This window comes from Heteronotia binoei, chromosome 12 (assembly GCF_032191835.1).
Source record: "Heteronotia binoei isolate CCM8104 ecotype False Entrance Well chromosome 12, APGP_CSIRO_Hbin_v1, whole genome shotgun sequence".
NCBI lineage: Eukaryota > Metazoa > Chordata > Lepidosauria > Squamata > Gekkonidae > Heteronotia > Heteronotia binoei.
The window spans coordinates 63,593,590-63,732,909 of record NC_083234.1 but is presented as its reverse complement, the minus strand read 5'-3'; the positions used below and the strand labels follow the sequence as shown (position 1 = coordinate 63,732,909).

Here is a 139,320-nt window from a genome sequence, read left to right as displayed (position 1 = left end):
TTTTGAAGCAAAGACTAAGAGAATTTGGAGAAGTATCCGGATTTAAACTGAATGCCTCTAAGACCAAAATTTTAACCAAAAACATGGAGAGAACTCAGATTGAATTATTAGAACAACTTTCAGGATTCAAGCATGAAAAAAAGATAAAGTACCTAGGAATTCAGGTTACGAGCGATTTAAAGACTTTATATAGAAACAATTATGAAAAAATACTGCAAGAAATCCGCAAAGATTTAACTAATTGGAAAGACATCCAAATCTCGCTCCTAGGCAGAATTGCTACAATAAAAATGAATATCCTCCCGAGAATTTTGTTTTTGTTCCAAACAATTCCAATTACTTTACCTAAACTGTTTTTTCAGCAACTCAATTCTATGACCACGACGTTTATTTGGCAAGGTAAGAAGGCCAGAATAAAATTGAAAGTGCTACAAGACACTAAACTCAGAGGTGGACTAGCTCTCCCTGACTGGAATTTGTATTACAAAGCTTGCTGTATCGCATGGTTGAGAGCTTGGTGCAAACTAGATAACAAGAGACTATTGACTATTGAAGGTGCCGGCCTGGGAGAAGGCTGGCACAATTATATGTGGTATCATACCCCTTTAAAAACTGGTCGTTTTCTCGTTATAATATGTTATCTACAAATTAGAATCAACAAAAAATAGGAACTGGAGGAAAGCATGCAGACCGGCACTCTCTTAATTCCCTAGGACACACCTTCAGTCTGGCACTCTGTTAATTCCCTAGGCCAGTCTGGTGTAGTGGTTAAGTGTGCTGACTCTTATTTGGGAGAACCAGATTTGATTCCCCACTGCTCCACTTGCAGCTGCTGGAATGGCCTTGGGTCAGCGATAGCTTTCACAGAAGTTGTCCTTGAAAAGGCAGCTGCTGTAAAAGCTTCCTCAGTCCCACCTACCTCACAGGGTGTCTGTTGTGTGGTGGGGTGGGGGGAGGGAAAGGAAATTGTGACTGCTCTGAGACTCTGAGATTCAGAGTATAGGTCAGGATATATATCCAATATCTTCTTCTTTTTCTTCTTCCCCATTTATAACCCAGCTGGGAATACAGGCAGTCTGATGGCCCATTTGTGCAGCAGACCTAAACACGGGCAGCACAGATTTGAGTCACAAACTAAATAAATCGCTTTGCCGGAAACTGGTGTTGTCAGGAAATAATTTCACAACATCAAAGTACCAGCACGTTTTATGCATGATTTAAAAAAATAAAATAAAAGACTGCCTTTCTGCTTGTGCACTTTGTCTATTTACACTAAGCCACTGTTCCCTCTCATGATTTATTGTTTCTACTGCAGCTATCAGCAGCTCTCCATGGCCTCTCTCATACCTCCACAACCTCTCCCATACGTGTTGCTTAGATCCTTTAACTGAAGATGCTAAAGACTGCACCCAGAATTTTCTGTGTGCAAAGCCCTTGCCTGACCACCAAGCCATATCCTCTCCTATTAATGGAGCTTCCTTATATTGTGGACTCAGAGCTCTTCCAGCTGATAGGAGCTGTCCAGTGTCTAGTGCCAACACCTTCCCCCACTTCCTAGCTGAGATGCTTTACGTGAAAATGGCAAGGATGGAATCTGTTGCTTTCCTCCAACGATGAAGTTGCCTTATATTGCATTTGCATCGTAACATGAGGCCGTCTACCCCAGTATTGTCTTCTCCCACTAAATGCAGCAGAAATCTTTATTAGCACTGATATCTGAGAGGTTTAATTCAGCAGCCAAGGGTTGGAATCTGAGGTCTTCTGTATGCAATGCAAGTGCTCTACTATGTTACTTGATGATGATATTGGATTTATATCCCACCCTCCACTCCGAATCTCAGAGTCTCAGAGCAGCTCACAATCTCCTTTATCTTCCTCCCCAACAACAGACAGCCTGTGAGGTGGGTGGGGCTGAGAGGACTCTCACAGCAGCTGCCCTTTCAAGGACAACCTCCTGCCAGAGCTATGGCAGACTCAAGGCCATTCCAGCAGCTGCAAGTGGAGGAGTGGAGAATCAAACCTGGTTCTCCCAGATAAGAGTCCACACACTTAACCACTACACCAAACTGGCTCTCTCTATTTATTTATCATATGGTAGAGTTACACACAGGAAGTAAATAATAATATAAAATATGTAACCAAGTTGATACAACAGGTATGTAGACCCATTATAATATCTAGCTGTCCTGAGCCTGCTTCGGCGGGGAGGGCGGAATACACATTGAATAAACTAAACTAAACTAAATTTTCAATCCATTCAGTTGAAGCTGGGGAGAGTTCAAAGAGCTCCATCACATTGCCTTGGAAAGCATGGTGCTCACATTCCTGTGAAAGATAGAAAATAGTTTGGTGAACTTCCCCACAATCATACGTGGGTCCTGGTATTTTGCCCCATTTAAACAACAGGTCACACAGCTGCTGAAGTCTGTTCATATTCTATTAGCTGCCTTCTTTACTTTACATGGCAAGTCACATCCTTAGGGCTTCTTGTTGATATTTATAAGATTATGGATATCTGGTGGAACTGATTGCATCCATGTTCATAACCATTCATTCCCTAGACTGAACTTTTGTGATTGCTGGATTTGTGTAGATCTTATCATTGGGTGTCAGGATTTTAGTCCATCTGTGTCAGCCATGTCCTTGTGGATGGGCAACTCTCTGTTTTCGATTTTCTTTTTAAATTCACAAAGAAGAGCATTTTGTCTTTGGAGACACAGGGGAGCAATGTAGTGTAACATTGGTAGTGGTAGCCAATAGGTTGGAGTGGGTCCCAAGTTATACCACATAATTTTTGGAGTATGTTGCTTTGCATGTGTATTTTCACTGCTACATTGGTAAAATGCTGTTTATGGGTGTTTTTACATTCAGTTTGATCCAGAGTTTTAGAGTCTTCAAATCGCCTGCCACTGTTCCACTTTAATTATTTTCCTTTTACATTTAAGCATTTCAATTTGGGGGGGAGGGTGTCTCTGATCAGAGGGCAGCCGGAATACCAATGCTTAGTTAAATATATACAATTGCTTGGAAATCATGTCAACCCTGCAAAAACAATACAAATTTAAATTACTAGATGAGGCAAGCAATGATATGTAAAAATTTCAAGCGCTGTCAGTTCTCATGCAAATTACTGCACCTTGTGGTGGCTTTTGGAGGAGTCTTTCAAAATGCATGAAAACTTCTACAATACAAGTTTGAAACCCCTGTAGAGAAAAGACCAGATCAAAACTAGTGCGGAGAAAAACACTGCAGCAGCTGCTCCAAAACTCATCTCACCAAAACAAATGTAGATGCTTCGGGCAGCAATGATGCAAAACAGTTATGAGAATGTTAGGCAATGTAAAAGGTGAGTTTCCAATGTGGTGATAGAGAGTCGCAAACTGCAGTGTAAAAACACCCTATAGCTCAAGGTCCTGTTCAAGGAACTACCAAGGAACTTAGGTGTGTATGGTTGTGTGTAAGTCAGGTGCCATTAAGGTGCTGCAATATTTTGTCTGATCCAGGTGTAAAAGGTAGTCACATTCAAGCATCTACACAACAAATAGTCTGGTTTATTCACATCTCAGATAACAGCTCCACAAAGAAGGCTATACACTACGTCAAGAGAACCGATGGCTGACTGCCAAGACAACACTAAGTTAATAAATACTTTACGCCTGAGCTGAGAGACTGCTCCTGTTAAAGGGACATTGCATCAAAGGTGCGATTTACCTTAATGGCTCTACCACAGAACTGTCTTTTCTTCTCAGGGCTTTTTTTTTTTCCAATCAAAATCCTACATCGCCTCAGCAGCAGAGAAAAGATATGTGGATTCTTTTCCCCCCTGTGCAAGTGGGTTGTTGTGAGGTCTGGTCTGAAAAATTGAAGAAGAATCACTATCCACAACTCATTTGTTTTTTTTGCGAGCACCCATCCATTTTTTCTTGTTCTCGGCTTCTTGTCATTTAACAAGGTTCAAACCTCTCCCCTTTCTCACTAAGGGTTTTTGTTTGTTTGTTTTTGACTCGTTTGTTTGCAACAACAAAAAAACAGTAGGAGTCACACCTTTAAGACCAACAAAGTTGTATTCAGAATGTAAGCTTTCGTATGCATGCACACTTCATCAGACAATGGAACGGGGTACAGTGAGCAGAATGACTTATAGCTGGTGGTCAGTGGTTAAGAATGCCAAGTGGCAACAAGTTAGAATCCAATGGCAAACTAGTGACATTAACAAACTGAAAGAACATTTGGTCTGCTAGCATTTACGTGGGAAACCAATCAAACAGTAACATGTCAGAATGAGGCAATAAATGTTGTCTGTTAATTGCTCTATTGCTAGCAAGTCTGAGTCAAATGAAATCAGTAGAGGCTGCCTTTTCTGCACCTTCCCATTTGCTGCCCCTGAGATCAACAGTGTGGGGAGCCATTTCGACGTGGGGATCAGTAATGGTGAAGGGTTGCCAGCTTCCAAATGGGAGAAATTCCTGATGATTTGGGGGTGGAGTCTGGGAAGGGGACAGAGCTCAGTGGGGATGCGATGCCATAAAGTCCGTTCTCTGAAGCTGCCATTTCTGGAAATCAGTTGTAATTCTGAGAGAATTCCAGGAGCCACTTGGAAGAAGAAGAAGACTGCAGATTTATACCCCACCCTTCTTTCTGAATCAGAGACTAAGAGCAGCTTAAAATCTCCTATATCTTCCTCCCCCACAACAGACACCCTGTGAGGTGGGTGGGGCTGAGAGGGCTCTCACAGCAGCTGCCCTTTCAAGGACAACCCCTGTGATAGCTAGGGCTAACCCAAGGCCATTCCAGCAGCTGCAAGTGGAGGAGTGGGAAATGAAACCCGGTTCTCCCAGATAAGAGTCCACGCACTTAACCACTACACCAGACATAGGCAGGCTCTTCTCCCAGATGCATTTCATTAATAAAACAAGTTGGGAAAGACAGATTTGGATTCTTTTATATAATGTGTAATTTGACCTCAAGTCTCTAGGGAAGAGGCTGTTTCTTCATGCCTTATTTGTGGGCTTTCTGGAAGAATCCATTTGGCTATAGCTGGAAACAGGATACTTGGTGTAGTGGTTATGTGTGCGGACTCTTATCTGGAAGAACCGGGTTTGATTCCCCACTCCTCTACATGCAGCTGCTGGAATGGCCTTGGGTCAGCCACAGCTCTCGCAGGAGTTGTCCTTGAAAGGGCAGCTTCTGGGGGAGCTCTTTCAGCCCCACCTACCTCACAGGGTGTCTGTTGTGGGGGAGGAAGGTAGGAGTTTGTGAGCCGCTCTGAGACTCTGAGATTTGGAATGGAGGGTGGGGTATAAATCCAATGTCATCATCATCATCATATCATCATCATCATCATCTCTCTCTCCTAGTATCTGTGCATGCTTGTGTGCCTGGACGTCATGGTGACTTCTGGAAACCCTTAGTGAGGCAAGGAGATTTCAGAGAGGTGGCTTAGATATTGCCTGCCTCTGCATCCCAGCCCTGGTATTCCTTCAGGATCTCCCTTCCAAGTACTTGCCAGGGTCGGCCCTGTTTAGCTTCTGAGATCTGACAAGACTGGGCTTGCCTGGGATGATCCAGGTCAGAGCTACTGGGTTCATCTTCTGTATCTAATTCTTTGAAGGCAACACCAGCCTGTTTCGGCCGTGTGGCTGCACTCACCCCGACCCTTCCATCCCCTTCTCTCTCTCCTCTCTTGAGTATCATATGGAATCACTTGGGCATACCCCTCATAACCACAGGAAGCAACCTGCTGCATTGTACTGCATACTGTGCATCCGGCCACCAAGCCAAAGCACTTTTGAAATTTGTCAGAACTGCTTGTACCTTCCGCCCCTCCATAAACATAATCACAATGACTTGTCTGGGGGTGGAAAAAGAGGCTAGAAGCCTGTCTCTGTTGTTTTTTTTTTTTCTCTGACCATACATTCCTTTATTTCAAGTGATCTATATTTTCCTGGCACGCTGCCCTGCTTCATTATACCTTGCAGTGGCAACAGGGGATGTTTGAGAGAAACCAAGCTTTCCCTGAGACTGGAAGACTTCAAAGGAAAAAATAATTAGCAATCAATTGGGGAAGCCCACACTGGAGGTATGCTGCCTCCCATGGAGCAGTGCTTCATTTCTAACAGGAATCAGTGGGCTACTGTAGAGCAACTGAATACATCATACAGCAGGTGGAAAAGAGCCTTTATTGCTGTGCAATAGTGGTGAGAGAGATGGAGAGCTCAGGCACTGATATGAGAGTGGAGGACTTATCATTGGATATCAAGTTTTGATGGAATAGATCCCTAAAGGGGAGTTAGGGTTGCCAGGTCTGACTCAGGAAATATCTGGGGACTTTGGGGGTGGAGCCAGGAGACTTTGGGGGTGGAGCCAGGAGCAAGGTTGTGACAAGCACTATTGAAATCCAAAGGAAGTTCTGGCCATCACGTTCCTTATAAATGTCTTCCTTTCATTGGAAATAAGGGTGGACTCCCTGGTCCAATCTTTTTTAAAACTTGGGGGGAGGGTTGAGAAGAGGCACCAGATGGTATCTTAAAAAATCTGGTGCTTCTATCTTTAAAAAAAACAGTCCCCCAGAACACCAGATGCCCACAGATCAATTCTCCATTATACCCTAGGGGAATTGCAGGGATACCCTCATCTTGCAGGGATTCCCAAGTTGAACTTGGAGAGATGAGAAAATGAAAACCATACTGACTTCCAGTGTTCCCTCTATGCTGAGTTAGTGCGAGCCGGTTCACAGTTTTTTAGCTGCCAGATCACACATTTTTGTCCATAGCTCAGGAAGGATGGCGCCAGAGCAAACTAATTTATGCAGTAGCCAGATCTTTCGCTCACAACTTTCATGCCAGTAGCTCACAAAGTAGAATTTTTGCTCACAATACTCCACAACTTAGAGGGAGCATTGCTGACTTCCCATACTTGCCCTAATTAATTACACAGAAGCTGGGTGATTCATGGCAAAAAGCTGGAGGCCTACAAGCATAGACAGCTTCAAGAGGGAATGGATAAGCATATGGAGCAGAGGTCCTTCAGTGGCTATTAGCCACAGCTTATTGTTGGAACTCTCGGTTTGGGACAGTGATGCTCTGCATTCTTGTGCTTGTGAGGGAGGGCACAGCGGCAGGGCTTCTAGCCCCACTGGTTGCCCTCTTGATGATACTTGGGTTTTTTGGCCACTGTGTGACACAAAGTGTTGGACTGGATGGGCCATTGGCCTGATCCAACAAGGCTTCTCTTATGTTCTTATGCTGTAGCTGATCAGCAATCCATCTTTTGCTTAGATTCTGTTCCTGGCATAAGATGCTGTGAGGAATCCAGGGAACAAAACCAAACTGAATACCTTTTTACAAAGACTAGCTCATGTTTCTAGAGCCTGTGTCTTGATACAGAACCAAACACAGCTCTTTAATAAAAGAGCTCTAAATTAAGCTATATTTTACAGAGTTAGTGAGATGCACTAGATTGAAAAGGGAACTGGAGGAAAGAGGGTTTGTTTTTTTTAATGAGAACAGAGGGCTTCTTAGAGATGCATCCCAGAAAGGGAAATGACAGAGAGAAACAATAGCCATCCATCCAAGTGCCAACCTTGTACAGACTTATGCCAGCACATTAAGGCAATTGTGCACACTGTTCTTGGATATGTTTATTACCTATTGTGAGGCCTTCTGCATGTCACTCATAACAACCAGTTTTTGGGTAACGGAAGTATTATGGATTATTAACTGACATAGCAGTAATAATCAGCTGTATATATTCACTTATACACTAGTGGACTTCCTTATAGCGGCTCTTTGTTAATCTCTTGCTCTCAGTTTTGGTGTCATTCAGCTCTTGAATTGTAAAAGGTGGCTAACTCCTAGACTAGGCTGAGGATCTTGTGGATCCATTCTGCTAAAGGAGGCTCTTTCTTCCAACAGAACGAGCATCCCTTAAGGCATCTTTTGAGAAACTTGCACCAAGGAATGGTAAACCTGCCAGGCAGGAGAAGGAGGGGGGGGGGTGTCCAGTTTGAGAGCCAGTTTGGTGTAGTGGTTAAGTGCACGGACTCTTATCTGGGAGAACTGGGTTTGATTCCCCACTCCTCCACTTGCACCTGCTGAATGGCCTTGGGTCAGCCATAGCATTCATAAGAGTTGTCCTTGAAAGGGCAGCTGCTATAAGAGCTCTCTTAGCTTCACCCACCTCACAGGGTGTCTGTTGTGGGGGGGGGAGGTAAAGGAGATTGTAAGCCACTCTGAGACTCTGAGATTCAGAGTATAGAGTGGGATATAAATCCAATATCTTCTTCTTCTAAGCCCACAAGTGAGTGAGTGACATCACTTCCAAGTGGTGCTTTAGGAATCTATTATCTTTACCATAGCAATTCGAGAGATTCCTAGAATATCATCTGCCTCTTCCATTTTTAGATGCAATTCACACTCACCCACATTCTCCCACCACAACTATCAGCATTGACGGGCAAGTGAGTGAATTTGTGAACTAACACTTGATGAGGATAGGCAGGTGGCAATCCCGGGGAAGGATCCTTCCCCTGGAAGAAAATGATTCTGCTAGCTTAACATGCAGGTTCCAACCCCATGGTTTTGTAAGCAATTCAAAAGTAAGACTAATATACAGTAAAATTCGCTTTAGGTGTGATTCTCTGGCATAAGCTATCAGACAGAACAAACCTGGGCTTGTCCTAGTCGTTGTAGCTGCCTGTGAGACATTCAGACTAGCAAAGGAGTATGCTGTTTTTAAATATAGTTTAACATTTTTACCGTGGTGACACTCAATGGCTTATGACAACATTCTCAAAATGTATACACCTACTGACGCTTGCAGCATGACTGAGGACACCCCTGGCTTGATGGAAATTTAGCTCCCATTGCAAAGTTTTAGACATATGAACATATGAAGCTGCCTTATACTGAATCAGACCCTTGGTCCATCAAAGTCAGTATTGTCTTCTCAGACTGGCAGCGGCTCTCCAGGGTCTCAAGCTGAGGTTTTTTCACGCCTGTTTGCCTGGACTCTTTTTTGGAGATGCCGGGGATTGAACCTGGGACCTTCTGCTTCCCAAGCAGATGCTCTGCCACTGAGCCACCGTCCCACCCCTAAGACATAAGTGTAAAACAAAGATCTAGGTTCAGACATCACCTCTGTCTGGAAGCTTATTGGATAACTATAATATAGTGGGTTCGATGCAAGGAGGAGACACCGTTACAGTTAACATAGCTCTCTTTATTTGTTACAGCATAGTAACGACTGAATTAGAAGACTGGAGAACTGGGCCAATGGGGGCAACTATATACAATTTAAGGTTCCCGCAGTAGGGCACCATTGGATCATTCAAACCAGCAGGGGGGCCATGTTTGGAGCAGAGCAGCAGGGATTTGGATCCTACTACCCCTTGTTCCTGAGTCCCCAAGCGCAGTCCTACAGGCTCCAATGAGCCAGGCAAGGAAATTAGTAATCAATGTTCCCTCTATGCTGCAGAGTCTTGTGAACAAAAATTCTACTTTGTGAGCTACTGGTATTAAAGTTGTGAGCTACTGCATAAACTATTGTGATCCGGGGTCATTCTTCCTGAGCTGAGACAAACATGTGAGTTGGAGGATCAAAATCTGTGAGCTAGCTCATGCTAACTCACCTTAGAGGGAACACTGCTAGTAATATATAACATTAGTCCACATACACAACAATAACCTTGGGCATTTGACCTCTCAGTCCTACCTACTTCACAGGGCTATTGTGAGGATAAAAGGGATTTATGGTTTCTCAGAGGAGGGAAGGTTAAAAATATAATACAAAGGGCTTGGGGTTGTATTACAAATGTAATACAAAGGTTCCAGGAGTTTCTAGAAAGTTCTAGAATATTGTAGGAGGCTAGCAAAAAGTATGGAATACTCTGGAAACATTTTAGAGCAAGGTGGGCAGTTGTGTTCATTTGAAATAGTAGGACAAAGTTAGAGTCCAGTGGTACTTTTAAGACCAACAATGTTTTATTAAAGGTGTGAGCTTTCGTGGGCGAGCATACTTCATCAAAAGCGCACACCTTGAATAAAACTTTGTTGGTCTTAAAGGTGTTTGAAACATTTTGCTTTGAAGTTCAAACACTTTTCTCCTATTTTGTTGCTAAAAACAAAACCCAGCAAAATGAACACTGGGTTTACTAATTTTGAGATGCTTGATTATTTGATGGTATAATGGAGTGCCCAGTGGACCTTTCCTCCCTGCCCTCACTTTCTGATAACTGGGCTGGCAAGCCAGGAGATCCCCTGCCCTCAACTGGAGTTTCCTACATTTCCTACATTTTAGGACCCATTTCCTACATTTTAGCCAAACACTGTAATCCCACCCTATAACTATTACTCGGTCTGCATGTCTTTAAGACAACAATGAAACATTTAAAAAATTCTTTCTGGAAAAGAAAAAGAAAAAAGTGTTTTAATTTTACCTGAGTGGAGGGAGTTGGCCTTGCCTCTTGGGCAATGGAAAGTATATAATTCTTACTAAACACCTGAGTTCAGGAGAAACTTTCCAGCATGAAGTTTGGGTCTTGAGTCATTCTAGACAATCAGCTATGGTGGGTCAGAAGCAAGTGGTAGAAAAGGAGTTCATACTGTGCCTCCTATCTAAAGATCTTTGGAGGTTCCTTCTACAGCATATGTGCCCGACAGTTGCACTAATCCATGCTGTGCATGCTTGCAAACAAACATATGTGAATGAACCTTTAGCACCCTAGTGGAAATGACATAAAGGAAACTTCTGCTTGCAGTCACAAAAGGGCAAGACTCAACAGAACACCATTTGACAGATCTTTATCTATTGCCACCAAAATGCCGAGGCTAATTTCTCAAAAGTCCAAAACTGAAGTTTTGTTCTCTTGATGTTTTTTTATTTCTTTCATAACGCCCACCTCCTCTCTCTCTCTGTTGATTTTCTTCTCTGTCTTCCTTTCATGTTTATAAAAAGCAAACCAACATATTCTTGCCTTGTCTTTTAGGTTGGGTGTCTCTGTTTGTATCATTTGATTTTGTTTTTACTGCTCATACAATGTGTGCATCAGGATGGGGGTGGCATTTTTCAAAGCAATGGATGCAGAATTTAACTTCCCGGAATCTCAGATTTGACTGAAATAGGGCTGAGCAGATTTTTCTCTGACCCATCCTTTTATTCTTCTAGAATTGCTCTCTGTTCCGCAATTGGTAAAGCTTCAGTACTGCAGTCAGAGCCCTCTACTCACGACCTGAGTTCGATCCCAGCGGAAGCTGGTTCAGGTAGCCAGCTCCAGGTTGACTCAGCCTTCCATCCTTCCGAGGTCGGTAAAATGAGTACCCAGCTTGTTGGGGGGAAAGGGTAGATGACTGGGGAAGGCAATGGCAAACCACCTCGTAAAAAGTCTGCCGTGAAAATGTTGTGAAAGCAACATCACCCCAGAGTTGGAAATGACTGGTGCTTGCACAGGGGACTACCTTTACCTTTTAAATTGTGATTTAGAGACTTTCTTAAATTTTGTGTCATGGAATTGGACCATCAATGCACATATGCGCATTTATTAAATATTCCAGCAAGACAGTCTTAAAGTGAGTGAGTATACATGATTTCATCCAGCTTATTTTTGTGCAGTTTTGAAATTTTATTTTTGTATGTGAAGTTCCATTTTCCTTGCAAATCACTCTGCTTCCAGAGGTTCACACTGCAGAGATGGGTGTCTTCAAAACAAGATCCATTTATTGTCAAGGAAAAAGGTAAAGGTGGTCCCCTGTGCAAGCACCGAGTTGTTATCAAGGAGGATGCCAGAAAATTCTTTTAGGATAAGGGCTGCTCATACAACAAACACAACTAAGGAGCTGGGACTTCGCCCTACAATACTAAACCAACACATTTAAATATTAGAGGATGGAAACTGACTATTTCATTGTAAAACAGGGTTTAACTCACCTGTTGTTCATTGAGTGGTCTTCTGTGCAGGCACACATGGGACCACACATGTGCACAGACCTGCTCTGAAGGTATTCAGTTAAAAAGCTTTTTACTTCCAGACCTTTCCATAGCATCATAGGCACTACTTCTCCTCTGCTCAGGCCTGTCCTTCCTGCATAAATTGGCATATGAACAGGAGAGGTGAAACACTCCTTCTCTCAGCCCTTCCTTTACCTTGGTGGAGGTAGGATGTGCTTTGTCTCCTTCTCTGAGGTAAATTTCACCTCTGTGGAGATTTTTTTTTTTTCATTCAGAGAAAAAGACAACTTGTCCTGGTTGGCCTGGTTACCTTTTTTCTCTTGTCGGTTAAAAACAATCAATAGTTTTGTTGAAGTCATTGTCACTTAGCATTCGTTGTGGTCTTCATTGAAAATTCCAGAATACAGGAGGCTTACCCTGATTCAAACCAGGCACTGTGTCCAAGGTGGTGAGCACATTTCTTGCAAAGACTGTAGCATCATTAATTTTATTATGTCCTGCAAAACTGATGCTTTCGCTCTATTCTTCAGTAGTGATACATGAAAAGCCATTCAATATGGGAGGGGAGAGTTCCTCAGCTGCAACCAGTTTATAATTTGTTATTAATATATATCCTAATATTGCTCTGCACAGCAAATCAATCTTGGAAAGAAGGATCCCAAGAAGATAAACAGCTTGTGGACTCCAAGAAGACTTCTGCACAAGGGCAGGGACCGATTTCACACTAGGGCTTTTTCTGGATGGAGAGCCCTTTTGCCCCTGGCACGTCTCTTGGTTTTCGCACTGGAGCTGCAAGTTGGCCCACCGCTTTTCCATGGCAGGTAGAAACCGCTTGTAAGAGTAGCTTGCTTGCTGTGGAAAAGTGGCACAACAACACACAGCTCCGGGGCAGCTTGTGAAAAAACCAAGAGATGCACCGGGAGCAAAAGGGCTCTCCACCCGGAACAAGCCTAGTGCAAAATCAGTCAGGGTTTGCCACCCTGTTTTGCCTTCCATCTCCTTCTCCACCACTGTCTATTTTTCTCCTCTCTTCCCTATCCTTCAACTGCAATGGATGTTTGACTCTGGAATTCCACCCAAGTGAGAAAAGTTCTTAGACTGAAATTTACTGAGAATCTGTGAGGAGGAATTTTCAAGGAATGCTGATAAAATGCAACTTATGTACTTGATAAATGCATAATCTCACAGATTCCTTACAAAAAAATGCCTAGTTTCAAAACAATAACAACCTGAAACTAATTTTTAAAACAGCATTTTTAAAAACTGTGAGAAACAATGCTTGCTGAAAGCTGGTGAAACAGTGAAGGCCTGGAATGTTTATTTAGATATGAAACAGGATGGGAAACTCTGAGGAAAAACCTCCACCACCCCACCACACACACTTTGGGGGACTTTAAATGGTACTGAAATGAGCTCATGTGACTTTTTATCTTCATCTTTTTGGAATGTGTGAAGTTTTACTCACTCAAAATATACAGTGTAGGGGTAAAAATCATGTAAGACAGCTTCAGAATTGGTTAATGACAAAGGGGGACCTGCAAGGATACCAGAGCAATGTGAAGATGAAGATGAAGATATTGGATTTCTATCCCGCCCTCTACTCCGAAGAGTCTCAGAGCGGCTCACAATCTCCTTTTCCTTCCTCCCCCACAACAGACACCCTGTGAGGTGGGTGGGGCTGGAGAGGGCTCTCACAGCAGCTGCCCTTTCAAGGACAACCTCTGCAAGAGCTATGGCTGACCCAAGGCCATCTCAGCAGGTGCAAGTGGAGGAGTGGGGAATCAAACCCGGTTCTCCCAGATAAGAGTCCGCACACTTAACCACTACACCAAACTGGCTCTCCTTGGCTGATCTTTCTCTTCAACCTACCTCAATTTTCTCTCTTTCCCTCTTTCTCACAGCTTGCCACCCAGCTTCTCCCAGTTCCCTGGTTCCTTCCCTCCCACCCATCTGCCTGTCTGAGTTCCCCAATCTGTCACTTTTCCTCCAGCCCTTCCCTCTCACATTTTTCTCTTTAATCATAACAAATTATTAAATAGTCAGGTGTTTTCCATGGCTGGGAGTCCTACCTCCCATGAGTGCATGAGATTCTTTTTTGTCAAAACAAAAATAAAAAAACCCAAAAAAACTCACTTTCTTTTTTTACTACAAAATTTGTTTTCTATTTACAACTCCTTTCCCCCCTATCTCGCAGATGGTAAAAGTTACAATACATGTCCTATGGGAGCAGAGGGTCCAGCTGTTTACAGCTGTCTCTCTGTTTCTCTTTCTCTCATATTATGGGTATATTAACAATTTAGCTTATGGAAACAAAAGCATTTATTGTAAACTCCATAAATATGCCAATTAGTACAATTTTATATGCTAACCGAGCTACAAAGGATGCAATTTATGTTGTTCAAACAGAAAACATTTGGGATTTATGGGGAAAGTATTGCTTATATTGTCGCTTGCCAAATGTCATTTTTAAAAAAATGCCCCACATAGCTTCAAAGTTTTTCTAAATTTTACATCTCTACCTGAAATTAGAATGACAAAATGCCAGACAGACTTTGGGGTGTAGCAGAAGAGATGAGGTATCACCACTGACTTCTAATGGGATGAGCCCAAAAGAGCCTGGCACACATCTGGAAAATAGAGACAAGTGGGAGTGGAGAAACAGCACAAGGTGGTAGGTAGTGGACAGAAGGCAAAAGAAGAAGGGGACGGCAAAAGATGAGATGGCTGGACAGCATTTGCCCCCCCAGTCGGAATGAAGAGGCAGACACAGGAATTGGGTTTAAAACCGGGCCGCTTTATTAAACACATAACACTGTAACTGGCAGGGGGTGAAACCTGAACCAGACAAGCCCTGGGGTCAACACCTGGACCCCGCCTTGTCCAAAGGGCGAGCCACCCTGCCCCCAGCACAAGCCCGCCGTATTCGGGTTGTAGCTGAGCGGCCAGGCCTCCAGCCATCACCATCTGGGCTGGCATCGATCCCCATGGAAGGATCCAACCAGGTGAGGCTCCGAGTGATCTGCATCACCGCACTGAGCCGTGTAGCCCATCTACGGTTCCTGCAGACCACCGCACCGAGGTGCTAGGCCATAGGTGCTCCCCTGGAAAACCCTGTGGCCAAACCTCCTCCAGCCTGCGACCTTAACCCTTACCATTACCCAACTAAACTACCCGGCAGTACAAGGTAGGCAAAAAACACCCCCACAATGGCCAATTATGTGGAGATGAAAAAATTCCTACCTGGCCCCTAATAAGGCGACCAGCATACGCCTGTACTACCAAAAGGGACGGGTGGGCGGGCAGAGAGCCAAAAGAAACTGCGTGCAGGGAGAGCGGGGGCCAGGGCTTAAATAGCCCCGGCTCCGCGCCTGCAGCAAACCCCCGTATGTGGGGTGATCCTGCCCCTCCCTCCTTCCGGGGCGGCAAAGGCGGCCCCCAGCCTAAGCGCCGGCGAGCCGGCTTGGCTGGGAGGGGCCGGACATACTGATGTAACTAATACGAATTTGAGCAGACTTTGGAAGATGGTGGAAGACAGAAGGGCCTGGTATGACTTTGTCCATGGGGCTGCAAAGAGTCAGAATCGACTGTGCAACTGAACAACAAAAAAGTGGACAGAGTATATAGCCAGTGCATTTTGTTGCTGTGCTTAAGATGTGAGCTATTTCTAAAGCTTGTTGTGCACTCCAAGTATGCATACAGCTTCTTACCAGTGGATGCTCTCGGATGGTCCTTCTTGCCCAATGCTCTTTCCAGAAGCACAGCATTTGTATGATTGCTCCAGTGAGTTCACTCTTTACCATAAAATGAGGCATTATTTCATACCAATCTACTTCTTGCACTTTCATTTCCTCCCAGTCTCACCCTCCAAGTGAAAGCTGCAGGTCAAGAGGAGTCTTAAAGGAATTCAAGTGAGTGGAGGCATGAACACAGAAGAAAGCATCTTTCCTTGGGCAAAAAAACCAGCAGAATCCAGCTGCCAGGTGGTCTAGATAGAGCATAATTCAGTGGGTCGGGGGTGGGGGGGGCAGCAGAATCTAGCTTTGTTTTGGAGCACAGGAACAGCATCATCCTACCAGTCAGGCCAAGAGTTGAGACATGGCAAAATAGGGGAAGTCAGCATATAGTTGCGGCAAGGAATCCAGCTCATTATAGGGGAGGTGCTTTTCACACACACAGCATTGCAGGTTATGTGAAACTAAATACCTGGAGACTTTAGGGTTGGATCCGGGAGAGGGTGGGGTTTGAGGAGGGGAGGGGCATCAGCATGGTACACTGCCATAGAGTCCACCCTTCAGAGCAGCCATTTTCTCCAGCTGGAGATCAGTTGTAAAAGCGGAAGATCTCCAGGTCTCACCTGGAGGCTGGCAACTCTATTTAATGGTCAGACCAAAACTATTAGGAGGGAACAGTAATAGGAGAGGCCTAGCAATGTCTGAGGTTGCATGTTTTTTTTTTCAGCTATTATCACTTACTGGACAAAGATCCCTGATATCTGATCTGCTCCTAATACTGTAAGTGAAGATAATGGGGCTCTTGTGGTCCCCAGCTGGAATTTCTTGGGCCAGCATTGTACTCCTTCTCATGTTCTGAATTCCAGAATAGCTTCTATGATTGCTGCCACTGAGATCATATTTATGACATACTCAAACATAGTGGCTATGGAGACTCATAACTGGGTGATGCCAATGCCATGTGGCTGGCCCTTGCTGATGTTACCGGTCAGGATTCAGATTATGGCAGTGTGAAAGCCATTTTTGGTTGCAACTATCCGTGACTCCCGAGAGCAATAGGGGTGAAGGGAACTGGGGGTGGTCATATTAGTTTTCAGAAAGGAGGTTTCCAAGTTCCATTTATCTAAATTTCTGTCTGGATTTTGTAGTTCTGGTTTGGCTTATTTTGAGTTGACTATGATCCAAATATGTCCATTTGAGCACAGAAGATCAACTTTTGACCCAGCTCTCATGTTTTTGATCCAACTCAGTGTGTTTTTGTTCCTTATGACTAAAATATTTTCCATTGTTTTGTCATGTGATTCCTACTGGGATTGAGTCTTGGGCTCCCATCATTCCGCACCCCCCCCCCCCACAACACACACAGGTGATCTGCAGTGAGACAAACTAGAATTCATCTTGTACATTTCTTATTTGTATAGGCCACATTTCCATTTGTGCAAATTTGTCATTATCACCACAAGAGCCCAAGAATCATGTAAACCCCGAACTAGACCATGGTGATCCTAGGGTAGGAAATCAGACCAACATAGTGTATTTGGGCCTGAAAGTCCCTCAATTGTCTTCAGCCTTTTCCACTGAAAGTCCAAGGTCCATTCAGATTTTCCCTACCTTCCCTTAGGCAGGACTTGGACTGAGACAGAATGGGTAAGCTAGACCAGGCAGCTCAAAAGACTTGGTATCCAAAGCATACCGTTTTGCCATCACAGGTAGCTTTGGGATTCAGGCAGGCAAATAGACAGTTAAGAAACTCCCAGAGAAGAACCAAGTCACCTGTTTTGAGAGTACTTTTCAGTGTCTTTTTTTTTAGTTAGTTGGGCAGACAGAGCTGAGGGAAGCCATGAAACTTTGTCATGGAATTGTGCCTTTTCACACTCAAGCAATTAATAGTTCTTAAGGGATAGTGCAAGAACTCCCAGGTCCCCCCTGTGCCACCCCCAAGCACCAAGAATACAGAGCATCACTTGCCGCAGACAGAGAGTTTCAACAATAAGCTGTGGCTAATAGCCACTGATAGACCTCTGCTCCAGATGTTTATCCAATCCCCTCTTGAAGCTGTATATGCTTGTAGCTGCCACCACTTCCTGTGGCAGTAAATTCCATGTGTTAATCACCCTTTGGGTGAAGAAGAACTTCCTTTTATCTGTTTTAACTCAACTGCTCAGCAAACCAGGTTCAATTCCCCACTCCTCCACTTGCAGCTGCTGGAATGGCCTTGGGTCAGCCATAGCTCTTGTAGGAGTTGTCCTTGAAAGGGCAGCTGCTGTGAGAGCCCTCTCAGCCCCACCCACCTCACAGAAATACAACTCAGAACAGATTATGCTCAGTTTAGAGCAAACTAAGATTTTTATTGCCTGAGGGTGATGCTTGCAAGTCATAACCCAATTACCGTTCAAACAGAGTGTTATTTACCATCATAGCTGATTGCTGGGAGGGTGAAGGAACCCAGTAAAAGATGGGAAAAAATGCAAATCTGCAAGCTCTGAGAATCTAGAGTTCCAGAAATGCAAAGGGGAACTCCTTTGGTGAAGTTGCATCGCTGCCTCTGTTCATAAATAAAGGAAATCAGATCTGACTTTGTGAAACAGGAAGTCACCAGCCAGGGGTTGGTTTATGCTGTGAGTTTTGTTCCCAGAGACTAGCTGAGCAGAGGGAAAGAAGCTGATTTTTGGCTACCTGTTGCCAGACAACACTGGGCTCCATCAATGGGCTCCCTCAACCTCATTTATGATGGCATCAACCTCCTGCAGTGTAAAAGCATCTTCTCTTCTTCAAGGCTGTAATCAATCTGCTTCCCTGACGCCTCCAGAACTTCTTCTTGATCTTATTATTCATACAACAAGCGATGAAGCTATTTTTTCCAGGTCACATGAGCCAGGATGTGAGGGGATCCTATCAGGAACGGAGATGTAAGATCAAAGGGGAGCAAAGGAAGATATGGGGTGAAACACTGAGAACTTGATAAAGAGATGAGCTCCAAGACACAGCAAATGCCTTTCTTGCCAATGGATGGTCCTCAGGAAGTAGCCAGAGACATGTCTGATGAAAACATCACCAGGAAGTTCAGAACTCCCGCCCAAACCTACGTCTATTTTGTCATTGCTTCTCTTGCTGTCTGTCTTCTTGTGGCATTAGGAACCATCGTGGTCTTAATATTTCACAGAATGGTAAGTGATTTCCTCCTTTTCTCGCTAGGTCTGTAGTCACTGCTCCTTCCTGTACAAAGTACTATTGACTCGAGCATTGAGGTTTTTTCTGGTTTGTGAAAGTCAAAGGGTGTTCCAGGTTGAATCCTGCAGAGTTGGTACACTTAAGAGAATAGACTGTTGAGGCTGAGATCTAGGTTGAGTTCCCTCCATGTTGTCAGGTGCCTACAAAGAAAAGACTGGGAAGGTTTACAGGGCAAACACCTTAAGACATGTCTTTTGGTTGTGTTTATTTCTAAAGCATCTCTGTATAACCATCAAGTGGAGAAAATGGCAAGAAAGACCTTGCAAGGCTCACCAAATTGAAGCAATGAGCAGACAAAAGGTTCAGGACAGACAGAAGAAATTCACACAGCGGAGAATGAATTAGCTACCACAAGATATGATGATTGCCTCTGGTTTAGATGGCTTTCAAAGGGGACTAGACAAATTCATGGAGGAGACATCATTAAAGATTATTAGCCGTGACGGAGAACTAGAACTTCCATGTTCAGAGGCAGTATACATTTAGAGATTTCCAAATGTGAGAAGTCACTGGTTATTGGGGGCATGTAAGGAAAATGACAGGTGGTAGATTTGGAATGGAAGAATAACTCATAACACAGAGTTAATGTATGGAATTCACTGCTAGAAGATGGGCCCGTGTTTGATAGCTGCCAAAGATGATTAAAGAAACTCGTAGAGAATTTATCAGTGGCTATAAGTTATGGTGGCTATATCAAACCTCCATATCCAGAAGTAGTCTACCTCTGAATACTTACTACTACTAGACAAAAGCAGGGGGAGGTCTTACCTCCTATGTTCTGATTTTGTGAGCTTCCTAAAGGCAGCTACAGTAGAAATGTGAAGGAAAAAGTCATTGGGACATGAATGTTATGTCTGTGGGATCAGACCAAAGATTAGTCTAATCCAGGATGCTGTGGATCACATACAGTATACCGGGATGGCCAAACTGTGGCTTGGGAGCCTCATGCAACTCTTTCATACATATCATGTGGCTCCCAGAGGCTGAAGAGGAACTTAATGCAGGCTTACTCTCAAGTAAGTGTGGTTAGCATCAGAACCTCAGTCAGCCTCTGAGCACTGACCCATAGGTAGGCAACTATTTCTGACATGTGTGAAGTGGGGAAGGGGGGTGGGGAATAGGAAGGCTTTTCTCCTCCACCACAGAGGTTGCCCAGAGACCTAGAGTGGGGAAACAGCACAAGAGCCAAGGGAGCCATTGAAAGGAGGGACAGAATTAAAGAGCATGGTATAGGGATCCCCCATAGTTTAGTAGCTCTTTTAGGAGCTGCATTTACTAAGATTTGTGTCAAGGCAAAGAAAGATGCATAATGATGCAAACAGTGGCCAGTGGTTTATATAGTATATGTGTGTTTCTTTCTCCCACTGTTGCAAATAATAATAATAATTCCCTAACCTTTCCCTAAGTGGGTCTTATGGGAACTGTTATTCTCAGCTATTTTTTAAAGTCTCCTTCTAGCGTGGTTGTGTTGTAAAGTGCATGCATATGTATTTTATCTTTCTGTGCAAAGTATTAAGAGTTTTAATAAAGATGTGTGTAATATTTGTTCATGTCCTGTGGCTCTCAAACATCTGACATTTATTCTATGTAGCTAAGGAGTGTTTGTTCTTCTACAAATGACCAAGTTTTATCTTATAGAAATGAATATGGTAGAAGATGTCATGTAATTCCAGTCTTCTCTACTTCACAGGGTTGTGTTAATTTCAATAGTTATATATGGTGGCTTAAGCCACTGAAATAAAGAGGGAAAATTATTTAGATATATAAACCAAGTAAAATGTCTGCATTACAATTTGGGTTCATACAGCTGTATGAACAATTTGTATACTGGAAGAGCTGTTGGGAGAAGCAATGTATATCTATCTGGACAGTTCATGCATGTTTGCTTCAAGTTCTTCCCATTGCATGTCTCCCTGCTTTTGTATTACGGATGGTCACGTTTGTGTTGCTATACACTACAAAAAAGCAATGACTTAAGTTATAAAAATAGTAAGAAGTAAAAAGAAAGTTAAAAAGCAATTTTAGCATTACCATACCTATGTTGTGCTCGCCTCGAGATTACCTTTCGTACAGTGGGGTTTTTTTGTCGGTTCAAGCATACACATCACTAATGCTGGAAAATGAGCTGAGCTGGAAATGGCGGTTGCTGCCATGAAAGACCTTTTCCCAGATATGTGGAATAATGGCTGTGATGAGTCAGTGGTGTGGAAACCACTTAAGAAGATTCCTGAAAGAGTGCAACTTTGACTCATTTGGACAGATGTTCTGATCCTTCATCACTGATCTCTATCGCAACCAATGCTCCCTCTAAGCTGTGGAATCTTGTAAGCAAAAATTCTTCGTGAGCTACTGACATTATGAGCAATATGAATGAGTGATCTGAATGAGCGATTTGGCTACTGGCATTATGAGCGATCTGAATGAGCGATTTGGCTACTGGGATCATGAGCGATCTGAATGATCAGTTTGGCTATTGGCATTATGAGCGATCTGAATGAGCAATTTGGCTACTGGGATCATGAGCGATCTGAATGATCAGTTTGGCTACTGGCATTATGAGCAATCTGAATGAGCAATTTGGCTACTGGCATTATGAGCAATCTGAATGATCAATTTGGCTACTGGCATTATGAGCGATCTGAATGAGCGATTTGGCTACTGGCATTATGAGCGATTTGAATGAGCGATTTGGCTGCTGCATAAATTCCTTTGCATTGGGGCCATCCTTCCTGAGCTAAGACAAAAATGCGTGAGCTGGAGGCTAAAAAACTGTGAGCTAGCTCACACTAACTCAGCTTAGAGGGTAGAACATACTTGGTAAGCAGAAGGTCCCAGGTTCAATCCCCGGCATCTCCAACTAAAAAGGGTCCAGGCGAATAGGTGTGAAAAACCTCAGCTTGAGCTGCTGCTAGTCTGAGTAGACAATACTGACTTTGATGGACCGTATAAGACAGTATAAGGCAGCTTCATATGTTCATATGTAGAGGGAACACTGATTGCAATTCTGTGTGTGTATGTTTCTATGCTCTATTATGGTGGGAGATTTTCAGCCTATATTTCTCCCATTTTCAATGGAATGCTAAATGCGAGGTTTGGGAAAGCTTGGCTGGGTCCAGAGCAGCTGCTTAGGGCAGCAGCCTCCCATCCCAAAGTAAGAGGGCAGAGGAGAAAGCATCTGGGACAGGAATGGGCTGTGCACACTATAGAGAAGCGGTAAGACCGTTCAAGTGTTTGAGCAGCGCTTCCCAGGCACTCCCCAGCTGTTCAGATGGCCAGGAAAGGCATCAGGGAAGCACCATGGGGATTTGATACTACTTGGGAAGTGGTAGTTTTTCAGATGCTTTAACAACGCTGGAGGGCGGAGTGCATACAGGAGCGAGACAGTCTCCAGATGTTTGCATCTGAACGTTATTTTTTAATCCAACTGTGGGCCATCCCTGTGTCATCTCAAACTGGCCATCTGTACCCAGCCCTTGTGTCTCTTCTTCTATCTCATCCCCGCACCCCAACAGTAAGTTTTCTACTGCTGACTTAATAGCATGTATGTGTTGGATTCTGGGGTTTTAGTATAGCCAGATATCATCACTATCAATATAGCAGAGTGCACACAGCCTTTCCACACAGCAAAGTTTTGGTACTGAGTGTGCTAGCAGACTTACAAAGTTACACAGATTCAAAACCTAATAAGAGATCTTTATTATATGAAACTCCATTCTAGACAATATAGATGAGAGATAGAGACAGAGACAGAATCTAATCTAGTTGACTCGGATGGATGTGGATGCAGGGGAATGTGCCCTGCATCCATTGTTCAAAGTTGGAGATAGGTGCTCCTTCTTTCTGTGTGTGAGAGAGGGTGTGAGAGACAGAGATGTCAAGCCAGAAGGAAGGAATAGCATTCTATGTCAAAGGGATAGGATCAGATAACAGGAAAGAACGGATGATCTGTGTGTCCTGAACTGTCTATCTGACTAGCTTTTAACCTTACTGGGATTAATCAAGAAAGTCAACCCTACAAGGTAGGCCACTTGTAGAATGAGTTTCCACAACAATTAACCTGGTAGGTAGACTCCTTAAGTCTACGGTGCTGGAATAGGATTGAGGCATTTGAAGCTCAAAACACACTAAATATAATCAAAGGATATTTATTAAAGTATGCAAGAATATTTCAAAAGCACATAACAGTGAGAACTAAACAACAACAAAAAGCTAATTTAAGAGACCAACTACACAGTAAGACATTAATTCAAAGTTACAAGATTTTATTCTTCTGGGTTGAAGTCAGGTAGCAATCCATGTCTCTCTGTCCAGAGAACATTTTACAGGGCAAGAACATGGTCCATTTTGAGGTTAGCTCATCATACTTCAAGGTAGCTGTGGCTAGCTATGAACAAAGAACAGAAAGGCTGACTTACCAGAGGCCTAATATTTGAGTAGGCTGGAACCCCACAGCCTAATCAAAAATCAAACCACTGAATTGCGTTGACATGAGCCTGTTACAACAGATGGCACAAGAGGAGACCACTTTATGATGGAATAGGGGAGTTATCTGCAATCTAACCTATTCCTGGTGTAGTGTAAAATCACAGCACCACCTGAATAATAATAATAATAATAACTTTTTATTTATATCCCGCCCTCCCCATCAAGGCAGGCTCAGGGTGGCTCACAACATATAAATACAATATACAGTAAAACCATAATACGCAATAATTACAATTAGATAAACCCTTCATTAAATCAACTTATATTAAAATTAACATTATGGTGCTATAACTCAGATCTTCTATAAAATTCAGTGGCTAAAACATTTCCAGCGAATCTATCTTGACTCAGCATTAAGTGAAGGCCATTTTAAAGAGGAAGGTCATGCAGGCCCTGCAGAATTGGTCCAAACACCGCAGGGCCCGCACTTCCTCCGGGAGTTGGTTCCACAGTAGTGGAGCTGCAATAGAGAAGGCCCGTTCCCGAGTGGTCTTCAATCTGGCCTCCCTTGGCCCAGGGATATTCAGCTGGTTCTTTCCAGCTGACCTCAGCGCTCTCTGGGGTTCATATGGGGAGAGACGGTCCCTCAAGTAGGCAGGTTCTTGGCCTCGGCCTGAAGGATGCATTGAGTCCTGTGCTGATAAACAAATGGTTTGTCCCTTTACCTGTATTGTCATCCAAAGGTCATAAGGTCGATTTGCCAACATTTCCACATCAACGGCCATTTATCTCCCATTTGGTCACTTCAACCCATTCGCATGCCAAGAGAGTAATATAAGGCCTGGTTTTTAATGAAAACAAGAAATTGAAGTAAAGGTCCAATTTCTTGACAATTTCCATTTTTCACGCCAACAGTGACATTGCAAGCTATATATGTGGTATAGATAGAGTAGAGCCACTGGAAAATTATTTCTAGAGCTATTTCTCAAGGAGGAGGTGAAGAGTAACTCTCCTAAATGTTTCCTGTTGAATTATGTAAACTTTCTTTCCAAAGATATTCAAAAACTCGTTTGAAATGCCATAACCTCTGTGAGATTAATCTTTGCTAGATATTAGAAAAGAAACATAACTCCAAAGATGATTGGTTGGAGAAATTAAAGGAATGTCATGTAGTAGAATAAACTAAATTGTACGTAGTAGAATAAACTGAATTATGCATGTAGCAGAATAAACTAGTCAGAATTACGATGGGGAACTGAACTGAACATTGGCATGATTTGTTTATGGAACTGAAGATGCATTTGTAAAGCTTTGTATATCCAACATTCGTCTTACTGAGCAAATGTTTAAAAAGGAAAGTGGCATTGCATGTTGATGAGGCACTGAATCCCCATCCCATTTTTGCCTTACCACCCTGTTGAGTGGTGGTGAGGACAAATGAGAGGCCTGAAAGTGGTGTTGCCAGCCTCCAGGTAGTATTGTTATAAAAGGAAAAACTTTATAAAAGTAACAACTGTTGATACAAGTCTTGGCTTGCTTCTCTGTATTTTGAAACAAACAATTTATTATCAATATTATTGACAAAAAACACTACACACTAGAAGCCAGATTTTAACAACATTGGTACAATTACAATAGAGGGTTGATGTTACAGCAGCAGCAATGGATTGCTAGGTAACTATCCATTTCATTCGCCTTCTTCAGGCTGCAGTACACTAGGTAAAGCCTTGAATTCAGTAATGGAATACCCTGTATTTCCTTCAAATTTATATTTAGACACTCTCCAGCTTTTACAACTGTTGTATAGGCAGTTGCAGTTGGAGCCTCAGAGATCAACAGTCTACCATTAGGGGTTACCCTTTGCCAGATTCAAAATGTCTCTGTGCTATGTTCAGCCAAATTCCAGGTAGTGGCTTGAGATTGCCCATTATTAAAGCTGATTTTTAGGTGACAGAGATGAGTTCACCTGGAGATAGGGTTGCCAGGTCATACCTGGCTCCAGGCAGGGGATGATCTTCTCACATGCTTTCTGTGCATGGTGTGATGATGTCACTTGGAGCTGATGTCATCATGCTGGACATGTCACATGGGGGGCACTCTAACAATTTGGGTAAAAACTCTATGGCGCCATAGAGTTTTTACCCAAATTGCTAGAACATTCTCCTGCACAAGATGCCCGGCATGATGATGTCACTTCTGGGTGACATCATCATGCTGGGCATGTCAGGTACGATGGAGTTTTGGGGGGCAGGGATCCCCCTAGGGGCTAGCTCCATGCTGGTGGGTAGGGGTCCTCAAAACCAGGGAAAACTTCACCCCCAGCAGGAGGCCGGGACCCTACCTGGAGAAAATGGCTGCTTTCAAGGGTGGACTGGCATTATACCCCATTGAAGTCCCTCCCCTCCCCAAACCCTCCCCACCTCAGGCTCCATCCTCAAAATCTCCAGGTATTTCCCACCCTGGAGCTAGCAAACCTACTTGGGATTTCTAATAAGGATGTCGGCTATGGTTTATTAGATGAGTTACATTATAACCTTTGAATTGCTTTGGTGGACCACTTCCTGGTAAAGCTCAAGGGGGTAAGATAGACTCGACTCTTGAACCTTTACATTAATAACTAGAAACCTGCAATAAAAGACTTCAGTAGTTAGGGCAAATTAATATGTGAAAGTCCTTCCATGCTTTTTGGCCAAGACAAGATGTAATAAGCAAAATCTCCCTGCTTATTGTAATATGAAATAAGCAAAATCAGTCTCCATAGGGAATAATGGAGTGCTCAGCAGACATTTCCCTCCCCTCCCCCCACTTTATTATGACCCTGAAGAGGAGGGAGGCCCTCCAAACCAGGGAATCCCCTGCCCCACCTGGGAATTGGCAACCCTAAAATGAATAGCAATCGACACTGGTGTCCAGCCTACCCCTTCCAGTTAGTTTGTCTAGACAATTGCTTTCAAAGATCTCTGACATCAGGCTTCAAGGAATGGATTCATGCCTTCTGCAGCGTTATGATGACTCATTCATCATGAGGTTTCCACAACATTTTGGCAAATGGGCCCAAAAGACAGACAGACGATTATAACAAACACAAGTTGCTAAGTGACTGGCTTTGTCAGGAAAGGGGAAAGTGGCAAGAGGGCCCAAGAGGGGACTTTACAGAATGTTTCATTTTTCCTCTGTGCTTTGCATTTTGCAAGACAGAGAACAATTATGCTGACTGAAGTTCAGGCCTTGACAGAAAGCCAGGTTATTGTTTGTTGGTGTGCTAAAAGTTTTTCTAACCAACCTAGACTGCATGCAGGCAGGGGTTGTTTTGTAAAAAAATAGGTGGTGGAGCTCATCCAGGGATTGTTATGCAGCTGCACCTACTATTCAATGGACAAGGTGGGGAGGAGGAGAGGGAACTGTCACAAAGGTTCAGGAGCTGCGCTCTTGTGAGCTCCTGCTGAATTCAAGGCCTGCATGCAGGTATACCTTAGAAGAAGGCAAGAGAAAGTTTTCCTTCTTTCCATCCTCAGTCAAGTATAAATGCCTCTATAGGAACATAAGAAGGAACATGGAGTTAGACAGAAAGTCGAATTAGACCAGCTTCCTACTCCACACAACTGATACTCAGATGTGTCTGGGAGGCCCAAAAGAAAAGTATTATGGAGACACCATCCCATGCTGTAAGCTCACTCAGCAACTGGCTTTCAGAGATACACAGCCTCCATTTATGCTTCCAATTAGGTTTTATGGCCAATCGCCAATGAACAGATCTATCTTTCATAGATTTAACTCTTCCAGTTTTTAATCAATATAAAATCAATATAAAAGCCATCACTATTGTTGCAGTCACACTACACTAAATAATGTATTTTACACCTGGATTGTAACTGTGTAAGAATAGCAAAAATCTGAGTATAGAACACATTAGTTAATGTAGTGTGAATGCACCATATGAGCTAGATCCAGCCAGTTTTTCAGCTCATGAAAAATGAAGAAAGAGCCCTGTTGACCTCCCCCCCCACCCTCACCAGCCAGGCTATTCTGGGAAACATAGAGCCTGTGTGTACAAAAGCCATGTGAGATAGTATGTGTAATAAAGAGGGGGATCGGGTGGAATTCAATTGGGGAAGGGGAGACTTGCCCTATGACTTTTGGCAGCAAATTCCCCCAGCAAATCGTGCATTGTGTGTCTGCCATAAGTTTACTATCCATCAGCTTTATTGGGTGACCTCAAGTTCTAGTATTACAGAAGAAGGTGAAAGGGTCATTTGTCTTTTCAAAGAGATAGCGGTTCACAGATTGATGTGTGGGATGACCAGTCGGCACTGTGCATATCTAGCCTGGGCTCAGAGCCAGAATAGGTTTTTCCTTTTGTATGTCAGAGATTATTGTTCTGCACCCCACATTGCTGAAATGTACATCTGTGGGTGCCTTCAAAACTTTTTCATGCAAGGGTCCCCTTATTTTTAATCTTTTGTAAAAAAAACTTAATTTATTTTAAATCATTTTTTTAAAAAGCAACCACAGTTAAAAGACAGGAAAGGAAATTAACAAGAATAACCCTCTGTGTGTGTTTTAAGTGCCTTCAAGTCACAGCCGGTTTATGGTGACCCCAGCAAGGGGTTTTCAAGGCAAGTGAGAAACAGAGATGGTTTGCCATTGCCTTCCTCCACAGAATTTGCCCTAGAAGACTCCCTTTTGTTCCATCTAAGCTGTGTGCCGCTCATTAATACAGGAAGCCCCACTCAAGAGCAATCTTGCCCTGCACGTGGCCCATTTTAAGATTACAGCAGTTTGGAGATTAGAGCCAGTTTGGTGCAGTTGTTAGGGAAACTGCTCTCCAAATAAAGTTGGGGAATTAGACTGAGAGACAGCTAGCCCCAAAACGGAATCTTTTATCTATGTATACGAGGCTCAACCGATCAGAGAGTCAATGCTCAATAAAAAGACTCTAATTTAATAAAATCAATTGTGGTTTATTTGAAACAATAGTTCGTTCACACAAGGTATAAAATCAATCACACATTCATACAGGTCTAGGAAAAATAGAGAGATCGATAGGGGAACATAAAGGAATGGACATACAGGGCAATACTACCTCTCGCAGACTCCAATGGAAGGCTCCGATGGCGACGAATGAGGAAATGGGGGAAAGGTCCCGAAACTGATCAGGAATCGGGGGTGTTACTACCCAGCGGGAATGGGGGTTTACTGAGTAGAAGGCACACCTGTGGGTAGCTAGTCCACAGGTTATATAGAGTCACCTTAGTCCTGAGGGGATGGGAGGTGACTGGGAGTGGTAATGGGAGGTTCTGCAGATGACCAGGAAGGCTGGACATCGGCTGGACCAATGGTGGGTCAATGGCGACACCTGATTGGGTGTGTGCTTCAACCAATGAACATCACCTTCATCCTGGGCATCCTGGAAACTTCCAGGTTGCGACAGGGCCTGGGGTGGCTCCGTTGGTATCAATGTGGGAATGGTTGGGTGATTGGGAGGAGATGGGATTAACTGGGAAAGGGACAATAGAGAATCAGATATGCACCTAGGTATTCCGGTGTAGACAAAAGGGCTTGGTGGTATCAGGAGAGATCCTTCCTCTTTCTCAACTCTCCGGGGTGAAGACAGTTGTTTAGGAAATCACTGGGCAATCAGGATTAATAGTGGAGCCATTAATCCATTCATAGACTAGGTGGGTTGCTTGCGGGCTAGGAATGACTCAAGGTGTGTACGTGAGGTTTCCACATAGAAGGAATGAATCCTATCCAGGCAGGAAGATGGCTACATGTGGTGTTAGCAGAACACAGTGGTTTCCATGCTTAGCGCTTCAACACCGTTCGCCTGGACAGCTCCATGGCGGCGTAGCCTCCTCCTTACCATGGCGGGTTTCACGCGATGGCGGGGAACCTTTAGAGCGCGGCTGCAGACACTTTGTGCCTGACTCAAGCGCTTATATACTTGTTACTAGGTACACGGGAGTCTTATGTAGTTCCTGGGTAGCGTCACTCGCATTCACTGGCCAGGAAGATGCAAGCTTACTTCTCCAGGCGCCCTGGCAACCATGCTGGTAATCATGATGTTCACGTGTATGAAAAGTAGGGGGCTTTTCCTCACAGTTCCCCCCCTCGAGACTGACGTCACCACCTAGTGGCGAAGTCTCGCATATGCAATGGATAAAAAAATAAAAAAAAACGGGGCTTCGTTAAGAGGGCGGTAAACCCTTGAAGCATGGGAAGTCTACTATGGAATACCGGCTACCTGCAAAAAGGTTGGAGCCACTATCTAAAACTACTCAAAAACATAATTTAAAAATGCCAATGGGCCATCAGATCCTTCCTTGGCGTTCATGCTTACAGGGAGGCCTTCTGGGATACATTGTACATATTAAGTATTTCATATAGCATTATTAAAATCTATAAAAACATATGGTAAATCTTAAAATACAAAGTATTTGAATCAAAGGTTACTTAAAAGCAGCATATAGCATTATTAAAATCTATAAAACATATGGTAAATCTCCAAATACAAAGTATTTGAATCAAAGGTTACTTAAAAGCAGAAATCATGTGTGCAGTCTAGACCGGCTAGGCTGCCATAATTGATTAGACAGGCAATAAGCACTTCATATTATCCACGGATTCACAAGGCAAATCATTTTAAAATCACCAGGTTACATTTCATACATATATATATATATAAAACAAAAAAGAAAAACACAAATCTTATCACTATGCTAGTACATAATTCATCTGTCTGACCTTTGGTCTTCGGGCTTCTTCTTCTCCCCCCCTCGATAACTTCCACGCTGGGGAAAGGGGAAGTTTCCCTTCTCGTTTGGCTTGTCTGTAGTCTTTTTCTGGAGGGGAGGAGGCTGGCGGCGCCGAGGAGTCTGCGGCGAATACCCCACCCCCCCTTGTATCTAGGCTGCCCCCAGTGAAGCCAAGTTTCTGTCTGAGCATGCTCTAGGCGAAGACATTCGACGTAGCTTGGACCTCGTCGGGGGTCCGTTCACATGACCTGGGGGGATCCTATCTAGAGGGATCTCCAGGGAACTTATGTAAATTTAAGGAACAATGGGGTTCTGGGAGAGGTCTTTACATATTTTGCTTGTGTTTATACATGTTTAGAATAACATTTAGCACACACTGTCACAGCATTTTTACAGGACCAACTTTCCTAATGAGGTTACAGTTTTCCCCAGTCGACCTTGGCTTGCTCCCCTCAACCTTGAAGTACCTCGTTCCTCATGCCTTCCCGGTTTTGCGGAGGGGGAAGGCATACGCCTGGAAGTGCAGGCCTTTGGAGCAACACCCCGAACCGGGGAGCACGGCCGCGGAAAGGCCTCTCCCATGTTGTAGGTTCGGGGAAGTTGACCCATTGGCCGCTTTCCCCATTTTAATCTGGAGCCCGTTTGGGCTCCGGAGAACCAGCTTTAAGCGTGGTTCTCTTTTAGGGCCTCTTGGAGTCCCTCCCTGACTGGGAGGGGGGGACTCCCCCTTTACTTGGTAAAAGATAGAAAACATAAATAATAAAAAAAAAACACATTTTCACAAGGAAGCCTTGGTCCATGTTGGTATGTGGCCCAAGGATCCTTGCCTGTCAATCAAATCCTTGACCGGCAGGGGTGGGATCTAAGTTGCATGGTAGTCACCACTTCCTGTGAGGTCGTGCCCATATCATGATGCCCATATCCTGTCAGTAGGCATGGGATATGTAAATGATTTCTTGCAAAGCGGCTTGGGAGATTTCTGCCATTTCCCACACTAATCTGATAGTATAGTGGAAACCATGGGGAGGAGTGTGTCAAGTTGGGCCAGTTACTCCATTGGGTGGGCTCCTCCGAACCTGCACCATTGGAGAGGCCTGTGCCCGGAGATGCTTCTTGGGAAAGCTTGATGAGATAGCTCGTAAAAAGGGCTAACTCGGCTCCCACGCTCTCCAACTCCATGCTCCTTGGTTCGGTCTTTTAATCTCTTCAAAAGCCTGCTCTAATTTTTCACAGCCTGCCCACCCAAGGGCGGGCACCCTTCTTTTGGTCAAAAATAGATTCATAACATCTTACAAACATAGATAAACATGGCTGGTTGGTCGAAATCCCATTTTCTGTTACTCCTCCCGCCCGGGAGATGGCAACTGGTAAACTGACACGTCATGTCTTCCGCTGAGCACTGCCTTCTGCTGGCAGACAGGGCGGTTTACAGAGGCGCCAGGCAATGATGACATACAGTTCATTGAGCAGACCAAGTGGGAGGCCCATATGCAAATACCCTTTTGCCTTGAAATGGGTTACTTGGACCATTGTGGGGCACCCCCTTATTCAGAATCGCCCCAAAAGGTTTGCGGTCATACTCCAGCGGTTTTTCTATTATCGGCCACTCCTTCCTCGTGGGGAAAGCCAGAGTCACCGTGACTTAAAGGTGCCTCGGCGCGTTTGGCTCTCCCGGTGGGGGTCGGGTTCAAGCATTCTGCCTGGTCTCGTGTGCGCCTTTACAAACTCAGGGTGCCCCTGCAAGTATGGCACCTGGTGCAGAGTCTGTTCTGGCCCCCTGAGACCCTAGGTGGGCGGAACTTTTAGCTGGAGCTCCGCGCTCCGGAGGGCAAGTGTCAGTGCCTGCCCTCTTTTAACCCTCGGGCTGCTTCGGCGGCCCAACCTTCTTTGGTAAAAGATAGACAAGTCTTCATAACAGCAGTTCCTTACCCACATAGGGTGTTGGAACTCTAAGTCCCAGATGTCCCCAATCTTGTGCTTTGGGTTAGTGCATGCGCATGGTGTGTTTATGCAGATGAACTAAGTCCAAGGCATGTTGGGAATAGGATATTTGTAAAACATTTTTCAAATATATGGACCTAGGTTCGGTCCACCCCTGTGGGGATAGTGGCTTGTGGAAGGGCCGTAGTTCAGGTGTACTAGTCCCAAGGTCGCTCTTCACCCGCGTTGCCCCTTTAATCTGAAAGGTAGCTGGCGGACCTAGGGTGCCCGCGGGAGGTGGCTTTCCCTAAGCTCCTCGGTTCGGGTGCCCATGCACAGCCTGAGTCCCTTCCACAGTTATGTGGGTAAGGGCTGCACGCTCAGGCGTCCCAATGGGTCAGAACAGTGGCTGCGCCAGGTTCCTGATGCTTTGAGCGTCTGCAACTTCTTCCCCTCTCCGTTCCCTGTGTTCCTAACTCCGAATCAGTAACTATCCAATTTTTATTTGACCATGCGGTTAGCTGGTGATGGTGCGTCTCTCCACTAGGTGTCTGTATTGAGAACGCAAGCAGCTTTTCTATCCTAGAGCCAATTGATAATATAAATTTGAAAGGATCCTTTGCGCTCCATACTGCGGTCGACACGATTGCAATTTCACAGTATGGCCCCATGTCCTCAGTAAACCCTTTAGAGGCTGGAGTAGCGCTAGGAGTTATTGTGGGAGTTGTTGTTAATTTCCGTGGGCCCTTTGGGACATAAACACAATGCATTGGTACTAGAGGTCTCATGGTGTCCTCATGAGAAAAACAGTACAGTTCCTGCGTTAACATTCTGGTCCCAGCACATAACAAAATCATATTAGGTGGTCTGACCCACTCTTCATCACAGCTGCGAAAGTCATAGCTGCTTCTGGGGAGTCTGCTGTCATTTTCCCCATAATTAGACTTTATGACTTTGCACAGCATGATTTCCTTGGGGTATAGGCTTGTTTTACATCTCCAATGAGAGAATGGGACTATAGTGGGCAATACTGCTCTATCAGTTGTACATTTCTCCAGTATTAACATCAACACTAAATACATTGCATGCATCATTGTTCTCACAAATCTCACCTTCACATTCTGGTAATCCATATTGTGTACCTGAAAATAAAAGATAAGATTGCGCTGTAGACCCTTCTTGCTATTTCTATAAGCTTGAAGGAGTCAAAGTACTAAGACAAGGTTGGGGAAGAGGGGGAAAGGGAAGGAGCAATTTCACAGGAGAGAAGAAAAGGGAAAAAAACTGCTGTAGTTCTAAAATTACATGTTTGTGTTCTGAGTTCTTTTCTCCTGCACTCCCCCCCTAGATTACTGTGGACAGGTCTGTCTCAGGAATCTCTATACTTGAGCTTGTTCAAGTTACACCAAGGGTGAGGAAGGTGTCACTTAAGGGGAAATCCACCGGTTCAGGGCAGGGCATGACAGAGATTTGTCGGATTTCGGCTCTTCTCTGCGGCGGCGCCCCTTCAGGTTGCTGGATCTGATTAGGGTTAGCTGGCGCAGTCCCCTTCCATTCCTTGAGTTGGGAACAATGGAAGTACTTTCGCCAGGTTTCTCCGTTCTTTTTCTGAATTTCTACTTGGTAAACTGCCGGGCTGATCCTCAGTGTTATCGGGACTGGACCTAACTATTTGGCTTCCAAGGAGTGCTCGTTTTGCGAGAATCTCCTATATAGCACTAGCTGGCCTGGATCCCACACTCGAGGATTTTTAACCCAGCCTAAACTCTGATCCATTGCCTGCTGTGTTTTTCCCAGTTGTTTAGCTACCTCCAGGTGGATATTGTGGACCTCCGTGACTAGCGATTGCACCCACGCGTCATTCACAACCACCGGCATCCAGTCAGATGGAAGTTGTGTTTTGAGCCAGAAGGCTTCTGGCAACACCATTTTCCTTCCTGTCATGACCATATGCGGTGTGTGACCATGGACGGCAGTAGTTCCCCTCAGCGCCATCAGGATAATGGGTAGCTTCTCGTCCCAATCCCTGCCTGTGGATTTTACTACTTTCCGTAGGGCTTCCTTGATTGTCCGGTTAGTCCTCTCAATTGCCCCTGATGCCTGGGGGTGCCCGGCAATGTGAAACCGTTGTTCCACCCCCAAAGCTTTGCACAATTCCTTTGTGACCTCCCCGATGAAGTGTGACCCCAAATCCGAGTCCATGACCCTCGGGATTCCCCACCTCGTCCATAGGTGGTTGAATAAAATTTTAGCAGTTGTAGCGGCAGTATTATATTTACAAGGGAAAGCCTCCACCCATTTGCTGAAAGGATCGATCGCCGTGAGGCAGTATCGATTTCCTCTTGCTGTGCGGGGAAGGGGGCCGATAAAATCGATTTGTATACGAGCCCAGGGTCCCTCTATTCTTTGGTGCTGGATGGGAGCTTTGGGTCCTGATGTGTCGGCATTAACCATAGCGCACGCAAGGCAATTATTAACCCACTGTGCTACTTCCTGGCGCATGCCCGGCCACCAGCCCGTCTCCTTTACCCGTTCCAAAGTTAGATTTGCACCGCGGTGTCCCTGCTCGTGCACAAACTTGATTAAATCCCCTCTGACTTGCAGGGGCACAATCCAGTGTTGCTCCCCCTGGCTATCTACTGCCCAGTAAATGCCCTCTTTCTGAATGATGGTGTATTTCCCCGTTTCATCCTTCTGGGCTTTGGCAAGCTCCAGGATCTCTGGGTCGTCTTTCTGGAGCTCGCCCAAATCCATCAGGATTTCCCTCCCTTTGCTCTGGTTCCGGGTGGTGACCGGGTGTAAAGGAAAGGTGGGGGGTGAGCGGAAAGGATTGCTGTCTGCGAATGCAGCTTCTTTGGCAATAGCGTCTACTCTATTGTTCCACATCCCTTCCTCTGTATATTGTCTCTGATGTCCCTTAACGTGAGTCACGTAGGTGGAGTCAGTTCGCGCCTCTATTCTCTCCGCTATTTGCAGCCATTTCTGAGAGTGCGCGACCGTTTTCCCCTCGCTATTCAGCCAATTCTGTTTCTTCCAAATGGGCAGCCAGGCCGTGATCGCCTGCACCGTCCAATGAGAATCTGTAAAAATGGCCAGGGGAACATCCAGAGGCTCAAACTGGAGGATTGCTAGCACTGCCTCTACTTCTGCGGCTTGGCTAGAATGAGGGCGGACGGTTCCTTTAAGGACTAGGGAATCCTGCACTCTAATGGCGCCGTAGCCGGTTCGAGCTGAGCCATTTACATGGAAAGAAGACCCATCGCAAAACCAACAAACAAGCTCTTGTTGTCGGGCTTCTGCTAGGGTTATTCCTCCATTAACTGGCCAGGGTATATGTTGTACCACTGGCAGCGGACACTCATGCTCTTCCCCTTCAACTACGAGGCCATAGGGCGAGGGCGGTTCCTTTTGCTCCTTCTGGAAATCTACCCCTCTATTAGTTAACGCCAGCGTCCACTGGGCAATCCTTTGGTTCGAAACTTGCCCATCTTTAACTTTCCCGGAGAGAATATACTTAAGAGGGGAATGAGTGGTTTGAACTACCACCCTTGCTCCTCCTATTATAAACTCCCAATGGGTTAAACTCCAAACCAGAGCGAGGCAGACCTTCTCGCAGGGGGAGAACTTCTCCTCCACGGAAGAAAGGTTCCTGGAGGCATAAGCCACCACCCGCTGGGATCCCGCCTGTCTCTGGATCAAAGTAGCCCCTAGACTGTGCTCCGAGATAGCCAGCTGAATGAAAAACGGCTGGGTAACATCGGGGTGGGCAAGCGCCGGAGCCTTTGCGAGGTCATTTTTGAGCTCTGCAAAAGCCTTTTGCTGCTCCGGTCCCCAGTACCACTGCACATCCTTCTTCAGGAGCTCATAAAGAGGTCGGGCTTTCTCGGAGAACATCTCGATGAAATCTCGGGAAAAGTTAAAGGTGCCTAACAAAGCTCTTAGTGAATGGGGGTCTGTGGGGGCGGGGAGTTTAGAAATCACTTCTACTCTCTGTGAATCCGGTGTTCTCCCTTCTGCTCCTAGTGTGATGCCGAGGTACTTCACCTCGGTCTTTACTAGCTGGGCTTTCTCCCTGCTTGCTTTAAAGCCTGTTTCTTGGATGAGGGTGAGGACCTCCTCAGTGACCTCCCGGACCTTCTCCTCTGTCTCTGCGTGGATCAGCACGTCATCTACATAACTGAGCACGCAATCCTTTGATCCGGGTAGCAGTCGGTCCCACATCTGCACAACATGCGCGTGACAAATGCTTGGGCTAGAATGGAAGCCCTGCGGTGTCCGCTTGAACACGTACTGTTGGCCGCGGAAGGTAAACGCGAATTTATACCAACAGGATTCGTGCAAGCGGATCGAGTGGAACGCGTTGGCCAAGTCCACCACGCTGTAAAATTTAGATCCCGCTGCAATGGCTGCCACGATTTCGTTGTATTTAGCGACCACCGGGGCCACCGGGGGAGTCACTGCATTGAGGGCTCTGAAGTCCACCGTCATCCTCCAAGTTACTCCATCTGCCTTTAGGACCAGCCACAAGGGGGCATTGCAGATGGACTGCATTGGGAGGATGACATCCCACTTCAACAGACCCTCAATTGTTTTCCCTATTCCTGCTTCCGCTTCCGCGGGGTATTTGTACTGACGCTGGGGAGGAGGATCTTTGCCTTCTATGAGAACACAAGCGTTTCTCACAGTCCCACACTCCGCCTTGTCAGTAATCCACACCTCGGGAAACTTTTGAGTCCATAGATCTCCCGTCACTGAACATACAGGGAAGGGAGCTTTTAGAGCTGCACATCGGTGTATAGCATTAATAAAGTCCGGGCCTCCCGGGATGTGCCACAGGAGTCCGTTGGCTAAATCCACAGTTAAATGGTTTTTCTTTAAGAAGGGAGCCCCAATCATTCCATCGTCTTCTCCTGCATTGTTACAGGCTCTCATGCTGGCTTTGAGTCTCCCTACAGTGATTGGAATCTTTTTCCAGATGTGTGAGAGGTGGCTTCCTCCCGCGTACCCAGCCAGTTCCAGAGTTCTATCTGTCTGGGTTCCCTGGGTAACTAGCGTTGGATGGAGCACGCTAATCGATGCCCCTGTGTCTACTAATAGAGTGGCAGGTTTAATGTTCCCTGGAGCCCCAATGCCTGCTTTTACCATTGGTCTCCCCCAAGTGTCTGGCTTAAGTTTAGCCACTACTCCTTCGGGGAGATTAGTGGGCCCCGGGCACCCCTAGCGCAGACCCTGTTCCTCATATTCCGGACTGTTAACGACCGTTTGCTGCTGGACCGCGGCTATCGGAGCCGGGTATAACTGAACGGTGGGGTGCATTGGAGGAGGTGGATGTTGAACTACTGCAGCTACGGGCGGTGAATACCCTTGAGGTGCCACAAAATGAGATTGGGTTGGAGGAGGTGGGGGAGCAGACGGCTGCTGATTTCCCCACCCCTGCATCACTTGTTGTTGCCTTTCTATCAAAAGTGCAGTGGGTGCTAGATCCATATTGGTCATGTCGCACCCTGCATGGAGTAAAAAGTTCCAGAGCGCTTTCCGCTGAGTCTGTTCTCCGGGCGGTAGCGAATTCCAAAAACGAGCTCGCTCAGCCTTTCTGTTATAGGAAGGCTTGTACCCTCGACTCTGATTCTGCAAATCTTGATATGCCTCCTGTCACGGCTGGGGCCGGGTCAGGCAAAGTCCAGAGGCAGTCCGAGGTCTGTAGCCAGTAAGCAGGAGGGTCCGAGGCGCCAAATCCGAATCACTGTAGAAGTATCGCAGGTCTGAGGTCCAGAAGCCGAGGTCAGGGAGTCCAGAAGTCCAAAGCCAAAGTCAGGGAGTCAGGAACCAAAGTCAAGCCGGAGTGGATGCCAGAATGTCAGGGAGATGACTAGTTGCTTCCACAAAGCTTCCTCCCAAAGCCCACAGCTATATAGCCCTCTGCTGGCTGTTGCCCGTTTGGGCTAATTGCTGGCTCAGGGAGGCAGCCAGGATCCTGTTACCACTCAAGCATCCTTGCTCTTAGAAGGGCCAGAATCCTCTCAGAACTCAGGGCTCAGGGAGCGTCTTGCTTGTGAGCGTGCCGCCCTCCTCCGATCCCTGAGGTCCTGCCGGAGGCGGTCACGCACACGAGCCACCCGAGAGGGCGAGGCAGGGGGGCTGGGATCTTCTCCAGCAGGAGGCAGGGGCACTGGTGCAGGTGACAGGGGCACAGTTTCCTCATCAGACTCAACTTCCTCTGAAGGGTCCCCAGCACCCATGACACTATCCCCCCCCCCAGGGCCCCCCTCCGTCGAGGGACCTGGAAGGTCGGGGTGGTCGTTGTGGAACTGGTGCACCAAGTCCGGGGCATGAAGATTGTCCTCGGGCTCCCAAGACCGGTCTTCTGGGCCGTATCCCTCCCAGTCCACCAGGTACTGGAGGCCTCCACGATGGTACCGGGAGTCCAGGATCTGGCGCACCTCATATTCTTCCTCGTCATCCACCAACACTGGTGGTGGCGGCGGTGGGGAAGGAGTCCGAGCTGGGTCAGGGGGTGCAGCCGGAACAAGGAGGGAGCGATGAAACACGGGGTGAATGCGGAGGTGGGGTGGCAACTGGAGCCTGAAGGCGACGGGGTTTATTTGTTCAACGACGGGGTAGGGTCCAATGAACCGTGCATCCAGCTTGTGAGACCGACCAGGCCGGCGCAGGTAGCGAGTTGAGAGCCACACCTGATCCCCCGGCTGCACTGGAGGGCCTTCTTGCCTCTTTCGGTCCGCAGCCCGTTTATATGCCTCCTTGGCTTGCTGTAGCTGCTCTCGGAGCAAGTCTTGGCTGGCACGGAGTTCTTGCAGGTAGGCATCGACGGCGGGGACATTTGTGGGTGGTAGGATCGCTGGGAAGAACCGAGGGTGGTACCCGTAGGTTGCAGCAAACGGGGTCATTTGGGTGGATGAATGGACCGCGTTGTTGTATGCAAACTCCGCTAGGGGCAATAGAGTGGTCCAGTCATCCTGCTGGTAACAGGTGTAACAGCGGAGATATTGCTCTAGCGTGGCATTGGTGCGCTCTGTCTGGCCATCTGTCTGTGGGTGGTAGGCCGAGGACAGGTGCACTCGAGTACCCAGGCTGGAATGGAGGGCTTGCCAGAACCGAGAGGAGAACTGAGGGCCCCGATCGGAGATCAGATGCGCTGGGAGTCCATGCAGACGAAAGATGTGTTGCAGGTAAAGCTGGGCCGTCTCCTGAGCTGTGGGGAGTTTCGGGCACGGAACAAAGTGGGCCATCTTGGTAAATAGGTCGACGACCACCCAGATACAAGTCTGACCCTTGGAGCGTGGAAGTTCCGTGATGAAGTCCATCCAGATGGTATCCCAGGGTCCTGAAGATGTGGGCAAGGGCTGCAGCAACCCTGAGGGTTTGGCTGGGATGTCTTTGGCCCGTCGGCAGACGTCACAGGAGCTGACATAGCGGGCAACATCAGCGCGAACTCGTGGCCACCAGAATTCCCTTGTCAGCAAGTGGGTGGTCTTATGCTGTCCAAAGTGCCCGGCGGGTAACGAGTCGTGGGTCAGGCGTAGCACTTCTGCCCGCAAGGGCCCGGGCGGCACATAGAGGCGTTCGCGGTGTAGCAAGAGGCCGCCTCGAGTCGTGAACTCCCCTGTTGGGTCATCTTGGAGAGCCTGGAGGTGTTGCTGGACCCAGGGATCATTGGCCTGGCTAGCCCGAATGTCCTCCACGAGTGCTGATGAAGTGGAGGTGGCTGCAAATACTGAGGGCGGCAGGATTGGAGCAGCGGGCGCGGTCTCAGTTGAGGCAGGGGCGTATTCCGGTTTCCGGGAGAGGGCGTCTGCTTTCCGGTTCTGGGTATGGGGGATGTAGGAGATCCGGAAGTCGAAGCGAGAGAAGAATAGGGACCACCGGATCTGGCGCTGGTTGAGACGGCGGGTGGTCTGGAGGTGTTCCAAGTTCGGGTGATCGGTGAGCACTTGAACAGGGTGGCGAGCCCCTTCGAGGTAATGTCGCCAAACCTCAAACGCCACCTTGATCGCGAGCAACTCCCTCTCCCAGATGGTATAGTTCCTCTCTGCAGCAGTGAGCTGCCGCGAGTAATAGGCGCAGGGCTGTAGTGGCTGGGAGGGCTCCTCGCGCTGGGACAGCACTGCTCCCAGGGCCACGTTGGAGGCATCAGCTTCCACCGTAAAGGGAAGCTGGGGGTCGGGGTATCTCAGGAGTGGCCCGGTGGCAAAGCGAGTCTTCAGGGTGGAGAAGGCGTTATCGGCCTCTGGGGACCAGTGGAAGGGTTCTTTGGGGCGGAGTAGTTGAGTCAGGGGTGTGGTCAGGGATGCGTAGGCCGGGATGAATTGCCGATAGTAGTTGGCAAAACCGAGGAACCGCTGCAGGTCTTTGCGATTCTGAGGAGCCTGCCAGGTCAGGACCGCTTCTACTTTTTTCGGGTCCATGAGGATCCCCTGCGGTGACACGATGTGCCCAAGGAACTCGACGGAGCGCAGGTCGAAGTCGCACTTCTCCAGCTTGGCGTAGAGACCATGGGCTCGTAGGCGCTGCAGGACCTGGCGGACGTGCTCGGCGTGCTGGGCAGGATTGCGGGAGTAAATTAGGATGTCATCCAGGTATATGATCGCGAAGCGGTCGAGCAGGTCCCGGAATATGTCATTCATGAACCTCTGGAAGACAGCGGGGGCATTGGTCAGTCCAAAGGGCATTACCAGGTGCTCGTACTGCCCGTATCGGGTCCCAAACGCGGTCTTCCATTCGTCTCCGGGCCGTATGCGCACCAAATTGTACGCTCCACGGAGGTCCAGCTTGGTGTAGATTTGGGCCCCCTTTAGGCGATCCAAGAGTTCAGGGATCAGTGGTAGAGGGTACCGGTCGCGGATGGTGATCTTGTTCAGGGCCCGGTAGTCATTGCACAGCCGGAGCTCCCCACTTTTCTTCTTCACGAAGAGCACTGGAGCAGATAGGGGAGAGGTTGAGGGTCGGATGAATCTGCGTTTCAGGTTCTTGTCCAGGAAGTCTCGCAGAGCTGCCAACTCCGGCTCCCACATTGGGTACAGACGCCCCACCGGGAGTGGTGCCCCAGGTACCAAATCAATGGCACAGTCGTAGGGCCGGTGAGGGGGAAGCTGATCAGCTCCTGTCTCTTCGAAGACATCAGCAAAGTCCACATACTTCTGAGGGAGCTGAGGACCACCACTCGGGATGCCAGCTGCTAGAGTGGTGGGAGGAGTCAGATGGGGGCATGGGTCTCGGAAGCGTAGTTCCTGCTGGGCCCAGTCCACGATGGGGTTGTGCAGCTTCAGCCAGGAAAGGCCTAGAATCAGCGGGAAGCGAGGCATGCGGGCGACATCAAACCGCAGCTGTTCTTGATGCTGCTGGACGTGGAAGGTGATGGGACAGGTCTCCTGGGTGACGGGGCCAGAACGGAGGAGGCGCCCGTCAATAGCCTCCACCAGCGACGGAATCCCTTTTGTCTGCACAGGGATCTGGTGCTGCTTCACAAAGGCGGCATCTATAAAACAGTGGGCCGCTCCCGAGTCCAGCATGGCATACACGAACAGCCAGCGTTCGTCAGGCAGACGGAGTTTGACTGGTAGCAGGAATGGCCCTGGGGTATCAGCCCGCTGTTCGGAGGACCCAGCTAGTCGCCCCAGGCTGAGGGGTCCACTTACGCCTGGGGCTGCCCTTTTGGCGGCGGTGGCAGCGAAGGTCCAGGTATCCGATGCTTAGCAGGGCAGCCAGAGGCATAGTGGCCTGCCGTGCCGCAGTAGAGGCACAGATTCTGCGTGCGGCGTCTGGTCTTTTCCTCTGGGGTCAGGCGGGGTCGAGCAGCTCCAAGCTGCATAGGCTCATCCTTGGTGCTGGTACTAGCTGGGGACGGGCGAGGAGCCAGGTAGCACGGCGCAGGGAGCTGGCGCCCTCTGGTCTTGGCTTGGCGGCGACTTTCCAGGCGGCCATCGATGCGGAGGCAGAGGGTGATAAGTTCTTGGAGCGTGGGTGGCTGCTCCACCCTGGCCAGTTCATCCAGGACCTCCTCTGCCAACCCCTCAGTAAACTGGTCCATCTGGGCAGCCTCATTCCACGCCAAGTCCTGGGTCAGGAGCTTGAATTCAGTGGCATATTGAGCCACCGAGGAGTTGCCTTGTTTCAGTGCCCTGATCTTCCGGTTGGCTGTGGCTGCTTGGACTGGGTTTGAGAAAGCAGCAGACAGGTGGGCCTCAAACCCCTGGTAATCAGTCAGTAGGGGAGAGGACGCGACCAGTAAGGGTGTGGCCCATTTGGCCGCCTGCCCCTTTAACAGACTGATGACGAAACACACCTTGGTTTTGTCATTGAGGAAGTCCCGTGCTCTCAGTTCAAAGTACAGCCGACACTGTGCTAGGAAGGCAGGAAATTCTTCCACGGCACCCCCAAATCTGTCAGGTGGGGGAACTGGGCACTTGGCTGGAGCACTGGCCGCAGGTTGTTGCTGCAAGTGCACTACTGCCTGTGTTAGCTGCTGTACCTGGGCTTGGAGCGCAGCCAGTAGTTCTGTGGTTTCACTTGCTTCAGCATCCATCCTGTGGAGTGGGTGTTTGTCGGTGGAAGCAATCTGTCACGGCTGGGGCCGGGTCAGGCAAAGTCCAGAGGCAGTCCGAGGTCTGTAGCCAGTAAGCAGGAGGGTCCGAGGCGCCAAATCCGAATCACTGTAGAAGTATCGCAGGTCTGAGGTCCAGAAGCCGAGGTCAGGGAGTCCAGAAGTCCAAAGCCAAAGTCAGGGAGTCAGGAACCAAAGTCAAGCCGGAGTGGATGCCAGAATGTCAGGGAGATGACTAGTTGCTTCCACAAAGCTTCCTCCCAAAGCCCACAGCTATATAGCCCTCTGCTGGCTGTTGCCCGTTTGGGCTAATTGCTGGCTCAGGGAGGCAGCCAGGATCCTGTTACCACTCAAGCATCCTTGCTCTTAGAAGGGCCAGAATCCTCTCAGAACTCAGGGCTCAGGGAGCGTCTTGCTTGTGAGCGTGCCGCCCTCCTCCGATCCCTGAGGTCCTGCCGGAGGCGGTCACGCACACGAGCCACCCGAGAGGGCGAGGCAGGGGGGCTGGGATCTTCTCCAGCAGGAGGCAGGGGCACTGGTGCAGGTGACAGGGGCACAGTTTCCTCATCAGACTCAACTTCCTCTGAAGGGTCCCCAGCACCCATGACACCTCCCCATAAGGGCCCGTCATTATGTTAGGCTGTGGGACCGGAGGCGGCTGCACTGCGGGAGAAGGAAAAGGGGCCGAGGGCTGCACGGGTGGAGGAGGGGCTCTCGGTTGATAGTTAGGGTTCCCTCCCCCCGCTCCGGGCTTCTGCCTGGCCGGTTTCCCATTGCTCCGCGCCTGAGCGTGCTTATTTTGTCCGGTTGGAGGATTGACTGGAGGCTGCGATGGGTTATAGGGGTCCGGATTAACTTCCCTCTTCTGATACTGAGAGTGAGGCCCGTTGTTAGCATAAGTAACTGTATTAACAGCTTCCTTAGCCCGGTCTTTCTTACTACTCTTTTTCCCTTGCGCAACCGTGTCCATATATCTGCTAATATTTTCCAGATTGGCATAAAGTGCGCTCCATTTGGGGTTAGGTGCATGTGTGGGTCCTAGTGCCTGCCGCATTTCTGGGTTGAGGCCTTTAATGACATCTGTTATAAAATCAGCGTCATCGTAGTCGGGCTCCTGACCCTCTTCCTCCGGGAATACTACTTCGGCAACTAAGGCTAAGAATTGTTTCTTTGTTAGATAGACCATAGGGTCTTCATCTGGGCCTTGCACAGTCTGGGTATACACATATTTAACATTCTCTTCATTCCAAGTAATTCTCAATAGTTCAGCTATCCACTCCAAGGTGGTTATGGCGCCTGTGTGAGCGACTATCAATTTTTCTCTCACCTTTTCTACATGAGGGCCGTTTAAAGCCAACCTCAGGACCTGATTTAGCTCCCTAATGGTTATGTTTGGGTATTCACGGTACATTTGCATCATCCATCGGATGGAGGTTTCTCTATTATATGGGCCAAGAATTTGGTGTGCCATTTTAATATTTTCAATTTTCCAATCCTTAACCTCCTTAGTTATCTGCACCGTCTCTTTACCGTTCCCCTGTCTAGTGGTAGTTTGCCGGGTGACCACCGGGCATACTGGGGCGGGGGCAATCTCACAGGGTTCTATTTCCTCCTCATCCTCACTTTCCTCGTCCGAAAAAGCATAGAAGGTGGATGGGGAGACCGTTGCTATAAGAGCATTTTTACGGTCTAACTTCTGCTGTAGTGCGGCAATTTCTTTTTTACACGCCTCATGGTTAGCTGCCTCTTTGGTTTTCTTCACCGTTTCTGTGGCTATTTCAACGGCATATTGCAGTTTGTCATTCCGGTTTTTGGTTTGCTCCAGCTCTTTGCTCAATGCCTTTACTTGCAATTGGGCCTTCTTTAGAGCTGTTATTGTATCTTGATATGCTATAGCTATGGTGAGTTTCTCAGCCTTAATCTCCTCTACGGTCCGACTTGCCTGTTGCCAGTCAAGGTCCAGGGTATTATTCTCCTGCGCTATCCTATCTATTTCTGCAGCGTGTCTCCTGTGCAACTCTGCCTTCTCGAGTTCGTGATCCTGCTGCACTTGTTCCAATTTTTCCGCATGGCTCTGGAGTAGAAACTCCCTTTCTGCGGTTTGCCTCTGGAACTCCCTCTCTAGCACCGCCGCATGGTTCTGGAGTATGGATTCCCTTTCTGCAGTCTGTTTTTGGAACTCCCGCTCCATCACCGCCGCATGGTTCTGGAGTATGGATTCCCTTTCTGCAGTCTGCTTTTGGAACTCCCTCTCCAGCACCTCTGCGTGTTTCTTAAGAATTGTCTCCAATTCCTGTTCTTTCTTCTCTGCCTGCACTTCGTGCTGCTTTATTTCCTGATTTCTCTGCGTAAGCTGCTCCCTGAGTTGTTTAATCAGGGCTGAGCTATCCCGCAGGGCTTCAAACAAACCCCACGTGGCAAAAAGGTCTCTTTTGCCAGTGCTAATTGTTTTGTTGCTGCAATTTTCCTCAAATATGTCTCTAAAGGACTGGAGGGGATCAGGGCCTTGGTCAAAGATTCCCTTTTGCCAAGGGTTGTCCCCTTTCTTCAACAACCATTTTTCCAACTTGGGGACTTCCTCCTTTTTGGCGAAAATCTCCATTTCAGTTTAGTTTTCTTTATATCTCGCCTACTGCCAACCTCCGGTGGTGTTTCAGCTAAGGTTACGGGGCACCGAGCCGACCCAACGATCGCGTCTCGGGTGAGAAAGGGGAGCCACGGGCCGACCCAACGATCGCGTCTCCGGGCAGAGTTTTAGGCAATGAGCCAATCCTATGATTGCGTCTCAGCCAAAGGGAAAATCCACGAGCCGACCCAACGATCGCGTCTCGGGTGAAAAAGGGGAGCCACGGGCCGACCCAACGGTCGCGTCTCCGGGCAGAGTTTTAGGCAATGAGCCGACCCAACGATCGCGTCTCAGCCAAAAGGGGAAATCCACGAGCCGACCCAACGATCGCGTCTCGGGTAAAAAAAGGGAGCCACGGGCCGACCCAACGATCGCGTCTCCGGGCAGAGTTTTGGGCAGCGAGCCAATCCTATGATTGCGTCTCGGCCAGAAGGGGAAATCCACGAGCCGACCCAACGATCGCGTCTCGGGTGAAAAAGGGAGCCACGGGCCGACCCAACGATCGCGTCTCCGGGCAGAGTTTTGGGCAGCGAGCCAATCCTATGATTGCGTCTCGGCCAGAAAAGGGAGCCGCGAGCCGACCCAACGATCGCGTCTCGGGCAAATAAAAACAAAATAAAAGTTGCCCAGCAGTCAGATTGCAGCGGTCCTGTGACCCGCCTGCCTTCTTGACTGTCGGGTGCCTTAGACTAGCCTTGGCCTAGACTCGTGTAAGGACTTGGGTGTGTGTGTGTGGGTGTCTGAGCGTGTATGTAGTGTGTGTGCGTGTGTGCACTCAGCTCTAAAGGAAAGGAGAAGGGAAGGGTGCTCTATCCAGATCTTAAACAATCCTAGCCTGTCCTGACATTCCCTCCCACGATAGACGCGTTTAGAAGGCCTCGGGACGGCGGCCGGACTTCACGGGACTTCCCCCTTGCGTTCGATTGGGCTCAGTCCTCTTGCGAGGTGTCTGGCCTCCTCGGGGCGGCTGAGAAGTCCAACGCTGAATGGTAGAAACGGGAGCAGCCCAACCCACAATTTTTATAGATGCTCGCTAGAGCCTTTCACACAGAACTCATTCACTCAATCACTCATGCAATAGCCTCGCTAGCAAGACTTTCTGAACGGTGCAACCTTACGTCTGTCTGTATGAAGACACGCGTGTCGACTCGCGTGCGTTCGCACAAACAGGATAATGCCAACGCTTTCTCCACCAATTTCTGTTAGGGAAACTGCTCTCCAAATAAAGTTGGGGAATTAGACTGAGAGACAGCTAGCCCCAAAACGGAATCTTTTATCTATGTATACGAGGCTCAACCGATCAGAGAGTCAATGCTCAATAAAAAGACTCTAATTTAATAAAATCAATTGTGGTTTATTTGAAACAATAGTTCGTTCACACAAGGTATAAAATCAATCACACATTCATACAGGTCTAGGAAAAATAGAGAGATCGATAGGGGAACATAAAGGAATGGACATACAGGGCAATACTACCTCTCGCAGACTCCAATGGAAGGCTCCGATGGCGACGAATGAGGAAATGGGGGAAAGGTCCCGAAACTGATCAGGAATCGGGGGTGTTACTACCCAGCGGGAATGGGGGTTTACTGAGTAGAAGGCACACCTGTGGGTAGCTAGTCCACAGGTTATATAGAGTCACCTTAGTCCTGAGGGGATGGGAGGTGACTGGGAGTGGTAATGGGAGGTTCTGCAGATGACCAGGAAGGCTGGACATCGGCTGGACCAATGGTGGGTCAATGGCGACACCTGATTGGGTGTGTGCTTCAACCAATGAACATCACCTTCATCCTGGGCATCCTGGAAACTTCCAGGTTGCGACAGGGCCTGGGGTGGCTCCGTTGGTATCAATGTGGGAATGGTTGGGTGATTGGGAGGAGATGGGATTAACTGGGAAAGGGACAATAGAGAATCAGATATGCACCTAGGTATTCCGGTGTAGACAAAAGGGCTTGGTGGTATCAGGAGAGATCCTTCCTCTTTCTCAACTCTCCGGGGTGAAGACAGTTGTTTAGGAAATCACTGGGCAATCAGGATTAATAGTGGAGCCATTAATCCATTCATAGACTAGGTGGGTTGCTTGCGGGCTAGGAATGACTCAAGGTGTGTACGTGAGGTTTCCACATAGAAGGAATGAATCCTATCCAGGCAGGAAGATGGCTACATGTGGTGTTAGCAGAACACAGTGGTTTCCATGCTTAGCGCTTCAACACCGTTCGCCTGGACAGCTCCATGGCGGCGTAGCCTCCTCCTTACCATGGCGGGTTTCACGCGATGGCGGGGAACCTTTAGAGCGCGGCTGCAGACACTTTGTGCCTGACTCAAGCGCTTATATACTTGTTACTAGGTACACGGGAGTCTTATGTAGTTCCTGGGTAGCGTCACTCGCATTCACTGGCCAGGAAGATGCAAGCTTACTTCTCCAGGCGCCCTGGCAACCATGCTGGTAATCATGATGTTCACGTGTATGAAAAGTAGGGGGCTTTTCCTCACACAGTGGTTAAATTTGCGGACTCTTATCTTGGAGAACTGGGTTTCATTCCCCACTCCTCCACTTGTAGCTGCTGGAATGGCCTTGGGTTAGCCATAGCTATCGCAGGAGTTGTCCTTGAAAGGGTAGCTGCTGTAAGAGACCACACAGCCCCACCAACCTCACAAGGTGTCTTTTGTGGGGGGAGAAGATATAGGAGATTGTAAGCAGCTCTGAGTCTCTGATTCAGAGATAACGGCGGGGTATAAATCTGCAGTCTTCTTCTCCTCCTCCTCCTCCTTCTTCTATTCTGCTCAGGATGAAAACTGCTACACTTAGGAGGGGGAATTAGAGAGAACATTGCATTCCAAGTACTGATCCTGCTTTGTTTCCAAGGTCTGATGAGATTGGGCTATCTTGCGCTGCCTTCTCTCCCATATAACCCCTGTTCAATCCTAAATGACAAGTAGCAAAGTTTCTTCATAGTGCTATTATTACACATCCTGATAAGTAATATTATGTATTAGGTTTTATTATGCTGTTACTCTGTTGCTGTTTTTATCTTGTATTTTTAATCTTCCTCTGTACGGATTCTGTACTCTTCTAATTTGTAATTTGCCCAACTTTTTATTATATATGTCTATATATGCCAGGCTTCATTTTGGGCAGGAGCTCACAGGAGTGGAGCTTCACAACCTCTACATTTTATTGTGCTCTTTCTTTCTTACCCCCCCCCCCCCCCCAAGGATACTTGCTTCTGGGCTCCATTTTTCAAACCTCCTGGGAGAATTTTGCTGAATTCTAAGATTTGACAAACTTTCTAATATTTCCCCCTACAAAAATGGGAAAATAACCAAACATATGAAGCAGACAGATGGAAATCTTCATCATGCCACTGTGGCCACATAGGAGAAAGTAATTTTAAAAGTATGATGGGATTAAGGTTTTACTATGACAATAATAATTCAAGAAGCATTTTAAGTTAGATGATGAGCTGATATAATTCAGTACACCTTCCGGAGATGTCAGGGTGTGGCATATGCAAATGAATTGTACTAATAAGCTCCGGCATCTCTTTTTCTACTACATGACCCCTGATATATGCGATTAAAGACTTGCAACTGAACTAAATGACAAATCTCTGTACACCTACATCAGAGAATGGGGTTTCTGGTTATAGTTCCATTCCATTCCATTTCCAAGATACTGAACCTAAAGAACAGAGGACAAAATATATCCTCTACAATTTCATTTAAAAACTGTTAATCATTGTGATAAACAATTTCAGTTCTCTGGTTTTTGCTGTTGGTTTTTTAGATACATTTCGTACACATTTTGTACATCTTTTATTTGCAGTCTATGTACTATTGATACATACAATGTAATGGTTTCGTATGTATTGAGGATGGTATTGAATTTTATGTCAACACAGTTTCAATTTGAAAATTAGGCACGGGCATGTGTTCTCCCTTGTCTAGAGAATCTGAAGTCACCTTTTCTTTATTTGGGCCAAACTGACAACATTTTATGAAAAGAGTACTGCTACATTTTTAGTGTTAATTGCATTTAAACGGTGTAAAGACTGAATGTGAATGGCATAAAATTAAAAAATGCATACATTTATGGAGAAAGTTTGATGAGAGATTGAAACAGCAGAGGTAAGATATTTAAAATCATCCCTATCCTATATCCATGCAAATGACTGAAATATTTGCAATCAACTATATTGTTTTGAAAAATTCCCATTGGTTGATTTTGCTGCAATTTCATACCATTTTTATGCCTTTTGCATGCAATTGATGCCAAAATAGCATCAATTAATCTTTCCATCAAATTTCATTAATGTGATCCAAGAAAAAATGACTGGGTAAGTGGAGAAGCCATAAAAGGGACTTGAATGCAAGCAGAACTGAAGAAGTCAGCTATGCTTCTTTTTTATTCTTTTAACTTCCAAAATATTTCCATAATACCGCCAAACTCTTTTTTGTTATTATTGTGATTGTATTGTGTGATGTTTATTTCCAAGTTTTGTGCCACGTGCTGGACGTGTGCGTCATTTCTTTTGAAACTACCTCAAGCAACTTTTTGAAAAGTGAGATCTATAATTATAATTATAGATCTGAAGAGTGCATTCGACTCTGTGGACAGAAACAAACTATAGAATAAACTAAAGGATCTTAAAATAGATCCCCATCTGTTAAATTTATTAAAGAATTTACATACAAATACAACTTGCCAGGAAAAAAATTCTCATCTATAGGACACCTAACTGAAAAAAATACTGGTTTGTAAAGGAGTTAAACAAGGGTGTGTGTTAGCCCCACATCTTTTTAATCTTTTCTTAAATGATATGGCACAATATCTTAGTTACATAAATGAGCACCCACCTAAATTAAATGATCTCTCAGTCCCAATATTATTGTATGCTGATGATACAACTATATTTCACTGCCACAGGAGGTGGTGGCAGCCACAAGTATAGCCACCTTCAAGAGGGGTTTAGATAAAAATATGGAGCACAGGTCCATCAGTGGCTATTAGCCACAGTGTATGTGTGTATATAAAATTTTTTGCCACTGTGTGACACAGAGTGTTGGACTTGATGGGCCATTGGCCTGATCCAACATGGCTTCTCTTATGTTCTTATACTTTCCTGCACAAGAGTCGGCCTGCAGCGATACCTGAAAGCTTTTAACAACTACTGCCAGCTTAACTCACTTGCTATAAATTATTCCACATCTAAAGTTGTATTTTTTTCTAAAAGTTGGCGACCACAAAAATGGTATATAGGCAAGCAGGAAATTGAGCAATCCAAATGCTTTAAATATTTGGGTATAAACTTTAATTACAATCTCAAATGGGCAGTTCATCATGACAGAATAATAAATATAGCTAGTTGTTCTTCATCTCAAATTAAACAGTTTTATTACAAAAAAAGGTAACCAATGTTTTCCTGCTACAATCAGAGCTCTTAATGCTAAAACATTATCACAGATTTTGTACGGTATCCCTCTGTGAATTAATGCTCTGAACCAAAAAACAGAAAATATCCAGGCTGCATTTCTGCAACAACTTTTAGGAATCCCCAACTGTGTTCCTTATTTTGTAATCTTTTCAGAAGCAGGTCAATTTCTGATTGAAACAAAAGCTTGGGCTCTAACTTCTAAATATTGGTTATGGATATTTTATAGGGCTGAACCAGCTAGCTTGCTCAACTACTTAAAAAGAGACCCTTATAACGCTGCTTGGCAAGATGGAATAATGTCGAAGCTCAAACACATGGGAATTGCAATTGACAGTCTATTTTTATCTGATGAATCTTATAATTTTAGATTTATCAAACAGAGGGTGTTTTCGCACTTACCTTTTACTGGCGCGACGACCCTCCTCACGCCGACGGATCTGCAGTGATTTCGCACTAGAAGCGCCGGCGCAGCCCATTGCGCCGGCTACTTCCGTCGCTAAGCCAGCGCAAACGGAAACCGCCAAGAAGCAGGAAAACGTTTGCGCTGGCTTAGCGACGGAAGTAGCCGGCTCTTTGGGCTGCGCCGGCGCTTCTAGTGCGAAATCACTGCAGATCCGCCGGCGTGAGGAGGGTCGTCGCGCCAGTAAAAGGTAAGTGCGAAAACACCCAGAGAATCTTAGATCTAGAATCTCATAAACTATGTCCTGTCCAATTTTATACCTGCTCTCCTGCCTCACTTGGACTTAATCAGATGGCCAGGAAAATGGCCAAATATTTATCTGAATTAGATAATACACAACATCGGAGAGTTTTTATGCTGGCTAGGATGAATGCATTTCCCTCCAATCTCTATGGGAGATTTCTTCAAGTCCCCTTTAGCAAGAGACATTGTCTATGTGGGTCAAGCTCACCGGATTCCATCTAGCATATCTTATTGAACTTCCAACTGTATACTAATCTCCGAAAGGTTCTGTTAGATAGTCTTTCCTTACTGTCCTACATTCAAGAAAATATGATTGATTGCCATTTCCTGTTAAATGACAACATAATTGATATCACAAAAGCTGTTGCCAAATTCTTGGCTGAAATTGTTAAAAATTATTCTAAGCAGGTTTTATTGTGATCTTAACCTTAGTTTAGCCTTTTATGCTTTGAACAGATATATCTGATTGTTGTTTGGTTGGCAAATCTCTGTATATCTCTTTGTTATGCAAATAAAGGTGTGATTGGATAGAAATGAAATAATTAGGTTGGTACAGCATTCTGTATCAACTGTAGCTTTCAGACCAGGGGTGGCCAAACCTGTTTAACATAAGAGCCACATAGAATAAACATCAGATGTTTGAGAGCCAAAAGACATGAACATCAGATGAAGGAAGGAAGGAAGGAAGGAAGGAAGGAAAGAAGGAAGGAAGGAAGGAAGGAAGGAAGGAAGGAAGGAAGGAAGGAAGGAAGGAAGGAAGGAAGGAAGGAAGGAAGGAAGGAAGGAAGGAAGGAAGGAAGGAAGGAAGGAAGGAAGGAAGGAAGGAAGTTCCTCTGCTCTCTTAAACTCCCTCTTTCCCATTTCCGGATGGAGGATGAGGCCATATGGGTGCAGTTCAAAAATTACTTAGTTAAGATCCTCTTCCAAGGAAGATTCACTGGGATGGAGAAGACAACGGTTCCCTTTCTTTTACCCACACTACCTGAATGAGGTCCATTCTAAATTTTAGATTTTAAGTAAGAGGTGACTGATTTTCAAATAAGAGGTGACTGATTTTGCCTGAGATTCAGGGTTTAGCTGAATGTCACCAAGTATTGTAACTAAATGCAGATTTGAGCCCTTCTCTCCAGCTTCAGCCCTACTCTCAAACCATTTCAATCCTATGCAGAGTTTTGTTGTTGTTGTTGTTGTTCAGTTGCACAGTCGAGTTCGACTCTTTGTGACCCCATGGACAAAGCCACGTCAGGCCCTCCTGTCTTCCACCATCCTCCGAAGTCTGCTCAAATTCATGTTTGTTACATCAGTAATGCTGTCCAGCCATCTCATCTTTTGCCATCCCCTTCTTCTTTTGCCTTCTGTCTTTCCCAGCATCAGGATTTTCTCCAATGATTGCTCCCTTCTCATTTGGTGGCCAAAGTATTTGAGCTTCAGCTTAAGCATCTGACCTTCCAGGGAACAGTCTGGATTGATTTCCCTTAGGACTGACTGATTTGATCTTCTTGCAGTCCAAGGGACTCTCAAGATTCTTCTCCAGCACCACAGCTCAAAAGCATCTATTCTTCTGCGCTCGGCCTTCCTTATGGTCCAGCTCTCACAGCCATACATTACTACTGGGAATACCATCGCTTTGTTGGATTTTTGTTGGCAGGGTGATATCTCTACTTTTTATTATACAGCCCAGGTTCGCTGTAGCTGTCCTCCCAAGGAGCAAACATCTTTTAATTTCATGGCTACAGTCACCACCTGCAGTGATCTTGGATCCCAGAAATGTGAAGTCTGTCATTACTTCCATGTCTTCCCCTTTTATTCGCCATGGTGTGATGGGGCTGGATGCCATGATCTTATTTTTTTTTAATGTTGAGTTTCAAGCCTATGTTTGTGCTCTCCTCTTTCACCCTCAACAAGAGGTTCTTTAGGTCCTCCTCACTTTCCGCCATTAGTGTGGTATCATCTGCATACCTGAGGTTGTTGATGTTTTCCACAGCAATCTTAATTCCGGCTTCTGCTTCATCCAGGCCAGCATTCCGCATTATGTATATAAATTAAATAAGCAGGGTGACAATATACATTCTTGTTGAACTCCTTTTCCTATTCTAAACCAATCAATTGTTCCATATTCCATTCTGACTGTTGCTTCTTGACCCTTTTACAGGTTTCTCAGGAGACATGTGAGGTGGTCTGGTACTCCCATCTCTTTAAGGAGTTGCCGCAGTTTGTTGTGATCCACACAATCAAGGGCTTTAGCATAGTCAATCAAGCAGAAATAGACGTTTTTCTGATACTCCTGTGCTTTCTCCATAATCCATCAAATGTTAGCAATTTGATCTCTAGTTCCTCTACCTCTCTGAAACCCAACTTGAACTTCTGGTAGTTCCCAATCTACGTACTGCTGAAGCCTAGCTTGTAGGATCTTTAACATGACCTTGCTGGCATGTGAAATGAGTGGAATGGTGTGATAGTTTGAACATTCCTTGGCATTACCCTTCTTTGGGATTGGGATATAAACTGACCTTTTTCAATCCTGTGGCCACTGTTCTGTTTTCCAAATTTGTTGACATAATGTGTTCATCACTTTAACAGCATCATCTTTTAGGACTTTGAATAGCTCAACTGGGATGCCATCATCTCCGCTCGCTTTGTTGTTAGTAATGCTTTCTAAGGCCCATTTGACTTCACACTCCAGGATGTCTGGCTCAAGGTCAGTGATTTCACTGTCATGGTTGTCAAGGACATTGAGGTCCTTCTTGTACAATTCTGAGTATTCTTGCCACCTCTTCCTGATCTCTTTTGCTTCTGTTAAGTCCCTACCATTTTTGTCCTTTATCATGGCCATCTTTGCACAAAACATTCCCTTGATTTCTCCTATTTCTTGAAGAGATCTCTTGTCCTTCCCATTTTATTATTTTCCTCTATTGCTTTGCATTGTTCTTTCAGGAAGGCCTTATTATCTCTCATTGCTGTTCTCTGAAAATCTGCATTCCGTTGGGTGATTTTTTCCTTTTCACCTTTGCCTTTTGCTTTCCTTTTTTCCTCAGCTACTTGTAAAGCCTCATCAGACAGCCATTTTGTTTTCTTGCATTTCTTTTTCTTTGGAATGGTACTGATTGCTGCCTTCTGTACAATGTCATGAACCTCTGTCCATAGTTCTTCTGGCATGCTGTCTATCAATTCTAGTTCCTTAAACCTATTATTCACCTCCACTGTATATTCATAAGGGATGTAATCAAAGTCAAACCTGAATGGCCTGATGGCTTCCCCAGTTTTCTTCAGTTTAAGCCTGAATTTTGCAATGAGTAGCTCATGATCTGAGCCGCAGTCAGCTCCAGGTCTTGTTTTTGCTGACTGTAAGGCACTTCTCCATCTTTGACTGCAGAGTATATAATCAATCTGATTTCTGTATTGCCCATCAGGTGATGTTCATGTGTAGAGTCGCCTTTTAGGTTGTTGGAAGAGGGTGTTCGCTATGACCAGTTTGTTCTCTTGACAAAACTCTGCTAGCCTTTGACTGGCTTCATTTTGTTCTCCAAGGCCAAACTTGTCAGTTGTTCCGGTTACCTTTTGACTTCCTACTTCGGCATTCCAGTTCACTATGATGAGGAGGACTTCTTTTTTTGGTGTTAATTCTAGAAGGTGTTGTAGATCTTCATAGAACTGGTCCACTTCAATCTTTTCTGCATCAGTGGTTGGGCCATAGACTTGGATTACTGTGATACTGGATGGTTTGCCTTGGATACAGACCAAGATCATTCTATCATTTTTGAGATTGTATCCCATTACTGCCTTCCTCACTCTCTTGTTAACTGTAAAGGCCACATCATTTCTTCTACGGGACTCTTGCCCACAATAATAGATGTAGATGTAGTGATTCTCTGAGTTAAATTCACCCATTCCCATCCATTTTAGTTCACTGATTCCCAAGATGTCGATGTTCAGTCTTGCCATCTCTTGTTTGACTACATCCAGCTTACCTTGATTCATAGATCTTACATTCCAAGTTCCAATGCAGTATTGTTCTTTGCAGCATCGGATTGTTCTTTCACCATCAGACACATCCACAACTGAGCATCCTTTCGGCTTTGGCCCAGCTGCTTCACTCTTTCTGTGATTACATGGAGTTGCCCTCCGCTCTTCCCCAGTAGCATATTGGGCACCTTCCAACCTGAGGGGCTCATCCTCCAGCGCCATATCTTTTTAGCCTTTTATTACTGTTCATGGGGTTTTCTTGGCAAGGACACTGGAGTGGTTTGCCATTTCCTTCTTTAGTGTTACTCCAGAGTTAATCCAGTCTAAGCCCATTGAAACTAGTTGACCTAGACTGGAGTAACTCAGCACAGGATTACACTGTAAGGCTGTTGAAAACAGAGTCCATATTCCCCTATGAAGAAATCCTTAGAGTGATTTGATTTATTCAATTTATAAGTGGCTGCAGGACTTTTTTGGTAGAAAAAGCCTAGCAGGAACTCATTTGCATCTTTAGCTACACCTCCGGACATCACATTGTTTCACCATTGTTTTCTACAAAAAAGCCCAGCATGAATATATTTGCATATTAGGCCACACCCCCTCATGCCAAGCCAGCTGTGTGCGTTCCTGCTCAAAAGAAGCCTTGAGTGGCCGGATGTCAGTTACTCTTTTTTGAAATCTAACCTATTTCACGAGGGTCAGTGGTACGTTAAGATGGGGGAGAAGAGCCTCATGCAGATTGCCTTGCAGAAGGGGAGGATAAAAGACAACAGCCACTACACACCAGTGGTCAGTGAATATAATGAATAAAATTATGGACCAGGAATCATCTATCTAACTCTCCTGTTTTGTGCTCTCTTGAAGGAGTCCTGCCCACAGTCTGAAGGACTACAGAATAACGGTAAGATGATCTGACTTGGGAAAGCAAAAGAGAATGGGGCTAATGTATAATTTGGGGGATGAAAATGTTGGATTTTGGTGCAAAAATAGCAGCGCCAAAACTAGGGAGGGCAGAGGGGGCACCAGCCCTGGGCACTGCTGAGAAGCAGGCATTGAATTGAGTGCCCCCCCATGTGGGGGGACAAAAATCAGCTGCTTTTGCCACCACCCCACAAGGCAGTCCCATGGCTTCCCTCCCCATTTAAACACCTTGCCAGGATGTTTAAATGGGGACAGGGAGGCAGGTCACCTGCCTTTGCCATCTCCCCGTGTGAGGCAGGGAGGTGGGATAGGCAGCCCCCTGGCTTCCCTCCCCATTTAAACACCCCACAGGAGTGCTTAAATGGAGAGGGGGAGACAGATTGCCTGCCTTTGTGGTCTCCCCACAAGGCAGGAAAGGCAGCTCCATGGCTTTCCTCCCATGAGGGTGTTTAAATGGGGAGCGGGAGGCAGATCATATGCCTCCCATTTTTTTGAGTGGGGGTGTCATTTTTTGGCTTTGCCCCCACTCAAAAAATATGTAGATCCGGCCCTGAGAAAAAAGTCTGTTGCCTCCCTGCAAGTATTGCATTCTGTGCAAGAAGTCACCTCATCTGCCAAAGCCCCCACAAGCTGGGGCACAAAAGAAACCATTGTAGTTCTATTTTATCTCTTTCTTTTTGATCATCTTTTTAGTTATCTTTTAAAAATACTTCTTTGTTTTTTTTCTTTTGTGACATGGGATATCATTTTGGTCTTCTGCTAGATGCAGGGATGGAATTCTAGCAGAAGCTCCTTTGCATATTAGGCCACACACCTCTGATGTAGCCAATCCTCCAGGAGCTTACAAGGCTCTTTTATTCTAAACTCTTGGAGGATTGGCTACATCGGGGGGGGGGGGGGGGCGGTGGCCTAATGTGCAAAGCAGCTCCTGCTAGAATTCCATCCTTAGCTAGATGTGTCACCTATGGTGCTCCTACCAAGTGTCCCCTTTGTGATCTGTAACACTATTGCTGTAAATGCTAGTTGACCAGATCTATGTTTACATTTATGGGCTCAGAAAGGCAGGCTGATATTTTCTTAACACCCATTACATCAGTGCAGAAGGGGGCTGTTTGGGGGTGGATCTTCTCCCACCAGCTAGCTGGCAGGCAGCAGATTGGAGCCCCTGAAATCAGGGAAACCCCATCTGGAATGGGAAACTGGCAGCCCTATGTTATTGGATTAGGTGTGATATGCAGAGAGGTAGTAGGCCTGGAGAAATCAGCATTTGTAATGAGACAGGAAACCTAGATCTCAATTCAGTCCAGGTGGACGCACTGTTTTGAGCTTTGCTATCAGTTGCAATTCAGCAATCTCTCTTTCTAACCGCCCTTTGACATTCCTTTGTAAGAGAACTACTACTTTTAGAAGAAGAAGATATTGGATTTATATCCCGCCCTCCACTCCAAAGAGTCTCAGAGCGGTTCACAATCTCCTTTACCTTCCTCCCCCACAACAGACACCCTGTGAGATGGGTGGGGCTGGAGAGGGCTCTCACAGCAGCTGCCCTTTCAAGGACAACCTCTGCCAGGGCTATGGCTGACCCAAGGCCATGCTAGCAGGTGCAAGTGGAGGAGTGGGGAATCAAACCCAGTTCTCCCAGATAAGAGTCCGCACACTCAACCACTACACCAAACTGGCTCTCCATTTTTAGGTCAGCAACTGAAGGTTTTAGAAGGTTAAAATGTCCCCCCACTGGTTTTTTTTTCTTAATGTTGTGATTTCTGCTGTCAGACTTATGTCCATTAATTCTTCTAAACAGGGATTGTCCTGTTTATTCAATGTAGAGAGTGGAAGGGCATTGCTGACACACGATGGCATAAATCATATTAGAGGATGAGCAGGAGTAGGAGCCTGAGTAGGTGTGGCTAATGTTGCTGGGTCCGCTGATTGTCTTGTTAGGATCTATACGAGAGCAAAGCTTGCATCTTGGTTTGTTGCAGGCCTTGGTACCAGAGTCCATGTCACTGTTAAGTAGTTTATCATTGCGGCTGAGAAGTTTGCTCATTCATTGATTCATAGACCTTTGTTGGCATATGAGCAGTTACAATGGCTGAGAAGTTGTTTTAGGTTAGAAGGCTGTCTGTAAGCAAGAAAAGTTTGGGACCCCAGTGGCTGTGTGAGGGAAGTGTCACTGTCCAGCATGGGTTGTAGGTCATTAATAGTGCCTTGAACTGGCTTGAGTTGTGAGCCATAGGTGACCACCAGTGTTGCTGTGTTGTCATTTTCTTTGGGCTTGTCTTTGGCTTTCCCAAGGCATTCTGGCTTTTCCAAAGCTTATCAACAGAAATGTGTTGGTACATTAAAAAGATTTTTAAAAAGAGAGAGAGAGGGATATGAATGGCATGGAAGCAATACCCACGGCCTTCTAGTGCCAAAGAGAGGAAGCAACATTTTACACGTTGATTTTCATTGCAGGGATTAACATTCCGTCATCCATTTCCCCATCCACAGGGAAACTGAAACAACCAATATAATGTCAATCCATTCACAAGCCTGAGAAATAGAAATGTTTTTTTTTCATACTTCGCATAAAGTAACTCATTTCAATCAATTAAAAAAGCAGACATCTTTCATAAATTGCACAGCTAAAAATACACAGGTTAAAACAAACAAGCGTAAAACTACCCATAATACTAGCTCATAAGAATCACCCAAAATTGGACTTAAGATCTTGGGCAAGGACAAAAGTAAAAAAGGTAAAGGTAAAGGTAAAGGTAAAGGTAAAGCTAGTCCCTTGTGCAAGCACCTGTCGTTGTCGACTCTGGGGTGATGCTGCTTTCACAATGTTTTCACGGCAGACGTTTTATGGGGTGGTTTGCCATTGCCTTCCCCAGTCATCTACACTTTCCCCCCAGCAAGCTGGGTACTCATTTTACCAACCTTGAAATGATGGAAGGCTGAGTCAGCCTGGAGCCAGCTGCCTGAACCAGCTTCCGCTGGGATTGAACTCAGGTCGCGAGCAGAGGGCTCCGACTGCAGCGCTGCAGCCTTACCACTCTGTGCCATGGGGCTCTTAAGGACAAAGTAGGACTCCTCAAATATTAAAGAACTCACCAAGAACTGGAAATTTGCAGGTCTGTTTATCACCACACAAAACCACTAACATTGTAAGATAATGAAATAGTCAAGTTAATATCTCTTTTGCGGAATGAATCTGTTGGATATTTAGTAGAGCAAAAGCAAGGCGGCTACATGTGTGTATCCAGTTTAAGAAAACTTTACTAAAGAAAACATGGAAAGGGTACATTGGAAGAGAAAATAGCAACATCCTGTCTAATTAGCTCTAAGCACTATTTTGTCTCTATGATGATCTAGCCTTGTGTCTTCTATCCTCTTTATGGGAACAAAGGAAATAGAAAGTTTTGTCCCTCTAGCTCCCAAATAGAGTACATGACCAAAAGCACGTAGTATCCTTGATAAACTAATTAACCAATAGCAGTTCCCTATCTCAGTGTAAGGAGTCCCATGGTGCAGAGTGGTAGGTTGCAGTACTGCAGTCTAAGCTCCACTCACAACCTGAGTTCAATTCCAGTGGAAGCTGGTGTCAGGTATCCAGCTCAAGTCTGACTCAGCCTTCCATCCTTCTGAAATTGTTAAAATGAGTACCCAGCTTGCTGGGGGTAAAGTGGAGATGACGGGGGAAGGCAAACCACCCTGTAAAAAGCCTGCTAAGGAAATGTCATGATGTGACATCACCCCATGGGTTGGTAATGACTCGATGTTTGCACAAAGGACTACCTTTACCTCAGTTAGTTATGACTAACCCCTCCTTTTATCTGGCGGGAAATAAGTGCAGCAGCTCTAATTGGTGGTAGGCTAACTAACTAAAAATTAGCATGCATAAACAAACAGGTTAACTCTTTCATGACTGAAGGGACTGAATTTACAATGCTCCACAGAATACATCTTTTAAAATGGAGATTTCTATCAAATGTCATGCACTAATTTATCTATGATCATACACAAACCTTATTATGCTAGAAGTGCAACAGTACAGCTCTAAGTGTATTCCTTCTCTAGGTAGAACATATGAACCTGCGTTATACTGTCAGACTACTGGTCCATCTTTCTGCTTGTTGTCCACTTTGACCAGCTTCCCATTATCTTAGGAAGAGAATTTGCTACCTGAGATCCTTTAACTGGGATTGAGCTTGGTACTTTCTTCTTGCAAAGCATATTCCACTGAGCTACAGCCAAGGGCAGTCCATATTGCCATCCAGCACACACAGCCTGAGTTGCTGGCAAACCAGTGAGCATGCATGTTATCATGTCCTGTATTATTGATAACACATTCATTAAGAAATCTAAAAATTATTAATCGAGCATATATATGAATTTAGCAATTAATTAAAGGCACACAGAGACATAAGAGATTATTTATTGAATTTATTGTATTTTGCCCATGGTGTACATGGGAGATCCGGGCCCTACCTGATTTGATGCCATTTCATAGAGCTGTTCCTCCGGGCCTTCGGTCAAGACAGTGGACATCCTTATTTCCATCTGCTTGGCCTTCCTTGCCTGCCATGATAGTAGATTATTTTATCTTAATTTATTATTTCATCTCTGGGCCTACCGCTGTACGAATATATAGAATGCACCCCATGGGAACTACTGCCTTTGATATATGCATTATCTGTTTTATTGTATTTTATGGTGTTGGCTTGTAGTTTTTAATTGTTTTAACTCTTGTTGTGATCCGCCCTGAGCCTGCTTGCGGGAAAGGGCAGAATACAAATTAACAGAAATAAATAAATAATGCATCTTTGGAATTAGGGCAGATAAAGTTGGAAGGGGCCATCCAGGCCATCTAATCCAACCCCCTGCTCAGTGCAGGATCAGCCTAGAGCATCCCTGACAAGTGTTTGTCCAGCTGCTGCTTAACGACGGCTAAGGAGGGGGCGCTCACCACCTCCCTTGGTAGCTGATTCCACTGTTGAACAACTCTTCCTATAAAAAAGTTTTTTCTTAATAGCCAGACGGTACCTTCCCACCCTTAATTTAAACCCATTATTGCGAGTCCTCTTCTCGGCTGCCGACAAGAACAACACCTAACTATCCTCTGCTGCCAACACCTAACTATCCTAGAGTCCAGTCCGCAGTCCTCCAGTTTGCCCATCAGAACATCATGGGAAACCCTGTCAAAAGCTTTACTGAAATCCAGGGAAACAACATCAACGATGGGCATCACTTGCTACCGACCTCCCCGCCTCATTCCATCCCAGCACTACAAGATCTGTTGGACCTGGACAATAGGTCACATCTGTGAGGCGGAATCTGCCATCTTTGTCTGTCTAATTTTAGATTTTAAATTTTAAACTAGTCTTTTACTGTTGACTGTTTTTATGATGTAACCCGCCCTGAGCCTGTTCTACGGGAAGGGCAGGCTAAAAATAAAATAAAATAAAATCAATCAATAAACAGCATTCCCTCGATCCAGTAAGCTCATCACTCGATCAAACATAAGAACATAAGAGAAGCCATGTTGGATCAGGCCAACGGCCCATCAAGTCCAACACTCTGTGTCACACAGTGGCAAAAAATTTTATATACACACATACACTGTGGCTAATAGCCACTGATGGACCTGTGCTCCATATTTTTATCTAAACCCCTCTTGAAGGTGGCTATACTTGTGGCCGCCACCACCTCCTGTGGCAGTGAATTCCACATGTTAATCACCCTTTGGGTGAAGAAGTACTTCCTTTTATCCGTTTTAACCTGTCTGCTCAGCAATTTCATCGAATGCCCACAAGTTCTTGTATTGTGAGAAAGGGAGAAAAGTACTTCCTTCTCTACTTTCTCCATCCCATGCATTATCTTGTAAACCTCTATCATGTCACCCCGCAGTCGACGTTTCTCCAAGCTAAAGAGTCCCAAGCGTTTCAACCTTTCTTCATAGGGAAAGTGCTCCAGCCCTTTAATCATTCTAGTTGCCCTTCTCTGGACTTTCTCCAATGCTATAATATCCTTTTTGAGGTGCGGTGACCAGAACTGCACACAGTACTCCAAATGAGACCGCACCATCGATTTATACAGGGGCATTATGATACTGGCTGATTTGTTTTCAATTCCCTTCCTAATAATTCCCAGCATGGCGTTGGCCTTTTTTTATTGCAAACACACACTGTCTTGACATTTTCAGTGAGTTATCTACCACGACCCCAAGATCTCTCTCTTGGTCAGTCTCTGCCAATTCACACCCCATCAACTTGTATTTGTAGCTGGGATTCTTGGCCCCAATGTGCATTACTTTGCACTTGGCCACATTGAACCGCATCTGCCACATTGACGCCCACTCACCCAGCCTAAACAGATCCCTTTGGAGTTCCTCACAATCCTCTCTGGTTCTCACCACCCTGAACAATTTAGTGTCATCCGCAAACTTGGCCACTTCACTGCTCACTCCCAACTCTAAATCATTTATGAACAAGTTAAAGAGCATGGGACCCAGTACCGAGCCCTGCGGCACCCCACTGCTTACCGTCCTCCACTGCGAAGACTGCCCATTTATACTCACTCTCTGCTTCCTATTACTCAGCCAGTTTTTGATCCACAAGAGGACCTGTCCTTTTACTCCATGACTCTCAAGCTTTCTAAGGAGCCTTTGATGAGGAACTTTATCAAAAGCTTTCTGGAAGTCAAGGTAAACAACATCTATCGGGTCTCCTTTGTCCACATGTTTGTTTACCCCCTCAAGAAATGTAACAGGTTAGTGAGGCAAGATCCTCCCTTGCAGAACCCATGCTGAGCTTCCTCAATAACCCGTGTTCATCAATGTGCCTACTCATTCTGTCCTTGATAATGGTTTCTACCAACTTTCCCGGTATTGAAGTCAGACTGACTGGCCTGTAATTTCCCGGATCTCCTCTGGAACCTTTTTTAAAGATGGGGGTGACATTTGCTACCTTCCAGTCCTCAGGAACGGAGGCAGATTTCAATGAAAGATTACAGATTTTTGTTAGAAGATCCACAAGTTCAATTTTGAGTTCTTTCAGAACTCTCGGATGTATGCCATCCGGACCCGGTGACTTATTAGTTTTTAATTTGTCTATCAGTTGTAGGACCTCCTCTTTTGTCACCTCAATCTGACTCAGGTCTTTCAACACCCCTTCCAAAGAAGGAAATGAGGTTGGTCTGGCAGGACCTGTTGGGGACAAATCCATGCTGACTTCTCCGAATCATCAAGTGGTCCTTTAGATGCTTGCAGGCTGATCCCTTTAAAACCTGCTCCAGGATCTTCCCTCAGACTGAATTGCCTGTCATAAGATCTAAGTGGGCAGCTGTGTTGGTCTGAAGCAGTAGAATAACGCTGGAGTCAAGTGTCACCTTTAAGACCAATGAAGTTTTATTCAGAATGTAAGCTTTTGCATGCATGCATACTTCTTCAGATGAGGGGATAGGGTACAGTGGGCTGAAATACATGTAGTTGGTGGGTTAAGTGTGTAAACTGATATAAAGTTAAGATCAAATGACGAAATAGTGTAATAAATTGGAAGACCATTTGGTCTGGATAGCAATAAAGGGTAATAAAAGTTGCCTGTTAATTGCTGTTGCCGCAAGGCTAGGTAAAACAAAAGGACATGTATTTCCCAGTGATGTTCTTGTCTACCTAATTTACTTTTTAACAAAGCAGGAGTCGAGTGCACCTTTAAGACCAACCAAGTTTTATTTAGAACGTACGCTTTTGTGTGCTTAGAGAGCACACGAAAGGTTACGTTCTGAGTAAAACTTGGTCTTAAAGGTGCACATGACTCCTGCTTTGTTCAACTGTTTCAGCCCAACAGGGCTGCCCACTTGGATCTTACTTTTTAACATCATTTTATACATTATAAACATCATTCTGATTTGCCATTAGGAAAAAAGAATACATAAAATGAAAATGGGTTAAGTATATGTAATGAGATAGACAGCCAATATCCCTTATTTGAGTATGTCAATACAAAAAATTATTCTGATACACTATTCCAAAAGAGAAATACATTGGAATACTGTGGATGTATAGCTATACTCAGTGAGAGTGGGTTTAGCATATGTAATAAGTTAAAAGCCTGAAATAAGTTCATCTTCCCTAGGGTTGCCTGTTATGGACAGCATTGACTCTGGGACATGGATAAATCTTTCTCAACAACTGCTCCTGAGATACTTTCATTGGATATGCTAGAGATTAGACCCCGGAGATTCAGTCTGCAATATAAGTAGTCTACAATCATTTATAGGTTGAACATAACAGGCTGTCTTAGACCAAGCCAGACCATTGGTACATCCAATATGCAAGCCCAAATACAAAATCTAATAATTAAAAATGAAATGGAGAACTCTTAAAATGTTGAATTTCACTTTGGGGGAGAAAGACTGGGCACTCCAAAATCCAGAAGAAATTTGAATGGGGAAAAGTTTGGAAGCATCCTACGGAAAATGGCAGGTTCGATCCAACCAGTATTTCTATTAATGAAAAAGGGAGGAGGGAGTCCTATTTGTCCACCAGAAAGGCTATAGTAGGTTTCAGGAATCTGCATGGAGGAAAGTCACAAGTGGCAGGGACTGCAACGGAGGGGAATTGGGTAAGATTGAATGACAAAATTGGCCAGCTCTAGCCCATTTTTTTGCTGGCTACCAACCCTTATGTAGACAGACAATGAAGAAGAAGGAGGAGGAGGAGGAGAAAGAGAAGAAGGAGGAGGAGGAGGAAAAGAAAAAGAAGGAGAAGGAAAAAGAAAAAGAGAAGGAGAAGGAAAAGGAGAAGAAGAAATTAGATTTATACCCCACCTTTCACTTGGAATCTCAGTCTGGAGTACAACAGACACCCTGTGAGCAATGCTCCCTCTAAGTTGTGAAGTCCTGTGAGCAAAAATTCTACTTCATGAGCTACTGGCATTAAAGTTGTGAGCAAGCAATTTGGCTACTGCATAAATTAGTGTGCTCTGAGGCCACCCTTCCTTAGCTAAGAGAAAAATGTGTGAGCCAGAGGCTAAAAACTGTGAGCTAGCTCACACTAACTCATCTTAGAGGGATAACTCAGCAATATCAAATTGCCTCCACTCCTCCCATGCATCCCCTAGCTGATATAAGACAGATGACATAGCCTTAATGTAGTGGATCAAATCAACAAAGGCAGCAGGGAGGCCTCAGATTGACAAAAGGAGGAGGAGGAGGGAGGGAGATTCAAAGAGTAGCTGAATGTCAAGCAGTGAGGTATTCAAACAGAGGTGTCATTTGCATATATCAACATTTCCACAACGATGCTGGCTCAAAAAAATGGCCATCCTAGTAGCAGCAATCATGGCCACTGTACGGACCATATGAAGGCGCTCTGAAAACCCAGGTTATACCGTTTTCCCGGTATTAAAAGAGGTCTATTAAAATGTAATGAGGGGGAACTAGACTTTTGATCATCATGCAAACACTTTGCTTTGCGGTGAGAGTGTTTTGACAGTGAACAGAAGCTGAAATATATAAAAAATGAAGAGATTGTTCAATCAAATTAGCAAGGTCTTTCAAGACGGGCCTGCATTGCTGATTGGAATCAGTACTATTAAAACCAACCAATAAATCCTTGTCCATTATTTCTTTCAGATTTTACTGAGCACCGGGTGCTCTTAGCTAAACACCAAGCAGTACAGAAAGGCCATTTGATTCACCCATGCACACATATTCATTATTCAACTGCCAGTCCTCAAGGGACAAATTGGAAACAATCCACTGGTCTTTAATGGAGATTAATATGCTACGGGCTAATTGAATGTTCATTGAAGAGGTATCTTGCATGTGTTTGCTGGCATAGCATAGGCCATGGATAATGCATTCAAAAAAGGACAACTTTTTTGACACAGAGTTTATCCGATGATTTCGATTTATTTAGCTTTGGTTGCTGCATCAGGGGCTGAACGCAGTGCAGGAGTCGTAGCGGATAACTGAAATGAACAACAGCCATGTCGAACCATCTGAAGACTCTGAAAAATTTGGGAGATTAATGTCCATTGGAGGTCACCCTTCCTTCTCACAGTTGTTGATGGTGATGCCCAGGGGTCGCTTTGTAGAAAGATGAGTGGTAGAGCTCATTAGCATAACTCATTAGCATATGCTCCCCCCACCAACCAAAAGCAATCCGACACAAGAAAGAAGAGTCCCGGACGAGTGAGGCCTGCTTGGGCTGGCTAGAGATCCAGCCAGCCCAAGCAGGCGTCTCTCCCTTGGGGCTCTCTTTGCCCCCCCCCCCAGTCAAAAGGCCAGCAAGCCACCCGCCACCCAAAAATCACATAAGAAGCGAAGAAAGTGTGACACAGGCTTCTTCAGGGGTTAATGAAGGTTGCTGGGGGTGTGGCAAAGCTCCTTCTGGCTGGCTGGCTGCCCGCTCTCCTAATCCAGGGATTGTTATGCAGCTGCACCTACCATTCAATGGACAAGGTAGGCAGGGAGGAAGAGGGTAACCATCAGAAAAATTCAGGAGCTGCACTCCTCTGAGCTCCTGCTGAATTCAAGGCCTGTTGATGCCAATTTTTTCTCAGTTGTGGTGAAAAATCCCAGATATGATGATAATCTTTTCCAAAACATTTGACCTCAGGGTTTAAAGCAGTGAAAATGTGAGATGCTATGCTATGAAAACTGACAGACAACAGTGTTGATTAGTAAGTCTGCAAAGCACAGCACTCCTCCCACTGTTTAGTGCAGGGGTCCTCAAACTTTTTAAGTAGGGGGCCAGTTCACTGTCCCTCAGACTGTTGGAGGGCCAGACTGTTGTGGTGGCTGCCGTTACTGTACAAGGCCGCGGGCCGTCAGTTCTCCGTCTTCTGCATCTCTCTCCCTTCCCCACACCACACACCCCAGCCTAGGAACTCACCTCACCTTGGTATCGCCTCACACTGTCTCTGCTGCCTCAGCCCAGTGCCGGAAGTGTGCATTGCTAACGCGAGTTTAGGTCAAACGTCACTTCCAGTCTGATTTTGCCATAACCCGGTGGGCCGCATAAACGTCCTCAGTGGGCCGCATCTGGCCCGCGGGCTGTAGTTTGAGGACCCCTGGTTTAGTGCTTCAGGGATTAAGTTAATAGGAGGAAAAGTTGGCAGCAAAGTTTTGGTATGGGGGAAGTTGTAGAAAAAGATGTTTCCTCCTGCTCTGGGTTGGGGTGATGACTCCAACATCCTGCCCTTCAGCCAGTCATACAATTGTCTGCCGGGGAACATGGAAGAGAGGAGGAGGAAATGGATTAAACGTTCATTAATTTTGCAGCTAGAACAGGACAATAGAAGCAGATCTCTCTACTGAAGTCAACATTCCTCCCCTGGGGTAGAATTCTAGCAGGAGCTCCTTTGCATATTAGACCCCCCCCCCCCGATGTAGCCAATCCTCCAAGAGCTTACAAGGCTCTTTTTTGTAAGCTCTTGGAGTATTGGTTACATTGGGGGTGTGGCCTAATATGCAAAGGAGCTCTTGTTAGAATTGCACCCCTGCCCCTCCCCAATAAATGGAATATGAAACACACCCAAACTGACCATATTATTTCTGTTCCTCCTGGGGTTACACTTCCACTGATCAGCATGACCGCCTTAGAAGATGAAGATGATATTGGATTTAGATCCCACTCTCCACTCAGAGTCTCAGAGTGGCTCACAATCTCCTTTATCTTCCTCCCGCCCCCCCCCCCCCCGGGACTGAGAGGACTCTCACAGCAGCTGCCCTTTCAAGGACAACTCCTATGAGAGCTAGGGCTGACCCAAGGCCATTCCAGCAGCTGCAAGTGGAGGAGTGGGGAATGAAACCTGGTTCTCACAGATAAGAGTCCACACACTTCACCACTACATCATAAAGAAAAAGGATGTGATCATTTCAAACAAAGCCTGGCTCATCAACACTGATGTGGCCTCCTGCCAGGAACTGCTCTGATTGCCTCCCCCCCCCCCCCAAAAAAAGCCTGGGTGCAGTTCACTGAGCATGCTCTGGCTTTAATTTAAGAAATTTTCCCAGTTAAACCCAAATCCAGGAGGTGTGGATCACAGCATACAGCAGCATTTTGGAACAGCGGTAGAATGGAACTGGAGACAATCCTTCATTCTGTTCAGTTTTCACAATCCAATGGCTATCTGGTGGTGGAGAGGCTAATATTTATATTTTTAAGGGACCATTTTATCCTTCATTCAGGAAAATGGAAACCAAGATCAGGATCAATACTATTCTTTGTAAATGTTGATGTGGCCCACTCCATATATAAGACCCCAGACTATTTCTTCTCTCCCCTCCCCCCCACACACTGCATTCCTTCAAAAGGAGGCCGGCAGACTTATATGCTGCCATTCATAGGCTCACGACATACAATGAAACATAAAATAATAAAACATCAAAAAGCATAATGGAAAAACTCTTAACAGCACTGAAATTCAGCAGCCCCAAAAAATAGCCACTCAGGAAAAGACCGCCCCCCCCCCCAAGCCTATCAAATTCAGTCTCCCAAAGCAACCTGAGGAAGTGTGCATAGACACAAAAGCTTATACCCAGAATAAAACTTTGTTAATCTTAAAGGTGCCACTGAACTCAAACTTGGTTCTGAAATTAGGGACGTTATTGAATTTCATGGTTTGGTTTCATTAGACAGTTCAAGGTTCTTTTATGATTTATCCACATTTGGAGTAAAAACTGCAGAAATCTTTTTCTTCATCTATAACAGGGGTGCCCAAACTGTGACTCAGGAGCCACATGTGGTTCTTTCACACATATTGTGTGGCTCTCGAAGCCCCCACAACCCAGTCAGTGGCTTGGAGAAAGCATTCAAAGTTGAAATTGTTGTCTTTCCACCTCTACTTCTCCCACCTTCCTTCCTTCCTTCCTTCCTTCCTTCCTTCCTTCCTTCCTTCCTTCCTTCCTTCCTCCCTCCCTCCCTTCCTGTTTAGTGTAGTGGTTAAGTGTGCGGACTCCTATCTGGGAGAACTGGGTTTGATTCCCCACTCCTCCACTTGCACCTGCTAGCATGGCCTTGGGTCAGCCATAGCTCTGACAGAGGTTGTCCTTGAAAGAGCAGCTGCTGTGAGAGCCCTCTCCAGCCCCACCCACCTCACAGGGTGTCTGTTGTGGGGGAGGAAGGTAAAGGAGATTGTGAGCAACTCTGAGACTCTTTGGAGTGGAGGGCGGGATATAAATCCAATATCATCATCATCTTCCTTCCCGTCTTGAGGCTCTCAAACATCTGATGTTCACGTCTTGCAGCTTTCAAACATCTGAAGTTTATTCTATGTGGCTCTTATGTTAAGCAAGTTTGGCTACCCCTGATTTATAATATAATTAAAGAGCATTTTTTAAAATATAAATTGCATATCCATGGTGCTAACGTTTATTTATTTATTTTATTTATTCCGGGATTTATATCCCGCCCTTCCCACGAGTGGCTCAGGGCGGCTTACAACAAACAATAAAACAATAAAATCGGAACAAAGTAATTACATTTAAAATCAAGCATTTAAAAACCTAAAAACCTTAAAATTATTTAGCATTAAAACTATACAGTAATCACAGAAATCTAGAAAGCTACATTTATCCAGTCAGGCGTAAGCTAACCGGAAGAGGGTCGTCTTACAGGCCCTGCGGAACTGAGTAAGAGAAACACACAAACACGTTGTGTAAGAGAAACACACAAAAGCAGGAAATGTAGTTAAAAAAAATCTCAGTCTGGACAAAACTCTCTCTCTCTCTCTCTCTCTCTCTCTCGGCTTGACTTCGCGAACGAAGATTTAAGAAGGGTGCAGTAGTCTACGTCTGCTGCAGGCTCACTGGTGGCTGACAAGACCAATGCGGGACAGGCAGGGAAAAGTCTGATTTGGGGTTGGTGCTGTAGCAGTGCATGTAGGCGGTTCAGGGTATTGGTCGCCTGATGCTGACCCGGAGATGAAAGCATTTTTCGGCAGCACCCTGAACGACCAAGCAGCCTTATCTAGGGACAGCACTGCTTGCTCCACACGGAGAGGGGCCTAGAAAAGGACAAAACTCAGTCTGGTCAAAAATAACATCCCTCATCAGGTTCAAAAAAGCAAAAGCAATGGTAAAATACAGAGATTACTGCTGAAACAGTTGAGTCTTGCAGTATTTTTGACAGATGAGAAGGAAGAAGCTAATCCTGAACTCCCAATCTCTAAGTAGGGCCTGGAGTTCTCCCAGAATTATAACTAGTCCCCAGAGTGCAGAGCTCAGCTGTTGTTGAGTTCTCTCGGTCCAAATTACGCTTTTGAACTTGTGACATATAAATCAGTTGCTTCATTGATGCAAGGCTAGGTTGTTACTTGAAGAATCTGTGAGCTGTTGAAAGCCGTTTTTGTCATTCCAGGAGGTCAAACTCAACGTTTCTGCGCAAAGCCAGTAGAGGGCTCTGATCTCTCACATTGAGAGTTCAGCATGCAACCAAAGGGGTTTCTAAAATGTTAAAGCAGGAACACTGCTCTGTGGCACTTGATACTGTGTGACTTTTGTTTGGGGTAAAACTGGGACAGTGTCCTGAGACTTACAATGCCATTTGGTGGTGGGGGGGGGAGCATTCCTTAACTTCATCTCCCAGGAAGGAAAGACATCTCATGGAGACAGAGAGAAATAGGCATCTGCACCTGCTACCAACCTCTACTTCCTGGTCTGACTAATGCTTCCTCGAAGAGCCAAATATTGCTTGCGCAGATGCAAAAGCAAATAACCTTCTCTAAATCTCTCTCCCTATGAAATCTGAACTTCAGGATACTTAAATCCTAACACAAAAGGAGAAAACAACAACAAATGTGTACAAAGCACACAATAGTGTATATATATATACACACACACACACAAAGGCATTCTTATTTGTCTATGTTTGTTTCCAATAATACCAAATACACAGTATATCAAAATGTTTCACAAAAGGAAAGCATCCACAGTATTTCAGTGTGCAGAGAATATCCAGTCCTTCTCCCTCCTTGTTCAGTCCTGAGTGGTATCCAAATTCCTTACAAATCCTGGCTCCAGAGGTGATGTTCCCTTACGTGCCCATCAACTTGGATCATGTTTCGCATACAATGCTTCCTCTAAGAGCCAATCTGTTGTGTAAAGGGTAACACCTAGTAAACAAAGTATCTACAAGATACAAAAGATATAACACATACAGTACCTGCTCAATTTCTCTTTTTGATATCAACTAAGACCACTTGATCAAATTTCCAATAGGCACTAGCTCAATACCATATCATTACACCAATTCCTTATATTCAAATATATTACAACTATATTACAAAGAAATCTTACAGAACACAGTTGCGCTCCATTATGATCTGCCTTGTTTCATATAAGAATGGAGTGCAACTGTGTTCTGTAAGATTTCTTTGTAATATAGTTGTTGTATCTTTGAAAGCAGAAATGATATGAGATACCTTTAAGAAGTTGATTAGTAACACCTGTAACTTCTTATATAAGGAATTGGTGTAATGATATGGTATTGAACTAGTGCCTATTGGAAATTTCATCAAGTGGTCTTAGTTGACATCAAAAAGAGAAATTGAGCGGGTACTGTATGTGTTATATCTTTTGTATCTTGTAGATACTTCGTTACCCTTTACACAACGGATTGGCTCTTCGAGGAAGCATTGTATGCGAAACGTGATCCAAGTTGATGGGCACGTAAGGGAACATCACCTCTGGAGCCAGGATTTGTAAGGAACTTGGATACCACCCAGGACTGAACAAGAAGGGAGAAGGACTGGATATTCTCTGGACATTGAAATACTGTGGAGCCTTTCCTTTTGTGAAACATTTTGATATACTGTGTATTTGGCATTACTGGAAACAAACATAGACAAGTAAGGATTCCTTTGTATATATATTTTAGTGTGTGGTTTTGTACACAGTTGTTGTTGCTTTATCTGCTATAGACTGTGTTGCCACTTTTGTATGGCCTAGCGCAAATGGAGCATTAGGAGCACAGAACACTCATATTGCAAGCCCACTGGCTGGCAAATGTGTTAATAGGAAGATAGTTTGTGGCAGGATGCTGGTCCAATTAGCATAGTAGTTGCTATTCCATTGGGTCTCAGGAAGGGGTGGTGGTGGTAGGACATCGTTTTAGCCAGAGAAGACTGGGGCTGGGGGAGGAGGTAATGCTCATCTAAACTTGCACTGATAGCAGTGGCTCTTTATAGCCACCAAAACGTATATTTTGCCCATGCAACGGAATGCGATGGTAATGAGCTGGTCAAATGGACGGCATCATAAGCAATATCATGAGCTAGGTTAGCAGAAGCTTTCAGTGTATAATGCTTCCAATAAATTTAGTGCCTTTACAGAGTGACTGCATGAAGAATGGTCCCTGCCCTGAGGAGCTTCCAATCTAATATGATTTCTATTTTAATTTCATGGATTATTTCAGCCGGACCTACTGTGAGTCCCACAAAGACTATGCCAACTGAAAAAGCTGCTGCATATCTCCAAGGTCAGTGAAGGCATTTAAGACATTTTTAAGAAAACTAATGGATTTACAGTGACTCTTTGGTCAAAGTTCTGGTGCTTCTTTGTTGTGTACTTTCTGTTGAATATATGTCATCCTCCTTTTCTCTCTGAGATGTGTGCGATGAGAACCCGCTGCGCCTTGAGCATTCTCTGCCCTTTTCTGGTGTGATCAGTTTCATAATCCTTTGAGCATGGTGAGAAGTTATCATTTCAGCATACGCAGCTTGCCTTACACCAAGGCAGACCATTGGTCCATCTGGCTCATGACTGTTTTACTCTGATCGACAACATCTCTCCAGGTTTTCAGAAAGAGAATCTGCTAGCCAGGCCTCATTTTGGGCAGGAGCTCACAGGAGCAGAGCTCCAGAACCTCTAAATTTTATTGTGCTCTTTCTTTCTTACCCCCCCCTGCAAAAAAAATACTTGCTTCTGGACTCCACTGTTCAAACCCCCTGTGAGAATTTTACTGAACTCTAAGGGTTGACAAACTTTCTAATATTTCCCCCCACAAAAAATGGGAAGACAACCCAAACATATAAAGCAGACAGATGGAAATCTTCATTATGCCACTGTATGATGGGATGTAAAGTTTTATTATGACAATTATAATTCGAGAAGCATTTTAGGGTAGAAGCTGAGCTGATATAATTTACTACACCATCCGGTGATGTCAGGGGGGCGTGTGGCACATGCCAATGAGTTGTGCTAATGAGCTCAGGCACCTCTTTTTCTACCACATGACCCCTGCTGCTAACTCAGATTCGTTAACAGGGGAAGACTGACATTCAGCCTGACACCTTCTGCTTGCAAAGCAAGAGATCTATTTGGGCTAAGAGGAGTGTACAGAAAGTCCCAGATTCAATCCTTTTAATCTCTAGTTAAAAAATTTCAGGTTGCAGCCGCAGGTTCCTATGCCCCTCTGGCGCATTCATGGTCAGCACCGGGGGCAGCAGCGGCGAATGAGCCGCTGAAAGAGTGCTGCCACCGTTGTCTCCTCCCCACTTCCTTCCTGGGTGTGGGAAGAAAGTGGGGAGGAGGCAAGGATGGTGCCGCTTTTTCAGCGGCTCACTCGCACTGCTGCCCCCAGCGCTGATCGTGAGTGTGCCGGAGGGGCATAGGAGCCGCCAGCCTATGGTGCAGTTTTTCCCATCAATCACCTGATTGGTGGGGTGGGGGTCAGACTTTAAAGAGCCCGGGAGCGTAGCGCTTCACCACCCATTCTCGTGCATTAAAATTGTGAAGAAGGGAGAGAGGAGGAGGCTGGGGAGGCAAACAGGGATTTGCCTAGGGGGCGGGGCGGGGGGAGGCTGAATTCGGCACCCCCACCCTACCTAGTTTGCTTAGTGGGTGGGCCGGCTGTGTATTAGTATCATGGGGATGGTGCAAATAAATGGAAGAACAGTAATGCAAAGTGCACATACGGCGCTTTGTACAAAATTTGGAAATAACATTGGAGAGTTCTTATGCACCAGTTCCACTTTTAAGCAAAAGCAGGTAATTTGGGAATTCAAAATCCAAAGGGGAAATTAGATGAGGATTTTGGAAGCATCCCTAAGGACAGAATCCAGAACAACAGACACAATTTTGCTTCAAGCCTTCTTCAGCTGCTAAGTGGGTGAGATTGGTGGAGTACGTGCATGGAAATAATTATTACAAAGACTCTACATATTAAGGATTCTAGGTGAGCATCAGAGATACCATGTAATTAGTGCTAATGAACTTAGGGATTTCCCCCTCTTTTAGGGAGATATGCTTTGCCAATTGATTATGCTCCCTGATGCAATTCTAATTTTCTGCATCTTTTACTTTAAATTCTCTAGAAATTACATAGATGGGTGATGCCAATAGTCTGATCCAAAGTGATAACCAACAGATTGGAGTTGATTTCCTGAATGCCTTATCAGCGCTTCGAGATATTATCGTAGTTTTTTGTGTACACTCATTTACGCAGAGTCTCTGGATTTACGTCTGTAAGACTTGCAAATATTGTTATGAGAGTTAATCAGTTGTAGAGTAAGTTTTCAGGATGTATCCCTTATCAACGATTTATGTTTCCTGAAATAACTACAATAGTCCTTATACTCCTTTAGTGAATTCGATAGTGCATATGATCAATTCATATTCCGTAAGAGCTTCCCTGTTCTGTATGCTTCTGTTTAGAGATGTTTCTGAAATTCTCCTCAACCAAATTGCTCCTTCATCTTTGAATTTCAAAAATGACATGGCCTCGTCTGTGGCATCAGACCAATGCATTCGAAATCCACTTTGGTTTCACCTTTGATTTTTCCTATTTCTGTTTGTTGTGCAAAGCATTGCATAGGCTTTGTTAGCCACAGCTTTCAGTTCCCCCACTTCCATTTGCATCCTCTCCATTACTTTTACAGTATGCGAATATGCATTGATTGAAAATTCAAAACGGCAGCGTTTTGAATTTATTCTTTTTTTGCTCTTTGAATGGTAGCTTTTTTTGTAATGGCATGGGCAGCTGTTTGAAGGATAATTCAGAATAGACTTAGCCTTATTTAGCACCCCTTGGAATTCACTATCTCGAAATAATACGAATGCAAATTTTTGGGCCACATGGACATCCCAATGCAAGACAGTCAAACTGAAGGCAATGTCATGCTCTCAGTGTACAACAACACCGGTGCACTGTACTGCTCAGATTGTCAAATTAGGACATGAGAGAACCAAGTTCAAATCATCATTCAGCTCACTGGGGCGACCGTGGACCGGGTTGTGTCGCTAAAACATATAGTCCCTTTGGAGCCAGCAATACAGCCGGAGAGCAGAATGTTTCATTTTAGGGATACTTTCAGGTGGGTAGCTGTGTTGGTCTGCAGTAAAAGGGCAAAATATGAGTTCAGTTGTATCTTAAAGACCGACAAGATTTCCAGGGTATAAGGTTTCAAGAGTCAAACTCTCATTTGTCAGGTGTGTGCTGTATGGCCCTTAAGGTGCTATTATACCCAGATCTTGCTTATTTTAGGGAATGATTTATTTTGAAAATGTCTGCTTTTTATTAGCCTAGAAGGCCAATAAGAATGGTCAGAGTGCTTACTTGTTCTCTCTCTGACCAATTTCGCACTAGACTTTTAATCCTGGCTTAGCCCTGTCCCCAAACTGACATTCTACACTAGAATAATAGAATCAGATAAACCAACTATGATTCTATGATTTTAGTGTAGAATGTCAGTTTAGAGACAGGGCTAAACCAGGATTAAAGATCTAGTGCGAAATTGGTCTCTATACTTTTCCCAGGTGAAGGGTTCTGCTGGGTACCTCTGAATAGGGGTTGACTGCAGCTGGGGACCTTGCCTCCTTCCCTGTTTTGCTATTCCTGTTCTGCTAACTACTGAGGCTGAAATTATGTGATTATAATCCATATACAGACTGCCTGGTTCAGGGGAATCATCTAAGAAACATCTAGGCCAGGGGTGGCCAAATTTGCTTAATGTAAGATCCACATAGAATAAACTTCACATGTTTGAGAGCCTCAAGGAAGGAAGGAAGGAACATCAATGAGAGATGAAGGGAGAGGTGGAAAGATGGCAGCTTCAGTTTTAAATAACCTCTCCAAACTACTGACAGGGTGGTGGGGACTTTGAGAGTCACACAATATGTGTGAAAGAACCACATGTGGTTCCCAAACCACAGTCTGGCCTCCCCAATCTAGGCTTTTTTAATCTTGAGAACTGTTGTTGCTCACCAAAGCTGGAATAAATGTTACAACTAGGCTTGCCAATCCCCAGGTCCCAGCGGGGGTTCTTCTGCTTTCCCAGACTCCTTCCCGCCCCCAGTCAGCTGGCCGGTGGGGGGAAGCCCCGCCCCCAGAGGACCATGTGCATTTGGAGGCTTCAGTCTCCAATTGAAAGGCTTCCTCTTGGGATGGTGTGTTTGTGTAACTTTGAAGAAGTTGGCAGCAACTTGTGAGTAGAGATGCCAATTCAGAGTCACCAGAAATGGGGTGTGGGGGAGGGAAACGCCTGCTGAGTACTTCATTATTCCCTATGTGGAGATGGATTCTCATAGGGTATAATGAGGAATTGATCTGGAGGTTTCGGGGGTTCTGGGGGAGCTGTTTTTTTGAGGTAGAGACACCAAATTTTCAGTATAGCATCTAGTGCCTCTCCCCAAAGTACCCCCTAAGTTTCAAAATGATTGGACCAGGGGGTCCAATTTTATGAGCCCCAAAAGAAGGTGCCCCTATCCATTATTTCCTATGGAAGGAAGACATTTAAAAAGGTGCGCTGTCCTTTTAAATGTGATGGCCAGAACTCCCTTGGCGTTCAATTATGCTTGTCACACCCTTGTTCCTGGCTCCACCCCAATGTCTCCTGGCTCCACCCCCAAAGTCTCGTGGCTCCACCCCCAAAGTCCCCAGATATTTCTTGAATTGGACTTGGCAACCCTAGTTACAACAAAGATTGAGTCCAGTGGCACCTTTAAATCCAACAAAGTTTTATGAGCTTTCATGTGCAGACACACTTCAGGTGGGATCACACTGGGAATTTGACATGGCAGTATCCCGGCTTCGAAAACGTTGGTGCTTTTTGATGCGCACTGTGGCAATGACACAGCCCACCCTGCTGCCAGGAAAGGCATGGGTCGCGTATGCACAAGAGGAGCATTCAGACTGCTCCTGCGCGTGTGGGTTGTTTGCATCATGCGCCCTGGCTGTTCAGACAGATGGGAAACATGCCCTGCAAGGGCTTTAGGGATTTACTACTGGGAAGTTCCCAATAGCTATTTAGTCTGATCCCAGCCTGTCCTAAGATGAAGTAAGTACAGGCAGGAGTTGGGGGCAGATGTGCACATGTGATCGTACACATTGAATCCAGAGGGGAGGCGTGGCTAGGTTGGGCCAAATCTCTTGTGTGAACTCACCCTTCCTTAGATAAAGGTTGTTTCTCTAAGCCTTTGTCGCTTCACTGTAAGTAATGAATTCTAAATATTATCCTTAAATAGCATGAAAAAATATTTTTACAAATTTATAATTTTTCTCTTTTATATTACAGAAATTTCCTTGTGGTCCAGCATTGTTCTGTTGTTTTATTCTGTTCTGTATTATGAGCCAATATGTGTACTTACCTTCCTGACCTCTGAAGAAGACCAATTTAGGCCGAAACGTGTCAGGTCAAGTTGAGTGGGTTCCCATTGAGGTTTTATGATTTTACATAGGATAGAGGCTTACGATGGGCCCTTAAATGGTTTTAGCTTTTAACAATAAATACATGTATGTTGATGTATGATTTTTTTACACTTTGTTTTTAATGTTCGGCCCTTTAATTGCATATTAACCTTTTAGATTAGTCTTTAAGGTGCCACTGGACTCCAGTTTAAGTTTGGTCCTCTTATGTACCTCTCGCATTTTCTCTCACTGTTGAACTTTTTTCTTTTGTCATATCAGTGCCCACCTTTGCTATGACAGAGCAGGCATGATCAGCCACTACCCCATGGACATTTCTTTCCTTGCTTCCCAAGCTTCTCCTCATGGTACTGTGATGAAGGATCATGAACCATTTCAATTTGTACCCTTTCAGGACTTTTTTTGTAGCAGGAACTGTTTTGCATATTAGGCCATACATCCCTGATGTAGCCAATCCTCCTGGGACTTACAGTAAGCCCTGTATGAAGAGCCCTGTAAGCTCTTAGAGGATTGGCTACATCAGGGATGTGTGGCCCTGTACCTTTTAAAAGATAACGAACATCACATTAATATCAAATCAGTGATGGTCCATATCAACTCAACTAAGGCCAACAGAGGGATAGATACTGAAGTGAATAGTGTCAAAAAGCAAACTAAAGTTAATTAGTCTCAAATGCTTGTTAAGTGAACCATGCTGATCTAGTGTCTATAGGCCAAAAAAGATGGTTTTCAGTGAACCTCTTTAGGCAGTACATTCTCTATTCTTGGTGCTACCACTGAAAATGCCCTGTCCCACTGCATTTCTGATGACAAAGGAATAGAACAAAGGCCCTGCAGATAATCATAGTGTAGTGCAGACAGACAGATGATAGATAGATAGATAGATAGATAGATAGATAGATAGATAGATAGATAGATAGATAGATAGATAGATAGATAGATAGAAAATTTCTTAAGATAGTCTACTCCTACAGTATAAGGCTTAATAAACTGAGCACTGCAGTGATCCCTATTAACCAATGACAACCCCTATTTCTTTGCCTCGTCTCCAGTGAATCAACCTTCCTATTTGGTCCCAATTTTTGCCCTTAGAGATGCCTGGTGAAAGTCTCAGTGTGAATTGCTGGCATTATCATTCTTTGATGTTCATCTCCCTTCTCCCCTTCTCAAGGTTTCCGGAAATGAAATCTCTGTGGAAGGGAGTTGATGCATATGAAGATTATGAGCCATGCCATGTGCAAACTGCTATTTCACACACTGCTGCTGCTGAGATGCCTTTTGAGCAGTTGAAACAAGATTGCAGAACATTAATTGCTTTCCTAGACCATTTTTAAACTACAAAATGAGCATCTGCTTGTGCCTTAAAACAGTGCCAAACAGGGGAACAATAAAGTATATTAATACAACAAGGAGATTGGCATTTTCAGCAATGCACAGTTGTGAGGTTCAAACAGCAACCCTTAGTGTGAAAACAGAGGGTGACTCAATTTTTAGTGGTTGAGTCACTCCATTTTTAGTGGTTGAATTGCAGCAACAGTTCTGAAATTCTGGAGGATATGGGTAAGTTTGTTGAGACCTTTTGCTAATGCTTGTGGTTTTCTCTCTCTTCCCCACCCATCACAGTGTTAAAACCAATCAACCAGTCACGACTGAGGTGGAAAAAAGACGGCACTCTCCACAACATGGACTACAATGATGGAAACCTTGTGATCCAGCAGCCTGGATGGTATTTCATCTATTGCCATTTACACTTTTTCGTCACCAGGTGCCCAGACAAGACATCTGACCTAAAGCTAGAGATTTTGGTGAATGGGATTTCTAAGAAACAAACTCTGTTCACATTGTGCTGCTGTGACAAGCAATCCAATGGGACATACCATGATATCTTCCAGGTACTTTTGATCGAGCTGGTGAAGGAAGATCAAATAGCTGTGAACCTCGAACAGTTTGAATATGTGGACACAGTTGTTCTTCCCTCAAACAACGTTTTAGGAGCTTTAAAGTACAATGCTGAAGACTGGGGATATGGCGAAGACTGGAGATCCCTTGATCTCAGAATGGTCTTTAGCTAAACAATAAACAGCATCTTGTCTTTTAGGTGTACCTCATCCAGCCCCACTTGGAGGGACTACAGAATCTTATCATGCTGAAGTTGTTTCGGTTGCCATTGTTTTTAAAGAGTAGGCTTTTGCTGCAAACACCCCTGATTAAAGGTACTGTTCTGGAATTGGGGGGGAATGATTCAACAAAAGATTGGATTATCGTTACAAGCAGAATGGAGACCAGAAGCAGTTCCCAGTACATTCCCTGATGCACTGACTTCATTTGGAGGGACCTGTTTTCATTGCCATTTGATCTGCAAATATAACCAACATATTGCCCGTTTCCTCCACCTCTTCCCCATGTCCACAGGAATAGATACCTTGGCTGGCTGGCTGCCTAGCTGGCTGGGCCAAGATGTCATGATCTCAGCCCAGAGCAGCAAGAAACACTTGCCAGCTCAAGGTCTGCCAGTTTTTTGTTTTCCAAATTTCACTAAGTTAAGATTTTTAAAACCACTAAAATAAGAAGAATCCATTTGCTGCATTTTGCAAATCAATACAGTACTAACGTTGCATTACTTTTTATTATAATTTTGTATAAACTAATATTTTTCACCTTTTAATTTTTGAAATATAAAATTTTCACATACAGCTGTATCAAATTCTGAAGTTAAATACATATGGTTTGGGGAAAAGATTATATGCATATATGTATTTTCTTTTTAATTGATTTTAAAAAACCTGACATTCATACAGCCAGTCCCATCCCACCTCGGGGCCTCTCAGGGTCACATGCTGTGGTTTTTCATGGGTTGGATCTTGGTTCCCCAACCTGCCTTTCAGTCAGTCAGATTAGTTTCAGATTCCCTGCTTCCAGCTCAATTCCCAAGTGTGCAGGGGTGCAATTTGGATCAGGACTAAGGAATGCAGGAAAAGCAGGCTGCTGCCTCCCCCATTGTGTATTTTCCCAGCTCAAAATGGCCCTAGGGTGCACTATTTGCCCCATTAGGGGATACATGTGTACTGATGGGGTAGTGGTGGGAAGGCAGAAGTTCTTTCTACCTGTCACGTTCTCAGGGTGCAGGCAGGCAGAATCCAAAGCCAGTCCAAGGTCAAAGTCCAGGAAGTCAAGCAAGAACCAAGTCACCCATGCAGAATCGCAAACCGGAATCAGAAGTCAATGTCCAAAAGCCACAAGGTCAGGGTGCCAAGGAAATCAAGCAGGTCAGAATCAGGAAGGAGCGTGGATGCAAGCCAGAGAATAGACATGTTGTTTCCACAAGGTTACCAGGTCCTGGGTAGGAGCTATATGAGAGTCTCAATCAGCCTGCTCCCTAGGTGGCAGTAACTCTGCTAGAACTCAGGGCTGAGAGATCTGAAGCATCAGCGTGCCTCATGTCTTTGCTCTGAAAGTTCTTTCTAGAGCCTGCTTCGAACTCTTGAGATGGGAGGAGGAGAGCTAGGAGGAGACTGATTATCAACAGCTGACACTAGTGCCTGGAGAGTGATTGATGGGCCAGCTGCTGTTTATTCAGCTGAGGAACTGGCTGGCAACTCTTCCAGGTCTGTTAACCCTTCCAGCTCCTCCTCGTCAGGGCTCATGACACCACCATACAACCCAATACCAATTAGGGCTGCCAAGCCCCCAGGCCAGGCAGGGGTTCTCCCGCCCTGAAGGTTCCCTGAAGGGGGGAACCTCCCCTGATGTCGTCGGTACAAAATGTACCATAGAGTTTTACCCTCCCAAATTGCTAGAGAGTCTGGGAAAACCATAGAGTATTCCTGGAAATGCCTAGACTGGCTAGCACGTGATGTCACCAGCGTGATGATGTCACTTACAGGTGACATCATCATGCCATGCATGCAAAGCACATGTGAAAAAAGTTCCCTGCCGGAGGCCGTGGGGAACTTGGCAACCCTAATCCCAATCCAAACCAAGTTCCTGCATGGTAAGGAATTGATAGATACATAGCCTTTTTTTGTAGCAGGAACTCCTTTGCATACTAGGCCACACACAGCGATGTAGCCACTCCTCCTGGAGCTTACAGTAGGCCCCGTGCTAAGAGCCCTGTAAGCTCTTGGAGGATTGGCTAAATCAGTGGTGCATGGTCTAATATTCAAAGGAGTTTCTGCTACAAAAAAAGTTTCTGGATAGATAGATATTGGATTTATATCTTGCTTTATACTCTGAATCTCAGAGTCTCAGTGTGGCTTACAATCTCTTTTACCTTCCTTCCCCACAGCAGACACCCTGTGTGGTGGGTGGGGCTGATAAAGCTCTCCCAGAAGCTGCCCTTTCAAGGACAGCTCTGCAAGAGCTATGGCTGACCTAAGACCATTCTAGCAGCTGCAAGTGGAGAAGTGGGGAATCAAACCTGTTTCTCCCAGATAAGAGTCTGCGCACTTAACCACTACACCAAACTGGTTCTCAGCAGGGAACTCTCAGTAGAAACCTGGGCACAATTCTTGAAAAACCACACAGGCCCCAAACACAGTTTTTAGTATCTTCAATTCACTTGTATTCCCTCCACATGTGTCCAATCGCCAAACCAAGCAATAGGAACGTGGCAACAATATGACTTCTTCAAAAACTTTTTTTTTGGTGACATCTCACATGTTCATATGTGCACCCTTGCACTAATAGAAAATCACACACACAATCACATCAAGATTGCTTTTTTGGAGTGTTTTATTAATACACACATGCATGTCAGTCACACACGGAGAGGAAACTATTCACATTAACTGGAATATTTGAAAGTTGCAGCAAATTACACATTGTTAGTGCTTTGTTGTTGGGAAAAATTACCAAAGCACTAAAATGAACAGTGGAATAAACGCAGCACATAGTCTTTTGTGTTTGATAATAAAGAAAACTTGACTAAGAAATAAAGAAAGGTTTACGTTGGTATAAAAAATAACAATCTTGCTGACTTCTCCTGATCTAAACACCTTATTGGCTAAAAGTTCCCCCGAACTGCCTACATAACCAAAAGCTTCTTCTTCTTCTTTTTGTTGTTAACTATTCAGTCATATCTGACTCTTGGCGGTTCTATGGGCCAGCTTTCTCCATGTTTCCCAATCTTGTACTGTTTCTTTGAGTTGTTCCATGCTCAAGCTGGTGTCGATTTTTACGGTGTCTAGCCACCGTGCTCTTTGGTGGCCTGGTTTCCTTTGCTGCTAAACCATCCAAGCATAATTGCTTTTTCTAGTGAGTTCTTCCGCACAGGGCATTGGTTGTGGGAGAAGCCCAGCAGGAACTCATTTGCATATTAGGCCACACACTCCTGGTGCCAAGGCAGCTGGAACTGCATTCGTGTGTGTTCCTGCTCAAAAAAAGCCCTGCTTCCACATGACATGGCCAAAATAAGTCAGTCATGGTTTTGTAATTTTTCTTTCCAATGGCATGTCTGGTTTTGTGTGGTCCAGTACTTGCTTGTTTCTCACCTTTGCTGTCCAAGGAATGTGCAGGAGCTTTCTCCAGCACCACAGCTCAAATAAGTTAGTTTTTCTCCTGTCTGGCTTCTTCATGGTCCAACTTTCGCAGTCGTAGGTTGCTATGGGGAACACAACAGCACAGACTAATCTGCATTTGGTTGCAAGGTTGATATCCTCGCTCTTCCATATTTGATTCATGCTCATCATTGTTGTGCGACCCAGTGTGATTTGACATTTTATTTCTGGACTGCATTCATCATGTACAGGCATATACACCTGTGGGCATGCTGGTCCCATGCCCAGATAAATGGGGAGGGTTGGAAAAAGACCTGGCATCCTATTCCAGAAAAATCTGCCCAAAAAATTTATGGAAAAGCTCTCAAAAGCATGTAATAACCCCAATAAAACTGTTTAACCAATAGAGAAACTTATATCCCCTTATTTAGAATACTTCCCCTGGGGAACTTCTACACAAAGTCTAATAAGCTCTGTGCAAATTAACCACTGGTTGTAAACACAAACAACCAATTAACTCTTTCATGACACAAGCTGGGGACACTTGCAGAGTCTAACATCTGTACAAAAAGGGGAGGCAGAACAATAAATGGATCTAATCAGTTTTTCTTCAGAAACAAGATGCAATAATTTGCAAGCCCAGAAATGAGAATTTCTGAAGCATTTCTAATTTGGGAATTTTATAGCCCCACCATTTTGATTCAAAAATCCCTGTTTTGATTTCCTCCTTGTGGAACTCATATCCACAAGTCTTTATTTCTGACTTCTTCCCCATCACTTTTGTTGAATTTTCCCTGCTAAAATTCATGCAACATTCATTATTGATGAACTAATGGCATAAAAGCAGCCTGAGAGAAACCCTTGAATCAGGAACATCAGCAATGAAAATTGGAAGAAGAGGAAGAAGAAGACGAGGAGGAGGCAATTGGATTTTATACCCCACCTTTCACAACCCCAAGGAGTTTCAGAACAGCTTACAATTTCCTTTCCCTTCCCCTCCCCACAACAGACACCCTGTGATGTAGGTGGGGCTGAGAGAACTCTCCAAGAACTGCTCTTGAGTAGAACAGCTTTGAGAGAACCTGTGGCTGACCCAAGGTCACATCAGCCGGAGCATGTGAAGGAGTGGGGAATGAAACCTGGTTCTCCCATCTCAGAGTCCACACATTTAACCACTACACCAAAGTGGCTATCAATGTGCACGAGGATTTTTGCAGCAGGAACTCCTTTGCATATTAGGCCACACCCTTATGTAGCCAATCCTTCAAGAGCTTACAGGGCTCATTACAGGACCTACTGTAAGGTCTTGGAGGATTGGCTACATCAGGGGTGTGTGGCCTAACGTGCAAAGAAGTTCCTGCTACAAAAAAAGCCCTAAATGTGCACAACTGTATCACCATTAAGGGATGTGCCCCTAAATCCTAGGAAGAGCAGAGGAATGCTATATCTCCTTTCTTCTTGGAGAATCTGAATTCTGGAACCTTGTACAGAGGTGCCAAAATCTATGCAGCTGCCAGAGTCTACAGAGGTACAGCGTTGCTTTAGTGTCACATATTTGCTTTTTATGTCTCTTGATAGAAGATTGTGTGTGTGTTTATCCTTATAACCACTATGCTAATGTATGCTTTATACTACTGATCCATGACCCCCATAATAAATTATTGATTGAACACCTTTGTGCAAGAGAAAGCTACAACATCTGATTTATGTAACATACCAAGACAATCAGGAAAATGGGGCTGAATTTTCACCAAGTGGTTGCCTGTGCAGGCACACACGGGACCACATATGCAGGCTTGCTATATAGAGCTTAAAAGCTATTATTCTAGCACTTTCCATAGCACTAGGAGAGTTCCTTCTTCTCTTGGCTCAAGCTGGCTCTTCCTGCCTAAACCAACACATTACCTAGGAGGAGTACTCCTTTCCTCAGTCCTTCCCTTGCTGCCGCAGAGGCTAGAGTGAGAGATCCGTGGAAAGTGGCTACAATGGGGAAAAGAGGGACGACAACAATGTCCCCTGTGCAAGCACCAGTTGTTTCCAACCCTGGGGTGACATCGCATCACAATGTTTTCACGGCAGACTTTTTAATGGGGTGGTTTGCCATTGCCTTCCTCAGTCATCTACACTTTCCCTCCAGCAAGCTGGGTACTCATTTTACCGACCTCAGGAGGATGGAAGGCTGAGTCAACCTTGAGCCGGCTACCTGAACCCAGCTTCTGCCAGGATCGAACTCAGGTCGTGAGCAGAGCTTGGACTGCAATGCTGCAACTTACCGCTCTGCCAAGGGGCTCTTGTAAGAACTGGTTATGTAAAGTAATATTGGGGGGAAAGCTCCCTCAGTCCCATTGTAGGTGCACCTTTATAGATGATACTGATCAACAGCTATCTTTAAGTTCCAGCAGGTAGGGGGAAAATCAGCTAGCTAAGAAGTGTGTGGCAATATCCCAAAGGGCCAGCATCCTCCACTTGTATGCATACAAAGCACAAGTAGATGGTTTGCATGCTAGGCCTTTAGGATAAACAGTTTGGAAGCCTTGCAAGCACTGACATTATGGGGTTCACCCAGACATAACAGGAACAGGGAGTGTTTGTCTGATTGTGCCACCTTGACACCACATGTAGTACATTTTAAAAGAGGGCCATCGCTAAGGCTGCCAGGTCCTTACCTTGCACTGGTAGGGTGTGGGAGGGAGGTTTCCAGGAGTGGGGGTGGGCGATGCCACCATGTGTGAGGTCCTCAACACGATGACATCACAAAAAAGTGACATCATGCCAGGGGTGTGGTGTGGGAACACTCTGGTTTTGGGGCAACCTCTATGATAAAACTGGGCTCAAACCATAGAGTTTTGCACCCAAACCAGAGCATCACCATATGACACCATCAGATTGGGGACATGGGGTCATGACTGTGGGGGCGGGGCTTCCCCTGCCAACCAACTGGCCAGCAGTGGGCAAGCGCCTGTGAAATCAAGTGGGCCCCTGCTCCGACTTGGGGACTAGAAACACCAAAATCACTGTGGAAAATTAATGAAATACATGCACTATACAAAAACTACAATATTGGGATCACTTTTAAAAGTTTTTTTTTTTTAAATGCAATATCAAAATAGAAAAATGCAATGAAGTCTTAGCGAACTCTTGAGCAGTTCAACATTTCCGGCAAACAAACTTCTGAAGCTTCACGAAATATTCAAGGCCAAGCCACCTGCTCCTGCAGGGGGATTTAAAGTGCTAATGCTTGAATTTGATTCCATTTTGCATAGTTCACAAAAGCACTAGACATGGAGAAACGTTCTCCAACTTTAGAGAACTCTCCATGTCCAGTGCTTTGGTGAATGATCAATTGAATGTCAACATGGGGAAATGCCTCTTCGTGAAAGGGCAGACTGGAAACTGCACCACAGGCAGAAGCGTTCCCATCAGAGGCTGTGGATTGAAATTATGTCTTTGGAAAATGGCAAGTTGTAAATTACACCTTTGAAATACAGTGAAATGTGTTTATGAACCAACGATGCAAAACGGAGTCAATTCCAAGCACTAGCACTTTAAATCCTCTCTGCAGGAGCTGGTGGATTGGCCTTGAATATTTTGTGACGCTTCAGAAGTCTGAACTGTGAAGTTTGTAGGAAATGTTGAACTGCTCAAGAGTTTGCTAATACTTTATTGCAGTTTTCTATTTTAATATTGCATTTTTTAAAAAAAAACTTTAAAAAATGATTCCAATACTATAGATTTTGTATGGTGCATGTATTACGTTAATTTTCCACAGTGATTTCAGTGTTTCTACTTCGTTCTGTGGTGCTCTTGGGTTGCTTAACCTACCTGGGGACTAGCAAACACTCACCACAAGGCAACAACCTTCTGGACAAAATTCAGCAGCAGAAATCACAGATGAGAAAATGAAAACGCATTGGTTAGATGAACTTCCTTCTCACCAAATTCTTCTCACAAAATATTTCTCTAAATGAAAAATTCTCCTCAGATGCCTGACAAGAAACTGGTCTCATTTAGCTGTTCATTAGCCTTTCGAATTTTGGCTTGGGCTTTTGTTTCCTCCAAATACTGATGGTTCCTCTCTGGGAAATTAATGTCACAATGACGTGCAAGTTCAGGAGAGGTAAGTGATGTGATAAAGCCAGGCACGTATGCAAGTGAGATAATGAGTCTGGGATTTTCCAGAGATTTTTGCATGCACGTTCCATCTCATTAGTATACAGAACCCTGAGCATGGCTGAGTTCATAGAATCCAAGAGTTGGAAGGGAGCTCTAGGGTCATCTAGATCAACCCTCTGCACAATATTTGAGTTGCTTGAGTGTGAGCACATGCCGGCTGCAGAGGTATCTAGTCACATGGATCAGACCAAACAGGATCAGGCCAACTGCCAGCACTCTAGCATAAAGCAAGCATTCTACTTTGGACTTTGGGCCTTCCCTCCTGCCATCCTTTTGACTGTAGGTTAGGCCAGGATTGTCAAGCTCATTTGTTATGAGGGCCGGATCTAAAATAAATGAGACCTTGTTGGGCCAGGCCATATGCATCTTAAAATGTAATGCCAGGTAGCAGAGATATAAACTTAATAAAGGATACAAATACAATTAAAGATTTTTTTAAAAAACTTTTTAAAAAACATGCTTAGAACATTAGCACTCATTGGTCTTAAAAGTGCTTTCTTTGTATCTGTCCCGTGCGATCCAGGGAACTGGGCAAAGGAAGCTCTGGCTGTTTCCTTCCTTCCCCAGGGGACCAGGAGCGGGAGGAGCCTCAGCCAATAGAAGGAAGAGAGGCTTGACTCAGTAGCCCTGCTGTGTGATTGAGAGAGTCTGGCAAAGCAAGCAATCCCTCCCCCCTGCCATTCCTCCCCAAGGGAGGAGCCTCACTCAATGGAGAGAAAATAGAGACTTTGCTCTGTAGCTCCTGTGTGATTGAGAAAGCCTGGCAAAGCAAGTTGTGATGCAGAAGGAAGCAAGAGAGAGGGGGAAGGAAGCAGACAACAACCAGTTGCTCGGAGGCCAGATATAGGGTTGCCAAGTCCAACCCGAGAAATATCTGGGGACTTTGGGGGTGGAGCCAGGAGACTTTGGGGGTGGAGCCAGGAGACACTGGGGTGGAGCTAGGGGGGAGGGGGAAACGGCGCCGGGGAGCGTGGCGAGCGCTGCTGCCTCTTCTCCGCACGCCTATCTGCTTCCTTCTTTCCAATGGAGGGAAGGCATTTCCAAGGCGTTGAGGTCCGTGCAGATGTGAGCACCAGGACTCCCTTGGGAGTTTAATGGTGCTTGCCACACCCTTGCTCCTGGCTCCCCCCACCCCAAATCCCCTGATATTTCTTGAGTGGGACTTGGCAACCCCGCATGGAGACAGCAGCCTGCAGCCACCTCCTCCTCTTCCTCTGCCCGAGGCTCTGTTTACGCGCCAGGCGCCCAGCCCCAGTCCACCCCCCACGTGGCCCGGGCAGACCTATCACTAGCTGGCGGCCGCCTCCAGCCAGGCCCGATGTCCTCCTTCTCCCCGGAAAGCCCAGCTGGTCTTACCTGCTCCGGACCGGGCACACGCGGGGCTCGCCCCGGGCAGCGCGCAAAGGGTGCACTTGGCACGGCAGCGCACAAGGGAACTTGGCACGAGCCGGCGGGGAAGGCGCGAAAAGGAGGAGGAAGAGGCGGCCGTGGGCGGGGCCGAGCGGGGGCCCAATCGCCTGCCTTTGTCACCTGGCTGGGCCGCATTCCGCGCTGGAGCCTGAGCGGTCGGGAGCGGAGCTGGAGCCTCCGTAGCGGGTGAGCCGAGCAGGGGCGCGCAGGGTGAGGGCGCATTGCTGGCTGCATGCCCAGGGGGCGCTGCTCGGATGCAAGCGCTTGGGCGTGCAGTGCAGCGGCGCGGCGGCCTCGCCCCCTCAACCCCCGCTGGTGATGCTGTTCACCCCCAGCATCCTCCCCGACGCCGCCAGCAGCAGCAGGAGGACGCTGCTTCTCCCCCCGCTTCCGTTTTTTGGGGGAGCGGGGGAAGAGGCTCGGAAACCTGGGGTCCCCCGCTAGAGCGGGGGGGTTGGGACCCCTAGCCAGATAGGAGCCCTTCGGGGGCCTGATTCGGTCCCTAGGCCACATGTTTGACGCCCCTGGGTTTGGCCTTGTGCAGTCAGGATACCTGCCTCTTGGATTTCGGGCTTTGGAACTCTATCTGGAGGGGGACTGCTTCAGGGCTATGGAAAGTATTAGGAAAGCTTTTAAGCTCTATACCCCCACAGCAGGCCTGCAGACATTCCCAGTTTCATGTGAGATTGCTCCAAAGTCACAAAGATGAACAGGAAGTATCCCTGCAGACTTGTGAAAGTTGGTATTGAATGATTATTATAAAAATAGTAGAGACCAGTTTTTAAAGTTAATCTACAGGTATCTTCCATCCAATTTATTATGACAGCAACCAGAATTTATTTGGGTACTTTACTATATGACCTTTCTCCCCAGTAGGGACTCAAAAGCAGCTTACATTATTCTCCTGGCCTCCATTTTATCCTCATAACAACACTGTGAGAGGCTGAGAATGTTTGACTGATCCAAGGTCACCCAGCAAGCTTACACAGCAGAGTGGGGATTCAAGCCTGGGTTTTTCCAGATTCTAGTCTGACCCTTTAACCACTATATCACACATGTCCAATTCAAGAAATACTTGGGGACTTTGGGGGTGGAGCCAGGAAACTTTGAGGGTGGAGCCAGGAGACATAGGGGTGGAGCAAGGAGCAAGGTTGTGACAAGCATAATTGAACTCCAAAGGGAGTTCTGGCCATCGCATTTAAAGGGACTGCACGCCTTTTAAATGCCTTCCCTCCATTGGAAATAATGGATAGGGGCACCTTATTCTGGGGCTCATAGAATTGGACTCCCTTTTTAAAATTTGGTGGGTGTTTTGAAGAGAGGCATTGAATGCTATGCTGAAAATTTAGTGCCTCTACCTCAAAAAACAGTTCCCCAGAGCCCCAAGTTCTCATGGATCAATTCTCCGTTATACCCTATGAAAATTAGTCTCCATAGGGAATAATGAGTGCCCAGCAGACATTTCCACCCCCCCCCCCCAACTTTCTGATGACCCTGAAGCTGAGGAAGAGCCTCCAAACTGGGGATGCCTTGCCCCCACCTGAGGATTGGCAGCCCTATAAGTGACTGGAGTTTACACCACCAGATGCATAAAGTTTATTATTATTGCATTTTACCACCATGAATGTTCTCTTCTGAATGTTTGTAGAACACTCAAAAAATGAATCTTGATACAACTGTATATGCAGTCACATCCAGATTGCTTTTGTATAGTTTTTTTTTTTTCAGTGAACAGGTGATTATCAGCCATACCTAAGTGGCTGGACAAAAGTTGGCAGGTGTCTAAATGCATTGAGATAATGAAAAAAATAGAAACAGTGGAGTCAAACTTTCATGACATGCAAAAGGTTCAAGCTGGATTATTACTATGTAAAAGTCAAAGAAATACCAGAAGATACAGTAATCTCAGCAACCTTTCCCAACAGCCATAATTGGTGATAAAGCGGTCTTTCTCATTTCACTAAGACAATTTAGCATGCATAGGGGTGAGGAAAATCTATGCTTGTTTTCCAACCTTGATCAATGCAAGCATTTGAGTTTTCCTTAGAAACAAACTGGACGTCCGTGAGGAATCACCAGAGAGAAAATAAATGATTGGAAAACGTTTCCCCAACCCAAACCACAAATCTCACTACAGGATACTGGAGTGAATCCAACCAACTTCCAAAGAGCCAGCCTCCAGAGCCCACCACCAACTTGAATGGGTCCCCTGTAGGAGGAAAAACAGCTGAAGAACATAAGAGAAGCCATGTTGGATTAGGCCAATAGCCCATCCAGTCCAACAATCTGTGTCAGAGTGGCCAAAAACCAGATGCCATCAGAAGGTACACCAGTGGGGCCAGGCCTCCAGAAGGCCTTCCACTGTTGTCCCCCAAGCACCAAGAATACGGAGCATCATTGCCCAAGGCAGAGTGTTCCATTGAGAATCTAGATGTGGCTAACAGCCACTGATGGGCCTCTGCTCCATGTGTTTATTCAATCCCCTCTGTAAGCTGTCTATCTTTGTAGCTGCCACCACTTGCTGAAGTAGTGAATTCCATGTGTTAGCTATTCTTTGGGTAAAGAAGTACTTCATTTAATCAATTTCTTCTTCACAAGCCCCCTCATTTGAGAGAAGTTACCTCTTCTGAAGTTAAACATGGTTGTATTGGACTTTTGGGGGCAATTTAAGTTGGAGAAAAACTCTGTAGGCTGGAAGAAGAGCTCAAACTTTGCTCAATGGAGTGGGAGCATAGGGGTAGCATCCACCTAGGGTTGCCAGGTTCAACTCAGGAAATATCTAGGGACTTTGGGGAGTGGAACCAGGAGCAAGGTTGTTGTGACAAGTATGATTGAACTCTGAAAGGAGTTCTGGCCATCACATTTAAAGAGGCTGTGCTCCTTTAAAATACCTTCCCTTCATTGAAAATTATGGAGGATGGGGGTATCTTCTTTTGGTGTTCATAGAATTGGACCCCCTGGTCCAATCTTTTTGAAATTTGGAGGGGGGGCGTTGAGGAGAGGCACCAGTTGCCATGCTGAAAGTTGGTTGCATCTATCTCAAAAAACAGCCCCCCCCCCGAGCCCCAGATAATCACAGATCAATTCTCCATTATACGTTATGGGGATCAATCTCCATAGGGTATAATGGAGTGCCTGGCAGACATTCAAATGCCTGCCCCCACCCCGCTTTCTGATAATCCTGAAGCAGGGGGAGGACCTCCAAACCAGGGGATCCAACGGGGGACTGACAACCCTAGATCCACTCCACTATGAGCACTTGGGCCCTTGATCAGGCAGTTTCTCCATCAACCTCTTGTTTTCTTCCTTTAACCAATTCCCAGCATTCTGACAGTAATGGCCATGCTAGGTCACATAAGGTCTTTAAAAAAAAAAATAGTTGGGGGTCATAAAAAAAAAATCCTGCTTGTCTATGGAGTCCCCCAAATAGACAGAAAACCAATCTTCCCTGCAAGCAGGTTGCCTTCACTGCCTCCCTGACACATACTTGACTGTGAAGTTTGCTCTTAGAGGAAACAAGCTGCTTGCCAACCCATGAGGAATCCTGAGGTGGGAAGTATTGTTTGAGAATTGTCTCTCCACCTACCCAAATTTCCCCACAGGATTCTTCAAGCTTTTTTGGGCTCTGCTGATTAATTTCCTTATCTTTTTCTGAGTTGTCCAAAATCCCATGACTCATGAGCTGTGTACATTGGGAGGTCAGTGTGTGTGTGTGGGTTGCTTTCTCTCTCCTTTTTTCCCCCAGTTCAGAATACATATTTTTCTGCATACCAGGTAAGTCTCTTGAATATATAAAATATATAAAACCTTTGTTGGAGGGTGGCTCGGTTCCTTTGAGAGGTAATTCATACGGGTAATGAGTTGATGGCTTCAGGTGGTGGGTAAACTATTTGAGCATGCTCCCGCCATGCAGCCTTCCTGAATTCTGTAAGTTCTCAAAAGCAGGGCTTTTTTTGTAGCAGGAACTCCTTTGCATATTAGGCCACACACCCCTGATGTAACCAATCTTCCAAGAGCTTACAGGGCTCTTATTACAGGGTCTACTGTAAGTTCTTGGAGGATTGGCTCCATGAGGGAGGAGTGGCCTAATATGCAAAAAAGTTCCTGCTACAAAAAAAGCCCTGCTCACAAGTTTGTACAAACTAACTTACTCCTTTTTCCATTGTAAAGGGGTCTCAGCTCCTTGAACCTGATATGCCTCCTGAAGCACCCTAAGAGCTCATCAGATTGGATTAAATGGGCATGATCACGCATGCACATCTGGCTCTGGTGCCCCACTTGTCCTTACCTCATGCTGAAAATGACTCCCACACAGATTGAATAGCCGACAGCAACTTCCAGTGGCTTCCCTGCAAAGCACATCCATGGCAAGTTTCCTGCCATCTGATCTCCTCAGTGCGTCATGGAAACGCATGAGTGGTGTGATCGCTCAACTCTGCTTCCAGCACATCCTTTCTCCCCCCAAACCCCACTCCAACATGTGCTTCAGCAACTCCATAGAACAGGCCAAGACTTGTGTACTTGTCTGCTTCTGTGCATGTGCAGTGGGATTTTTTTTTGGTGGGGGGGGGAACCCAATGCAGCCACAGGTCTGTGGTTGCAGCATGTTCATGATGTGGACAACCAACCATGGGCCCGTGGTGCTCTGATGCTGACTTAGCAACTACTATCTAATCGACACAAAGTGGGGCAACCTCTCTCCCTCAATGAGCTCAATGACGCAGTCGGTGGTCCTGGGGGGGGGGGGGGGGCTTGCAAAAACTGCTGATGACCCGCACTTCCTCAGTTTTATACCTTTCCCCAGTAGCCATTATGTGCTCAAATACAAAGGCACCAAGCAAGCATCCTGTCCCACCAAAACTCATTCCCAAGCCTCCTCACAGGTGCACCAGTAGACAAGCCCTTGACCTTGACTGTCTCTGAGACTAGGCAGAAATACACTTTAACAGTTACAAAGAGATATGTGCTAAGCACAAGCAGAAGGCAGGAGAAAGTGATACAAAAAACAATGGTTCTCCCGAATTCATCTCAGGAGGCACTCCTGATGTAAACGCAAGGCAGCTTTTTAAAGCTGAGATCCTGCTTTGGCAACCTGCCCATCTGATTCCATCCATTGTGTGATGCCATTTCCTCCTCTTATCCCCCCCAAGCCCAGCTCTACTTTGTGTGCTTTTGTTGGAATCCTTTTCGCTTAATCTGTTTTTTGGTGTGGGAATTTCAGATTTAATTGGTTTTATGCAGGGTTTTTTTTGTAGCAGGAACTCCTTTGCATAATAGGCCACACCCTTCTTATGTAACCAAACCTCAAAGAGCTTACAGGGCTGTTGTTACAGGACCTACTGTAAGCTCTTGGAGGATTGGCTGTATCAGGGGTATGTGGCCTAATATGCAAAGGAGTTCCTGCTACCCAAAAAGCCCTGGTTTTGTGGCATTTTTATAAAGTAAAAGGTAAAGGTAGTCCCCTGTGCAAGCACCAGTCATTTTCGACTCTGGGGTGACGTTGCTTTCACAACGTTTTCACAGCAGACTTTTTACAGGGTGGTTTGCCATTGCCTTCCCCAGTCATCTACACTTTCCCCCCAGCAAGCTGGGTACTCATTTTACCGACCTCAGAAGAATGGAAGGCTGAGTCAACCTGGAGTCGGCTACCTGAACCCAGCTTTCGCTGGGATCGAACTCAGGTCGTGAGCAGAGGGCTCCGACTGCAGTACCACAGCTTTACCACTACCACACACATTTACACGCTGACAATGCCATTCTAAGCAATTATATTTTTCTAGCTGTATTGACTAAAATGGACTTGGAATGGTGCAATTAGGCTTACCATCCGGGTTTTTTGGGGTAGAAAAAGCCCAGCAAGAACTCATTTGCATATTAGACCACACACCCTGATGCCAAGCCAGCCAGAACTGCACTCCTGTGCATTCCCGCTCAAAAAAACCACCCTGCTTACAATGGTACTATGGGTTAGATCCTGTGGATCTGTTCCACGAAAAGCGGTGCTTTCCCCTCCTGAGCCCACCACTGTCACCAGAGGCTTGAAGTGGGGAAGGCAAAACAGAGCCATGAGCTGCACCCCATTTTGTCTACGTAACTGACCCCAAATCAGACATCAATGTTTACAGTAATAATTTTATCTAATTTTGTTAGTAGGATTGGAGGAATACAGAAGAGTGTACTTTTGTCTTTAATGGGAAGAACCGATGTCAGAAACCTGGGTGTTCAAATCTAAACAGCTTGTTCATGAAATTCAATACTATTACAACTTTTTAGGTTGTCTTTAACCTAAATCGGCAAAAAACAGACCACTAAAAGGAAAACTGATCATTTAGAATTTCTCTCCCCTGCTCTCTTCATCTGAAAATCCTCATTTTGATCTTGTCTCTGACTTAATGCCCCTCAAGCCCATGGTTCTGTATGGCTGCAATCACACATGCTAAATAATTCAGTTTCAATCCACTTTCAATGCATTTTCAAACTGGGGTTCTGCCAGTTCACACAGTAAAATCCAGTTGGAAAGGGCACTGAAAGCAGATTTGGCATGTGTGATTGTAGCCAATGTCTGTTATTTTGTTTCCACTCACTGATCCCTCCCTCCAATAAAAATAATATATTTTATTTCTCCTTTGTATCTGTATAACTATTATATCAATAAAAACGTATGTGGAAAAAAGTACAGATTTTAATTTTCATTTAATAAATAAATCAGTATTATATAGTTTAATAAATCAATATTATGTACTTTAATACCATACAAATTGCTCAGAGTGTTGAAAACCATACATCATGCATACTCAATACAAATAGATCTATAAAATGAACTGTGAAAAAGCAGAGACTGAGATCCACAGACAATAAATATAAACCAATATAAAAAGAAATTGGGGCCATTTGCTTGAATAAATATAGCAAAAATCAGAAAAAAATAAATATAGCAAAAAGCAGAAACACTCTCATTATCACAAGAATGTGCGCACACGTGTGTTTGTGATGGTCATAGCTTGTGTCTCTTCTGCCCAGGAAAAACTCATAACATGGGTACTTGTGCTCCTTGTAAACAGTTTACACCCACAGTACACAATAAGAGGGCCTCCTGGTTCATGGAAGAAGACCTTATCAGTGCCAGAAACTCACTCGTCTAAGCACCAGGGCTTTTTGGAGCAGGAATGCACAGGAATGCCAGTTCCAGCTGGCTTGGCATCAGGAGGTGTGTCCTAATACGCAAATGAGTTCCTGCTGGGCTTTTTCTACCCAAAAAGCCCTGCTAAACACCATTCAAATCCCAAGAAAGTTCCATTGTCAGATTCTCCCACTCATTCTTCACACAGGGCAACATTTCCATGATTGGCCTGAACATGCACGGTCCCAATGTGGGACTGCACAGAAGCCACAAAAATTAGCTGGGATGTTACATGTGCATCCTTTTTAATTTGTGAAAGGGTGGCAGTTATGCTATCCACAAATCAGCCTATATCAGACTGGTAAATAAGTGGTTGCTTGGGCAGCCTTTAGGGTTGCCAGCTCCGGGCTGGGAAATATCTGGAAATTGTGGGGGGTGGAGCCTGAGGAGGGTGGGGTCGAGGATATAATGCCATAGGTTCTAATTTCCAAAGGGGCCATTTCTAGGTGAACATCTTTGTCACCTGGAGATCAGTTGTAACGGTGGGAGATCTCCAGCCGCCACCTGGAGGCTGGCAACCCTAGCAGCCATGGAGGATTAAAAATTGTCTCAAAGCAAACTGGGTTGATTCAGAATATCCCCTTGGCAATGGCAACAACTTCAGTATGAACTGAATCCTCTGGTAGTATGGAGATCCATTGGATGTGCCCATTTTAATGCAGGGTGAACTTTCAATAGCTACTTGCAAATGAACTAACTGGCAATTTCACTTCCAAATCTGCTTTGGTTTGTAGTCAGGACATGCCTTGAGGCTCAGACATATGGAATGTCTGGTCTATATTCAAGTATTTGTAGCTAAATTGTCTCTGAGGAGGAACCAGAGTTGTTAAAAATGCTTTTGGGCTCTGGTTTATTCCAAATTTGGGCATGCCGATCTTAAGGATTTCATGTTTACTTTCTGTTACCATGCATGTTTAATTGGAAGTAAATCTTGCCAAGTTCAATGCGATTTAATTCCAAGTCAAGTGCAAGTTGTATCACCATCTAATGCCAACAGCTGCCAATGCATGTTTATTCAGAAATAAGTCATTCAAAGGGGTTTACACCCAGGTAAATGTGCTAGTGATTATATCCTGATATGAATCTATGCAAAATTACTCAGAAGTAAATCTTACTGTTTGGGATGGTAAATGTTGTTTTCCTGGCAAACAACCACAAGATTGGGATAAGGCTCTCATTATGAACTTAGTAGGGAGTATAGAAAACATTGGTATATTTGCCTCTGAAATCTGGAATGAAGACTCAAAGCACCATAAACTGGGTTAATCTGGATTCTAATGAATGAACGATCTGCAGACAACAAACATAGGATGCTTTCACACACACTAAATGACACACTTTCAATCGACTTTCAGGGCACTTTGCAACTGGATTTCACTATGGGAAATGGCAAAATCCATTTGCAAACAGTTGCTGAAGTGGATTGAAATGACATTATTTATCATGTGTGAAAGTGCTGTTAGGCAGTTATTGTTGGGATTAACCAGTATAGTTACTCCAGTTCCCCACTAATTAGCAGAGTGCTTAAACAAAGCTACAAATGTTACTTAATCAGGTTACTCAGTTTACAGAGCTAACCAGAGCCATGTTGCAAGTTTAAAAGAGAAATACTTCTCTCTTTATTTCAGAAATACACCTTTGGATAGGAATGAGTAGAGACAAGATACAGTACTAACTTACTAGCTAAGGATGGAAGCAGATGGCAAGAGGACCATCTGCCTCATGGTGCCAAGAGAGGACAACATGTTGTCCCTCTTGGCGTGTGCAGGGAGAAGGGAGAGCTTCATGTGAGAGAGTGAACGGAAGGAAGGAAGTTGTCCCTGAAAACACACTCTACATTTCAAAGGGGACAGTGGCAGAAGAGTAAGCACAGGAAGGAAAGGTCAGTGTGACTATCTATCTATCTACTCTCTGTTACCACAAAGTCTGGAAGATCGGCCCCTTTCCAGCCAGGCTGGCAATGCTGGCTAGAGGCTGGGGGCCGCTGTTGCCCTCCCAGAAGGAGGGAAGGCTGCCCCCCAGCATTCAGGAACACTCGTTGGGCATGGAGTTGGGGCTATAAAGGCCCCGGACCCGCCCAACACTTTGCAGTTTGTTTCATGGCTCTCAGCCCACCCACCCACCATGTGGCTGTACAGGTTATTACCCATCGTCTTATTAGGGGCCAGGTAGGATTTTTTTTCATTTTCACAGAATTGGCCCATGTTAATTTGTTTTTCGCCTACCTTGTACTGCCTGATAATGTTAGGATGTTTGGGAGGAGTGTATTAGTTTGGTCGCTGGGCAGGATGAGGTATGGGCTACAGTGTTTGTTCAGGGGAGCACCTATGGCCCTGCACCAGTAGGTGCAGGTGGTCTGTATGAACTGCAGATGGGCTGTATGGCTCAACGCTGGGAGTGCAGATCACGGCAAAGCCTCACTGGGCAGATCTTTCCAGAGGGATTGATGCTGGCCTAGATGGAGGTGGAGTTTGGGCCTGGCTGCTCAGCACCAGCCAGAATATTGGGCTCGTGCTGGGGGCAGGATGGCTCGCCCTCTAAGGACAAGGCGGGGTCCTGTGATTGACCCCAGGCTTGTCCTGTTAGGCCTATACCCCTTGCCGTTCTAGTTGATTAAGTTATCTTTAATAAAGCGGCCCGGTTTATCCAACATATTGTGTCAGCCTCTTCATTCCGACTGGGGGGGCAAGCTGAGACAGAGGACAGCACTTTCATTTCCAACAGTATTAATACTAAGAGGCAGTCTGGCTGGCTCATCTGCCATTACTGCGGGCTCTGTTTTTCCTAAGAATGGGGTCAGGAAGTGTTAGGCCTCCCACCCCCCCACACCTTTTGTTCAATTGCTATAAAAGTAACTAAGGACTCAGCTCAGCACCAGGGAGTTCCCATCTCACCCCTGACCAAGGATCAGCTGGTTTGGGAAACCCCCATTTTATTTTTAGATTCATCAGGGCACTCTTTGGTTACTAGATTTAGGAAGTTGATAGGCCACAGCAATGTTTTTCTCAGAGAAAATTTGGGAGTGGACTGAAAAACTAGATTAACATTTAAAAAAAAATGTAACAGCCTACAGCATGAGATAATAACTCCAATGCATCCTGTAGACATATGCAACATAATGTCAGGAATGTGTTTTGTTAAAAATGTGAATAGTTTGGGGTCAATAAGGGAACACAGACAATAACGAGGGAGACAGATGGTTCTCCTTTGGAAGGGAATTCCACAGTTTTGGTGCTATGATCAAGAAGACCCTTGGAAAAGAAAAGGTCCTCTCAAAAAAGGGGCTGGCTTGTTGGTGGGCAGTGTCTAGTCTATTCTGGGTACCTGACTGGATGCCCACCTCAAGCCAATGAGCATACCTGGCTCTGGTTACCTGATTGGATTTCCAGGTAAGAATTGGACAGGGAGATGCTCCCAGTTGTAACTATTGGACAGGGCATGGAATGAAAGGATTAGCAAGTACTTTATGGGTTTTACCTATTGACAAACTACCCTAAACTAAGAAAAGACAGTGGGTCAATTTAGAGCCACATTGTTAATCTACTAACACCTTAGCTACCACAATGGGGCTCTCCTGCAGGAGGGGCTTGATTGTCAGCATCAGTTATTTCTATGGGCTAATCCTTTTGTTTCCAGGAACAAGATGGAGTCAGGATCTCTCTCATGGCTGCTGTTAAGGCTGTCTTCCTTGGACAAGAGTGCAGTTCTGCATGGCCTGGCAGCTCCTTGTGGAAGCCTGATAGAGTCCTTTTATGCAGGAGGAATGCAGTTACAGCACTGGTAGGAACAAGCAGGGAGATCTCTTAGCCAAGCTGAAGTGTTTGCTGCTTGGCCAACAGAGTGAAATGTCCATATTGAAGCTGGCACAGTTGTCAAATGCTCAGAACCATACAGGGTGAACTGCCTATAGACAGTAGGCAAGTGGATATTTGTTATTAATGCCCATCTAGATTTGGACCCAATATTCTCTGCTTATCACTGAATGTCCATAGAAGCATTTTGTCTGGATTTACACATCAATAAGAGTACTGCATCACATCAATAAGAGTACTGCATTTCTGACACTAGGCCAGAGTTAAGTCAGTCCGTAAGAAGATGGAGGAGGAGGGTTTGTGCCTAACACCCTGAGCCTGCTGTCTGTAATCACCCCATCTGAAGCAAGACCGCCGAAGATGACAGTTATCACTTGTCACTTAATGCTTTGCTGTAGTGGCTAGGGTTGCCAATCTCCAGGTGGGAAAAAAATTATAATGTATCCGAGTAGCACATACAAGGTTCTTAAAGAAATATTATTTAAAGACACAATGCAACAAAATTACATAAAGAATACAAAAAGTCCCAGTGTACAAAATTCTTTGATACAGTCCAGACTCCAGTACTAGAGTACTGTTTCCCATGGAAAAAAATCCTCAGAGAAGGAATAATAGGAGACCGGTTTCGGCCATGCCTTCCTCAGTCATGAGTTGCACCGCACATCACTGTGCTTTTCTCCTCCAATTTCATAGACATTTATTCGCTAGTGGGGACCCGGTCCTACTCATTCTATGAGCAACACCTCTCATTGAATCTATGCTGCTGGTTCCAAACCCTCCAAATAGTTTGGGGAGTAGTAGGAGATTAAGTGTATATAACTAGGCTGAGACCTGCATGTGTATATTAGCTGAAATCACTAATAAACAGAGCTGATCATTATGCCTGGCATCCGTCCTCCAATTGAACCCAGTATTTAACAATGACCACAATAGTTAGCTGGATTAATATGGAAGTAGCTGGTCCATAAGGAATGCTGTAGCAAACTAAGGGCGTTTTCGCACTTACCTTAATCAGCAGCGACGCCCCGCTTCACCGCGCAGGGTCTGCACGGTTTTCGCACTAAGTGCTGCGGAGCACCTGGAAAAGCCGCAAAGTCCCACAGCTTTTGCGGCACAAATGTGAACTGGTTTTTGGCGGTTTACATTTGTGCCGCAAAAGCCGCGGAACTTTGCGGCTTTTCCAGGCGCTCCGCAGCACTTAGTGCGAAAGCCGTGCAGACCCTGCGCGGTGAAGTGAGGCGTCGCTGCCTATTAAGGTAAGTGCGAAAACGCCCTAAATATATAAGGCTTTAAAGGTCAAACCAGCACTTTGAACTGGACTTAGAAGAAAACCTTGAAACTGATGTAGATGAAACAAGGCTGGTTTATCCTAAAATTTCTCTTTTGTCTGGAGGGGAAGGGATTGTTCCCCACCTCCCCTAGCTTCAAAACTGATTGAGCGTTTTCGCACTAGCGTTTACTCCGGCGTAGCACCCCATTTACCTCCGGATCTTTTTCTGGTTTTCGCACCTGTTGCTCCGGCGCTGCGGTTTGCTCCAGCGCTTCAGGGGTTTCACGCCGGAGTATGTTTTTCAACATGCTTCCGGAGTTTTTGAAAACCTCCGGATCCACACCGGATCCACTCCTCGGAGTTTGCTGTGGGAAATCCATCCACGCCGGATCGACTGCTTTGTGGGCGTCACCCTCTCCCTTTCCGTCCTCCCACCCCATCCACCCCCTTGGCCAATCATCAGCCGTTCGCGGCGCTTCCCAAAAGTGCCCGCATGGCCATTTTTTTTTAAACTTCATATTTCTTGCATAATAGCGATATTTCGAAATTAACAAATAGAAAAAAAAACCCTCCTGGAATAGCCTCAATTGCCACTTCAATTGGTTTTGTTAGAATTCTTTTTATTATTATTGACTTTAGTTGCGTTATTTCGCTGTTGTGTTATCTCGCAACTACATTATACATTGTTGGGGGGGGGGGGAATCTAGTGCCGGCGCGGGCCAAAGCGTTCATGTGTGTGTGTTTTAAAAAGGCAATGCCTCCCTCAGCTGTGCCACCAGGATTTCTGGACCTGCACAAAATCGCCATGTATAAAATGGGAAGTTGGAGTCCTGCATTCTTCTCCCTGGCTACATTCCGCTCGGTTAGAAAATAGACGCGAGCTCGCTCTTCACACGCGCCACAGAAGGGGAAGGAGAGAATGGGGCGGGGGGGGAGCTCTGGCGGCAGAAATCAGTCAGGTCCCCGTTGCAAGCGCCAGCCGGGGAGGGGGAAGAGCGCGGAGGAAATCCCAGCTTCGCCACCCGGGAGGGAGTGAGGCTGGGAAAGGAAGAAGCTGCCACACACACACACACACACACAAACCCCTCGATTTCTCTCTCTTCGTTATTGCGATATTTCGCAACTTCAGAATTTGGGGGGGGGGGGAATCTAGTGCTAGGATTCTCCACTGTGAATGCTTCTGTTAATACATAAAGGGCTGTGGAGGATACTACAGCTGCAGCCAATCCATAAGCAGAAGCAGCACATGTGATGCGGTTTGTCCACGAAAAGAAGGGGAAGGAACAGCTGTGACTGCTCGATGTTACGTTATTACGTCCTTACGCAACCAGACTTGCGCTTAAAAAAAAAATGATTGACAGGGCATCGAACTCAAGTCGACGCCAGTGGGAAAACGATTTGAGCCGGGGCTTCATGGAAAGCGACTCCGCAAATGAGTCCATGTGCGAAAACGAGGAAAATGAGCCGGACATAATTGCGCCGTGGAATAAGGGGAGCAAACGCTAAGTGCGAAAACGACCATTGTGTTAGTGCACTTACTAAAAAAAGCAGGCAAGCACCAGGAGTAACAGCTGTAAACATTTACTTAAGTCACATATAAAAGGGACTGGGACTTTATGAAGGAAAAGCCTGAGGTGGAGTTTTGCGTTTCCTTCATCAGGTTAGAGCTGCCATTTTCCCATTGAATGTCAGAGATCCCATGGCCCATTTCCCACCACTGTTCCTATGGCTTGTGAGAGTAAAATAACATTAAAAACAAGTCATCAGTGGCAGTGTGATGTCATTTCCAGGGGAGACCAGAAGTGATGTCAGCCCACTCTAGGACTTGCTGGAAGCTCTATGCTTTTACCATCAAGTCTCTGGCAATCCCTAGAAAGGCATGATATCACTTCCAGGTTTCTCCCATCATGCCACCACTGACAATGTCCCCTCATATCCCCACCCCTTAGATCTTTGTTGCCAGCCTGTGTCTGGCAAGCCTAATCCAGCGCAGCACAAACCAATTATTCAGATCCAGGGTAGTGAGGTTTCCAAAAGAGGAATTCAAAAAGTCTGTCCTTTGGTGAACGATACTAGGTTTCAAAAACAGCCAGAAGAAAGAAAACTGACTTGTCAGTGTTTGGGAAGAAGTTGAAAGGCTTCCTACTTTTGAACTTTTGGCAGCACTTCAGTATTTGCAACAATACTTTCAGAAACAGAACTGACCTATTCCTTGGAGTGCTGATTTCCAATAATAGTTCACAGTTCCATATCAACAGCATTTAGTTTATTTTTGCATCTGGGCTGTTGCCATCATTCAGAACAATGACCAGCTGGGTAGATTCTCAAGGCCAGTGGTTAAGCAGAGGTCGTTTGCCATTACCTGCCTTCAAAAAATTAGTTTCTGTATGTAAACGTAAGAGGGGAGGGTTCTTTGCAGGGCTATTTTGGCCCACAAGTTCACCGCTGCTGCCCTCCTTCTTGCCCTGGAGGAACAACTCTGCGGGGCCAGAGGCAGCAGCAATTACCAAGAAATTTGCAACAAGTCGCCCAGATATGTTGGTTGGTATGACTTGATGCCACACAACTCACTTTGGCAGCCTCTGCCCAGCTTGCATAATTTGGCTGGGCCCAGTCATAGTTACCACCAATGTTCCCTCTAAGCTGAGTCAGCGTGAGCAAGCTCACAGAATTTTAGCCTCCTGCTCACACATTTTTTTCTTAGTTCAGGAGCACACTAATTTATACAGCAGCTCACAACTTTAATGCCAGTAGTTCACAACTTTAATGTCAGTAACTCACAAAATAGGATTTTTGCTCACAAGACTGCAGCTTAGAGGGAACATTGGTTACCACTAGGGCTTCTTTTGCAGAAAAAGCCCAGCAGGAACTCATTTGCATATTAGGCCACACCCATGATGTCCCCATTGTTTCATACAGCACTTTTTTGTTATATCTGTTGTGAGTTCAAAATATACTATGCTGTAAATACTTCAAAATTTACTTCAGCTTTCTCATCCCCTGCCTATTCCTACCCAGCAGTGCATGTTTAATAAAATAAAAAGTCTTGATTTATCTTTACTTCATGTCAAGTGCCATTTACAAAACGAAACATCAAGGGGACTTCTGCTTTTCCATAGTGAATCTCTGGCCTGAGCACAAGCCAATTAACTTCACTCTAACAAGGTGGGACACACAAAAAGTTATAATTCATGTATTGACACATACTACAAGAGGGCTGCTCAGTCAGAGAGGGGAACAGCAGTTTTAGCAGTGGGAAATCTGCCTCACATAACTGAACAAGCAAGGGGTCTATCAAACCTGCCATTTACCAGAATTAATAAAGATCAAAGTCCCTTTTTTTCAAGCCCAGAAAACAGAAACTGCAGCCTCCTCTGATATCAGAATTTTCACTCCAGGGGTGCAGTCACACGTCACATTAAAAGCGAGTGTGTAGCGCTCAAATTTGAACCGCTGAATATTGATTCGATGCAGGGCCGTTCAGACGAGAATCCAAGAATGCGACTCATTCTGTTGTTGAGTGATCAGACATCCAATACTATCATGCTCTTTTCTTGGAGCATGCATGATCAGATGGTGATTACTGGGAGGGGGGGGGTCCATTGAACATGCGCCCAACTGTTTGGAGGTAGGAAATCAAACGTTGCTTCAAAGGCGAGGGGGGGGAGGGCGGAAAGTTTCCGGAATTAACATTGCAGATTCAAACCAGGGAACTGCCAGGAATTACTTTCCTAGAAATTGGCAGTGACAATGATATCTGAAAATCCTCCACATTGAAAAAAAATTCCTGTTCTGAATAGTGGGATAACGTTCCCTCCCCCCTCCGATCCTGTGTTGATTGGAGAAGCAGAAGCATCACCTCAGATTCCCGGATGATCTGGCAATGCGCATGTCTGCTAGGGCTTTTTTTTTTTTTTAAAGGTGGGAGGGGCAGTAAACATTCCAAGGTGAGCTGTCCAAACAGGAGAAAGCCGATCTTGTGCTGCTTTTTTAAAAAAAGGGCCGGACTTTCTGTGCTGTCTAATTAATGCAGCATTGATCCGCAGCAAGCCGGGATGACCCTGGATGACGACCGATTGCCAGATGTGGATGTCTGGACGAACACATTTAATCCATCAGCAAGACGGAGCTGTGTCGCCACTAATGGTACATCTGACTGCACCCCAGAGCAATCTACCTTATTTTCTCACTGCACAAGAACCCAGTGCACTTGCTGCAAGACAGAACATTTCCAGGTATGTATGTGGGTGGTGGTTAAGTCTCTCAAAGTTTGTTCCAGAAGACTAAGGCTTAATCCAAGATGTGAAATATTTGAATAGTAGGGAAAGTACATAATTTGCACAAAGGGCATGCCCAGGTTCAGTCCTGTCTTTTGTAGTTAAAAAGATCTCAAAAATCAAAGCTAGAGAGGATTCTTTTCTAAGCGCTGCTGCTGCAGAGGAGACAATGAGACCTATATGGACAAATAATTAGACCGGGCAGTTTTTGTTGGAAGTCACGGGAGAATTTCCATTCATTACACATCGTCCTGCCATTAATTCCTAAATTTGCATTCTTCATAACATCTAGGCAATTTGTCCAAAATAAATTTTAGAAAACAATATATTCCACAAAGGGTATTTATCTTACACTGCAAAAAATACAGTTTGAGGGTACTAAAAGAACTTTTGGACATAATTTTTCAGCCTCTGTTCAGAAACTTCAGTTGGTGTAGAATATTGAAGCCAGGATGTTGACTGGAGTAGGTCATAGGGACTATATCGTTCCAACACTGGCTCATTTACGCTGGCTCCCAATTTGTTTCTGGGCATGATTCAAGGTTCTGGCACTGATCTTTGAGACCAGCATACCCAGGGGTCATTTTGTAAAAAAATAGGTGGTGGTGCTCATTAGCATATGCCACTCCACACCAGCCAAAAGTAACCCAACACAAGAAAGGAGAGCCCCAGGCAAGTGAGGCCTGCTTGAGCTGGCTAGAGATCCAGCCAGCCCAAGCAGGCCTCACTCACCTGGGGCTCTCCTGGGACACCCCCCGCCCCCGTCAAAAGACCAGCAAGCCACCCACCACCCAAAATCACATAAGAAGTGGAGAAAGGGTGGCGCAGGCTTCTCCAGGGTTTAATGAGGGCTGTTGGGGGCATGGCAAAGCCTCTGGTGGCTGGCTGGTTGCCCACTCTCCTAATCCAGGGAGTTATGCAGCTGCACCTATCATTCAAAGGACAAGGTAGGGAGAGAGGAAGAGGGGAAACCCTCAAAAAGGTTCAGGAGCTGTGCTCCTGTGAGCTCCTGCTGAATCTGAGGCCTGAGCATAGCTGAAGGACCTCCTAGTCCTTTATGAACCTACCTGACCTAATTCCTACTTTTCCTCATTCTTCTCTTGTGAGGGGAAAGTTGCTCAATATGGCAAAAATAGAACATGATGAGGGAAAGGATGTGCAGCCTAGGATTAGCATAGGGGTAGTACATAATATCTCACTTCTCTAAATGAAACTAAGTCCTCAGGGTCAGATGAACTGTTTCCAAGGGTACTAAAAGAACTTGTGGACATGATTTTTCAGCCTCTGTCCATTATTTTTGAGAATTCTTGGAGAACAGGTGAGGTGTCAGAAGACTGGAGGCAGGCAAATGTTGTCCCCATCTTCAAGAAGGGAGAAAAGGTAACTACAAACCCAACAGCTTGATCTCTCTAGCTGGAAAATTTTTAGAACAAATCATCAGTCAGTCCTTGAACATTTAGAAAGGACAGCTGTGATTATTAAGAGCCAACATGGGTTTCTCAAGAACAAGTCATGTCAGACTAACCTTACCTCTTTCTTCGAGAAAGTTATGTCCTTGTTGGATCAGGGAAATGCTGTAGACATAATTTATCTTGATTTCAGTAAGTCTTTTTGATAATGTTCCACATAATATTCTTGTGGACAAGTTGGTAAAATGTGATTTGCAGGGCTTTTTTGTAGCAGGAACTCCTTTGCATATTAGACCACGCCCCCCTGATGTAGCCAATCCTCAAGCTAACAGGGCTCTTATTACAGGGCCTACTGTAAGCTCTTGGAGGACTGACTGGCTACATCAGGGGTGTGTGGACTGATATGCAAATGAGTTCCTGCTACCAAAAAAAGCCCTGGGGCTATCTAGACCAGAATCCAATTTCCCATAGCAGCCAACAAGATGGCATCAGGAACCCCATAAGAGAGGAACAGGAGGAAATGTCTCTCCCTCTTGTTTTTGCCCAGCAACTGAAGAATCCTTCCTCTCAGCATGGAGGTTCTGTTTAGCCATCACCATGGCTCACAGTGATTGATGAAACTATTGCTCAAGCATTTTAATCCCCCTTTTTAAAGCTGTGTAAGTTAATGGTCATCACTACATCCTATGGCTACAAAGTCCACAAATTAATCACTCCTTGAGTGAAGGTCTTCCATTCTGTTCTGAATCTATTGTCCATCCATGTCACTTCATGACTGTGAGTTCTAAAAGCAGTTCTTAGTCTATATGCATAATTTTACAAACTTCTTCGGGTCTCCTTGTTTAACTGTCTCTGTCCACACTGAAAAGCCCTTATTTAAAGGTGCTTCAATTTCCTGTTCTTTTGCTAATCAGTTTGCTGTGGTACATGCTTTTTTTAGATGCGTGAGCAAAACTTCAGCAGGAAAGACTATTGTGAGCATCCTTATTATCTGCATCTTAATACTGGGTATATGATGTCCAGCTTTTCAAACACACACAAAGATCAGGAGGACCCTTTGAAACACAGATATCTCTAGATCAAGCCCTTGACCAAGAATGACATTATTTTTTTTATGAGAGGGCAATGGAGAGACAACCTTTTGAATGTTGTATGCTCCTGAAATGTGAGGACTATCAGAAGCTGTAATTGAAACACGTTAAAGGAAACTCATCGCTCTTTCCCAAGTTTAGTTTCTCTTCCCCCTTTCCTCTCCCCATAAGAATTTGTACAGGGCAATATGATAATCAGTAGCTTTGGCTCAGGAAGGGTGGGTACCGATTTCATGACAGTTATTAATAACAGAGCAGAGAATGTCAAGAATTCCCTTAAGTGTTAACTTCCTCATTACCAATGACTTTCTCAAAGGTCCTTTTTCTGCTTGTGCCTCATTGTGACTACATCTTCTCTGCAACCGAGACTGGCACACCGGATCACGACAAGACGGAGCTTTCCGTGAGAAGCAAAATAAAGACTTCCTTAGAATCTGTGGACAATGCTATGAACTTTGTTATGTATCTTAGCAACCAAAATTATTTTGGCAATAAAAGCCACAAAAAAATCCGATCCCTCCAACGATCTCTATTCACCAGAGGAAGTCACTGTTTTTTGGTGACTGTCCTTGGTAAGGCAACTTTTATTTTGTTTATCTTTTGCTTTTGAGGGACACTGAAGTCTTTTCTAAGGCTGATTCCGCATTAGCCTTTGCTCCGGCCCCGGTGCTGTGTGTCCCCCGGGGCAGATGTTGGTTTTCACATATCTTGATCCGGGGCGGCAGTTTGACCCGCCTCCAAAGCGTTGTCGCCCTGCATTTAGGAGATCCTCATTTTGCGAGAAGTTTATTTTTGATGCAGTTTCGGGGCTCAAAATTTATGTGTGGAACTCACGCCAAACTTCTCGCATCAGTAGAACACACCCACATAACTCCACACCCATGATTCCACCCAGTTATTCCATCATACTTCCTTAATTTTACTCCCTTTGAAAATTATCCCATATTTTCATGAAATAAAGTAATTTTTTTAAACAAATCACGTTTTGCGTTACAATGTGAAAAATATGTAACGATGTAACGATTTTCTTTTACTGAATACATCCTTTGCTTCCACCCGCCCCCACTCTTTATGGTATTCCATGTGATTTTGATAATGTGTCATTGCATTGTGATTACTTTCTTCCCCTCTCCGATTAAAATCACTCCTGACTATTATAATTTTTTTTTCAAATAAGATCATTACAACGCAGCTAAATAAATAGCAATGTTACACGAACTACTTTAAAGATGTGCGATTGCCACCTTTATCGATCCCCCCCCCAGTATGGCCTCAAATGGGAATGGGAATTTGATTATGTTTATAAGTTTATATTTTTGATAGGTTGGGGAAACTTTCTCCCTTAACCCCTCAGCATAAATCTCCCCCACCACCACCTTCATGCATCTGTTTGTAATTTATGGCTTTTAATGGAAAACTGTGTGCTTAACATTCAGCGTGTGTGGATAAAAATGGTGGATCACCAACTCAGATTTCCTGGGGCTTAGATAACCTGCCAATGGCAGGGTGAAATGCCTCTGGCATTACGTTGTAACGCACACAAAGGCGATCGCGTTGTAACGCGAACACACATGCGTGTTAAAAAAAGAGAGAAATGTATGAGGGAGGGAGAAATTGCTACGATTGTGGGGGAAACTCTGGGAGCAGCAGTAATGGGGAATCAGAACACATGGAACAGATTGGGAATTAATCCAGGAGAAATCCTCTAGTGCGGAATCGGGAAATCACACCCACATGGAACAACCCAGAGCGAAAGGGAGACTGAATCATACTGAAAAGTATGATTTAGCAAAGTGATCATCACATTCTGGCCGGTTGAATCATCATACAAAAAATGACGAGCTGAATGCAAGTATAGCAGCGCCCGCCTCACGGCCTCACTAGATCTCTTTATTTCAGTCTCTTCGCTGTATTTTACTTTGTTATTTGATGGAAATAGAATTCTCTTCGTAGGGGACCACAGCAGCTTTGTTTGTTCTTCCCAAAAATATAGGCTCTCAAGAACTTTAACTCAAACCACAGATTTATTATAACACAAAGTCTTAAACTGGGGATATGGGAGATATTTACACAGGCTAACACGTTGCTCAGTTGTTTCAAGCTTTACAATCACTTTTTTTTTTCTTTTGAGTCTCTCAGTTACACAGTTCACAGTTTCCCTATATCTTGCTCTCTCCACCTCTAGCCAAGGTCTGGCCTCTTGGGAATGATGTGCCAAGTCTCACCCCTCGACTGGAGTCTCTCTCCTCTCAGCCCTTCTGGTGTCTCAGACCCACATCCACTCCCTCAACCACCTCACTAGATCTTCAGAGTTGTCTATAGGTGTCTGTGACCGTTCAGGTCTTGACTGACTCACACTTGTTCCTCTCACACACAGCCCTCTTGGCTGGTTTTGTCGAGCTTGCAGTCTCTGGAAGACTTTCCCGTCTCTGTCTCAAGCTCCTTCACAGGATCAGCTGTCCCCTCAGCCTCTGTCAGGCACGAACTGACCCTCTCAGTCTCTGTCAGGCCCCAACACTGACAGACTTCACTGACAGGCACCAACTCTGTCAGCCATCAACTGACTGAATCCCTGCCTCAGCAGCTTCTGTCCCTCACAGACTTTCCCTCCCTGAGAGCTCTGAGCACTTTGCCCCCACCCTCAGGTCACCTGACGCAGGCCCTGTGCGTCTTCAGTTTCTGGTTAACCCCTAGCAAGCTAAATTTTCCCAATGGAGAATGGAACTTTCCTGCCTCCCCCTTCCCACTGCAGCTCACCAATGTCCACAAAATCCTGCTCCTGTAGGATAGGAGACCTTGAGCAATGACAAGAGAGGGGTCTTCAGCAGGAAGGTGGAACTGGTAGAAACTGCCAATTTAGTATGGATCCAACCAGAAATCTTTACAAGTCTCTTTGATGGCTTAATAGGAACATGAGCCAAGTAGTACAGTTAAACGTACTATATCAGAGGACTGGCCCTTAACAAATAATGTTATCTTTGAGGAATAGGCAGCCTTCCAAACAGGTTTCTTGAGTGCAAAACTATATTCACTTTGTTATATCTACATTCTCCAGGAATTCACGGAGGCTCACAGATCGCTGCCTGTTGTGATCTGAAAGCTGCTTTTGACTCCATTCATGGGGCAAACCACAAAACCATAGCCTTAGCTAAACATTTCTGATAAGAGTTGGTCTGTCAATCAGCATCGCTCCCTCCTGGCTTCCACCTGCCATCAATGGGGAAACCAGAGAGGTCAGGAAGCAACTGGGATTTTTCCATCATGTCTATATCCAGGTGTCATTTCATAGAAAAAGAGGTGCCAGAACTCATTAGCCCAACTCATTGGTATAACTCATTTATATATGTCAACACACCCCTGACATCACTGGAAAGTATACTAAATTATATCAGCTCAGCATCTACCTTAAAATGCTTCTTGAATTATGTCATAATACTACCTTACTCTCATCATACTTTTTAAATTATTTTTTTCTATGTGGCCGCAGTGGCATGATGAAAGTTTTCATCTGTCTGCTTTATATGTTTTGGTTATTTTCCAATTTTTGTGGTTGGAAATATGAGAAAGTTTGTCAGATCTTAGAGTTCAGCAAAATTCTCACAGGGGTTTTAAACAATGGAGTCCAGAAGCAAGTATTTTTTTTTTGGGGGGGGGGGAGAAAGAGCACAATAAAATTTAGAGGTTCTGGACATATATGAACATATGAAGCTGCCTTATACTGAATCAGACCCTTGGTCCATCAAAGTCAGTATTGTCTACTCAGACTGGCAGTGGCTCTCCAGGGTCTCAAGCTGAGATTTTTCATGCCTACTTGCCTGGACCCTTTTTAGTTAGAGATGCCGGGGATTGAACCTGGGACCTTCTGCTTACCAAGCAGATACTCTACCATTGAGCCATCGTCCCTCCCCTGAGCTCTTCATTCTGGAGCTCCACTGTGAGCTCCTGCCCCAAATGAGGCCTGCCTATATCCAGTTCCAGATGAGGGCCCTCTGCCTCTAGTTTTCATCATTGTGACCATCAGAGGGAGGAGAAAGAAGTCAAGCTTTGTTCCATTACACCTGGATCCATCTGCTGCTGTGACTCCCCCACAAACACACTTCACTTTCTAAATGCCATAGCAAGGAGAACAAGAATCAGACGGGTATCTCTGTGTCATGCCTGATCCTAGTTCCATTCATGAAGTATTTCTATCCTTGTAGAAGTTTTCACTGTCCCACCTTTTAGGAATGTTGTTTTGAGAACATTTTTTTGTATAACAGTTTGTAACTACAAAAGGCAAATAACCGCTTCTCAAATGACTTTCCTGCTATGGGGCAAGTGGGAGAGCATGACACATGTCTCGTTCTGTTTAATAAATGCATGAAGAATACCACTGCTGTGCCATACTTCACTGGCCGCAAGAAAAATTGGCCATTTTTGTGTTAGGCAGAGTCTATGCCCTGTTTTCCAGTTTGCTGAGCAGTCGGGTTAGAACAGATAAAAGAAAGTATTTCTTCACCCAAAGAATGATTAACACATGGGGCATTTTCGCACTGACCTTAATCAGCAGCGACGCCCCTCTTCACCGCGCAGGATCTGCGCGGATTTCGCACCAATTGCTGCGGAGCACCCGGAAGAGCAGCAAAGTCCCGCGGCTTTTGCGGCGCAAATGTAAACTGGTTTTTGGCAGTTTACATTTGCGCCACAAAAGCCGCGGGACTTTGCAGCTCTTCCGGGTGCTCCGTAGCTGTTGGTGCGAAATCCGCGCAGATCCTGCGCGGTGAAGAGGGGCGTCGCTGCCGATTAAGGTCAGTGCGAAAACGCCCATGGAATTCACTGCCACAGGAGACAGTGGTGGCTACAAGCATAGACAGCTTCAAAAAGGGACTAGATAAATATAATGGAGCAGAGGCCCATCAGTGGCTATTAGCCACAGGGTATAGATGGAACTCTCTGTCTGGGGCGGTGATGCTCTGTATTCTTGGTACTTGGGGGGGGGCAGAATAGTGGGAGGGCTTCTAGTGTCCTGGCCTCACAAGTGGACCTCCTGAGGGCACCTAGTTATTTAGCCACTGTGTGACAGAATGTTGGACTGGATGGGCCATTGGCCTGATCCAACATGGCTTCTTATGTTCAGTGTGTGCAAATTGGTTTGTTATCCAAGTCGACAATATAAGAAAATGTGCACTTATTATGAAGGACTGAAATATCCCAAAAACACTCCAGCATCCATGCCACAAGTAGGTACCAAAAGCGGAAGAGGCCCTTCAGTAGCCATTCTTCAGCAGTTGCTCATCGGCAGCTGCCTGCAGACAAATTTGGACTGTCCATTTAACTTACGGGGGACATTTCTGGTGGTGCACTGCCCTAGGGAGCTGCCAGTGACTAACAGTAGAGAGAGATGCCCCAGAAACTTGCCAGTGACTCAGGGGGCACTTGGGTCACACCCTTCAGCAGGGATTATGATCAGTGTCGGCTCATCAGTTCCCTCCCCCTGTACCATCCTCAGTTTGCAGGCAAAAGCAATCGGTAAGGTACCCATTGTTGGTGCTGCTTGGCTGAGTGGCCCCTGCAGTACTGGCTTGTAGTGCTAAAGGGACCGCTTAGTTTAGCTTACTCCAGGGCCATCTTAACTTCCCAGGTGGCATCCACCTGCAGAATTGGACAGCTTATAAAGTTTCTGTAAGTGAGCAAATGGACAGACAGGCCTCTGATGTGCAGATGTAGGTGGAAAATGCAGGGCCAGATGTACCTATTTTTGGAGGGGGGGCAAAGTTAAAAAATAGTGCCTCCCACTACCCTCCCACCATGGAACCACTGAGATATTAGATCTAAATGGATGCCCAAGAACACTGAATGCCATATTTAACTAAATGGAAATTAGCACCAAATTATTTAAATTGTTTTAACTGTTTTAATCTTATGTTTAATTTAACAGTTTTAGTGCGACTTTACTGTGTATTGTGAACCACCCTGAGTCTGCTTCAGGGGGAAGGGCAGGATATAATTTGAATAAACTAAACTAAACTATGAATATCTACCTATTTTTGGAGGGAAAGGGATGCTGATGGCGCCCACCTTGCTCTGGTGCCTGGGGCAGCTACCCCCTCTGCCCCCTTAGTTCAGGCCCTGAGAAAGTGGGCAAAGTCTACCTTCAGCTAAGAAACACACACGGAGAAAGAGAGCTTCATGGCAGTGAGGGCATCAAATGAAGCAACAAACAGCAACCAGGCATGAATACATGATTTTTTACACACACACACACACACAGATATATATATTTGGGTCACACCTTTGTATATATATAAATCAGAGTATGTCTAGGACAACTGTAATGAAATCAAAGTAGCAGTTAGGCAAGAAGTCTAACCCACATGGGGGTCAAATCCGATCAGGGCCACGGCATTTGGAGACAAGGTGTTTTAACCCTTTACTATACTCCCCCCCCCCCGATATAAATTGCTCTCCAAGGCTGTTATTAATCCCACAGGGGAAAACATACCTGTTTCCCATGTAAACATAAAAATACAGATATTTCCCTTAAAGCTCAAATGAACTGTCAGCCACCAAGAAACTTCAGAAAGAGACTGTCTAAGGATTCCTATATTTGGTCAATAGAGAGGTCATGTTCAGTCCACCTGAATAAGAGATTCAGATATATAAGAGATATAAAAAGGGGTCATTTTGTAGAAAAAAAGGTGCAGAAGCTCGGTAGCATGTATTATTTGCATATGTCCCAGGATCTATGAACTCTCCACTGCATGTAGACCTTGGCTTGAGGTTCAGGAGCTGTGGTCCTGTGAGCTCCTGCTGAATTCAAGCCCTGGATATAAATCAGATAAGTGAATGCCAAAGGTATATCATTTACACATACATACATACATCCCAGCATCTAACATAGAGTGGATCTGGACTATTTTGTCTGCACAGTAAGTTGCAAATTGATCACAGTAGGCCTTTGTATAGTCAGAGTCCAATCTCCTGGGAGCTATGATGTAAGAACCCCCAAACCACATGAAACAGCTCTCTTGGATAATTATGTGCAAACTCAGTGGTGATGGGGAAATGTTGCTTTTTTGCCACCATCACTGCCACAGAATAGTCTCTAAATATGGACTCTATGCTATCAACCTCTCCTCAGGTTTTCTGCCGGCGACCCTCTAGTTATCATCTCACCCATTTCATTTTGCCATCAGTTCCTCTATAAACCAGTGAGACTACTTAATTTTGTCTGGGGCTAGAGGGTGTTTAGTGTTGACTGTCTTGACAGCCCAGGCCATTTCTAGGGTTGCCATGTCCAACTCAAGAAATATCTGGGGACTTTGAAGGAGGAGTCAGGAGACTTTGGGACTGGAGTCAGGAGCAAGGGTGTGGCAAACACAATTGAACTCCAAAGGGAGTTCTGGCCATCACATTTAAAGGGACCACACTCCTTTTAAATGCCTTCCCTCCATTTGAAATAATGAAGTATAGGGGTACCTTCTTTTGAGGCTCATAGAATTAGACCCCCCATTCCAATCTTTTTGAAACTTGGGGGGTATTTTGAGAAGTGTCACCAGATTCTATGCTGAAATTTTGCTACCTCTACCTCAAAAACATCTTCCACAGAGCCCCAGAAACCTAGGGATCAATTTTTGATTATACCCTATGGGAAATGGTCTCTGTAGAGAATAACGGAATGCCCAGCAGATGTCCCCCCCCACTCCTGGTTTCTGATGGCCCTGAAGTGGGGGGGAGAGCCTCCATACTGGGGGATCCCCTGCCTCCACCTGAGGATTAGTAGCCCTAGCCATTTCCCTATTCAAGAGAGCAGTCAGGGACTCCACAGACTCAGTAGCAGCTAAGATGGGGAAATCCTCAACCAGTCAGGAAGCCAGGGATACATCAGGCACCTGGGGCAGACAAGCTGAATGGGTCCACCACTCCTTCTGAGGGAAGAGAAAACCATAAATCTGAACTCATATCAGGTTTGTTCATGACAAGGGAGTATGCTTTAAATCCCCCGCTTCCAAATCATGAATTGTAAGGCTTCATTGCCATACACAGCCCACGTTTCCACATGATGCAACTCCTGCGGTTCATTTTGAACTTTGGTGATTTCATGACAATTACATTCTTCTAATGTATCTTACAAATAAACATCAATCATTACTTTTACTATGAAATGAGTGCAAGGCAGGTTACTACTTGAGACAGGCATTCAGTCAGCAGTCTAGAGTGGGCGGAGGAGACTTATTCAAAAATCCTTAGTATGAGAAGGTAGTTCCTGGATTCCAACATGTTCCTTTGAAGTATTTGAGGATAAGAACATAAGAGAAGCCATGTTGGATCAGGCCAATGGCCCATCCAGTCCAACACTCTGTGTCACACAGTGGCAAAAAAATTATATATATATATATATATATATATATATATATATATATATATATATATATATATATAATACACATACACACATATATATATACACACTGTAGCTAATAGCCACTGATGGACCTCTGCTCCATATTTTTATCTAACCCCCTATTGAAGCTGGCTATGCTTGTAGCCGCCACCACCTCCTGTGGCAGTGAATTCCACATGTTAATCACCCTTTGGGTGAAGAAATACTTCCTTTTATCCATTTTAACCTGACTGCTCAGCAATTTCATTGAATGCCCACGAGTTCTTGTATTGTGAGAAAGGGAAAAAGTACTTCTTTTTCTACTTTCTCCATCCCATGCATTATCTTGTAAACCTCTAGCATGTCACCCCACAGTCAACATTTCTCCAAGCTAAAGAGCCCCAAGCGTTTTAACCTTTCTTCGTAGGGAAAGTGTTCCAACCCTTTAATCATTCTAGTTGCCCTTTTCTGGACTTTTTCCAATGCTATAATATCCTTTTTGAGGTGCGGTAACCAGAATTGCACACAGTATTCCAAATGAGACCGCACCATCAATTTATACAGGGGCATTATGATACTGGCTGAATTGTTTTCAATTCCCTTCCTAATAATTCCCAGCATGGCGTTGGCCTTTTTTATTGCAATCGCACACTGTCTTGACATTTTCAGTGAGTTATCTACCATGACCCCAAGATCTCTCTCTTGGTCAGTCTCTGCCAGTTCACACCCCATCAACTTGTATTTGTAGCTGGGATTCTTGGCCCCAATGTGCATTACTTTGCACTTGGCCACATTGAACCTCATCTGCCATGTTGACGCCCACTCATCAGCCTCAACAGATCCCTTTGGAGTGCCCCACAATCCTCTCTGGTTCTCACCACCCTGAACAATTTAGTGTCATCTGCAAACTTGGCCACTTCACTGCTCACTCCCAACTCCAAATCATTTATGAACAAGTTAAAGAGCATGGGACCCAGTACTGAGCCCTGCAGCACCCCACTGCTTAGCGTCCTCCACTGCGAAGGCTGCCCATTTATACTCACTCTCTGCTTCCTATTAATTAGCCAGTTTTTGATCCACAAGAGGACCTGTCCTTTTACTCCATGACTCTCGAGCTTTCTAAGGAGCCTTTGATGAGGAACTTTATCGAAAGCTTTCTGGAAGTCAAGGTAAACAACATCTATAGGGTCTCCTTTTGTCCACATGTTTGTTCACCCCCTCAAAGAAATATAACAGGTTAGTGAGGCAAGATCTTCCCTTACAGAACCCATACTGATATAGAAGGTACAGGTTCTAGCCTTTCACTGTGGAATCCTGTTTCGATTCTGCCCTTCTTTCACACTCATCCGTACTTAAAAGTTGCTCCAGAAGTCGATAACTACCCAGAAACCCACTCTAGCTTGGCTGGCTTTGGGGGGGACAGTGTTATATATTTAAAATATTTTTGCCTGACCTTTCTCCAAATGGGATGAGGGTGGATTGCAAAAGGAATACCCCGCAGCAGGGGTGGAACTTCTCAGTCCTTTGGAATCGCCTCCCAATACAGAAGACTCCTCCACTTACCAAGAAAATAAAGCACAGTGTATAAATATTTTGAATAAATAATACTGCTGTGATAAAGTGAGAAGCCCTAGAAAATAAATTAGCTTTACATCGTTTTTTTAAGCCTTACCAATGACAGGTATTCATACTTCCTGGTAGATGATTCCATTGGTTGATACTGTGTCTAGGAAAAAAAATCAAGCGCTCTAGTCAGGGGTTGTTTTGTAGAAAAATAGGTGGTGGAGCTCATCCAGGGATTGTTATGCAGCTGCACCTACCATTCAATGGACAAGGTGCAGGCACGGCAGGGGAACCATAAGAAAGGTTCAGGAGTTGCGCTCCTGTAAGCTCCTGCTGAATCCGAGGCCTGACTCTAATAAACAAGGACCAAACAATCCTAGGAATGGAACATCATCACCAGCAGTAGCTGACTGAAGACGTACAACCAGCACTTGAGTTGTTATAGGGACAGATGACCCTTTAGGCATGTTATTACAATTTTCAGGGATGTTGTCAAGGCTGGCATGTTTGGGTACCTGCCAGGGCCTACTGTATAACAGAAGGACCACCTCTGACTAAAGATTTTGAGCCGAGAGAAAGAGAGAAGTGTCTGAAGGCTCTGGAGGCAGGGTTGGCAGTTCCAGGTTAGGAAATTCCTGGAGATTTGAGGGTGAAGCCTAGGTAGGATGGGAGTTGGGGAAGGGGCAAGCTCAGCAAGGTTTAATGCCATACAGTCCACCCTCCAAAGCAGTCATTTTTTCCAGGGAAAGTGATCTCTGTAATCTGAAGATCGCTTGTCATTCTGCAAACTCTCCTGTTCTGACTTGGAGGCTGACAACCCAAACTGGAGGAAACAGAGCAATGCAGAAGCACACTCTGTTCTAGGTACCCCTTCCAACAGGCCCACAAGCCTCTATAACATTGCAGGTGTTTTTTTAAATGGCTGTGAGCTCCTGCACAACTTAATAGTGGAAAGCTGGTACCAGAGATGTTTTTGAATTCCTCATCCATGTCCAGAATTCTAGTTTATTAAAAAAAAATGTTGTCACCTTTCAGCTGAATCAGAATTCAAGGTGGCTTACCAAAAAATATTGAATGGTATAAGAGGCCATCCCATTCAGCAGCCCACCCTCTCCAAAGAACAGCCCTCAGGGTGGAGAAGAGAAGCCATCCAGACAGAAAAATGAGAAGCAAATTTACATTTACATTCCTCCATCACCCTCCTACGGAGCTCAGCTTTGCAGTGCTCCTTGAAACCTTGGGGGCAGGAACTTTCTTTAACTCTGACAGACAGGGGCAATGATGAAGAATATATGTACCTTGGCTGTGGCAGACGTCACATTTGTACAAGAGGAAATGTATAAGGAAAGGAAAGGAAAGGAAAGGAAAGGAAAGGAAAGGAATGTCGGAGCGGGAGTAGCAGAGTGAGGGAGATGACTTGCCCGACACAGGGCTTCAGGAAAGAAAATCAGGCAGACACGTGCAACTAGTGCCAAAAGGTGTATTAACATATATACACAACAAGTGCTCTCTTGTGCAGTCTATACAATATCACCTCCACGGACAAAGTGCTTCGCCTAACCACCATCTCACAGGGAGAGACCTGTGTGATGCACACACAGATCATATATAGTCCAAGCAGCCAATCCTGGCCGTGCTGACTCAGCAGATTGCATCACTTGGCTTCTGCCGGCTCAAGCCGGTCTGCTGATCAGGTCACTGTGACCTAGCCTGGCAGCTAGATCACCAGCTGTCATGCTGTAGCTGTCAGACTGGGTTTATGTAGATTCTTGCTCCAACACACCTCCTAATCTATTTAAACCCAGTGCACCAAAACACTTTACACAGTTTACATACATGTCCACCAGCAACATTACAGTTCATATTTACGTAGCTCGGAACCCTTTCCGGAATTGGTTCAGGAACTCATCATGATTGTAAAACACATCATCGTGTTCCTGTTCAGCCAGCTCTTTCAGACGCTTGGCTTCAGCCTCCTTCTCCCTTGCCTCGCACTCTGCCACCCAGGCTTTCCATTTCTTAGCCTTTTCTTTTAACATTTCCTCAAATCCGGGTGGGTCTGGATTGACAGTCAGAGTGACATAGGGACACTTGTACCTAGCGGGACGTTGGCCTTTGGTGGACCTGGCAGACACCCGTGGCCCTGTGCTTGGACCAGCTTTGTCTTCTTCGGGTTGCTCTGTTCCCACCTCCTGGGCTGGTTGCTCTGCCCCTGTAATTGGGTGTTGAACCTCCTGACTCTCACACTTTACCTCCAGTTCCTGCATTTGAGGCTCTGCCTCCTGACTCTGCTCGTCAGGCTCTGTGCCAGCATTCGGCTCACCTTCTCCAGCCCCACTGGGTGCCACCTCCTGGGCTGGAGTTCTGGGCTGCGCTCCAACATCGTTATCGCTACTTGGCAGCAGGACAAATTGTTTCTGCAAGGAGTGCAACCTTGGCCAGCTGCTTTCTTCATTGAACTGGGCACTCTGACTAAGTGTTATCTTGCTTTTGCTATTGCAGAAACGATAACACCTGGCCCTTGGCTTGTAGCCCAGAAAAATTAGGCTCTCTGCCCGGACATCCCCCTCCCCGCTACTCGTGGAGTGGATGCCAACCCGAGCCCGTGACCCAAAGACTTTTAAAGAACTCAAATCTGGGGTCTTGTTCAACAGTAACCTGTAAGGCACATTTTTCACAGTATTACACCAAACCCTATTTTGCAAAAAAACAGCTGCATGTATGGTTTCTGCCCAATAGGTCATTGGCAGTTGTGCATCCTCTAACATGCAATGCATCACATTCTGCAATACAGCCCCATGCCCATTTTCTCGGGGCGTTGCCGGGTTCGTCAGACGGTGGGCGATGCCCTTGTTCTCCAGCCAACGTTTCATCTGGTTAGATAAGAATTCCCCCCCTCTGTCGGTTTGTACAGCTAGGAGGTTAACCCCTAATTGTCTCTCCACTGCTTTGACCCACTTGGTGAATGTCTTATACACCTCAGACTTATGCACCATGGTGAAAACCCACGCGTACCTCGTGTGGTCGTCGGTGGCCACCAAGCAGTATCTCCTCCCCGACAGACTCTTTGGCAATGGGCCAATAACGTCTAAATGGACTAGTTCCAGGGCTCGTGTGCTTTCCCTTGAGCTTTCTTTAGCAACAGCACACGCCTTGCTTTTGGTCTTCTTGCAGACCTGGCAATCCAAGTAACATTTGCAAGGATTTACTTTCAAACTAGGCACAAGCTCCAGGGTTTTCTTTAACGCCCTAAATCCGCAGTGCCCAAGTCTCCTATGGAGCAAATGTATACAATTATTGTGCACAGGCTCATTCGACACCTGAGCCACCTGGGCACAATCACTCTGGACCACATACAGTTTACCTTCCCTCTTTCCTGTCACAAGCAACTTTCCCCCACCTCCCAGGATTTTGCAGCAGGTTTTCTCAAATCTCACCTGGTATCCCTGGTCAAACAGTGTGCTAACACTCAACAGGTTAGACTGCAGTGAGGGTACATACAACACATTTTGCAACATACATTTCAGTGCAGGAAATTCCACATTGCCTGAGCAAACAGAATTGGCAGTGGTCCCATCAGCCAATCTCATATACTTATGCTCAGGACTGTCAATGTTTTTCAACAACTCCTTCTCGCAGCAGAGATGGCTCGTTGCCCCGGAGTCTAAAATCCAAGCAGACCCTGTGCTCTCTACTGCAGACGTGACCAGCCGGGTTGCTTCCTCACACGGGCTGGCGGTCCTCCGCTCTCGCCGCACACGCCCCCGCCTCTTCTCCCTCTCAGGGCAAGCTCGGAGCAGGTGCTGCGACGACCCGCATCCATAGCAGCGACGGACTGCAAACGCAGTCGGCTCCACTTCCTCCACCTTCGGACGCCTGCCAGCAGCAAAAGCTGGCTCATTCTTGGCTGTCTTCCCGGACACACCGATAACAGCACGCTGCCCGGCCGACACCCCCGGACAGCTCACGGCCGCAATTCTCTCTTGGAAGTCAAGCAGGTGGGCACAGACGTATTCCATGGTCAGGGTCGCTACGTCCACCGTCTCCAGAGAAGTTATCAGGGGAGTGTACTCAGGTGGCAACGACGACAGCAAAATGTACACTCTGTCGTCTGGAGCTACAGTCTTGCCTCTTGCCTCCAGCTCAACGAAACAGTCCGTTAGCCGTTTGATGTGATCTTTCACACACCCTCCAGCCGGCATAACGGTGCGGAACATCCTCCTTGTCAAGGCCATGAGGGAACCAGCAGTGGTGCTAACATGCACCGCACTCAACGCGTCCCAGGCAGCCTTGGGAGTGTCCTTCCCTCGCACATAAACCAGCTGGTCATCTCCTATAGATAGCACTATGTTGGCCAGTGCCTTATCCGATAACACAGTCTCGGCAGGAGATAAGTCAGCAGGGGGGTTACTCACGAACAGCCATTGCCCTTCACGCTTGAGGTAGTGTTGCATTCTCAGGCTCCACACCGCGTAGTTGGCTGAGGTGAGCTTCTCAACGGCTACTCCAAGCTGTTGCTGAGCCATCGTGCCGACTCCTCCTCACAGCTGGCTGCCGACGTCCCTCTGGCTCTCAAACAGAGAACGGTGGTGCTTCTGTGTCCTTCACCGGCGTTCCTCGCCTCCGGCTCTTTCCAAACTCACAGTCAGCTCAACTCTCAACTCTCTCCTCCGCGCAGCGGAACCGCCCTGGGCCCATAACCCTGTCGGAGCGGGAGTAGCAGAGTGAGGGAGATGACTTGCCCGACACAGGGCTTCAGGAAAGAAAATCAGGCAGACACGTGCAACTAGTGCCAAAAGGTGTATTAACATATATACACAACAAGTGCTCTCTTGTGCAGTCTATACAATATCACCTCCACGGACAAAGTGCTTCGCCTAACCACCATCTCACAGGGAGAGACCTGTGTGATGCACACACAGATCATATATAGTCCAAGCAGCCAATCCTGGCCGTGCTGACTCAGCAGATTGCATCACTTGGCTTCTGCCGGCTCAAGCCGGTCTGCTGATCAGGTCACTGTGACCTAGCCTGGCAGCTAGATCACCAGCTGTCATGCTGTAGCTGTCAGACTGGGTTTATGTAGATTCTTGCTCCAACAAGGAAAGGAAAGGAAAGGAAAGGAAAGGAAAGGAAAGGAAAGGAAAGGAAAGGAAAGGAAAGGAAGCTAATGAATCAGCCTAGGGTTGCTGGGTCCCACCTGACCACTGGCAGGGGATGAGAAGATAGGGTTGCCAGATCCAGATTGGGAAACTCCTGGAGATTTGGGGATGTAGCCTGAGGGGAACAGGGGCCTCAGTGGGGTACAATGCTGTAGTGTCCACCCTCCAAAGCACAGGCCTGTAGTTATAGGGGGACTGTGGAGGTTCTGCCCCCTGACTTCCAGACTGCCCCCTAACTTCCAGGGGGCCCTCCAGGGCACAGCCTGCCCTTAACAGGTCTCCTAGTGCAACAATTTCAGAGAGATAGGAAATGTAGAGCTGACTCTTCACTGGATTGGAGGTTGCACCCTCCCCACCTTTTCTCTGATTGGCCAGCATCAGCTGAGGAGAACTATAGGGTTAGTTGAGTGCTGAGGGCATGGTCTCTCTCTTTTTTTGGAGACATTCAGCCAGATGGTCTTGGGAAGTCAATTAGTCAGTCAGTCGGCTTCTGACAGAGTTGGTTGGAATCAGTGAATCTGACAGAGTCAGACAGGTTCACTTTTGGAGTGAAGGGAAATAACGCCTTGCCTTAACTGTTTCTATCAATTCTGGGGAGGAGATTTTGGCCAGGGCGATTGGGTACTAAACTGAAATTCCCATTCAGGCCAAAAGAAAAGGGTTATATCTTCTGAGGAGAAGATTTCCTGCCCCATTATAAAGGGAGTTTTGCTCTGAGAAGACTCAGTATGTCACAAAGGGAATCAGATTTAGACACCCTGGGTTATTAAAATAAACTGTGGTTTCCAAAAGGGGGGAGTTTAGGTACACAAATAAAGAGACCATCTCCAGGAGACCTGAAGAATCAAAGGAAATTATATGAAGAAAACATTGTAACTGTAACTAAAATACTCAAGTCAAATGTCTCTAACTGTTATGATCCAAGAATATATGAAAATAGTCTCCAAAAACATTATTTTACCTCAGCATTTCCAACCTCTGATTACACCAATTTACACACACCTCACTGAGTCCAAGAAAAAAACTTTCACTGGTTCACACCCACCTCATTCCAAACCTGTTCAGTCACTTTCCAGATAAGGACAAGTTTCTCACTGCAAGCATGAGCAGCTTCCCCACGCTTCCTATATGTGAGTCAACAGCTAAAAGAGCTCCGAAAGGGCATTAAACACTGTGACATAATAGAGATTAAAAAGTGGTTCATGAGTTCAACAACACTGCCGCCCCCAATCGAGAGCAATGTAAGCCTGCCCAGCTGGCACATCTATCTTGTGCACTTGAAAATAACTATTTTTTTTTTAAAAAAAGTATCCACTCTGGCTTTGTATATAGGAGGAAATCTGAAGGGTAGTTAACATTTCATAGAATCATAGAGTTGGAAGGGACCTCCAGGGTCATCTAGTCCAACCCCCTGCACAATGCAAAAAACTCACAAATACCACCCCCCAAATTCACAGGATCTTCATTGCTGTCAGATGGCCATCTAGCTTCTGTTTAAAAACCTCCAAGGAATGAGAGCCCACCACCTCCTGAGGAAGCCTGTTCCACTGAGGAACCACTCTAACAGTCAGGAAGTTCTTCCTAATGCTGAGCCGGAAACTCTGTACTCTGTATTGCACAATGCCAAGCGCTTGGCACTCAAGTGATACATATCAGAGGTGAGTTTCTGTCCAGCTTTGCCAAAGAGTTTTCCCAAAGGCTTCAATCTGTAAGGAGTGTTTCAGGAATTTTGTAACTGATTATAACTCCCAGGACTTTTTGGGTAGAAAAAGCCCAGCAGGAATGTATTTGCATATTAGGCCACACACCCTGACATCACTGTTGTTACACATAGGGCTTTTTGTAGGGAAAAGTCCAGCAGGAACTCATTGGCATATTAGACCACACCCCTTGACACCAAGCCAGCCAGAACTGTGTTCCTGTGCGTTCCTGCTCAAAAAAAGCCCTGATAACTCCCTATTAGAACTTTTGCATTCATTAGATATAACGCCAAGAATGATTTTTGTGAAATGGATTAAGGTTTGTTTCCTTTACAGACTTTGTTCAAATGAAACAGTTTGGATTCTGCTTATTTATTTTTGTCTTTTATGTTTCAACTGTTCATAAACTCAAATCTATTTTTACGGAAAAGTCAAAAACATTAACACATGAGAGCAGCCAAGGCTCTAGTAATGCAATGCGTACAGGCCCCATTTTGGGCAGGAGCTCACAAGAGCGGCGCTCCAGAACCTCTATATTTTATTGTGCTCTTTCTTTCTTATCCTCCCCCCACACCTGATACTTCTTTCTGGGCTCCATTGTTTAAATCCCTGTGAGAATTTTGCTGAACTCTAAGATCTGACAAACTTTCTAATATTTCCCCCCACAAAAATGGGAAAATAACCAATACATATAAAGCAGACAGATGGAAATCTTCATCATGTCACTGTGGCCACACAGGAAAAAGTAATTTTAAAAGCACGATTGGAGTAAAGTTTTATTATGGCAATTGTAATTCGAGAATGTGGCTGTTATGTTCTTGTCCAATACGGTTTGCAGCTTGTTTATACATACTTCTTACTTAGCTATAGTCAATATTATTTACTGCATTGCAATGTTATTTACAGTGTTAATTACATCCTTGTTCCTTTGCAATCTTGTTTGTTTTTTGTATTGGAAATAAAATGTTAATTAAACATCATCTTTCAAACATCATCTTCAGGGCTTTAGGGGAGGGACGGTGGCTCAGTGGTAGAGCATCTGCTTGGTAAGCAGAAGGTCCCAGGTTCAATCCCCGGCATCTCCAAAAAAAGGGTCCAGGCAAGTAGGCATGAAAAACCTCAGCTTGAGACCCTGGAGAGCCGCTGCCAGTCTGAGAAGACAATACTGACTTTGATGGACCAAGGGTCTGATTCAGTATAAGGCAGCTTCATATGTTCATCACCAAGAAGCATTTTAAGGTAGAAGCTGAGCTGATATAATTTAGTACACCTTCTGGTGATGTCAGGGGTGTGCAGCCTATACAAATGAGTTATGCAAATGAGCTGTGTTAATGAGCTCCTGCACCTCTTTTTCTACAAAATGACGCCTGATTGCGTATGACATTCACATAGATACAAAACATTCAAACAAATGATTAACAAAACTGGCTGCAAACATATATAGAAATCTTGTGTAAAGTCCCAAAATCCTGAAAATCATGACTGAATTTTGCTGAACTCTAAGTTGACACTGATGAGATGAGTACCTAGATTGTACCTCGTTTCAAACATCATCTTCCTCAAAGTCAGGGCTTTTTTTGTAGTAGGAAATCCGTTGCATATGAAGTCACACACCCCTGATGTAGCCAGTCCTCCTGTAGCTTACAGTAGACTCTGTAAGAATAGCCCTGTAAGCTCTTGGATGATTGGCTACATCAGGGGTGTGTGGCCTAATGTGCAAAGGAATTCCTACCAATGCTCCCTCTTAGCTGTGGAGTCTTGTGAGCAAAAATTCTATTTTATGAGCTACTGGCATGAAAGTTGTGACCTGCTGCATAGATTAGCTTGCTCTGGGACCATTTTTCCTGAGCTAAGACAAAGACGTGTGAGCTGGAGGCTAAAAAACTGTGAGCTAGAAAACACTTACTCAGCTTACAGGGAATACTGGTTCCTGCTCCAATAAAAGCCCTGCTCAAAGTCAACTTCAGGAATACATTTCTTTCAATTTACATATACAGGCGCACATCAATTTGCCGTACAACAGTCTGTGTATTGGTTAACCTTTAGAGCCTTCTTGTTATTTACACTGTGCTTTCGAGATAAAGCCAACTTTCTCAGCATCAACATGAGTAGGTCCCTGATGCCTTTAAATGAGTAATTCAGCAGCTTGCATAGCTTCAAAGGTCAACACGTACACAAAGAAACAAGATATGCAGAAGGGGACGCAGAGAGGGTCAATGACACCGCTTCTTAAAACAGAGTGAAGCAAGTTCGCCTATCCCCACTATCTGAGAACTCCCAGCAAGCCTTGCTTCTTCCACTGATGGCTGTTTTCATCCCAGTCTGCCCACCTATATCAGGCATTTTTAAAAAAAAAAAGCATCCACCAAGGAGAGTGAAAGGTGATCACATTTCAGAGGATAACAGTGCTGGTCTGAAGCAGAACAGTTAAATTCAAGTCCAGTAGCGCCTTAAAGACCAACAAGATTTCCGGGGTATTAGCTTTCAAGAGTCAAACCTCCCTTTGTCCTTTTGGATTTGCTGGTGATTATCCAGATGTTCTACTGACTTTAAGTCCACTGCACCAATACGGTGACCAAATAACTCCCACAGATGCCTTTTGACAAGAAAATTTTGATTGAAAGGGCTCTTCACTTGCAACAAGCCCTAGTGCAAAATCGGTCTCTTACGTATGAGATTCATAGAGTCTGCAACTAAGAGGAGTAAGTCCACTATGGTGTCAGCAGATATGTTAATAGCCTTCCTAGACTGGGCAGAGGCTGTAGCCTTTGTTTGATTGCTTAGATCTGTTGCTGTATTCTCAGAAGGGATATCAGCAGGCAAATCGGCTGGCATACAGGGGCTGGCAATGATTTGAAGTAGGAATCTGAGGAGTAAATTGCAGTTCCGAATCTATCAATGGAAAAAAGTCCCCAATTGTTTTGGCACAGGGAGTAAAATCTCCTCTGCATCTCTCCCACGTTTAAAAGACTTCATATTCACTGATACTAAAGGAAGAGCTTGCAGGGCAGCTGAGGAAAAAGAGTGATAGTAAAGTTCCTAAGTAAACAAAGTTCCTACTTGGCAACCTTCCAAGGCCAGAGATGGTGAGGACGCCAGCCTGTTATCCAGTTAAGCAGGAGAGATTTGCACTTCTCAAAAGCTCCGCTTACAGTTGAGAGAGTCAAGATGAAGAAAGGTAAAATCCTCAGGTTTAAAGCAAATATTTAAAATTAAAAGAGGTTTATCAAAGACTTATCATTATGGAGCTGTAGAGCCGCACGCCTGCCTCCGTCCAACGCTCGACTGGACGTCCTCCAGCTCCCTTTGTCAAACACAAAGGGAGCATTGACTCTTGAACGCTTACACCCTGCAAATCTTTTACGTCTCTAAAAAGCTACTGGACACAGATCTAACCAGGTTTTTTTTTTTTTTTAAGACAGGAAGTTTATTTTTTTTCCAGATAAAAGGAATTTTATTGAACAAATGATTTCATTACAGTCAACATCAAAAATATATCAGGTTATGATATACAGGATTTTGTGGTAAAATATCATTATTGATAAGATAAGTTACAACTGGAAACCAAGGTATCACAACTTTTTTTTCAAAAAATTGAGGCGAACAATTTGAAGAATAATACACCATTTTTGTTAAAATGAAATAATCCCATATTTTATCTTTCCAATTACTCAAAGATGGAGGGGTTTTTTTTATCTTTCCATTTCGTTGCTAGTTCAGTCTTAGCTATGGTTTTAATATTTGGTCTTGAACAACCCTGAGCCCATCTCGTCAGTGGGACTAGCTTGTATCCTACACAGGGCCAGCTTGCCACTAGGCAAACTAGGCAATTGCCTAGGGTGCCAGCCTTCTGGGGGTGACAAATTGGGTACCTCCCATGTGACTTGGTGATGTTATCAGTTCAGAGGGAGGCACCTCTGAATTAGGGGAGGGATGGTGGCTCAGTGGTAGAGCATGTGCTTGGTAAGCAGAAGGTCCCAGGTTCAATCCCCGGCATCTCCAAAAAAGGGTCCAGGCAAATAGGTGTAAAAAACCTCAGCTTGAGACCTTGAAGAGCTGCTGCCAGTCTGAGTAGACAATACTGATTTTGATGGACCAAGGGTCTGATTCAGTATAAGGCAGCTTCAAGTGTCCATATGTCCACCAGAAGTTGCCCAGGGTGCCAAACAGTCTAGGGCTGGCCCTGATCCTACACATGATTCAGCAAATTTACTTCAGTCCCAAGAGCCTTCCACCAACAGAAGTGGCTCTTCAAGGAGGAACCACACAAGTGGACCCATGCTCTCAATGAGCTTAAAAGTGCCTCCAATGTATAACAGCAACATTTCCATGCTTCTTTTAAAGACGCATTAATAGGGCCCAAAGGCATAGATCACCGAGTCAGGCAGAAACCTGGATGAGAAACTCCTAGAACAGACTACAAAGTTCTTATAAGGGACTGGACACAGTGATCTTGGGAGATTTCAATTACCTAGATATCTGCTGGAATTCCAACTCTGCTAAAAACAAAAGGTCAAATCAATTCCTGACTTGTCTTGCTGACAGCTTCATTTTCCAGAAAGTGGAGAGGGAAACAAGGGAATCTGCTATTTTGGACTTGATTCTCACCAGCAGAGAAGAACTGGTTGATGAGGTGGAAGTAGTGGGCATCCTGGGTAGTAGTGACCATGTAATTTTGGAATTTACAGTCTTGGGGAAGGGGGAAGCAGTACATAGTCAGTCATATAGGTTGGACTTCAGGAGAGCAAATTTTCACAAGCTTAAAGTTATGCTGGGTAGAATCTCATGGTCAGAAATATTTAAAGGGAAGGGAGTTCCAGAGGGGTTGGAGTTCCTTAAAAGTGGAATTTTGAAGGCATAATCACAAATGAGATAAACTTTGGTGGTATCCTGGCATCCAAGGCTGGCCTCCCTGTTGTGGCCTCGGATGCTAGAATACCACCAAAGATTCTATCACTTGGTCATGATCCAACCATTCCTAGATTAGGCATTAATACTACAATCAGCATAATGTCAACCCATGAATGGAATATTGCAATTTTAAATTGTTTCAACTGTTTTATTATCTGCTATTCATTGCAATTGTTTTTATTGTTTTAGGGTATTGGTGCTACCTACCCTGAGCCCATTCATGGGAAAGGCGGGATATAAATACAAACAAATTATTCCTATGAGAAGGAAAAATGGGAGGAGCCTAAAGAAGCCAAGGTGGCTCAATAAACAGCTTTCTAAAGACTTGAGAAATAAGAAAAGACTCATTAATGAAATGGAAGGAGGACCTTATATGCCAGGGCTTTTTTTTTTTTTCTGGGGGAACGAAGCAGAACCGAGTTCTGGAACCTCTTGGTGGAAACAAAATTCTCAAAAAATGTTAATAAGTTAATGAGGGGCACCTGTGTGTTTCTCCATCATTTCTCTCTTGAAAGTTCTGGTGCTTCTTTTTCCAGGGGAAAAAAAAGCCCTGCTTACAACCAAGGATGAAGATAAAAAAAATAACTAGTGCTTGTAGAGAGAGAGTTAGGAAAGCTAAAGCTCAGTATGAGCTTAGGCTAGCAAGAGAGGCTAAAAACTACCCCCCCACAAAGGATTGTTTCTTCTTATTTACAAAGTAAGAAAAAGAGCAAGGACATGGTAGGCCCATTGCGGGGACAGGAAAGTGAAATTGTAACAGATGATGAAGAGAGGACAGAACTGCTCAAACCTACTTTTTCTCAGTCTTCCCTTCTGAGGGAAATGGTGCTCAATATGGCAAAAACAGAACAAATGTCGAGGAAAGGAGTTGAAGCCACGGATCAGCATAGGGGTAGTACATAAACATTTAGTTTCTTTAAACAAAGCCAAGTCCTCGGGGCCAGATGATCAGCATCCAAGGGTACTAAAAGAACTTGCAGACATAGTTTCTGAGCCTCTGTCCATAATTTTTGAGAATCTTGGAGAACAGGTGAGGTGCCAGAAGAAAACTGGAGGCCCAGAAATGTCCCCATCTTCAAGAAGGAGGGAAAAGAGGATCCAGGTAACTACCAGCCTGTCAGCTTGACATCTATTCCTGGAAAAGTTTTAGAACAAATCGTCAGTCAGTCCATGAACATTTAGAAAGGATGGCTGTGATTACTAAGAGCCAGAATGGGTTTCTCAAGAACAAATCATGTCAGACTAACCTTATCTCTTGTTTTGAGAAAGTTACTACCTTGTTGAATTGGGGAATGCTGTAGACAAGGGCTTTTTTGGTAGCAGGAACTCCTTTGAATATTAGACCACATCTCCCTGATGTAGCCAATCCTTCAAGAGCTTACAGGGCTCTTAGTACAGGGCCTACTGTAAGCTCTTGGAGGATTGGCTACATCAGGGGTGTATGGCCTAATATGCAAAGGAGTTCCTGCCACAAAAAAAGCCCTACTGTAGGCATAGTTTATTTTGATTTCAGTAAGGCTTTTAATAAGGTTCCACATACTATCCTTCTTGACAAGTTGGTAAAATGTGGTTTGGATCCTGTTAAAGATCTGTAACTGGCTGACAGATTGCACCCAAAGAGTGCTTGTGAATGGTTCCTCATCCTCTTAGAGAGGAGTGACAAGTGGAGTGCCTCAAGGATCTGTCTTGGGACCTGTTTTGTTCAATGTATAAATGATTGGGATGAAGGAATAGAGGGAATGTTTATTAAATTTGCAGATGATACTGAATTGGGAAGGGTAGCAAAGTAGAAGTAGAAGACAGTAGAAGACAGAGTCAGGATACATGATTATCTTGATGGGCTGGAAAACTGGGCTAAAAAAATTAAAATGAATATTAACAGGAATAAATGTAAAGTTCTCATTTAAGTAGGAAAATCAAATATGTAATTATAGGATGGGGGAGACCTGTCTTGGAAGTAATGTGTGTGAAAACGATCCAAGTGTCTTAGCGGACCATACACTGAACATGAGTCAGCAGTGTGATGCAGTAGCTAAAAAGGCCAATGCAACTGGGCTGTATCAACAAAAGTATAATGTCCAGATCATGCAAAGTGATGGTATCACTTTACTCTTTTCTGGTCAGATCTCACCCAGAGTATTGTGTTCATTTTTGGGCACTACAATTTAAGAAAGATATAGACAAGATGAAATGTGTCCAGAGGAGGGCAACAAAGATGGTGAGAGGTTGGAAGAAAAGGTTGTATGAGGCTGGCATATTTAGCCTGGAGAGGAGAAGACTGAGAGGTGATACAATAACAATCATCAAGTAGTTGAAGGGCTGTCATATAGAACAGGGCTCCCCAACTCCCGGACTATGAACCAGGACTAGTCTGCAGCCTGTTAGCAACCGGGCCACACAGCCTCGCCACCCTGCCCTCCCATGATGCCTCCTCCTCCCTCTGTTTTCACAATTTTAAGGCCTGGGAAGGGGCTGACACACACACCACACCCATCAACTGATTTGCGAAGGAAACCATGGCAGCAGCAGTGAGCGACGTGCTGAAAAAGTGGCACTCCCCTTACCTCCTCTCTACTTCCTTCCCATGCCCAGGAAGGAAATGGGAAGGAGGCAAGGGCAGTGGCACTTTTTCAGCAGGTCTCTCGACGCTGCTGCCACGGTTTTCCTCACCGATCACTGAGAAGGCGGCACTTCACCACCCCTTCCTGGGCCTTAAAATTGTGAAAATGGAGGAAGGAGGAGGTGCCATGGGGGGGGGGGCAGGGGGAGGCCAAATTCGGTGCCCCCACCCTGCCAGCCCTGGGGCGGGTGGGTCAGCCCTGGAGCCAGTCTCTGGTGCCAAAAAAGTTGGGGGCCACTGATATAGAGGATGGTGCCAAGTTGTTTTCTGTTGCCCCAGAAGATCACACTATAACTAATGAGCTGAAATGAAATCAAAAGGGGTTTTGGCTAAACATTAGGAAGAACTTCCTGACAGAGTGGTTCCTCAGTGGAACAGACTTCCTCAGGAGGTGGTGGGTTCTCCTTCTTGGGAGGTTTTAAGGAGAGGCTAGATGGTCATCTGACAACATTGCTGATTCTGTGAACTTAGGAAGATCATGGAAGGGTGGGCAAGAAGCGTTGCATCAGCGCTTAGTTCTCGTGGCCCTTACTTACCTGCCCATGGAAATGCTTATTGGCACTTTAGGGTCAGGAAGCAATTTTTCTCCAGCCCAGTTTTGCCAGGGATCCTGGAGGTTTTTTGCCATCTTCTTGGCATGGAGCAGGGGTTACTGGGTGTTGGAGTGGGGTGGGGGGAGAAAGTATTTGTGAATTTTCAGCATTGTGCAGGGGGTTGGACTAGATGACCCTGGATGTCGCTTCCAACTCTTATGAAATGGCAAACTAAAAGTTGAGTGAGCTGAATCCTGGTTTCGCAAAGAAACCATAGTTAAAATAAACCATGGTTATTTCTGAGCCAAGCCACAGAGTCTCCTTTCCACCTGTCCCACTACCTTGGATGCTATTTCTGAGCTGTTCAAGGGACCATACCTTGGTACATCCTGGGAATATAGTCCTTAGGAAACCTGTCATTCATATTATTTGATTAATTTAATTAATACATATATTTTCCCCAATTATTTTTTTTATTTTAAAGCTAGACCTACCAGACCATAATGCACCTTATTAATACATTTTATATTTCACTTTATTAATCATAAAGGAATTAAACTATACCCAGTTTTCCTTGCTCAGAAGTGGATTTACTCACCTTTTGGCTCCCTGTATTTCTTAATTTCATCAACAGAACTATCACACAACTTTCACAAGAACTCTTAAATCAATCATCACTCATCTATTTGGCACAAGTCTAGTCTAGCTACAATTAACTAAACAAGTCTTCAACTAAAAAATGTTGCTATTCATATCTTACCAATTGCTTTAATCCAATCTTAGTCATACTGATCACTTTGTTACTTATACAAAGGGGTTGTTTTGTAGAAAAATAGGTGTTGGAGCTCATTAGCTTAACTCATTTGCATATGCTCCCACCCCCACCAGCCAAAAGCAAACTGATGCAAGAAAGGAGAGCCCCAGGTGAGCGAGGACTGCTTGGGCTGGCTAGAGATCCAGCCAGCCCAAGCAGACCTCACTCACCTGGGGCTCTCCTTGGCTGCCCTCCACCACATTCAAAAGGCCAGCAAGCCACCCACCACCCAAAATCACATAAGAAGTGGAGAAAGGGTCCCAAAATCTAAGAAAAGATCAAACAGAACTGGAGAGAATGCTGTTTGGGGAAAATAAAAAGTTGATTTCAAGGATATATAAGTTATTACTGAAATGGTATATGGAAGACGAAGTAGTTAAATCACCAATGATAAAATGGTCAATAAATATAAATAAAGAGATACAGACAGAGTCATGGGAACACTTATGGAAGAACTCTATGAAAATTTCTACATGTTATAACATTAAAGAAAATTGCTTTAAAATGTTATATAGGTGGTACATGATATCTAAGAAATGGGCAAAAATGAACAATCAGATCAAGAAGGATCTTTCTACCATATGTGGTGGACTTGTGAAAAGGCGAAACAATTTTGGCAAATGTTTCAGCAAGAGATCTCAAAAATTTGGGGATATAGTATTAAGAAGGTGCCAGATATTTTTTTGTTGGGATTACAAATGGAAACATTTCAAAAACAAGATAGAAAGGTAATTTGGTATATGCTTTCAGCGGCATGGACATTATATGCACAAATGTGGAAACAAGACAAACTACCAGAAAGGTGGGAGTGGATTTTGAAAGTTATGCATTGGAGTGAAATGGACAAGCTTACAAGAATCTTAAAAGAACAAGATCTAGAAAAATTTAAAAATGAGTGGGGGAAATTTCAAAAGTATATTGAAAAACAATGGAACGTTAAAGGACATTTGGCAATCTTTGACAATGGTTAATTTCTAAAGAAACTTTATATGGATTACAGTAAAAAAATGAGACTATTGGATTATAGCTTTTTCGTTTCTTTGTGAATGACTAAAAAGGACTGCTACCAAGTTGGATTACAAATATGTTTTTTTTTCTTTTTAATGATTTTTTTATGAAGAAAGATTCTTTAATAGAGTTTATTACCTTCTAACAAATTAAATAAAATAGCAATAGGGAACGGTTTGTAAAGGGGATTAATTTTGCACTGCCGGGGGTCACCAAAAGGGGGGAGGGGTGGAAAATATGTAATGTATGTGTATTTAATTTTTAATAACCAATGATATTATGAAATTACAATATATTGCATTATAATAAATTGTTTTAAACGGAGAAGTGGAGAAAGGGTGGCGCGGACTTCTCCAGGGGTTAATGAGGGCTGCTGAGGGTGTGGCAAAGCTCCTGGTGGCTAGCTGGCTGCTCTCCTATCCGGGGATTGTTATGCAGCTGCACCTTCTAGTCAATAGACAAGGTAGGTGAGGAGGAGGGAGGGGGCATCAGAAAGGTTCAGGAGCTGTACTCCTGTGAGCTCCTGCTGAATTCAAGGCCTGCTTATACATTTTGACTCTAACTAGCCCTTTCTGACAACTAGTCTTCTCCCCACCCTCTCCCTACCAAGAGATGTGAAGGCCCGGAAAAAAAACCAGTTTTTTTCCTGAAGCCTTTTTTTGTTTGTTTTTCCAGAAAAATTTAAAAAAAAGAAAGAAAAGAAATTGATTATGGGACGTTTTATTTTAACACGATGAATGGAATGTTTTAAGACAAAGTGTTCAAATGTTTTTTTTCAAATCATTTCTAAAAAAATATGTATGGTATCAGATTATTTTAATTTCTGTGCACAAGTCATGCCCATTCATTGAAACTTACTCCTACACTCCCTTCTATACACTTCTCCCCTCTTCAATTCTTTTTATGAGAATGAGGGGGTTTTTTATTTTTATTTAATACTGCGGAGAGGAAATATAAATAATTGTTACTTCTGGATTTTTAAAAAAATGGTTTTGAGAAGGGTTTTTTTTGGTCTGTTCCACATAAACTAGTAAACAGTTCAGGACATCATTGCTCCATTTGTTACAATTACAAATAAATATTATTTTAAAAGTAAATGCTGTTTGTAATAATTGTTTGGATACACTATATTTTTAATATGCGAGTTGCGATAATTACATGCCAAGTAAAATTGTCCATAGTCATATTTTATGTTCTTAAAGTAACTGAATGACTTTCAATCTGGAAAACAAAAAAAAGAAGTGCTAATGTAGCCTTTTTTCTGTTTTTCTGAAAATTTCCATTTTTTTCCAGGGGGGGAAACCAGAAAAAAACTGGGGTTTTTTTCCGAGCTTCAAAATTTCCCAAAATTTGACATCTCTATCCCTACCTTTGTGTAAGGCTTGAGAAAGTCTCTTTCAATGTAGCTAAAAAGTGCTCATGCACACAAAAGCTTATGTCCAGAATTAAAGTCTGTTGGTCCTAAAGGTGCCACTGGACTCACTTTGTTCTCTTGCTTCAGACCAACATGGCTACCCACCTGAATATTTATAGCTCCATACATAAAAATGTACCACCAATTATTGCTCTGTCTTTTATCTGACCTTTCTGAGCAAAGTAAATGAAAAAGTAATAGCAGACCAGATCCAGGTCTTCATAGATAACACTCTTTTGATACTTTAGACCATGACAATGCATCTTGTTGAGGTGCTTGAAGGCAGAAGAAGGCATCAGAGTCTGGACATTGGACTGGTTCAAATCAGTTCTCCATTACTAGACTCAAAGAATTGCAGTTGGAGATCATTTATCATCAGTGTGATCCTGTGGGGTTTCACAATCCCATGCCCCATGCACGTCAATCTCTATATAAAGCCCTTAGGCCAAATCATTTGTAGTTTCAGAGTTGACTGTCATCAATATGTAGATGACACTCCGCTCTATAAATCCTTATTGAAATCTCTAGGTGCCTTTTTATCACAATTTTTTTATCACTGGTTATTTGAACATTTGCATTTCATGTACTACTTTTTAGTTTAAGATTATAATGGCCTTTGGCCATTTGCAGTAAACTCTACTAGTGCTGCCTCTGCTCTCTCATTTTTTTCTCAAAATGGACTCTTCCTACTTCCTCCAATTTCTCCTCCACCCAAATAATTCTTTGCCCTTTCCCTTTCCCCTTCCAACACACTCCTCCACTAATGACTGAATATCCTTTTATAATGCCATGCCTATGAAAAATACTCACTTCCTTTTTCTTTTTAAAATTTATAATATTAGACTGTGGCATATCTCATCCTGTAGCCACTGGGGTAGCACCTAGTCCAAATAGAAGTGATTCAGACAACTAAGAAGTATACCGCCCTGAACCACTGTGAAATAGCTGTCAAAGTGTCAGTCAATTCCATCCTACCCACTCTGCCAGAGAAGATCATTGGGTTATACTGGGCCAGTTCTTCTCTCAGCCTCACTTACCTCACAGGATGGTTACTGTAAGGATAAAATAAAGAAGCTGAAAACAATGGTCCCTACTGGGTAGAAAAATGGAGTCTCAATAAGCAAACAAACAGGAAGAAACTGGACTTTGTAGCACACAACTGCCTGATGGAAGGGGGCATCCAGTGACCCAAAGTGGGGGTAGCAAGCACCAGGGGTGAAATTCTAGCAGGAGCTCCTTTGCATATTAGGCCACACACCCCTGATGTAGCCAATCCTTCAAGAGCTTACAAGGCTCTTTTTTGTAAGCTCCTGGAGGATTGGCTACATCAGGGGGTGTGGCCTAATATGCAAAGGAACTCATGCTAGGACTCCATCCCTGGCAAATGCTATCAGAGCTATTGAGCCCACATAGGGTTGCCAATCCCCAGGTGGGGGCAGGGGATCCCCTGGTTTGCAGACCCTCCCCCCGCTTCAGGGTCGTCAGAAAGTGGGGGGAGGGGAGGGAAATGTCTGCTGGGAACTCTGTTATTCCCTGTGGAGATTTATTCCCATAGAAAATAATGGAGAATTGATCTGTGGGTATCTGGGGCTCTGAGGGGGGCTGTTTTTTGAGGTAGAGGCACCAAATTTTCAGTACAGTATCTAGTGCCTCTCCCCAAAATCCCCCCCCCCTAGTTTCAAAACGATTGGACTAGGGGGTCCAATTCTATGAGCCCCAAAAGAAGGTGCCCCTATCCATTATTTCCTATGGAAGGAAAGCATTGAAAAGGTTGGCCAGAACTCCCTTTGGAGTTCAATTATGCTTGTCACAGCCTTGATTTTGACTCCACCCCAATGTCTCCTGGCTCCACCCCCAAAGTCCCCAGATATTTCTTAAATTGGACTTGGCAACCCTAAGCAGCAATGATGCTACTTGTTCAGAGTGGCAGTGAGCAAAGGAGACAGATTTGGGTGGGGCCCTCCATACAGTTGGAACAGGGGTTTGAAAGGATGGGCCTGGCCTGGTCTCTCCCAGGCCCCCCTGTAGCTTCGGGCGCGGTACTGCGTCAGGTTAATTTCACACTCTCCAGATATTGTGTTTTCAACGTGCTGTAGCAACCCTTTGCGACTTCAATGCCCAGTTGCTGGCTGTTCAGAGAAACTGGCCAACCACTGTGTGAGGTGAGATGCTTGACCCTGCTGAGGCCCCTCCCCTTTCCAAACCTTGCCTGCCCCCCAAATCTCCCGAAATTTCCCAGCCTAGAGCTGGCAACCCTAAATAGGGGACAGATGGGAAGCTGTTGACAGTGATCCATAAAGGTGATCGCTTAGTTCCCCCATTAGACTGCTTGAGAGGTGCTCCCCTCCCATTTGTTTTACCATCCAACCCCACCGAAGAATTCAAAGAGGGTGAAAGCGTGTGTATTTTTTATTTATTTTATTTAGTAGGCTTATATTCCACCCTTTCCCATAACGGGCTCTGGGCGGATGACAACATAAATTGAACAATAAAAACCTAAAATTTAAATTTGAAACAATATAATAAAAACCAAAACAATAGATCAATAAAACAAAATAAAGTGCATTATCGGCAGGAAGGGCACGTTTCACAAGATACAGCAGTCTTGGACCCAAGGAAAATGATGTTAATAATAAGATTCAGCAACATAATAAGGCTGTAAAGCATGGTGTCGCAACAAGGGAAGCCAACTGGTGGAATAGCTGCTAAAACTGGACGTCCACTGCCGTGTTGGATACTGGCATGACTTTTTTGTTATTATTTTTTTTAAAAACCAGAGTATTTTACATTTTTCACATGCATACTGAAATCTGAATTTTCCATGCACTCCTGTTCTTTTTCTTCTGTGAGACACTTGGCTTTTAAGCTTCTCTACCGATTTTTAAGCTACTAGCATCAATTGCAACACTGGTACAGAAGTATTTTGTCACCTGCCTACAAGGTGGTAGGCTTTTAAAAACATGTATCCATTGACTGACCAATAATCACCTTTCTCCTCAGAGAGGACCCAGAGTGGCGGACACCATACTCTTATCCTCTGTTATAACCTCACAATCAGGGCATTTTTTTATAGCAGTATCGCCTTTGCATATCAGGCCACACCTCCCTGATGTAGCCAATCCTCCTGGAGCTTACAGTAGGACCTGTACTAAGAGCCTTGTAAGCTCTTAGAGGATTGGCTACATCAGGGGATTGTGGCCTAATATGCAAAGGACTTCCTGCTACAAAGGGGAAAAAAGCGCTCTGCTCACAATAGCCCTGTCACAATAAC

At 45.0% G+C, this 139,320-nt stretch overlaps 1 protein-coding gene across 1 annotated transcript; it reads left to right on the top strand.

Annotated features, from left to right (window-relative positions):
• Window positions 1–18,330: 18,330 nt before the first annotated feature.
• Window positions 18,331–80,585, top strand: TNFSF8 (TNF superfamily member 8). Its single transcript, XM_060250628.1, has 4 exons — window positions 18,331–18,841; window positions 56,155–56,191; window positions 72,617–72,679; window positions 79,469–80,585. The coding sequence occupies exons 1-4, from the start codon at window positions 18,644–18,646 to the stop codon at window positions 79,915–79,917; spliced, it is 747 nt and encodes a 248-aa protein (XP_060106611.1). The 5' UTR covers window positions 18,331–18,643; the 3' UTR covers window positions 79,918–80,585.
• Window positions 80,586–139,320: the final 58,735 nt, after the last annotated feature.

What these genes read in the sequence shown, in the direction of transcription:
- TNFSF8 (XM_060250628.1), top strand. Translation starts at nt 18,644, where the DNA reads ATGAGCTCCAAGACACAGCAAATGCCTTTCTTGCCAATGGATGGTCCT. An exon ending in TCTTAATATTTCACAGAATG is followed by an intron (nt 18,842 to 56,154) that starts GTAAGTGATTTC and finishes GCTCTCTTGAAG; the next exon opens with GAGTCCTGCCCACAGTCTGA. An exon ending in AGCTGCTGCATATCTCCAAG is followed by an intron (nt 72,680 to 79,468) that starts GTCAGTGAAGGC and finishes CACCCATCACAG; the next exon opens with TGTTAAAACCAATCAACCAG.